Here is a 144179-nt window from a genome sequence, read left to right as displayed (position 1 = left end):
TTTTGGATGGTGTATCAATACACCCAGTCAATTCAAAAATACAGGTGTCCTTCCTAACTCAGTTGCCGGAGAGGAAGGAAACCGTTTACGAATTTCACCATGAGGCCAATGGTGACTTTAAAAACAGTTACAGTGTTTAATTGCTGTGATAGTAGAAACCTGAGGATGTGTAATAACATTGTAGTTACTCCACAATACGAACGGAATTGACAGAGTGAAAAGAAGGAGGACAGTACGTAGTAAAAATATTCCAAAACATGCATCATGTTTGCAACAAGGAACTAAAGTAATACTGCCAAAAAATTGGCAAAGCAATTAACTTTTGTCCTCAATACAAAGTGTTATGTTTGGGTCAAATCCTATACAACACATTACTGATACCAGTCTCCATATTTTCAAGCATATTTTTATTTTTTTATTTCACCTTTATTTAACCAGGTAGTTGAGAACAAGTTCTCATTTGCAACTGCGACCTGGCAGATAAAGCATAGTGGTGCCTGCATTGTGTTATGGGTATGCTTGTAACCGCTAAGGTCTGGGGAGATTTTCAGGATAAAACAGACGCAGAATGGACTTAAGCGAAGGCCAAATCTGGGAGATGAATTTACCTTACAGCAGGACAATAACCTAAAACACAAAGCCAAATCTACACTGGGGTTGCTTACCAGAAGACAGTGAATACTTCTGCGTGGTCTAGTTACAGTTTTGACTTAAATATAGTTGATAATCAATGACAAGACCTGAAAATTGTTGTCTATAATCGATAACCAATTTCACAGAGCTTGAATAACTTTGAAATAATGTTGCACAATCCATGTGTGGAAAGCTCTTAGAGACTTACCCAGAAAGACTCACAGCTGTAATCGCTGCCAAAGGTGCATATGACTCAGGGTGTGAATACTTACAGTATGTAAATGAGATATTTCTGTTATTCATTTTCAATACATTTGCGAACATTTCTAAAAACATGTTGTCACTTTGTCATTATGGGTATATTATGTGTGAATGGGTGGGGGAAAAAATCAAATACATTTTTTATTCAGACTGTACGACAACAAAATGTGGAATAAGTCAAGGGGTATGAATACTTTCGGAAGGCACTTTATATTTCAAAAGTAACAAAGTAAATAATATAATATCTTGATAGATAGATTTAGCCATGAAGCTTATCGTGACAATTTTTATTTTAGACAGCGAGAAAGAGCGAGAAAGATGGGGGTGGAAGAGGACAGTGTTCAGGTATAGTTAGTGTTAGCTACTGTAGTGGTTCAGAGGTTGTGCATTATTTAAGCTGTTTCACAAAGCTGCAGTTTTGTGTGCATTCATTAAGGGTTAATTAACCTCTGTCTCAGTACACTTTGAAGCCCAGCCAAGTAATTACCTGACTACACAAAGTGGAAACAAAATCACAACATTGGAAATAAATGCAACCTTATATTTGTGTGAGTTTGTGAATAATTTTCTGCTTTGTGTTGAACCATTGTCACTCGTATGAAATAGCCCCAGACCAGGTCTGATTTATGATTCGCTCCCTGCCTCTGGCAAGCCAAGCTGAATAATTAACATTATGCAGCAGTCTGCGTGCCAAGAAAGGAGGGATGAAGGAGAGAGGGACAGAAAAGAGCTACCACCCCGGTTGGAATGTGACACTGAGTGGGCATGTCCATAGGTATCCTATTAAAATACTAGAGGGGCTGTGTCATAAAACCTCAAAGTTCCTGAATGGGATGAAAATGGCAGCCATATTGGTCAGGGAGAAATCCAAACCAGTATGGCAGTAAGGCATAATCCTGATTTTACTTATGCAGGTTAATAAAAGTAAGGCATGTGATACTGTATATCCTGGGAAAAGTTATTGTTACATACAACCTCATGCTAATCGCATTAGCCTATGTTAGCTCAACCGTCACGTGGAAAAAAATTCTGAAAAAGCTAGCTAACAAGCCTGCAGAGCAGATACATTCTTCAAATTCATTATTTTATACATTATAGCATGGAATTGTTGAATACTCATTTCTGATTGGCTTGAAGGGCATTCTAGAGTGTGCATTATTTAAGTGAATAATGCCAGAGAAGCCGGTGTTTGGAAGATATTGGCATGGGTGTTGTTAGGCCTGAGACGAAGTCAAGGGCCAGCAAGCCGTGCCAATATATCCTCCAGACATTGGCTTTTTGGGCATTATAGCTTCTACTCGCAAATTAACACTTTTTTGCAGCAAATGTGTTAAATTACAGCCATGGTGTGAAAGGGATAATCAATTCGGGGCTTTATGCATTCTCTGGAAAATAATGCAACTCTGTGGAAGGTTTATTCCATTCTGCTAGAACACATTGCCCCTCGCTGATTAAGCAACTGACAAACCATGGTTGACCAACTCCCTCACCAAAATGGCTGACCTTAATACCATCATGACAAGGTTCATGTCCATTCTAGAATTCTAATTTAAGACAACATAATAATTCCATGTGGAAGCATTTGAAAATAAACACATTCCTGGGACCAGCGCCATTGATAACTACTAGCTAACTAGCAACGCTGGTCGCATGAATTGCAAAGAGTTATGGGATATTACAACCTTGTTATCTTAACCTTGCAATTTCAACCTAGATTCTATGGGCTTGTCTAGGAATGGGACAATATGGCATGCTGGGAAATTGTCCAGTCTTGCTGAGTCACACAGGAGTTGCTCTTCTGAGCTCTATTCAGCTGTGGGTCAGTCTCTGTGTTCCATGATCCAAACACTGTCTGTACTATTTACATACAGTACAGCTATGGTATATCCTCAGCCCTCTCACTAAAAAGTGATGTCCTGGCTGTCTGTCATCCAACAAATAACAATGGAGTTTTTGAAGTCTAATTGTAATTCAATCGAGAGGCAGGAAGTCTGGAATTGGGAACATTAGACAACTAATGCATCTATATTAGCTCCTAGTATACAGAATCAGACAGAAAGAATACAGAAAGAACACAATGACAAACACAAATACACCTTTGGCTGCTCTTGCCTGTTTTTGAAGTAAATTAAAACTTCAAGAAGAAATACAATCATTTTGAAATGATATATTCATTGCTAAAAAATTACTCAATGCATATCTTTAAACATTAGGATGGTCTTTTCATCATGTTTAAAATGCATTCTATTTATGAAGCACGTTTTCACAAATCTAAAATGCTAAGGTAAACTATCTTGTCATAAATTTAGAGTTAAAGTTAATGTAAGTGTAGGTAGGTGTTGAAATGCCACATTGTCTTCTGCAGGGTTGGGTAGGTTACTTTCTAAATGTAATCCGTTACAGTTACTAGTTACATGTCTAAAATTGTAATCAGTAACGTAACTTTTGGAATACCCAAACCCAGTAGTGCTATCTGATATCCGTCCTTTACTTTTAGATTACTTTCCCCTTAAGAGGCATTAGAAAAAGACAAAAATGTATCTTACCAATTGAACGACATCTATTGCAGATAAAACAAGGATAAAGTTTACATAGCTGGCCAAATATGGATGTTAAATGTTACTTTATGGGTTGGTTATGTAGGTGTCATGACATTGGCCTGAGTGGTGGAGGTTTATGACCCCCATAAATACCTTTCCCCTTTTTTCTCTCTCTACTCTACCAATGTGACTATTGAAAATCCCTTTGTTAACATTGAGAGAGAGTCTGGTGACATCAAAAGATGGGAACGGAACCATATTTCGGTAATCCAATCAGCTGAAAATATACTTTGGTACTAAATTAATATGATGCCAGATCAGTTGGCATCTGAGACATTATTACTGATGATAGGATGACATAAACTGTATATTGGAAAGTCTACACATTCTAGTTATCAGATTTGCTTGGAATTGTTGTGCAATTTAAATGTTTCAATTTGACACTATTTGTGAAAAGATTAAATGTAATTTTAGCTTCCAAATGAGAGAATTGGGTTTTCATGGGTGAACTATGCTCAACTCAGTGGCCCTGCCCATAATAACAGACATTGGTTATAAACTATGAAACACGCCCTTCTCTCCCCTCCTATATAAAGCCTTTGACAAAAATGTAACTTTCTGTTCCGAGGACGTTAGGGCGATGGTCCTACATTAAAAGGACAAAGACCACCTACAGAATCAAGCCAACCTCAGCAAGAATCTAATGAAATTAGCATTGAATTTCAATGTGAAGATGACGGTCAACACACCAGAAGGATGAATTTTGACTATACCAGCCAGAATATAGCATGTGCTTAAAGTATGGCAACTTGGATGAACTTTGAACTCTTATTCACTAAAGAAGTGCTACCCCCTCCGTCTGCTAAACGTGGGCTAGGAGAGGACGGACAGAGTATCCATTCTACCACACTCCACTTCACCACTAGACAGTCTTCAGAGGACCAGAGATCCATGCTGGACCACCCGGGCTCCCATCTACCGAAGCGCAGCTCAGAGTAAATATTTATTGCATTCTCCTTTTTCAAATGGGCGGTTATTTAGAATACATAAGATTCTGTATTTGCGATAGAGTAGCTGCCTACGGCCCGATAGAGACATAGCTTCTCCCTTTGTTTCTCAGTCTTCCTGCTCTTTAACTCTAACCCAACCCCCTTTCCTTTGTGTAACCAGCCGTCATGTTGGCTACGTCCACCAGGGACGTTTTCTTTATGACATAATTGGTAATCAATGTATGATTCATTCGGTGTATATGTAATTCTGTGTGATTAGTTAGGTATTTAGTAAATAAATAATTAAACCAAATTAGGTATTGCTGATTCAACTTGTTAGCCAGGGTTCGTGAAGATAACCATGAATGTACAACTTTCAGATGAGACTAAATAAGTTGAGGATTAAATATTGACTGCTACTGACGTAAAAGATTACTAGGTCTTTAAGAGTTTATTCGGAAGATAACAGCTCTATAAACATTCTTTTGTGGTTTCCCCCGACTTTCTAGTTAATTATTTACCTGATTATCTTAATCAGGTAATATTAATTACAGAGAAATTATTTTATAGAATAGCATGTCATATCACTTAATCCGGCATAGCCAAAGACACGACATAGGCTTCTTCTAACCCAAGTATTCCCAAACTGGGGTACGTGCAATGCCGTCGGGGGTACGCCAAATAAAAATGTGCTTAATTTTTTTTTTACTAATTTTTCTTCACATTTTCAAACAGAACATTTATATTTTCCAACAGGGCTATACATTTGGGTGAGGTTTTTTTCTTGCCTAAGTAGCCTCGTTTCACTGCCAAAAACAACTAAACCATCTAGTGTTCAGAGAAAAAACAACACAATGTCAAATACAGGTAGCCTAGTCAAATAATTAACATCCAATCACATTAACCGTTACTCTCTCGCGGGAAACCTTCACTCTTGCGCAGACATTTAGAAAAGAAACATGACAACTTGAAAAATAAGCCACAGGTTTTTTTTTAGCAAGAATAAAGATGACTTTTGAGTAGGAAGATGTATAAAAGCAACAGAAATCATTAATAAGAAGGGCCTAGAGGCATCTTAAAATGGTGAGCTACCGAGTGGCTAGGACAATACTATCGTGGAGGACTTCATTCTTCCTTCTGCCGTGGATATGGCTGGGACAATGCCCAAAAAACTATACAGACAATGATTTCTTCAAACAACACTGTTTAATGATGCATCAGTGACATGGCAGGAAATGTTGTGAAACAATTACTGCTTCGCATACAAGCCAGTGAATTATATGCATTTACAGCTGGATGAGTCAACAGACATGGCGGGCCTGGGGTCACGCCCTGATCTGTTTCACCTGTCCTTGTGCTTGTCTCCACCCCCTTCCAGGTGTTGCCCTTCTTCCCAATTATCCCCTGCATATAAATACCTGTGTTCTCTGTCTGTTTGGTGCCAGTTTGTCTTGTTCGTTCATGATTAACCAGCATTTTTCCTGTCAGCTCCTATTCTTTCCCAGCCTCTCTTTCCTCATCCTCCTGGTTTTTGACCTTTGCATGTCCTGACCCTGTACCCGCCCGCCTGACCTCTCTGCCTGACCCTGAGTCTGCCTGCCGTCCTGTACCGTTGCTCCACCTCTGGATTACTGAACTCTGCCTGTCCCTGACCCAGAGCCCTCCCGCCCTGTACCTTTGCCTTACACTGGATCTTCGACCCCTGCCTGCCTTGACCTGTCTTTGCCTGCCACTGTTGCTACATTAAACATTGTCACTTCGACAGGCTGCATCTGGGTCTTACCTTGATTCCTGATACCTGGTATATGTCTGTTACATTCATGGAAGGTCAATTGAGGAAGACATCCTCTCCTGCAAACCCCTGGAGACCAGGACAACATGAGAGAATATTTTTAAAGTACTGGACAGCTTTGTGACATCAAATGGGCTTTGGTGGTAAATATGTGTTGGTATGTGTACTGGTGGCGCAAAAGCCTTGACAGGGAGAAATAGTGGAGTTGTAACTGGTGTGCAAGCAGTTGCTCCCAACGCCACATGGGTACACTGCAGCATCCACCAAGAGGCTCTTGCTGCCAAGGGAATGCCTGACAGCTTGAAAGACATTTTGGAGACTGCAGTGAAAATGGTTAACTTTGATTAACTTTGTTAAAGAAAGGCCCCTGAACTCTTGTGTATTTTCTGCATTATGCAATGATATGGGCAGCGACCATGTAACGCTTTTAAAAAGTATTGAAAAAAAATGTATTGAGGGACGAGCTTGAAGTTCTCTTTACTGACCATAATTGTCACTGGTCTGACGACGAGTTTCTCACACGACTTACATTACCTATCTGGGTGATGTTTTTTCTCGCCTGAATGATCTGAATCTAGGATTACAGGAACTCTTCGCAGCTATATTCAATGTGTGGGACAAAATTGAGGCTATGATTAAGAAGTTGGAGCTCTTTTCTGTCTTCATTAACAAGGACAACACACAGGTTTTTCCATAATTGTATGATTTTTTTTGTGTGCAAATGAACTCTAGCTTACGAACAATGTCAAATGTGATATAGCGAAGCACCTGAGTGAGCTGGGTGCACAATTACACAGGTACTTTTGCGAAACAGACGACACAAACAACTGGATTCGTTATCCGTTCCATGCCCTGGCTCCAGTCCACTTACTGATATCTGAACAAGTGAGTATCATCGAAATTGCAACAAGCGGTTCTGTGAAAATTTAATTTAATCAGAAGTCACTGCCAGATTTCTGGATAGGGCTGCGCAAAGAGTTTCTTGCCTTGGCAAATCGCACTCTTAAGACACGGATGCCCTTTGCAACCACATACCTATATGAGAGTGGATTCTCAGCCCTCGCTAGCATGAAAACTAAATACAGGCACAGACTGTGTGGAAAAGGATGTAAGACTCTCTCCAATACAACCCAACATTGCAGAGTTATGTGCATCCTTTCAAGGATACCCTTCTCATTAACCTGTGGTGAGTTATTCACCATTTTTTTATGAACAAATAAGGTTTTATATGTAAGATGGCTAAATAAAGAGCAAAATTCTTAATTCTTATTATATTATTATTTGTGCCCTGGTCCTATAAAGCTCTTTGTCACTTCCCACAAGCCGGGTTGTGACAAAAACTCACACTCATTCTTATGTTTAATAAATGTATCATATAGTGTGTGTGCGGCAGGCTTACAATGATGGCGAAAAACAACATTTGAGAGTACGCTGACCCTGGGGCTAGAGCAGGTACGCAGCTGGAGGTTGAATGTTTTCAAGGGGCATGGGACTATAAAAAGTTTGGGAACCACTGTTCTAACCCATCGCTTTCTACTACAATAATAATATGATTACTTTATATCTTTACATGAATCAATCATTCATTCAATAAATCACATTTATTTATAGAGCCTTCTTTCATCAGCTGATGTCCCAAAGTGCTGTACAGACACCCAGCCTAAAACCACAAACAGCAAGCAATGCAGGTGTAGCTAGGAAAAACTTCCTAGAAAGACCGGAACCTAGGAAGAAACTTAGAGAGGAACCAGGCTATGAGGGGTGGCCAGTCCTCTTCTGGCTGTGCCGGGTGTAGATTATAACAGTACATGGCCAAGATGTTCAAATGTTCACAGATGACCAACAGGGTAAAATAATAATAATCACAGTGGTTATAGAGGGTGCAACAGGTCAGCACCTCAGGAGCAAACGTCATTTGGCTTTTCATAACCGATCATTCAGAGTATCTCTACAGCTCCTGCTGTCTCTAGAGAGTTGAAAACAGCAGGTCTGGGATAGGTATAGCACGGTTTGATCCTTGGTTGGTGTCTGAGCAGATTATTTGTTGCAATTTCAAATGTAATAACATGGTGGTCCAATAGTCCAGGATTATGAGGAAAAACACAAAGATCCACAATATTTATTCCACGGGACAAAACTAGGTCCAGCGTATGACTGTGGCAGTGAGTAGGTCCGGAGACATGTTGGACAAAACCCACTGAGTCGATGATGGCTCCGAAAGCCTTTTGGAGTGGGTGAATATGTGAATATTAAAGTCACCAAAAATTTGAATATTATCTACCATGACTACAAGGTCAAACAGGAATTCAGGGAACTCAGTGAGGGACGCTGTATATGGCCAAGGAGGCCTGTTATCAATAGCTATAAAAAGTGATTGAGTAGGCTGCATAGATTTCATGACTAGAAGCTCAAAAGATGAAAACGTAGTCGTTTTTTTGTAAGTCGAAATTTGCTATCGTAAATGTTAGCAGAACCTCTGCCTTTGCGGGATGCGGTCACTAGTGTAACCAGGAGATGAGGCCTCATTTAACACAGTAAATTCATCAGGCTTAAGCCATGTTTCAGTCAGGCCAATCACATCAAGATTATGATCAGTGATTAGATCATTGACTATAACTACCTTGGAAGTGAGGGATCTAACATTAACTTGCCCTATTTTGAGATGTGAGATATCACACTCTCTTCAAATAATGACAGGAAGGGAGGAAGTCTTTATTCCAGTGAGATTGCTAAGGCAAACACCGCCATGTTAAGTTTTGCCCAACCTAGTTCAAGGCACAGACACGGTCTCAATGGGGATAGCTGAGCTGACTACTCTGACTGTGCTAGTGGCAGACTCCACTAAGCTGGCAGGCTGGCTAACAGCCTGCTGCCTGGCCTGCACCCTACCTCGTTGTGGAGCTAGGGGAGTTAGAGCCCTGTCTATGTTCGTAGATAAGATGAGAGCACCCCTCCAGCTAGGATGGATTCCGTCACTCCTCAGCAGGCCAGGCTTGGTCCTCTTTGTGGATGAGTCCCAGAAAGAGGGCCAATTATCTACAAATTCTATCTTTTGGGAGGGGCAGAAAACAGTTTTCAACCACAGCGATTGAGTTGCGAGACTCTGCTGTAGAGCTCATCACTCCCCCTAACTGGGAGGGGGCCAGAGAAAATTACTCGATGCAGACACATCTTTCCAGCTGATTTACACGCTGAAGCTATGTTGCGCTTGGTGACCTCTGACTGTTCCATCCTAACATCGTTTGTGCCGACGTGGATAGCAATATCCCTATACTCTTTACACTCACCAGTTTTAGCTTTAGCCAGCACCATCATCAGATTAGCCTTAATGTTGGTAGCCCTGCCCCCTGGTAAACAGTGTATGAAGGATGATTCGTTTTAAATCTAATACTGTGGGTAATGGAGTCGCCAGTGACTAGGGTTTTCAATTTGTCAGAGCTAATGGTGGGAGGCTTCGGCGTCTCAGACCCCGTAGAGTAGAGACCAGAGAAGGCTCGGCCTCTGACTCCGAATCTATCAGAACTCCAGTCATTCCAATAAATGTTACAGTATACTCCTTGATCTTCAAGAATTGGACTTGGAAATATGGAAGTATAGATTAGCCAAATTGTTCTAACTGAGCATAAGTAAGGACATATTAGCTAGCCCTACTCTGTTTATGATTTTGTTGTCATGGAGAACTGATTGGGCTCATTGATTCAAGTTGAAAAATGTATGCTGCGCTCATGGAATGGCATGCTTTATGCACTACTGAAAAGTGCTATTTACATGTGAAAATGAATGACAAATGATGCATTTGCTAACTACCTTGTTTTGGTGACACTTTGATATCTTGATAATATGCAGCTGTTTAAAGGGCAAATCCACAGATGAAACAATAACAAAATGGACCTGGAGAAATGAAACCACTCTCAGATTAATAGACAGAGCGATGGATGCAATGACTGACCATCCATGTTATCACAATTATTGTTTTAAGGATGCTGTGAGGCTATACAGTGTTTGTTTACAATTACAATGATTGCAAACATTGGAAAAAAACAAGCTTATATTTTGGGTTCTCATAGAGTGTGACAGTTCATGAGAACTATGCTCATGAATGCTCATGAGGCATTTATAAGTTATATTCTTCAAGAATCAATGGAGATATATATATATATATATATATATATATATATATATATATATATATATATATATATATATATATATGCATTTCTCCTGTCTTATACAGTGTCTTGTGTGAATTTAAGTATGGACTACCAGGACTACCTATCAGGACTACCTGGCCTGATGACTCCTTACTGTCCCAGTCCACCTGGTCGTGTTGCTCCTCCAGTTTCAACTGTTCTGCCTGCGGCTATGGAACTCTGACCTGTTCACCGGACATGCTACCTGTCCCAGACCTGCTGTTTTAGACTCTCTCTACCGCACCTGCTGTCTCTAACTCTGAATGATCGGTTATGAAAAGCAAACTGACATTTACTCCTGAGGTGCTGACCTGTTGCACCCTCTACAACCACTGTGATTATAATTATTTGACCCTGCTGGTCATCTGTGAACGTTTTAACATTTTGGCCATGTACTTTTATAATCTCCACCCAGCACAGCCAGAAGAGCCTGGTTCCCCTCAGAGCCTGGTTCCTCTCTAGGTTTCTTCCTAGGTTCCTGCCTTTCTGGGGAGTTTTTCCTAGCCACCGTGAATCTACATCTGCATTGTTTGCTGTTTGGGGTTTTAGGCTGGTTTTCTGTACAGCACTTTGTGACATCAGCTGATGTAAGAAGGGCTTTATAAATACATTTGATTGATTTGATTGATATAACGTATAAATCCCAAAATGTTTGTTGCAACTACAGATTTCCCCTTAAAGTCTATTAAAAGTGTGTGAGTTTGAGCATGTGTACATTAGGCTTATGTATTTCTTTTTTTATCAGCATGAATTAGATTGAGCAATAAAAGGCCCACTTTTATTCCATAGGCTGGGATCCGCACTATGCAGCTGTTGCAATAGCACATATTTCACTGGCTGTCCACTGGTTTCAAAAACAAGGATTGATAGGCAGCTTAAACTTCTTGAATTAAATTATTGGGTTCAAATACACGTTTAGATTTCTGAACAGCCATCCAAAACAACCACAATCCGTAAGTATCACTGTCAACTACACCACTGCTGTCATCCTTAGCTCCAAGAGTTTATTCAACTTGGATAATCTTTGAATGCTGACAGTAGTCGCACCATTGGAAGACATGGATTGGACTGTAGCCTGCAAATGCCTATTCCTGCTCTTACAATTACCTTTGTTTTTGTTGCAATCCCTTACTTGTAATCCGTTACTCCCCAACTCTGGTCTTCTGTGTGTTATATCATTGTAAACTATAAAAATAAATATAAATAATAAAGAGAGTCACACACTCCATATTTAAACTCATTTCAGCATCACTGGACCTTCTTCAAGGTAATATCATGAATACTTGAACCAGACAAACGGTGCAATTAGTGCAATCAATGACAATCGTGAGGGATGTGCCATAATGATTAAGTTAATTAGAATGAATTAGTGAAACTGTTAAAAAACAATAGTTTATGGAATATGAAATATATTAGGCTATTGTTATCATATGGATGTCACGCCCTGGTCTTAGTATTTTGTGTTTTCTTTATTTATTTGGTCAGGCCAGGGTGTGACATGGGTTTATTTTGTGGTGTGTTTGTGTATTGGGTTTTTACGTAGGTTTTGGGATTGTGGCTTAGTTGGTGTTCTAGCAAAGTCTATGGTTGCCTGAGGCGGTTCTCAATCAGAGGCAGGTGATTCTCGTTGTCTCTGATTGGGAACCATATTTAGGCAGCCATATTCTTTTAGTGTTTTGTGGGTGATTGTTCATGTCCTTGTGTGTGTTAGCACAAGATAGACTGTTTAGGTTTTCACGTTACGTTTATTGTTTTTGCATTGTTCATGTTTTTTCATCTATTGAAGATGTATCGAACTAACCATGCTGCATTTTGGTCCGACTCTCTTTCGACGGAAGAAAACCGTAACAATGGAAACAATTTAATATTGTACATAATATTAGCATCAACATACATTATTGTTCAATTAAATTTCACACATTTAATTGTTTCGTATTTAATTTAATATTTGATACATGTAATCTTTTGGTTAACCCTTTAATGCATAAAAAGTGTCATCAATAGAGGGAACATATTAGGTGTATGCTAATAAGCTTTAGAGAGAATATATCCATTTATAAGACTTGTTCAAAAAAATAAGGAATTGTTCATAAGGGCCTGAGATCAGTATTCAGAAGTCAATATTCAGACCAATGGTTTTTAGATAGGATATCCAGTAAGCCTCCTCTGTAGTAGCAGGATCTCCATGTTACCTCCTCTCCTTGGTAGAGCAACGTGCTCAATGCCTGTGTATTTGAGGGCGAAGATTGGATGGTTAGCTTCAACAAAGTGAGCTGCTACTGGATAGTCAATGTTCTTACACCTGATTGAGCTGCGGTGTTCAGCTTTTCTTTTCCACAAGAACAGTGTAAAATAGGCTGTTTTCTCCAATCCCTTCCGGCACTAACCTTGGATGGCTCTTCTTATCTATCACAGGAGAATGTACTTCAACAAAGGTGCAGCCTCCTAGCTCAGCCAGCTCCCAACGACTCAAAAACCTGCACGAGAGGGGAAACAAAAATACAACTCTGGCCTTTCCTTTTTTTTAAATCTGTTTCTGCCTTCCATTCATTTAACAAAGATGTAAAGGAGGTTAATTAACGTTGCATGAAAAATGCTTCTCAAATTCAGCAAAATGAAATATGAAATGAAACAACAAACCCAAACAACTGGATCAAACCAACAATGATTATTCTGATAAAACAACAATACCCAACACATATGAATATTTATTTATCATCAACAACATTCTAATGTGCCCTTGAGAATGTTTTGCTTGGAGAATGCATTTCCATTGGCATTAAAGTGGAGGACCACAGGCTGCCCAAAGTTAAACTGGAGGGGATAAGAAACTCTAGCCTCCTGTAATTGGACCTAATTGATCCATTAGGTTTTATAGATCTGTATCTTGTCACATTATGTAAATTCCTTTTTCTCACAAATATATATCCCCTGTTCCTTTAACTAGTTCATTGTGGGGCTCCAGTGAGTGGAACAGCTGCAGTGGGCCCCCAATGGTGGAAACAGCTTTCCTCTGATGCTAGGACAGCAGAGTCCCTGCCCATCTTCTGAAAACTGAAACCCTAACTCTTCAAAGAGTATCTTAAAGGTCCAATGCAGCAGTTTTTATCAAAACATTTAATCATTTCTGGGTAACAATTTAATACCTTAATGTGATTGTTTTCAATTTAAAGGGACAAAAAAAAAATTATTAGCAAAGAGAATTTTCTCAAGCATGAATTTTGCTAGGAGTATGTGGGAGTGGTTTGAGTAGGGAGGGGAAAGCAGAACATTTGCTGTTATTGGCAGAGAGGTTAGGAACTTTTTCTTGTTGGTCTATTAACTAATCTACCGCATGGTGATGTCACCATGGAAGGCCAAAACTCCCTCCCACCAAAACAGACAAACATCAGGATATCTTTTCAAACAGCTTTTACACTAAAAGGGCATTATCATAATCTTCACAGTATTATTCCAACCTCATAATGTAGTCATATACAATACCTTCAGAAAGTGCTCTTACCCCTTTGACTTATTCCACATTTAGTTGTAGTGTTTAGTGTTTCCGTCAGAATTCGAAATTGATTACATTTAAAATAATTCTCAGCCTATACACACAATACCCCTTATTAACAAAGTGGAAACATGTTTTTATTTTACAAAAATATACATAAAAAATGAAATACATAAATATTTACTTAAATATATTTACATAAAAAATACTACTTTTACATTACTGTGTAGTTTGCCAATGTAATGGTCTGACGGTGAAGTGGTCTTACTAGGTATTCATATCCTGAAAGAAAGAAATGATCTCACTACAATACATTTTAACAGAAAGTTAGCAAAAATAGATAAGATCTTGCTACCATGGAAAGGAAAATACCTGTCTATTTGTGTAAAAATCACCCTGATTAATTATTTGCCGTTATGGCCCTGCCTACACCTAATTGCTTGATTTTTAAATTATATGAACAAAAAATATTCAACTTTATTTGGGATTGCGCACCAGACATTTTTTTACGATCCTGTTTATGTAATGAATATGAATTCGAAGGGCAGAAATGATTAAAATAATAAAGTATTAGACCTCTCACTAAATGCTGCAGTCATACAAAAGCTATACTTAAATCCAAACTGGTTCTCTAGCAGATGAGTAAGAATGGCCCACCCCATGTTCAAGAATGGCCTTTTTCCCTTTATTCAGATTACAACCTCTCACTTTCGGTTAATTGAAAATGAAATAATCTAAAAAAAATGCTGCTCAACAAGCCGTAGAAAGTTTGTTGCAATTTCAGTTTTATCCACCAGAAAATACAGAACAATTTTTAGAACAAATATTATAGTTAAACTCAAATACTACTAATTGATAAAGCAACATTATTTTTGGAGAACATTTATAATCTTTGTAAATAATATCATAAACAGGAATGGTGGAGTTATGTCACACATGCAGCTAACACAAATATATGGTCTCCCCTATCCAAAATTACAACCAATTAATTGCATTTCCGCAAAAATGGAAGAGGAAAGTGGAAGGGGGAGAACGTAAGGAACTTGTCTGTTGGTCCTGCATTAAAGACCCAAACTGGTTAAAGACAATTGTGATGAATAAAAAAGTATACCATTTTAATTTCTGTTTCTGCAAAATAGTTAAGAAGAGATTTTCGATTCCATGGCACATGGTGTATGAACTGATACACAAAACGACGCCAGATTCATAACTTAGAGTTGTTAAATTAAATGATTATATACAATTATTGCAACCAATAGAATGTTATATATATATATATATATATATGGGGGGTACAACCATCCCATCCCAGCTCTGCAGAATCATTGTATCACTTGTTTTGGTATTGCCCATGTGTAACTTGTTTTTGGTCGCAGTGTAACGGTTGTCGTCTTCCTCTTCTGAGGAGGAGTAGGAAATATCAGATCAATATGCAGCGTGGTAAGTGTTCGTCATCTTTATTACAAAGAACACAGGAAACAAACGAACAAGCGAATAAAGAAAAAACAAAACAGTCCCGAATGGTGAACAACACTGAAACAGAAAATAACCACCCACAAACAAGAGTGGGAAAACAGGCTGCCTAAGTATGGTTCTCAATCAGAGACAACGATTGACAGCTGCCTCTGATTGGGAACCATACCAGGCCAAACACATAGAAATATAAACACAAGAACAAAACATAGAATGCCCACCCCAACTCACGCCCTGACCAACCTAAAATAGAAACATACAAAAGGAACTAAGGTCAGGACGTGACACGCAGGTTCAGGAATGACTCAAGAATTGCAACATTTACTGGAATTAACTCTGCAAATAGTACTGCTGGGTGATTTGAAAAGTCAAAGTCAATCGATCAATAATATAATACTCTTAGCAAAAAATGTTATGTTGAAATTACAATCTGTAGAAACTATGAGAATAGAAGGGTACAGAACATTTTGGAAACATCATAGCACTGTTACAAAAAATATATGGCAAATATAAATCAAAACTGGATGGTTTTCAGAGATATATGGGGGGGGTTGAGGGGAGCTGAAGGGTGGGCCAAAATAACTAATGTAAAATGTACAAAGTATAAAGTATGTATTAGCGGGAGGTAGAATCCTAAATATTGTTGTCTATTAGTTCACTCCAATTAGTGGAGGGATGGTAGGGTTAGGGGAAAAGAATGAATAAGGAAAATATACAAAACAAATCTATATATTTACCAAAAAATATATGGGGGAATGGAAATTATGCAGATTATTACACTGATAGAAGCCGCAATCTATCTGCAATATAAACTGATTTTAGATACTTCTTCACAAATACTCACAGCTGTAATCACTGCCAAAGGTGATTCTAACATGTATTGACTCAGGGGGTTGAATACTTATCAAATCAAAATATGAGTGTTTTATTTTCCATTAATATAAAAAAAATACTTTGACATTACAGAGTATTTTGAGTTCATTGTTAACAAAAAAAATGACAATAGAATCCATTTTAATCCCACTTTGTAACACAATAAAATGTGGTAAATACTTTCTGGTGTAAATACTTTCTGATGGTACTGTATATAAAACACAGGATAATCTGTTTTTTTTTGACTGCACTGTGACTTGTCCTACAAGCTCTGACTTTGTTAATGACCTCCTTAATGAGGAAACATTTACTTACTATGACTGAGATATGTGGTTGTATCACCTAGCTATTTTAAGATTAATTCACTAACTCTAAGTCGCTCTGGATGAGAGCGTCTGCTAAATAACTAAAATGTAAATGTAGGTATGAAGCTGTAGATAGGGTGGCAGTGGCTGCATAATGCATGGCCATGTTTAACCTCTAATGCCTCCCCATCCCTCATGAGGGAGCGCAATCATCGTCTGACACTAATTAGCATAACGCAACGGACATAAATATTCCTAGAAAATATTCCTATTCATGAAAATCACAAATGAAATATATTGAGACACAGCTTAGCCTTTTGTTGATCACCCTGTCATCTCAGATTTTCAAAATATGCTTTACAGCCAAAGCTAGACAAGCATTTGTGTAAGTTTATCGATAGCCTAGCATAGCATTTTGTCCAGCTAGCAGCAGGTAACATGGTCACGGAAATCAGAAAAGCAATCAAATTAAATTGTTTACCTTTGATGAGCTTCGGATGTTTTCACTCACGAGACTCCCAGTTAGATTACAAATGTTCATTTTTTCCAAAATGATTATTTTTGTAGGCGAAATAACTCCGTTTGTTCTTCACGTTTGGCTGAGAAATCGCCCGGAAATTGCAGTCACGAAAACGACGAAAAATATTCCAAATTAGCTCCATAATATCGACAGAAACATGGCAAACGTTGTTTATAATCAATCCTCAAGGTGTTTTTCAAATATCTATTCGATAATATATCCATCGGGACAATTCGTTTTTCAGTAGGACCGATTGGAGTAATGGCTACCTCTGTATTTTACGCGAGAATCTCTCTGGGAGCATCAGGTGACCACTTGCGCAATGTAGCCTCTTGCGGGTATTCTTCAACATAAATGCGTAAAACTACGTCACAATGCTGTAGACACCTTCGGGAATACGGAGAAAGAATAATCTGGTTGATAGCCCATTCACTGCTCAATAGGGACACATAGGAACGCAGCGCTTTCAAAACATGAGGCACTTCCGGATTGGACTCACAGAAAATATTTTTATAGTTTTGGAAACTTTAGAGTGTTTTCTATCCTAAGCTGTCAATTATATGCATATTCTAGCATCTTGTCCTGACAAAATATCCCGTTCACTACGGGAACGTTTTTTTTTCCAAAAATGAAAATGCTACCCCCTACTCACAACAGGTTTTAAGGCAGGCACTTTTGACATGTTTAGAACGTAAACATGGCCACTGCATTGTCAATAACAAAATAGGAAAATATGTTTCATTGTATTAGTATTCAGCATTGTATTAGGATCTCTATTAGGTGCTGCCAAAGCAGCCGCGCTACTCTCCCTGGGGTTCAAACAGGAATTAGCAACACCTCACAACAAGACAATAGTCTAAATCATACATAAAACAATACAGTAGTACATTGTAGTTCAGCTGTTGTGAACTGAGATATGTGCTTACACACTTGAGATTAGCAGCCTGCCTGTTCTACCCGTGCGAGCTTGTGTCCATGGAGACCCCGCCGGCAGAGACAGATGGTAAGGCATTCTCTGCCACACACAGATGCCCACCTCTTATCTTTCCCATGTCTTTATAGGACAAAGCGCAGAGACTGGAAGAAATACAGGCTTTTCATGTAAACACAAAAACAAGAGAAACCGCTAAATTAAATCAAAGTTTATAGATTACACAGATGTGCAGGTGTTATAGCAGGTGCAGCAACATGCTTGTGTTACCAGCTCCAACAGGGCAGTAGAACGTCTCACAAATACAATACAAATACACAATAATCACAAAAAACTGTAAACAATAAATAACATTCCAAAATAGATATATTAGAGTGAGCATATGTGAGATTCCAGAATAAACAGTATATCCTTTGGAAAATATAATTGTATGTACAGTAGTAGGTATATTAGGATGAGCTAATGCTAGTTGTACTTCATGAGCTAGTAGTAAAACAAAAACACAGCAAATGGGTTAGCATGAACGATGTGAGTATGATTCAAGAATCCCATTTAGAATGTCAAAGAGATGTTTCATTACTTCCGGGTCTTTCAAAAGATTATGGCAGTGCAGTGCCAATACATTTATTTCAACAACTCAACAATCCTCTTCTCTGATCTCAGCTGATGGAGGTGCTTTGTGCTTTTTGTCTTTCAGGTAGTTAAACAACCGACCATATGTCTGTTTCCATGTACAGCCGCTCCCAGCAACCTCTGCTGCACGGTTTGTAACAGAAGCCTCCAGATTGGCCCACAGCTTGGGGTAAAGGTTAATGGAGTCGACCCATAAACAAGGATTCACAGTCTCCAGCTTGTGCTGCTGCAAACTTGGCATTAACACCTCCTAATGTTTGAAGAAAATCTGGAAAAATAAAGTTGTGGTAACATAAAAAAAATGACATGTTTTTAATTGTCTTCAGGTTTTGTGATGATCTTTGTCTCTGTATAGACCATTTCACAGATGATTGCCTTTCAAGTGACATCACCTGAATTTGGTGTCAGGTTAAAAAGCACTTGAGGCAGATGGAGGTGATTGTGGCAGAGTTAAGATCAGAGTAAATAGGTTTAGAAGAGATCCAGCAGCACTAAGAACATGTGCTGGCTTAATTCGATCATGTGAGAATGAGAGAACAAGGCTTTCTATCACCCTGGAGATAGATGCCTGACGGGGAGGATTCTGTCACAGCCACTTATCATACACATGCTAGAGACACACACACACACACACAGTTTAAAGAAGGTATCAGTGAAGGACGGTAAAAATACTGTTGAAAGATCAATCCATAAAGGGCAGAGCGATGGCACAGGTTTACCAGTGGGCTGTATTTCCCGAGGAGGTGGAATCACAGCCGTGGTCCATGTGTTGGTGCTGCTGCTGGCTCCAGAACTTTGCAGGGTATTAATTGTTTCACCGCTGTCAGCAGAATGATCTCGGTTTGTTGAACTCCATCCAAAAGTAAACCCATCAGCCAAATTGGATGGGAGCGGATACAAGTCCCACTAATGGGTGGTGTGTTTTAAAAACAGCAGAGAAAGTGTCAGAATAGGTGTCTTGCTCCATTTGAAGTAGTGTGCTGAACACAGGTAAAATGTCACAGCCTTTTTGGTTAATGCCCATCATCAAGGGGATCAGGGGGACAAGCAGGGAGGGATTTCTGCATGGTTGAATCTGTAAAAGATATTCAGATAAAATGTTAACCATAAAAGAAAGCTATGATTAATGTGACCTTTTCATGGCCCTATCCCAGACTGGGAGAGGGAGTTACTCAAAAAGTTGTATCCGGTTCACTCAGCTCAACTGAACTCACTTTGACTGGACTCAACTGAACTGAACTTAACGCAACACCAGTAAAGACACTCCTCTGAACTCCACTCCAATTGCTATTAAGAAAAATATAAAATGTTCTAATATGCTAGCATAGATTTTTTATTGAATTTGAGGAGATTTTCCTTTAAGTGTTATTGACTCTGGAAACATTTATTTCTATAGATAGCACAAAGGTCTCTGTGATGACGTGACACAGTTACTCTGGCACCAGCATGGGCGACTAAGCAAACTCTGGATTTTTTCTGAACAACATCATAACATTTGATGAACTACTGTGTACTCAGTCGCACATTCATATAGCTTTTTCAACATAACACCACAATATGCTCTGAATGCCTCCAACATATTTCACAGATGTTACAGATTTGACACCTACCGAATAGCGCCAGGAGCTTTCTAAGAAAACATTTGAAAAAATACAGTAAACATGACATTTAAAAAGAGATATGAAACATCTTACATCTTAAATGTTGACATGTTATTCCTTTTCTCATATCTGTTAGGTCCATTTCACCTGGAGTTAATAAATGTTTTTACCCCAGAGTCAATGACACACAAGAAATTCAGCTGTGTTATTGCATGTTTTAAAAGACCCAGTGCTGCAAATGTTGCCTGGGTAGTGCCGATGGAATAGATATCAACAAATTGCCACTGGATTTTCAGAGAGTAATGTCAGAACCCACAGTAAAATGCCACAGACATCAACAACAACAGCTAAAATACCTTTTCAGGTCAGAAATCTACTGGCTACGCATTTTATAATGTTTTTCGCAGATGCATTTATCCTTGATTACTTCACCCGAGATTTGTTGGAGTCTAAATTGTTGCTTCTTCTGCTGATAAATTAACATAACAATGTCTTCCTGTGTAGAAGCACCTGCGTTCCTTGACCTCACTTTGACCCCAAGGGAATGTCTGCTCTAGTCTTGTTTTTATTCTTAACCTTCAGGAAGCATGCTATCCCTAACTAGATCAACTGTGAGATGTTACTTGCTTTTCCTTATAGAGGATCAGACAGACCTGAAACATCATGTTTTTAATTATTTGACTAGGCAAGTCAGTTAAGAACAAATTTTTATTTACAATGACGGCCTACACCGGCCAAACCCGGATGACACTGGGCCAATTATGCGCCACCCTTTTGACACCAGCTCGTCGAACATCTCATTCCAAAATCATGGGCATTATTATGGAGTTGGTCCCCCCTTTCCTGCTATAACAGCCTCCACTCTTCTGGGAAGGCCTTCCACTATATGCTGGAACATTGCTGCAGGGACGATTAGGCGATTAGGCCTGGCTCGCAGTTGCAACCGTGTTGCAATCATTTCTACGCACTATGAGCTTCATTACACGGCAGTCCCATTCTGTGAGTTTGTGTGGCCTACCTCACGACTGAGCTGTTGTTGCTCCTAGAGGACTTTCCATTTCACAATAACAGAAATGATGGTTGACCGGGGCAGCTCTAACAGGGCAGAAATTTGATGAACTGACTTATTGGAAAGGTGGCAACCTATGATGGTAACACATTGAAAGTCACTGAGCTCTTCGGTAAGGTCATTCTACTGCCAATGATTGTCTATGGAGATTGCATGGCTGTGTGCTCGATTTTATACAACTGTCAAAAACAGGTGTGGCTGAAATAGCCGAATCCACTAATTTGAAGAGGTGTCCACATACTTTTGTATATATATATAGTGTATGTACAGTGTGTATCAGCATTCATAAGTTGCCCTGGGTCTTAATTAAGTATGATTATTATTTGGTCAACTAGGATTAGGGTTATGGTTAAGATACAGGTTAAGGGTTAGAGATATGGTTAGGGTTAGTAGATAGTTAGTTGAAATGTTACTAGTCTGTAGTGTTTCTACAGGTAGACTATCCAAATAAAGTGTTACCTATTATTTTGTCTGCAAATAAATACTCTGATGATCAGGTTATGATCTTCAGTTTGTGTCTAATTAGAGTTACTAGGTAGTTACACAGATGGTCCTAGTGATAATAAAAACAACCATTTTGAATTCCCTCCGCATAGTGTATACTGGAAACAACAGCCAGTTCAGCACCTGGACAGCGGCCGGACTGAGCTGCTCCTGGCAGTCTAATTTTGGTCACGCATGATGTCTGGTCACGCATGATGTTTGAGTGATTTGCACTGTAGTGAGACTTGGCAAAACAGATGGACGACATTTATTATACAGTATGCTATCTTTTCTCTCTCTCTGGCTCAGTATTATATTCTCAAAAACAAAAGTGGCATTCAAACACTGATAAGGCAAAAGGTTCAGATACTTTTTGATCTTGCAATCCATCAAACAAAATAGCCTAATAACCTCTCAAGCCTGACTCTTTTGAGTTGTTGTTTATCACTAAGAATGCAGCCAAAAGCACGGCCAACTGTACTGCATTAACGCGCAAGGTAAAGTTCCCATTATCCGTAATTAAGTCAGCGATGAGGAGCTGCGGGAGACATGTCCGATTAAAACGACAGCCATGACCCGGATATCTTGTCTATTAACAGCAGTGATCCGCTATACGGATAGCCATGCTAGCTTCACCCTCATGTCGGTACTAGCAACCTAGCAAGCAGACTAGGTAGTGCTAAGTAGTAACAGCCAATCCAGTATGGGCTGGAAACTACAGTGAGCTTTGATTGGTCAATAGCAACGCGATGTCGCGGAGTATGCAACAAAAGTTCAGCTTTCCTCAACTTTGGTCCCGCCCAGTTCACGCACCCTCGCCCATGCTTGCATTGCCCAACAGTCCCCCGCCCACTCCGCTTCCCTTCATTGAAAACGAATGGGGCTCCGTTGTTTAATCGAACCCAACGTGTTAGTTCGACTTATGCCGTAAGGGTCAGTGTGTGCAACCCCTATTTATGCATAAATACTTCAGAGACAAAAGCTTACTACAAGCTATAAGCAGCCGCAAGATTCAAAGTCTTGCAATGTCGCCACAAAAGAGTTGTCACAAAAGGGGCAGCTCCTTGTAAAACGCTCAGGCATTCAAAGTACTATTTTTCTACCTGAAATTGAGACAGGCCGCATCAATCCTTCCGCAGCCCAGGGGGCAGTGTTGCTGCTTGGTTCCATGATCTGATTTATAGGCTATTCATCAAATACACTGAGAGTACAAAACATTGTGCTTTCCATTACATATACTGACCAGATGAATCCAGGTGAAAGCTATGATCCCTTATTGATGTCACTTGTTAAATCCACTTCAATCAGTGTAGATGAAGGGGGAGGAGACAGGTTAAAGAAGGATTTTGAGACATGTGTGCCATTCAGATGGTGAGTCAAAATATTTAAGTGCCTTTGAACGGGGTATGGTAGTAGGTGCCAGGTGCACCAGTTTCTGCAATGCTGCTGGGTTTTTCACGCTTCCCCGCGTGTATCAAGAATGGTCCACCACCTAAAAGACATCCAGCCAACTTGACACAACTGTTGAAAGCATTGGATCAACATAGGCCAGCATCCCTGTGGAACGCTTTGACACCTGGTAGATTACATGCTCTGACGAATTGAGCCTGTTCTGAGGGCAAAGCGAGGGGGGTGCAACTTAATATCAGGAAGGTGTTCCTAATGTTTTGAACACTCAGTGTATATTCTCAGAGACTGTTCAAACAGTAAACCAAATGACAAGAATCCACCCAAAAAGGTATTTTGTTTAAAAGTAATAACTAGTGATTACAGGCTATTGTGAAATGGTAAAACCTGATGTAGCCAACTAGATAGCCATGTGTTTTTTTCTCTGTCACCAACACATTATGACTTTCTTTCTTTAGCTGATATGGGATTGAATACACAAACAGCATATCAAACAGGGATAATGTTTTACACCGGCAAGGTATATTTTTTAAAACATAAATCTGATTATTTCACATGTGGGAAGCTAAAAAGGTTAGCTAGCTTGCTATGTTTTTAGCCAGGCTAAAGCCAGCTAGCCAGGCTGTCAGCTAGTTAATATTAGCATGGGAAGGTGACTCTTCCATGCTTCCACAAAATGAAAAGACAAAACTAGAAAAAACGTTGCAATCACACGGGCACACGTAGATCAGCGGAGTCAAGCTTGTACAACAGAACAATAACCCAGGTGTTTCAATGGATGTATAAATCTGAAGCATTAAACTGGTATTTCCGCTCACCACCAAGTATGGTGATGAGAGGAAGCCCAGTGGCCGGCAGTAGGAGAAGATTGATGCGAGATGGATTTTGCCTGACTTCTGCTAATTTTCTCATTGATGAAACAATGCATCTCAAAACAGTTTTCTGTTTCCAAAACTAGAATCTGTTACAAACAGAGTGGACTAAGTTTAGCAGACTTTACCCTTTGCCAAAGTTTCTAAAAATGGCATTGTTTAGAAGGAGTGCAAGGATGAATTGAGTTATTGCACACGCGCACTTCACAGAGCAGGCATTCCCTAACTGAAATATGCAAATAGATGCTAGAACGCAGCAAAATAGGATCTCGTTAGCTCGTGCTTGTCTCTGCCCACCTCCTTGCTTGTTCTACTATGATTAATTTGCTCCAATTAGAAACGACAGGCTGTGGTCTATCTTGGGTTAGTTATAAAACTCTTTGCTTGTACCCACTGGACACACACTGGTTCAATCAATGTTGTTTCCACATCATTTCAATTTTAAACCAACGTGGAATAGATGATGAATTGACGTCTGTTCCTAGTGGGTAGTAACCTTAAATGTGCCTCAGACAGCCAATGTGACACGTTCAAATTAACTTTATTCGCCAAGCAACCGAAGTTCAGAGGTTATTTTTTCATTGCAGATGAAATTGAGGACTGGGTACTCTGTGTAGGCTATTTATTGCCTTCAGAGGCATCATTCCCATAGGGTACACAGGGGCACATGCCCCCTCAGATGGTTTCCTTTAACACAACTTTCTTTTTTCTCTTTTTAATTTTTTTGTAATACTAAATACTACTTGCCGCTAACTTGGTAGACTTTAGGTTGGTAGACTAAATCAATAAACCAATAACTAAATGTACTGAATAAGAATCACATTCCTTTCAATATTTTACCCAGATTTTAGCAGAGATATAGAGAAGCATATTTTGTTCCTTAATAAAGAACCACTAGTCAGGAGGATACAGACAGCTCAGGAGGTGTGCGTAGATACGCAGAAACATGTACATATTTTTTTTAAACGTAGAAAGCATAATTATTATGGATCTAGATTGCAGGAAAATCCTGTTTCAGGTGTTTGAATTTTTTATTTTTTTTATTCTGGACCACCTACCTACCAGTCATCCTCATGTTCTTTGTGCCCCTCAGATTTTTGGGGTGCATGACGCCCCTGATTGCATTTTCTCTCTGGTGCATTAGGCTACCATAAAAAAATCTTAAATGGCACAATCAAACCAAATGAAAACTGCAACAGGTAAGCTTATCATTACATGTAGTTTGCAAATTGCAATAGCCTATCGTGAAATAGCGTGTGAATGGTCAGCATCAGATAATATCCCTTTCTCTCTGTCATTATTTTTTCCTACTTTCAACACACAACCTACAAAGACGTGCACTGTATGCTGAGGGAGAGCCAAGGAAAATATGTTTATTCGGGGGGCGCTCTCTCGCCAGAAGAGGGCATTCCGATTCTTCCTGACAAAGTTGCCGTGATACATGCAGACGTGATGTTAAATACTCAAACGCTTACACTTATGCGCTTCTGGAATTGAGGAGAGAATAGGGGTGAAAGGGGGAATGCTCATCCTGCATGATTTTGGTTTGCTTACCGAGTAAAACTACCACATACCCTTCGAATTCTCCTGTGATCAGGGTAAGCTTCTTTCGGGGGGAATGTGAATTCCCTGTCAGTCTTACTATAAACATTTTGGGTCGCTTTTTACTGGGGAGATCTGCTGATATTCACTCAGCCTCTTGGGAAAATCGTTGTTTGAGCATCATGCCATAATGGATGGATGGAGGGTGATGAGAACGTTTCGACTGGAATCTTTAAACTTTGCTATCACGCTTATTTTGGATTGTGATATATGACTTGGATGTGGCATCGTTTGTTCTCAGACGCGCTGTTAAAATTGGACACCACGATTTTACGCGGGAATTATGTGCATGGATATGGTAGAAAACTAGATCGGGAGAAATGTTCCATGGTGAAACTACATGCTTGACACACGGATACCCCTCTGACTCGCTTATATTCCGGGGGCAGCGACGGGCAGGTGCGCGTTGGAATCGGCGGCTGCGCGAAGCGACTGGGGTCCTGGACTAGAACCGTACCGTCTGATGAGAGCGCGTGTCATGCGGACTCAGCTGTCGCGCGCTGTAAGGCTTTAAAACCTGTGGACAGGAGCTGACAGATAAGCTGATATGTGTAAGTATATGTGCCTGTAAATGTATCATATCTGCTCCATGTAGTGGAAACGAGAGTAAGGTAAGCTGCGTCTTTTCCCTCAAATTCGCTCCCAACATGCCAGCAGACTTGCTGTGTCTGAGTGCATAAAGATCTAGTATGTTCAGATAAAAATTGTGTATTGCAACTATGATATTTACCAAAGCATTATTATTTTTGATCTGTTATTAAACACGTTCAGCACGCTATTGTCCCTAAGAATTTAGTCTGGATATGCCAAACAGAGTCGCAGAGCTGCAATGTGGTTATTTTATTTATTTTATTGTTGTACTACAGGCGATGAATGCCTGTGTGCGATTAACAATTGGACACATATCAAATACGCCAATATGCCGTTCAAGCTTTGCCAGAGATTGCATCTGAATAACTGTTCGGTTTACAAAAAGCTCTATAGTGTAATGCATCCGTTCGTTAGCTATATGGTTTGGAGCATCCTATTTCTTTTTACCTGGTTTAATGAAGAAAATTCGGATCATTGACTGGGACTGGAATGCTAATTATGGCATATGTTGGATGCAAGTCAACTTTACAAAGCGTGGTCCTGCATAATTTTCGAAAGCCCATTCATGGTTATGTTTTCTTCATTTCGTGATCTAGAAGTGTCAGTGGTATGTCCAACATTAACTGGGAACAGACCATTTGAGTTTCATGAGTGGATTACATCCAGATGAAGTACGCAGATAAATTGTGCTAATAAAATCGATTCATATTTTATTTTGCTTTGCTATATCATAAATCAGTAGGCTAGTGCACCTGCTCCTTGTTTAGCCTTGAAGACAGTCTGTTATGCGCTCTCTTGCTGTTTGGTCATTGAGAGATGATTGTGGATCATTTTTGTTATTTGACCTAGCATCTACAAGAGGCTTGATGAATGCCATTTGGAGCACGAACAGCCTGCAAATTTCAGCATTAAATAGTGTGAGCATGTTCGCTCAAGTGTGTCTGTGTGTGTGTGTGTGTGTGTGTGTGTGTGTGTGTGTGTGTGTGTGTGTAGGTGCGTCTGCGTGCGTGCTCGCGTGCGTGTGTGATGAGGGGCAAACCTACGGATGCGGTTAGATTTTTTAATAGCTTCCCCCCTGGTGTTTGAAATCATCAGTATGTTTTTGTTAGCAGTTCATTTATCCACAGCCATTATTGAACTCTTACACAGATGGTCAAATGCACTGGCTATGCTGTGCCATTATTTTTTAAGGTGGTATGATTTATCAGGCTACTGCACTGCATCGATACATTGTTTACCAGGGGCGTTATGCACCACAAAAATCTGAGGGGGCACAAATTATGTTAGGATGACTGGGGGCTGGTCTGGAGAAGGGCTACATTTGAGCATTTTGTCAAAACCTTAAACAGATTTTTCCTGCTATCTAGAGCCATACTCATTATGTTTAAATCAATGTAAAAAAAAAGTGTATTTTTCTGCATATCTAATCATACCTCTTGATTTGTCTGTATCCTGGTGGTTCCTTTTCAAAATCAACTGAATAGGCTTCTCTGCATCCCTGCTAAAATCTTGGTAGAAGATTTAAAGGAATGTGAGTCTTATTCAGTAGGCCTACATTTAGTTATCGCTTGCTTTTCTAAAGTATACCAACCTTGCCAGCAGGCATGCCAGCTAAGATAGTTAGACAAACTAGCTACTCTAACTTGATTGATAGGTTGAAATGGCTTCTTGGTAGCTAGTTATGAGATTGGGATATTGGTAACTTATCTGGGCTAGCTAAAGCCAACTTCATGAAATTGCTAGGTGGCTAGTACTATTAAAAACCCAAGAATAAATCTGAGGGGCACGTGCCCCCTATGGACATGACGTCTCTGTTGTTTAATGCAAAATTGGTCTGAAATAGCTGATTCTGCAACCCCAAAAAAATCACACATGAATAAGGATAAATATGACTATTTATTATTTAGTCATAATTTTGCAACAGCCTTCAGGCTATATACTGTAGTGCTTGAATTGCTTATGACCATCATGCAGGGTGGATTGCATTAATTGTGCTTTTTCTCTCTTCCTTAGGTAACAAGCAAAACTACTCACTTGTATTCTAACGCATCATTTCCATTACACAAAAGCACCTTTGTCATCCATAAACTTTGGTCTTGTAATCACATTACCGTTGTTGATTACTTAAAAATTGCTCCCTCAGTCTTCTCACTGACCATTGGCAGTTAAACCCCTGACTCCTCTGATGCCATTTGTTAGCTGCATCATGTGGTGCATGACGCAGGGCTTCATGGGCCATAAACTGATGAGGTACGCGCACTGCCATGCACTGCAATGTGGTCTTGTTTCTGCAAATACAAAGCCCACAAGCCATATAGCAATATGAGCTTCTGTGCCAACAGGTTGAATAGAAAATACGTTTTGCACCTTTTATGCATAGGGAATGTGCCCAAAATAGTTTTAATCCACATTAGTCATCATTGCCTCAGCACCAAATTATATATATCTTTTTTGTAACAGTGATTTACAGTGCCTTCAGAAAGTATTCATACCCATTGATTTATTCCATAGTTTGTTACATCCTTTATTCAAAATGTATTAAATAGATTTTGTTCTCACCTATCTACCCCATAATGACAAAGTGAAAACATGTTTTTTTAAACATTTTTGCAAATGTTTTGAAAATGAAATACAGAAATATCTCATTTACATAGCAGTCAAAAGTTTGGACACAAAAGTTTGGAGACTTTATTTAGACTATTTTCTAACATGTTGAATAATAGTGAGGATCTCAAAACTGTGAAATAACACATATGGAATCATGTAGTAACCTAAGAACTGTTAAACAAATCAAAATATATTTTATATTTGAGATTCTTAAAAGTAGCCACCCTTTGCCTTGACGACAGCTTTGCACACTCTATGCATTCTTTCAACCAGCTTCATGAGGAATGCTTTTCCAACATTCTTGAAGGAGTTCCCACATATGCTGAGCATTTGTTGGCTACTTTTCCTTCGCTCTGCGGTCCAACTCATCCCAGACCATCTCAATTGGGTTGAGGTCGGGTGATTGTGGAGGCCAGGTCATCTGATGCAGCACTCCATCACTCTCCTTAGTAAAATAGCCCTAACGCTGCCTGGGGGTGTGTTTTGGGTCATTGTCCTGTTGAAAAACAATTGATAGTCCCACTAAGCGCAAACAAGATGGAATTTCGTATCGCTGCAGATTGCTGTGGTAGCCATGCTAGTTAAGTGTACCTTTAATTCTAAATAAATCACAGACACTGTCACCAGCAAAGCACCCCCACACCATCACACCTCCTCTTCCATGCGTCACGGTGTGAACCACACATGCAGAGAGCATTCGTTCACCTACTCTGTGTCTCACAAAGACACGGCGGTTGGAACCAAAAATCTCAAATTTGGACTCATCACACCAAAGGACAGATTTCCACTGGTCTAATATCCATTGCTCATGTTTCTTGGCCTAATCAGGTCTCTTCTTCTTATTGGTGTCCTTTAAGTAGTGGTTTCTCTGCAGCAATTTGACTATGAAAGCCTGATTCACACAGTCTCCTCTGAACAGTTGATGTTGAGATGTGTCCATTACTTGAACTCTGTAAAGCATTTATTTGGGCTGCAATTTCTGAGGTTCAGTTAACTCCAATAATGACGTATCCTCTGCAGCAGAGGTAACTCTGGGTCTTCCTTTCCTATGGTGGTGCTCATGAGAGCCAGTTTCGTCATAGCGCTTGATGGTTTTTGTGACTGCAATTTTCCAGACTGAATGAACTTCATGTCTTAAAGTAATGATGGGCTGTCGTTTCTCTTTGCTTATTTGAGCTTTTCTTGCCATAATATGGACTTGGTCTTTTACCAAATAGGGATATCTTCTGTATACCACCCCTACCTTGTCACAACACAACTGTTTGCCTCAGAAGCATTAAGAAGGAAAGAAATTCCACAAATGTGACCGACCACAATAATTTGGTCTTATGTAGCAAAATTTGAAACAGTGTTTTTTACATTGGATAAAAGCAGAGATACAGAGCTTCAAAATGGTATATCATACCCTGCATTTGATGAACAATTGGAAAGTAATTCTGCTTTGAAAGTTGATTGACTTTTAACCTCACTTTTGAGAAAATGATATTTTAATGTTTTGGTACCTACAGGAGAGCTCTTCTTTGTCTACTGTACAGTACACCCATTCAGCATCGTACACACACCTTCTTAAGCTTTATCTCCACCAATCTCTTTAAGGGTTGGACCGAGCCTTCTCTCCTAACAACAGTAGTCAAGCACCCAAGCTAACTGGCTAACAGTTGTTGCAGTGACATTCTATTGAAATGTATACTTGCATAGTGTAGTTTTTTGCTAAGACATGTAGCTAGCTAGCTACACAATGAACCATAATCTCAACTCATGACATTTCTACCCTGCATGAATCTGCAGGTAGCTAACCAACCAGGTTCAATGTTAGCTAGCTAACATTAGGCTATAACTAGCCAAGCAAATGACTCTGAGATACGTATAATAAGATCATACTCGTAACGTTAGATAGTGAGCCAACAGCTAACGTTAGCTAGCTTGCTAACATTACACTTTAACTTGAAATGAAAACGACTTTGTCAAAAGTTGAAATGTGTTATATCTGAAAATGCAGCGAGCAAGATTATATTATCCGTGGACGCTTCTCCCTGTCACGGATGCCATGGTTGCCCTTAGTTTAAAGATTTAACCCGGGGCCAGTCGTTTTCTCCATCTCCTTGGCTATCATTCTAATAATCCACTGATTTCAAAACTCGGTCCTCCAGAAACTATAGAGCAACACTTACGTAGTTCTACTAAGCAATATATGTTTTTAAAACCTGCGCTAGACATGGTTACCTACACATACTAACCAGCTCAAATAGATAGAAGTGTGCTATATGGCAGACCAATCCGAACTCATCTCTCAGCATTGTCAGCCAGCCCACTCATTATCTGTGGCTAAACCAACTAGGCTCGTAATTTAACAATTGCATTTGTATTTATTCTAAGGATTGCCGCTGGAGACAGGAAGCAGGTACAGGGAGAATTTATTTATTTTATTATTTAAAAAAATTTACTTTAAATTATTTTTAAAATTTTTCTCCCCAATTTCGTGGTATCCAATTGTTAGTGGTTACTATCTTGTCTCATCGCTACAACTCCCGTGCGGGCTCGGGAGATACGAAGGTTGAGGGTCATGCATCCCCCGAAACACAACCCAACCAAGCCGCACTGCTTCTTAACACAGCGCGCATCCAACCCGGAAGCCAGCCACACCAATGTGTCGGAGGAAACTCCGTGCACCTGGCGACCTTTGTTAGCATGCACTGCGCCCGGCCCGCCACAGGAGTCGCTGGTGTGCGATGAGACAAGGATTTCCCTACCGGCCAAACCCTCCCTAACCCGGATGACGCTAGGCCAATTGTGCGTCGCACCACAGACCTCCCGGTCGCGGCCGGTTACGACAGAGCCTGGGCGCAAACCCAGAGTGTCTGGTTGTGCAGCTGGCGCTGCAGTACAGCGCCCTTAACCACTGCGCCACCCGGGAGGCTATTAATATCACTTTCTATCTACGGACTGAATATACTCTCCTGCAACCCGCCTCGCCCAATGTGGTACGGATCTTCTATTTTTATACTTATACTTAAGAACTCATCAACTCATCAAAAGCTAGCCAGCTAACTGGCTACCAGCTAACTGGCTACTAGTACATCGGACTGTTAGCTTAAGAGGCCCATCGGACTAATTATTTGGCCACTATACCCACCATACGGAGCCCTGCTGATCCGTTGTCTGAACCGTCGCCTGAACCGGAACCCCAACAAATGCTAGCCAGCAAGCTAGCTACTAGCTAGTAGTCAGCTAGCGGTCATCAGCCACCTCTAGCACGGACAACTCTCGCCAGTCTGCACAGCGCGACTCAAACCAGAGCATTTCGAACGTATTTTTCTCCTTATCTCCGGATTCCTACCACAAGCTCTGAACCTTTATTTATTTATTTTAGATTTTTTGATTTAGATTTTTTCACCTTGATCACCGCAGCTAGCTAGCTGCTATTCGAGTGGCCACTCCTGGCTAACATCACTGTCTCAAAGCAATAACCAATTGTTAGGCCCATCTCCCGGCTAGCCAAAGAGGTCCATCATCCACTACTTGGGCTACAATACCTCTTTTTGCCAACTGGCTTGGACCCCCGCCACTCATCACGACTGGATCACCGACGTGATTCTCCAGATGGGGTTTTTCTCAACTTGCTCCGCCGTCGCTTCATCCCCTGAATTCCCATCAGCTAGCATGCTAGCTGCGGCCTGCTAGCTGTCCAGAGCACACTGTTAGCTTAAGAGGCCCACCGGACAAATTCTTTGACCACTATACCTATTCTGCCAATTGGCCTGGTTTACCACACGGAGCCCTGCTGATTCGTCTTCCGATGTAATAGCACGAGGGGGCCACACCAGACTTTCTTCTGGCGCAACCTCCCTCCAAGGCCCTTCTGTTAGCTTGCTATCCCCGGCCCGCAAGCTGCCTGAAGCCACTCTCTGGACTCCTATGATCACTTGGCTACGCACGCCTCTCGCTAACGTCAATATGCCTTTTCCATTGCTTTTTTGGTTAGTATTTATTGCCTTATTTCACTGTAGAGCCTCTAGCCCTGCTCAACATGCCTTATTTAACACTTTAGTTCCACCTACCAGACATGCGGTGACATCACCTGGTTGAAATTATATTTCTAGGGACAATATCTCTTTCATCGTCACTCTAGGCACAGGTTTACCCTCACGGTATCCACATCCTACCATACCTTTGTCTGTACATTATGCCTTAAATCTATCCTACCGTGCCCAGAAATCTGCTCCTTTTACTCTCTGTTCTGAAAGTACTAGACGACCAGTTATTTTAGCCTTTAGCCGTACCCTTATCCTACTCCTCCTTTGTTCCTCTGGTGATGTGGAGGTTAATCCAGGCCCTGCAGTGCCTAGCTCCACTCCCATTCCCCAGGCGCTATTATTTGCTGACTTCTGTAACCTTAAAAGCCTTGGATTCATACATGTTAACATTAGAAGCATCCTCCCTAAGTTTGTTTTATTCACTGCTCTAGCACACTCTGCCAACCCGAATGTCCTAGCCGTGTCTGAATCCTGACTCAGGAAGACCACCAAAAACCCTGAAATTTCCATCCCTATCTATAACATTTTCCGACAAGATAGAACTGCCAAGGGGGGTGGTGTTGCAATCTACTGCAGATATAGCCTGCAGAGTTCTGTCTTACTAACCAGGTCTGTACCCAAACAATTCGAGCTTCTACTTTTAAAAATCCACCTTTCCAGAAACAAGTCTCTCACCGTTTCCGCTTGCTGTTGACCACCCTCTGCCCCCAGCTGTGCCCTGGACACCATATGTTAACTGATTGCCCCCCATCTATCTTCAGAGCTAGTGCTGCTAGGTGACCTAACACCCCGGCCATCCTACAATCTACGCTTGATGCCCTCAATCTCTCACAAATTATCAATGAACCCACCAGGTAAAACCCCAAATCCGTAAACACAAGCACCCTCATAGATATCATCCTAACCAACTTGCCCTCCAAATATACCTGCTTTCAATTAAGATCTCAGCAATCACTGCCTCATTGCCCGCATCCGTAACGGGTCTGCGGTCAAACGACCACCCCTCATCACTATCAAACGCTCCCTAAAACACTTCAGCGAGCAGGCCTTCCTAATGGACCTGGCCCGGGTATCCTGGAAGGATATTGACCTCATCCCGTCAGTAGAGGATGCCTATACATTCTTTAAAAATGCCTTCCTCACCATCTTAAATATGCATTCCCCTTTCAAAAAATGTAGAACCAGGAACAGATATAGCTCTTGGTTCTCTCCAGACCTGACTGCCCTTGAACAGCACAAATACATCCTGTGTCGTTCTGCATTAGCATCGAATAGCCCCCGTGATATGCAACTTTTCAGGGAAGTCAGAAACAAATATGCACAGGCAGTTAGGAAAGCTAAGGCTAGCTTTTTCAAGCAGAAATTTGCATCCTGTAGCACAAACTCAAAAAGGTCCGGGACACTGTAAAGTCCATGGAGAATAAGAACACCTCCTCCCAGCTGCCCACTGCACTGAGGCTAGGAAACACTGTCACCACCGATAAATCCATTATAATTGAGAATTTCAATAAGCATTTTTCTACGGCTGGCCATGCTTTCCACCTGGCTACCCCATCCCGGTCAACAGCCTGGCACTCCCCACAGCAACTCGCCCAAGCCTCCCTATTTCTCCTTCACCCAAATCCAGATAGCTGATGTTCTTAAAGAACTGCAAAACCTGGAACCATACAAATCAGCTGGGCTAGACAATCTGGATGCTTTCTTTTTCAAATGATCTGCTGAAATTGTGGCAACCCCTATTATTAGCCTGTTCAATCCCTCGTATCGTCTGAGATTCCCAAAGATTTGAAAGCTGCCTCGGTCATCCCCTTCTTCAAAGGGAGAGACACTCTAGACCCAAATTGCTCCAGACCTATATCTATCCTACCCTGCCTTTCTAAGGTCTTCAAAAGCTAAGTCAACAAACAGATTACCGACCACTTTGAATTCCACCGTACCTTCTCTGCTATGCAATCTGGTTTCAGAGCTGGTCGTAGGTGCACCTCAACCACGCTCAAAGTCCTAAACGGTATCATAACCGCCATCGATAAGAGACATTACTGTGCAGCCATATTCATCGACCTGGCCAAGGCTTTCGACTCTGTCAATCACCACATTCTTATTGGCAGACTCAACAGCCTTGGTTTCTCAAATGATTGCCTCGCCTGATTCACCAACTACTTCTCTGATAGAGTTCAGTGTTTCAAATCGAAGGGCCTGTTGTCTGGACGTCTTGCGGTCTCTATGGGGGTGCCACAGGGTTCAATTCTCAGGCCGACTCTCTTCTCTGTATACATCAATGATGTCGCTCTCGCTGCTGGTGATTCTCTGATCCACCTCTACACAGACGACACCATTCTGTATACTTCTGGCCCTTCTTTGGACACTGTGTTAACTAACCTCCAGACGAGCTTCAATGCCGTACAACTCTCCTTCCATGGCCTCCAACTGCTCTTAAATGCTAGTAAAACGAAGTGCATGTTCTTCAACCGATCACTGCCTGCACCAGCCCGCCCGTCCAGCATCACTACTCTGGACGGTTCTGACTTGTATATGTAGACAACTACAAATACCTAGGTGTCTGGCTAGACTGTAAACTCTCCTTCCAGACTCACATTAAGCATCTCCAAACCAAAATTAAATCTAGAATGAGCTTCCTATTTCGCAACAAAGCATCATTCACTCATGTAGCCAAACATATCCTCGTAAAACTGACCATCCTACCGATCCTTGACTTCGGCGAAGTCATTTAGAAAATGACACCCACACTCTCCTCAACAAATTGGATGCAGTTTATCATAGTGCTATCCGTTTTGTCACCAAAGCCCCGTATATTATCCACCACTGCGACCTGTACGCTCTCATTTGCTGGCCATCGCTTCATACTTGACGCCAAACCCACTGGCTCCAGGTCATCTACAAGTCTCTGCTAGGTAAAGCCCCGCCTTATCTCAGCTCACTGGTCACCATAGCAGCACCCACCCGTAGCAGGCGCTCCAGCAGGTATATCTCACTGGTCACCTCCAAAGCCAATTCCTCCTTTGGCCGCCTCTCCTTCCAGTTCTCTGCTGCCAATGACTGAAACGAACTGCAAAAATCTCTGAAGCTGGAGACGCTTACCTCCCTCACTAGCTTGAAGCACCAGCTGTCAGAGCAGCTCACAGATCACTGCACCTGTACATAGCTCATCTGTAATTAGCCCATCCAATCTACCTCCCCCCCATACTGTATTTATTTATTGATCTTGCTCCTTTGCACCCTAGTATGCACATTCATTTTCTGTACATCCTACCATTCCAATGTTTAATTGCTGTATTGTAATTACTTCGCCAGCATGGCCTATTTATTGCCTTACCTCTATTTTCCTACCTCATTTGCACATGCTGTATATTTTTCTACTGTATTTTTGATTGTATGTTTGTTTATTCCGTATTTGACTCTGTGTTGTTGTATGTGTCAAACTGCTTTGCTTTATCTTAGCCAGGTTGCAGTTGGTTAAATAAAGGTGAAATAAATTAAATAAAAGATCATTAAATGTCTGTACTGCCACAATCAGGTTATATTTACATTACAATTATTAAAGTTTATCCATGGAGACTTAATTGGCCAATGTGCTGAGGTCTAGCACGTGCCTTTAGTGAATGTATATTTGAGAAAGACTTGGAGAGGGCAGTGGGTGGCTCTGAGAGAGGATGTGACAGACTCATCTATAGTGTTGTGAGGGCTGGGGGTTGATTGGTTATTCTCTGTCACTCCGCCCTGGTGGAACTGTTCCACCAGGGGAAATCAGAAAACAGATGCAAGGCAGAAACAAATCTATACTAACACACAGTCTGTTCCTGCGTATGTGTGTGCACGAGCTCGCATGAGTGCACGCACATTTGGATATTGGTGTATTGAGGAGAATCCACCACATACTCTCTCTCATCCAGTTGACCTTGTTTGTACTGTAGACCGCCTACTTCAGTAACTGCAAATACCAAACTGCAAATACCAATGCATCTGCGGAGCATTTCTGTAATTACACAAAGACATCTGCGTTTCCTCAGAGCATTGAGGCAATATGAACACAGGACATGAAGCGCTGGTTCCCAAGGACCAGGAAAGTAAGGCTGGCAGTCATCTCAGAGATAATTGGAGACTAATAGGACGGCATAGGCTAGTCTGATGGGATGGCCTTCCCTGTGCGTTAGGCTCCTGTCCAGCCACAATGTGTGCATGGCTGCGCCTGATAGCAGTTTTGTCAATGGCAGACAACTCAACAATGAGCCACTTGTGTGTTCAAAGATCATAGCATAGTGCCTATTTGCCAAGTTATTGTTTATTTGTCTGCAAATTAGGTCAGCGGTGTGCTTTTCCTCTCATTCTTTGTTTAATAACAGAAGGATCCATATCCCTGCCATCATCCTCACCGCAGTAGTAGTAGTTGTTGTAATAGTGGTAGTAGTAGTAATAATAGTAGCAGTAGTAGTAGTAGTAGTAGTAGTAGAAGTAAGGCACTGACACAAATGATTGCCTGAAAGAAATTGATAATAAGAAGATTGTGGGAGGTGTTTTGTTAGACTTCAGTGCAACTTTTGACATTATCCATCATAGTCTGCTGCTTAAAAAACATATGTGTTTTGACTTTACATCCTTTGCCATATCGTGGATCAAGTGTTACTTATCTAACATAACACAGAGGGTGTTCTTTAATGGATGCCTCTCTAACGTAAACCAGGTAGAGTTAGGCATACCACAAGCTAGCTGTCTTGCCCCCGTTACTTTTTATATTTTTACTAATGTCTTCAGAAACTATTCATACCCCTTGACACATTTTGTTGTGTTACAGCCTGAGTTCAAAATTGATTAAATTACTTTTGTCCCGTATCCATCTACACACAATACCAAAGTGAAAACATGTTTTTCAAAATGTTTGCAAATGAATTGAAAATGAAAAATAGAAATATTTTTATCTACGTAAGAATTCACACCCCTTTGCTGTGACACTGCAAATTGAGCTCAGGTGCATCCAATTTTCTATGATAATCCTTGAGATGTCACAGCAACCTGTTTGGAGTCCACCAATTCAGTTGTTTGGACATAATGTCTACATAAGGTCCCACAGTTGACAGTGCATGTCAGAGAAGAAACTGTACCATGAAGTTTAAGGAACTGTCCGTAGATCTCCGAAATATAATTATGATGAGGAATATATCTGGGGAAGGGTATAAAACAATTTTGAGAGTGTTGAAAGATTCTTTGAGCACAGTGGTCTCCATTATTGGGAAATGGGAAAAAAATACGGAACTACCTAGATTGCCTAAAGCTGGCTGTCCGACCACACTAACCAACCGGGCATTGGGGTAGCAGCATCATGCTATGGGGATGCTGGGAGACTAGTAAGGATAGAGGGAACAATTAATGTAGCCTAATACAAGCAAATCCTTAATGAGAACCTGCTTCAGAGTGCAATTTTTTTTTTTTTTTTTTTTTGCCAAAGCAATGGTCTAATGGCTTCAGAACAAGAATGTGAAAGTCCTTGAGTGGTCCAACCAATGCCCAAATCCCATTGAAAATCTGTGGAAAGTCTTGAAGATTGCTTTTTCCACAGCTCCCCATCTACCTTAACAGAGCTTGGGATTTTTTGCAAGGTAGAATAAGACAAAATCCACAAATCCAGTTCAAAGCTTATACAGACATACCCAACACAACTCAAACCTTTAATCGCCGCTTGTCACGGTGGGTGTGACGAGGGTGGTATGTGTGTTTTGTCTTATCTAAGTTTTTTTTCTGTCTAGGGGTTTTGTAGATTTATGGGGTTGTTTCCATCTAGGTGTTTATGTAGGTCTATGGTTGCTTAGATTGGTTCTCAATTAGAGGCAGGTGTTTATCGTTGTCTCTGATTGGGAACCATATTTAGGCAGCCATCTACTTTGGGTATTTGGTGGGTTATTGTCTATGTTATGTTGCATGTTTGCACAGTGTTTATATAACGGTCACGTTAGTCTTAATCATTTTGTTGTTTTTTGTTTTAAGTGTTCATTCAATAAAGAATGTATTCACACCACGCTGCGCTTTGGTCCCCTCCATACGACGATCGTGACACCGCTAAAAATGCTTCTACAAAGTATTGACTCAGGGTGTGAATACTTATGTAAATGAGATAGTTCTGTATTTCATTTTCAATACATTTGCAAAAATGTCTAAAAACCTGTTTCACTGTCATTATGGGGTATTGTGTGTAGATGGATGAGAGAAAACATTTAATCCATTGTGAATTCAGGCTGTAACACGACCACATGTGGAATAAGTCAAAGGCTATGAATACTTTCTGAATGCACTGTAATGACTGACCACTAGCCTTGAGTCAGTGGTTCTATGTACAGTGCCTTCAATAAGGATTGATACCCCTTGACTTCACCTTTGGCAGCGATTACAGCTGTGAGTCTTTCTGGGTAAGTCTCTAAGAGCTTTGCACACCTGGATTGTAGAATATTTGCATTTTTCTTTTAAAAATTCTGTCAAGTTGGTTGTTGATCATTGCTAGACAGCCATTTTCAAGTCTTGCCATAGATTCCCAAGCCGATTTAAGTCAAAACTATAACTTGGCCACTCAAGAACATTCATTGTTGTTGTGGTAAGTAACTCCAGTGTGTATTTGGCCTTGTGTTTAAAGTTATTGTCCTGCTGAAAGGTGAATTTGTCTCCCAGTGTTTACTGAAAGCAGGCATACCCATAACATTATGGAGCCACCACTATTCTTGAAAATATGAAGAATGTTACTCAGTTATGTGTTCTATTGGATTTGACCCAAACTTAACACTTAACACATATTCAGGACAAAATTGAATTGCTTTACCAATTTTCTTTTGCAGTATTACTTGTTGCAAACAGGATGCATTTTTTTAAATATTTTTATTCTGTACAGTCTTCCTTCTTTTGACTCTGTCAATTAAATTAGTATTATAACTACAATGTTGTTGATCCATCCAGTTTTCTCCCTTCACAGCCATTAAACTCGTAATTGTTTTATAGTCACCATTGGCCTCATGGTGAAATCCCTGAGCAGTTTCATTCTTCTCTGGCAACTGAGTTGGGAAGGACACATATCTTTGTAATGACTGGGTGTATTGTTACACCATCAAAAGTGTAATGAATAACTTCACCATGCTCAAAAGGATATTCAATGTCTGCTTCTTTTTTTTACCCATCTACCAATAGGTCTTAAATTCAGGCCGTAACACAACAACATTTAGAAAAAGTTGAGGGTTGTGAAAACTTTCTGAAGGTTCTCTATGCTGATGACTCAACATTATACACGTCAGCTACCACAGCAGGTGAAATCACTGCAACATTTAAAAAGGAGCAGTTTTAAAGTCATTACTAGCCACTGACTCAGTTTTAGAGTCAGTGGCTAGTAATAAGCTAGGCAGAAATATATCAAAAACGTAATGCTTTGTATTTGAGACAAATCATTCACTAAACCATAAACCTCATCTAAGTCTTGTAATGAATAATGTGGCAATTGAGCAAGTTGAGGAGACTAAACTGCTGGGTGTAATCCTAGATTGTAAACTGTCATGGTCAAAATATATTGATGCAACGGTAGCTAAGATGGGGAGAGGTCTGTTCGTAATAAAATGCTGCTCTGATTTCTTGACATCACAATCAACTAAACAAGTCCTACAGGCCCTAGTTTTATCGCACCTGGACTACTGCCCAGTTATATGGTCAAGTGGCACAAAGAAGGACATAGGCAATTTACAGTTAGCCCAGAAAGAGCAGCCCTCATGGCCTTTAATTGTACACGGAGAGCTAATATCAATAACATGCATGTCAATCTCTACTGGCTCAAAGTAGAGGAGAGATTGACTGCATCACTGCTTGCCTTTGTGAGGGGTATTGACATGTTGAAAGCGCGAACTGTCTGTTCAAACAGCTACCACACTGCTCAGACACCCATACATACCCCACAAGACAGTCCAGAACAAACTGGGAAGCTCACAGTACTGCATAGAGCCATGTCTACATGGAACTCTCTTCCACATCAAGTAACTCAAGCGAGAAATAAAATCCGATTTTAAAAAAACGGATAAAACAGCACCTCACGGCACACGTCGGGCTATGAAGGGACACACGCATACGCACACACACGTTGCATTGTACATTTGATCTTTTACATGTGTTGTGATGTAATTGTTTTATTCCAGTTTGGAACCCAAGAGTAGAAGCTGCTGCATTGGCTAATGGGTATCCTAATAAATACTAAATACTAAAAGTAGTGGTAGTAGTAGCTGTTGTAGTTGTGGTTGTAGTAGTAGGAGCAGTAGCAGTAGCAGTAGTAGAAATAGTAGTAGTAGCTGTTGTAGTAGTAGTAGCTGTTGTATTCGTAGCAGTAGTAGTAGTAGTAGCTGTAGTAGTAGTAGTAGTAGTAGTAGTAGTAGCTGTTGTAGTAGTAGGGGGAGTAGCAGTAGTAGTAGTAGTAGTAGTAGCAGGAGGAGCAGTAGTAGTAGTAGTAGTAGTAGTAGTAGGAGGAGTAGTAGCAGTAGTAGTAGTAGTAGTAGCTGTTGTAGTAGTAGGATCAGTAGCAGTAGTAGTAGTAGTAGTAGTAGTAGCTGTTGTAGTAGTAGTAGGAGGAGGAGGAGCAGTAGCAGTAGTAGAAGTAGTAGCTGTTGTAGTAGTAGGATCAGTAGCAGTATTGGTAGTAGCTGTTGTAGTTATAGTAGTAGTAGTAGCTGTTGTAGTAGTAGTAGTAGTAGCTGTTGTAGTAGTATTAGTAGTAGCTGTTGTAGTAGTAGCAGCTGAGTGATTCTGTTACAGAAGTGGATTTATACAGTCTGTCCTAACACAGTATGATAATGGTATTCACAATAAAAAGCTAAGGTGTATCAAGGGTGTGCAGAAGTGTGAATGACTGACTTGTATGGGTTGGAACAGGCAAAAACAGCCTATGCAGTTCAAGGGGAAAGTAGTATAAACAACTGAAGTGATAATGGGAAAGTGCTAGGAATTAATAGGTGACAGTTAACCAATATGATATTGTAACCAAATGGTAATGACAAGGGAAGCATGGTAGAGAGGTGGTAATAGAGACACAGCTTATGAGTGACACCTCTGAGGGCAACTTCTCTGAATTAGATAAGAAGCTAAGGAGAAGAAGATGACTTAGTGAAGCATTAGTGCATGGGCCGCTCATTAAACCACACATAGTGTTAATCAGGGCATGAAGGTGCCTAGTGAAGAGGGTACAAGCTAAATTATGTATCTCACAATCTATTTTAATAAAGCTGCACATGAAAACATTTGAGAGTTGCATGCTTCTCACTCGATTCTTTTAGGAGAATGTGTAAATGCACACTGAATCTGACAAACACACTTTGTTTTAGCTGCCCACACATAATGTATCACACAGAAAACAGGGAAAAATATGCAATTAAATGTATTTTACAATTAATAAACATTGTTGTGTTTCCATAATGTTGGTTTGCCTAATTAGATTTTTTTTTTGTTAAGAGTGTTGGGCCACACTTTAAATGTAAACCTTTTCTCAATCTCAAGATGCAATTAAGACCCGGCAATTTACTTAGAACGCATTGTAGCGGCTCCTGTCAGATAACCTGGCATTATGCTGACCTCACCAGACCTTGATTATGGCATCAGCCAATTATAAATGTTGACGTAGATGGATGTGAACAAACACCTTTCCATAACATCGTCCTTAACAAAGCGCTCTCGTTATCATCCTACAGATGGCAGCATTGCAGTAGTGGGGTTTTTTAGTTATATTAAAGAAGTTTTTTGTCCGGATTGGCACACTAGAGGAAAGTTTATCGTTCTACAGTACCCCTGTCAATCAACTGATCGCCACATCCTACTGCATGCTGTAGGGCTATTAATAAGGTGGTAGCACAATACCATTCAGTGCTTTCAGGGTGTGTTCATTGTCATAGTGACAACTGCAAATAATAATTCAATATACATACAATGAAAAATAATGTTTTTAAATGTAGAAATTCAACAGAAGTTGCAGTTTAGCCTGCTGTTAATAAAAATGTAGTTATTTGTTACATTTGAATGTGTGTAAAACCTAGTAGTACTACCTGTTTCTCTGAGAGTGAGGTGGATATATAGCATTTTGCAAAAAAAACATGATTATTTGTCTCTCTGAAATGAAACCATCAAGTGATCGATTTTTAACAAATACATGTCTGTCATCAAACAACCCATGCTATGAAAATATAATTTATTTAATTAAATAATAAAAGCAAATGTACCAACATTTCTGAAAATGGAAATATAGTGTAAGGTAATGGACCTCTTCACGTGCTGTAGGATGCTTCTCGGCCTCCATTGGTCAAATAATTAATTCTGATAAACTGTCGCCCCGAGATGATAAAATTTAAATCTGAATTTTAGAACATACATTTTGTTGCACGGAAGCCCAAGTACCATCAAATGCATTGTATTCCTTGGTCTCATTCTATCTCATAATTTGTTCAGTTTTGCGACACATTCGAAACTTTATCATGCAGACAACATCACGGTCACATTTTCTTTCATGGAGCAAAACCTAGGATGATTGGACTGTCACCATGACATACACATGTGATAACCAATGAAACACAGCTATGGACTATGTTAAACCAGACATTCATCCTATCTTTTGATTAGAGGATGTTTACAGCCTATCACATTACGGAGGTTTAGCCCAGAGAAAAGAACACACATAAGAAATGGATGCACTCCTCAGGAGAAAATCAATGCACCCTTAATAACAGATCGTTAGTGACTCTGTAAGGGGAGCGCTTTTAATGTAAACAGCTCACTCTCACCTAAGGATGAAGACCGATATCACACCAGGCTACATGTACAGATATTGGATCTTCATTTTTATCCCCCTGTTACAGGAGAACTTTCTGGAAATGTTAAACTTGTAGTGTATTTGAGGTATAAAAAAGGCTTCTGAAGTTTGTATTTTCCACTTAGAAATTTCAGACTTGATGTTACCCTTAAGAAAAATATATCAACCCCTGCCAAAATGTCTATGAATTATAATCCACAAAACAATTCACATTTTCTGTTGCTGCAGGATTCATTTCCCGCTGTAGAAAGCTGGCTCAAAATAAGATCCTACATCTTCATACTGACCGATTGTCATGATCACCATCACTGATTCGACCGTCTGTATCTGCAGTATTTCTTCTACATGTTTTATAACCCGAAGTAGCAGTAGCAGGATATCCAAAGAGACGGCACAGCATGATCAGATTCCCTTTTTTGTCTGTGCGTTTGCTTATTTAATGATGTGCGTTTAAAGGGTTAGTATACATGTATGTATTTTGTTTGGACACAGAGTTGTTTAATTCCATAGGGTTTCTAGAGAGCTGACTCCTTTGTTTAAACTTTTTGGAAGTGAACACCATGATTTACTCAGACCCTTAACCGCTCTGTTATGGGTCAATGTGAAGTGGCTAGATTCTAAATAGATACACCTCTGGATTTGTATACACAATCGCCAGCTCCTGAATGTTCATTTGCTGTGTTTCAGCTTGCTTTTATGACATCTCTAGTTTTGGCTCAAGCACTGTGGCGGCTTGTGGGAAGACTCAATTCTGGTCGATTGCAGTTAAAACCAAATTAAAACCACAATTTTCTACACCATTTCCAACCAGATGGGTTGTTGTCAGACACTTTCAGTAAAAATATTTTTTCCTCTCTCTCTCTCTCTCTCTCTCTCTCTCTCTCTCTCTCTCTCTCTCTGTCCCTCCCTGCAGCCTCTGCCATGCGGCGCCGCTGGCTTATGGTGCCTCTGCTCATGCAGGTGTGGCTGGCAGCATCTCCGTCCCTCAGCGAGCGTCCATGCCCCAAGAGCTGTCGCTGCGATGGGAAAATTGTCTACTGTGAGTCCAGCGGTTTTCGCGATGTGCCCAAGAACCTCTCAGGGGGCTGCCAAGGCCTGTCCTTACGCTACAACAGTCTGGTCAGTCTCAGAGCTGGACAGTTTGTGGGCCTCAACCAGCTCATCTGGCTCTACTTAGACCACAACTACATTGCCTCTGTAGACGTACTGGCCTTCCAAGGCGTCCGAAGGCTCAAGGAGCTGATACTGAGCTCAAACAAGATCACAATGCTCCACAACACCACTTTCCACCCTGTACCCAACCTCCGCAACCTGGACCTGTCTTACAACAAACTGGCGTCTCTGCAGCCGGGCCAGTTCCAGGGCCTCCGCAAGCTCCTCAGCCTGCACATGCGCTCCAACTCCTTGAAAAGCATTCCTGTGCGTCTGTTCCAGGACTGCAGAAACCTGGAGTTCCTGGACCTGGGCTACAACCGCCTGCGCAGCATCACACGCAACGCCTTCTCAGGCCTGCTGAAGCTGACCGAGCTGCACCTGGAGCACAACCAGTTTTCCAAGATAAACTTTTCCCACTTCCCACGCCTCTACAACCTGCGGGCGCTGTACCTGCAGTGGAACCGCATCCGCTCCATGAGCCAGGGCCTAACCTGGACCTGGACCTCCCTGCAGAAGCTGGACCTGTCTGGCAATGATCTGCAAGAGGTGGATGCTACAGTCTACCAATGCTTGCCCAACCTTCAAACACTCAATCTGGATTCCAACAAGCTGACCAACGTGTCCCAGGAGACCGTGTCTGCCTGGATCTCTCTGATCACCATCAGCCTGGCGGGGAACGTGTGGGACTGTGGTCCTGTGGTCTGCCCCCTGGTGGTCTGGCTGAGGAACTTCAAGGGGAACAAGGAGAACAACATGATCTGCGCTGCCCCCAAGGAAGTGCAGGGAGAGAAGGTCATGGATGCTGTTGACACCCACAGTGTGTGTCGGGATATCACACCCCTCACGGCCAGCGCCCCACCCACACCATCTAATGACCCAGACCAGACAGAGCGCCGCCCAGTCTACCCCACACCACCCACGCAAGGTGGGAAGAGGGGGGAGGGATCCAAAGGAGGCCCTACGTCTCCAGCTGTTACCTCGGTTGTGGCGCCACCACCTGAACAGTTTGAGCCTGTGTCCTTTCACAAGATAGTGGCGGGGAGCGTTGCCCTGTTCTTGTCAGTGGTGATGATCCTGTTGGTGATCTACGTTTCGTGGAAGCGCTATCCCAGCAGTGTCAAGCAGCTGCAGGAGCACTCGGCCGCAGCTCGTAAGCGTCGGAAAAAAGCCAGAGAGACGGAGCGCACGCTGAGTTCCCCACTGCAGGAGTACTATGTGGACTACAAGCCCACCAATTCGGAGGCCATGGACGTGCTTGTCAATGGGACTGGCTCCTGCACCTACACCATCTCAGGCTCCAGGGAATGCGAGGTATGACCCACACCATCCGCCACCCCTCCTAATCAAATCTCTTCCACAGCGAGGCAACCTGAGGTAAATGTTTACTGCTTTTGATTGATATTACATCAGTGGCTTTATTTCCGTATCTCCCCTCTTGGATTGGCTGTAGCTTTGTTTTGGTGAGGAATGGTTTGCTCTTTGTGGGATGTCGCTATCCTTGCCTTGAGTAGTTTTCATTGTGATCAAAGAAGAGTTATGCTATTCACTTACACCCTTGTCTCTGTTAATAAGAGGAAAAACATTGTTTGATGTAACATTGTGTTGAAATGCAATATGTACAACCGATTAGATTTCCTATCCCGAATCATTTCACTAGCTTGTTTGTGATAAGTTACAGTTTTTTCCCCATGTATTCTGAGAGGTGGATTCTATTGCTTATTTAGGTGCAGTTATAACCACCAAAATGCCAAAGGCATTTTTTGTTTGTGTTTATCTCAATTCTGTTTTCAATTAGCCACTTTGTTTGTGGGGAGATTCATCCCTAGACACTTGGAATGATAATGGACACTGTTGTGACAGCAAGAAGATTCCCTCTCCACTGATGACTTTATCCTACAACTATTATAGCCCAGACTCACAATGGATGCCGGTAAACACTGCATACACAGCTTCCTCTTACTAGCTTACCATCTATGCCTCTCTGTCTTCATCTTACATTCATATACCTACAGGTGTACAACAGACACACACACACACACACACATATATACAAACAAAGACACACAACACACATGCATCACAATACATGTACTTCTACAAATATTCATTGTCTAAAACTTCCATAAGGAGTGCGACTGGGAATGTTTGAATTCACTGGACAAATGAATCATTAGACAAACAAAAAGATTAAACACACTGTGGGACAAAGTCCAGTGCTTCTCTTTCTTTTGGAATCACCTTGTTTTTGACAACATAGTATAATCTCAACAGAAGCTAAGCATATTTTTCACGTCATTTAAACATTTACATTTGCTCCTACTGTTTGTTTTGTCCTCTATGTTGCGTCACCCCCCCCCCAAAAAAAGGTTTGTTTATTTTCAGAACTGTATTTTATAAAGTGTTGTTTTCTTCAGATAACTTGTAAATGGTCTTCAATCAGGTCTGGTTAAACTGGTCTTGGATCAGTGTTTCAAGGCGTATTCTCTGTGTTCACTGTGACCGTTTAGCTCTGATGCTGTTAAAAGTGTCTTTTTGTATTCTGACGATTGCCTTTGAAGACAGTGTGTTTGTTTGTCTGTCTGGCTGTGGATTTTATGACTTTGGTGATTTGGCAACACTCATATGCTTTTTTTATATGCTGTGTTACGCAATATGTTACTCTTACAAGGTAGGGAATTGCTCAAATGGGTCTTCAACAAGTTCAAAGGAAAAGGATACACTAATATTCATCTGCAATTTCAGGTAATTTTTTCCTTTCTTCTTTTGGACAACTCTCATATTTATTCAGGCCTGAAAATGCGACAAGCAAAACCGTGTTTGCTAACAGGATACAAAAAACCCCCATCAATTTGTCTTATGACATCACAGTGTTCCTGAGATAAATGTATGTTTATTTCCCATAAAAAGCAAGATCATTAAGTCAGATTGTTAATGGCTTGAACAGCATCACACCACAAAAAAAATTGGTCTGCATTTCAGCAGGCAAGCTGAACTTAGATGGTAGTGTCTTTAGTTGACAATTAGGCATGCGGGGGACTTCAAACACTCACCGTTAGTGAGAGAATATCTCTCTCATCCTCCTAATCCTGTCTCTTACACACTGCGGTTCTGTGCCGTCGCTTTTCACAATGCCTTTTGATCCTTGCTTAATGAGGGTGTTAGATCACCAATATAGCAATCGGATTACCTGGAAAAGAAGCAAAGACTGCTCTCTTCCTTAACATTTTCCCCAAGGCAACCCAAGTGCATCTTTATTGGTACTCTCCACTTATATATTCCCTACCTAATTTGCTTTCTCTCCTTGTCCCTCTTCCTCATTTTATTATCTCTACAACATCCATTCTTGGTCTCTTCTCCCCGTCTGGCTTGGTGGTCACCATTTTCTCCCTTTATTTCCTTTTAAAATCCACTTTTCACAGCCGTAAACTTATTTTATTGAAGCTTCTAGACTTATTTTACAACATGATGAGCCACTGGGCTTTTGCATTCATTGCATGTGTTTTAATTGTTTATGCAGTTATGTAGCTGTTTGCTTACACTAGTAGTGCAGGACTTTTTCTCCTCCGGACAAAAATAACCTTGTCAGGTTATTGTGGCTGACAGTGCCATTAGAGTCATCCTGGGCTGGAGGCACGGCAGCCTGAAGAGTTGTGAGACAGGCAGACAGGCAGTTGGCTGGCAGCGAGACAGGCAGAGAGACAGGTAGAACAGTAGACAGGCAGAGAGACAGGTAGAACAGTAGACTGGCAGCGAGACAGGCAGAGAGACAGGTAGAACAGTAGACTGGCAGAGAGACAGGTAGAACAGTAGACTAGCAGCGAGACAGGCTGAGAGACAGGTAGAACAGTAGATTGGCAGAGAGACAGGTAGAACAGTAGACTAGCAGCGAGACAGGCTGAGAGACAGGTAGAACAGTAGATTGGCAGAGAGACAGGTAGAACAGTAGACAGGCAGAGAGACAGGTAGAACAGTAGACTGGCAGCGAGACAGGCTGAGAGACAGGTAGAACAGTAGACTGGCAGAGAGACAGATAGAACAGTAGACTAGCAGCGAGACAGGCTGAGAGACAGGTAGAACAGTAGATTGGCAGAGAGACAGGTAGAACAGTAGACTGGCAGCGAGACAGGCTGAGAGACAGGTAGAACAGTAGACTGGCAGAGAGACAGGTAGAACAGTAGACAGGCAGAGAGACATGTAGAACAGTAGACTGGCAGCGAGACAGGCTGAGAGACAGGTAGAACAGTAGACAGGCAGAGAGGCAGGTAGAACAGTAGACTGGCAGAGAGACAGGTAGAACAGTAGACAGGCAGAGAGACAGGTAGAACAGTAGACAGGCTGAGAGACAGGTAGAACAGTAACAGGGCAGCGAGACAGGCAGCGAGACAGGTAGAACAGTAGACTGGCAGAGACTGGCAGAGGACAGGTAGAACAGTAGACAGGCAGAGAGACAGGTAGAACAGTAGACTGGCAGCGAGACAGGCTGAGAGACAGGTAGAACAGTAGACTGGCAGCAAGACAGGCTGAGAGACAGGTAGAACAGTAGACTGGCAGAGAGACAGGCAGAGAGACAGGTAGAACAGTAGACTGGCAGCGAGACAGGCAGAGAGACAGGTAAAACAGTAGACTGGCAGCGAGACAGGTAGAACAGTAGACTGGCAGAGAGACAGGTAGAACAGTAGACAGGCAGAGAGACAGGTAGAACAGTAGACTGGCAGCGAGACAGGCTGAGAGACAGGTAGAACAGTAGACTGGCAGAGAGACAGGTAGAACAGTAGACAGGCAGAGAGACAGGTAGAACAGTAGACTGGCAGCGAGACAGGCTGAGAGACAGGTAGAACAGTAGACTGGCAGCGAGACAGGCAGAGAGACAGGTGAAACCAGGTAAGCTGGAAGGGCAGGATACATAGAAGGTAGGAAACTTGACACACAGACAGGAAAGGCAGTTAGGCAGGCCGAAAAATCAGTAGCCATCCAGACTAGATAGATAGATTGGCAGTGCTGGGTCCACACATACACAAAGACAGCTCTCCACAGACAGCTGTCCATCCTGTGATCACCGCCAGCGCAAAGCTTCTTTTTTTTGCCAGATCAGAGGTCTTTAAAGCAAAGTCCAGCAGATTGGCATGTTTTCCTCTGTGGCTGGATCAAACTGCAAGGCAAAAGAGGAAACAACAGACAGAATTAAAGGACAGATCCTATCAAACCAATGTCAAATCCTTTTGCCCAATTCAGATCAGTAAGTATGTCTGTAACTTATTGAGGCCAGCTGTGCTGAATTTATCATGATCTGACACACTTTGGCCGCTTTTACACAATTGGGCTGCGTTTACATAGGCATTTACACAGACAGACCCATTTTTCCACTAATTGGTCTTTGAAATGGGCTGCCTGTGTTAGCGCAGGCTAACGTTACTATTCATAGATTCACTTTTGATGAATATATACAGTAGATAAATCCATGGTTTCCTGCTTATGGCGAAAGACACACCGTGGCTGCGTTTACACAGGCAGCCAAATTCTGATATCTTTTCCACTACTAATGGGTCTTTTGACCAATCACATCAGATCTTTTCACATTAGATATTTTTCAGAGCTGATCTGATTGGTCAATTTGTGAAAAACCCCATCAGAATTAGGCTGCCTGTGTAAATACAGCCAGTTTCAGAGTTCAAATACCTTCCTCCTATACGTAGGTGTGTGTCTCTGCTTGAGTTCCTGTGCAGGATATGCACACGTGGGCACATACAAGAAACCTTTCGCTCTCCTGCTAGGCTATTCTTAGAGGTCTCATATCTTTGTTTTTTCCACCCTTTTCCTATGCTTCTTCAAGCACACATTATTTTTTGTGAATTACCTATCTATCATTCGCCCCAGTCAGGCTCCTGCTCTATGGCAAGTACTGCTGCTGCTGCTACTGCTGCTGCATAGACTCTAATGCCATTTGGCTGCCTTCCACTGCAGGAAAATGCATGCCACTCACAATTGATGAGTTCTATTCTCCCTGCAAGGGTATAGTATTCTATCCTCACATGTCCAGTGTGTAGCTTTTTCACATCATAGGAACGGGATAGATTCAGACACACGTTTGAAGTCTCTTACCATCGCAAAAAACTGTGTTTTCATCAATGTCATGCATCCCCAGGCATTGACTAGCATGGATGTGTGCAAGAGAGAGAGAGAGAGAGATGGGGTGGGGGAGGGAGGAAGAGAGAGAGCGGAAGAGAAGGGAGAGAGAGCAACAGAAGGGTGGCGAGAGAGATAAAGGGAGAGGGGGAGAAAGAGAGGGGGGAGAGAGAGAGAGAGAGACGCTCACACACACACACATTCTCTAGAGATATGTGGCCTATGAAGCGACCCTGAGGGTGCTCCTTGCATACATGTCATATATTCGAAGGCTGTCTTTCACTATGAAAAATAATGGTGCCTTTTATCAATAGGATTAGCAAGGTAATCAAAGTTTTTTTTTTTTTTGCAAAACCGACAATGGATTCATTTGGGATTGATTGTGCCATGAAGCCAGCAAGTACACTTAGGGATCAGAGCCCCACCATCCAACTCATTGATCGCCTCTTGAAATGTGAGGAAGATCATAGATAATGCTGATAATTAAAGAAGGGATACATAATGCAGAATTCCACTCAGGCCTTTTTTACTTGTATTTAATCATGTACTGTATATCATTAGGGGCCGGAAATTACAGTAATGGTACATCAACAACTGGTTAGAAGCAGCTATCTGTAACCAACTTGTGTGGGTGTATGTGGATATTTTCACAATAAGGCTCCATACCCACCAACCTCTATAGGGGGGGAACTATCCCACAATGCCCCTCTCACAGTGTCATTTGGTACGTTCTGATTGTTTTTGCAGCAATAGCCTATCAATCTTACTTCATTTCCAGTGATTGAGATATAATACCAGCAGCTGTTTAGCCTTTGATGGCAGCGTCTGTAGAGGGTATTGAGTTTGTAGAGTCTGACTCTGAAAGGATGAGGCTTCTGCTTTCTCTTTTCAGACCATTCATCAGGCCATTCACTTTACTATATGTCTTATTAAGATGAGTGGACATGTTCCTTTTTGCTCTGGGACGTTCCTATCTAAAGTGGGATGCTTTCCAAAATTCAGCGCAATCAGTGCAAAGGGAGCTGCGCTTTTAATCACTCCACACCACATACACCTTCATCTCTCCCTCTCTCTCTCTCTCTCTCTCTCTCTCTCTGTCTCTCTCTCTGTCTCTCTCTCTGTCTCTCTCTCTCCCTCTCTCTCTCTGTCTCTCTCTCCTCTCTCTCTCTCTCTCTCTCTCTGTCTCTCTCTCTGTCTCTCTCTCTCCCTCTCTCTCTCTCTCTCTGTCTCTCTCTCTGTCTCTCTCTCTCTCTCTCTCTCTGTCTCTCTCTCTGTCTCTCTCTCTCCCTCTCTCTCTCTCTCTCTCTCCCTCTCTCTCTCTCTCTCTCTCTCTCTGTCTCTCTCTCTGTCTCTCTCTCTCCCTCTCTCTCTCTCTCTCTGTCTCTCTCTCTGTCTCTCTCTCTCTCTCTCTCTCCCTCTCTCTCTCTCTCTCTCTGTCTCTCTCTCTGTCTCTCTCTCTCCCCCTCTCTCTCTCTCTCTGTCTCTCTCTCTCTCTCTCTCTCTCTCTCTCTGTCTCTCTCTCTGTCTCTCTCTCTCCCTCTCTCTCTCTCTCTCTCTCTCTCTCTCTCTCTCTCTCTCTCTCTCTCTGTCTCTCTCTCTCTCCCTCTCTCTCTCTCTCTCTCTGTCTCTCTCTCTGTCTCTCTCTCTCTCTCTCTCTCCCTCTCTCTCTCTCTCTCTCTCTGTCTCTCTCTCTGTCTCTCTCTCTCCCTCTCTCTCTCTCTCTCTGTCTCTCTCTCTGTCTCTCTCTCTCTCTCTCTCTCTCTCTCTCTCTGTCTCTCTCTCTGTCTCTCTCTCTCCCTCTCTCTCTCTCTCTCTCCCTCTCTCTCTCTCTCTCTCTCTCTCTCTGTCTCTCTCTCTGTCTCTCTCTCTCCCTCTCTCTCTCTCTCTCTCTGTCTCTCTCTCTCCCTCTCTCTCTCTCTCTCTCTCTGTCTCTCTCTCTCTCTCTCTCTCTCTCTCTCTCTCTCTCTGTCTCTCTCTCTCTCTCTCTCTCTCTCCCTCTCTCTCTCTCTCTCTCTCTCTCTCTCTCTCCCTCTCTTGCAGTCCCATGCATTTAATGCATTTCTGATTTGCTACCGTACCTTCTCAACACTGACACAATTGAGCTGGATGGGCTCCCACTTGACAGGGTAGTGAGGTCTCTATGGTCATAATACCTTGAGTTATGTCTTTGCACACTCAAGAGGGTAACAAGGCCTATTTGCTAATGGAAACTGTGACTAGTGTGGGTGTCTTTGTGGTTTTGACCCACGGACGTGGCCTAGTGGCAGCTACGCTGGCATTTCCATGTCGGAGCAGAGAGATAAACCATCCACCTTCACATTAACGGATTCGCCTGATAATACAATTTTCTTTTCTTCTTCTGTTGTTTAAAAATCAAGGCTCACTATTTCCATTTGCACATAATAATGGGCAGTAATCAACAGTCAGTGGACTATCCAGATTTAGGTTAACAAATTGATGTTTTGTACCTTTGACCGCTCTAGATGATGAAAGTGGATTAATCCATGTGGTAGACGGTAGAGATTATAACTGTTGGCTTGAACCTGTTTGTCAGTTGAAGCGTGAATTAGATCACCAGTTTCACAAAAACACCAGCAGACACTTGTAGAAATGTTCAGGCTGTTATATCTGCACGTACGGAAACAAACCAAAAAAAGTATGAACAGTTTCAAAGTGATTATGTTTACCTGCTCGTTAATTCTACTTCAAAGAGGCGATATAGGAGAAGTGGCGTTAGGTGGAAATACACGAGCTGAAAGACTCAACAATTGAAACAAAAGTTGGAAAGGAGACATGAGAGGGGAGAGGAGCAGAGAGAGGAGCAGAGAGAGGAGCAGAGAGATGCAGAGGTAGAAAGGGAGACAGAGAGAGAGAGAGAGAGATGGATGGATAGTCGGAGGGAGAGAGAGGAGAGGGACAGGCTGTACATAGTTCTCACTGACCTGAGAGGCGCAGCCTGTTTGATTTAGTGCCAATCACAGTTTTTAATGACTGCGCGGTGCATCATCATTTATTGGGATTATCATAAACTTGTGCTGGGATCTGGTGCAAGGGCACTTGTGCCTCCCCCTCAAAATGAATTATTCGCTTCCAGCCCGGCCGTCAATCAGGCCAGAAATAGCAGACTCCAGCTTTTTTCCACTTTGTTTTTCCTAAACCTTTCCCAGCATCTTGGCCAGAAATGTGATAAATATTCATTCCATCATACTCTACCATGGAGAGTATGGAGTGGACCAAGAATGTTAGATGGGGAAGGGCTGAGGGGGCTTGGCTGTTCTCTGTCTTTGTGACCAGTAAAATTAACCTATGGAACACTCAGCATCTCAAAAGCCTTCTCCCTCTGTTTTGAACATGCAGGGTGATCCAAGAGCCATTGAAAGTGTCATCTTGAATGCAGTGGGAGGCTTTATTCAGTCTTTCCAAGTAGCCCATTTTCCTCTCCCTGGCACTTAGCTGCAGGTAGACTAGCGGTTAAGAGCTTTGGGACAGTAACCGAAAGGTCGCTGATTCGAATCCCTGAGCCAGATAGGTGGAAAAATGTGCTGTTCTGCCCTTGAGCAAGGCAGTTAACCCCCAACAACAACTACTCCCCAGGCGCTGATGACATCGATTAAGGCAGCCCCCCCCCCGCACCTCTCTGATTCAGAGGGGTTGGGTTAAATACGTAAGACACATTTCGGTTGAATGCAGTCAGTTGCGCAGCTGACTAGGTATCCCCTTTTCCCACTTGCATAAACTGGGTTTTGATGAATTGATAATAAATTCATTTACTAAGGGTTGGCAGTAGAGGGGGAACAGAGGGGGCAGGATTGTTGAAGAAGCTTTGTGACTCAAGAAGAACTTTCCGAGAGACCTGAAGTGTCCTTGGAACACTTGAAGTTGGTTGCTTTATGGTTTCCAAGTGGTTGATGCCATTCCATTCACGCCATTCCAGCAATTACTATGAGCTGTCCTCCCCTCAGCAGCCTCCTGTGATAGCCCTTCAGTGCTTAGTGTGTGAGGTCATGACTTCATCTATTTCCTGCCCCTATGATGGGTTCTGGCAGTGCATCTGGTGAAGAGAGAGTATTGCACTAGACGTTTTTCTCCTCGATTCTCCTGAGTCTCCCGTAGGCTCAGACAGCCGTGCATTTAGTGTTAGCTTGTTTTTCTCCTCAGATTATTGGCCTACGATGTATGTGTCTACCTGGTGTAAAGCTCCCATGGCCCCTGGTGCAGGCCAAGGCATGGCGACAAACATGCACATTCCAATTGGTCCTGCCTCTCTCTAAATAGTAGAAAGCAGATTATTCAGTTGACGTTCCTATCAGTCCTAGACTATGGCGAAATCATCTATATGAACACAGCTGTGTTTGGGCCAAGGGGACCTGATGGGGGTGGTCTGGTGCTGAGCACAGTGGGAGTATGAGAGGCAGGCAGACTCTAAGCCTAATTAATCTAGCCTCCCTTAATTAGCCTATGTCCCCTCTATTATGTTCTTTCTCTCCCATTACCCCTCTCTCTCTCTCTCTCTCTCCCTCTGTCTCTCTGTCTGTCTGTTTTGCCATCTTTTTTCCCTGTGAGGATGGTGACAATATGTCATAAACAAGCTCTTTTCGCTGTGGAGGGCAGCTTAAGCGGAGGGTGTAGGTGTATGAGCTGTCGCCTGTGTTGCCACGAGAGAATGAGACAAAAGCCCAGCTTTAGAGCTATGGGTGTTTTGGCCTTGCATTGTTTTGGGGGAGATCTTCAGCGTGTCATTGTGGTCATTGTGAGGCGTGATGGCACCGAGGCCCGAACACTGCACCTCCCGGCATGTTCGTGTCGATTACTAACGCGCCACTTCGGTGGTCCACAGCCCATGCCATTGGTGAACACAGAGAGTGGCCTCCAGCTAGACTGGAACGGCAGGCTGTGGCTGTGGCTCTAGCTGCTGCTGCTGGACCACGCCAGCTATGCTGGGAGGGAAGATGTCGGCATGAATGACATTTCCCTCTCCCAGGCCCGGGCGTTCTGTCTGTGCCGAGCATAATGATGGCTTTAGTCTGTTATTCCACAGCAGCCCTCCCGGACCAATCAGCCTGAGTGTACGTTGAATGCTGATCATGACTAACTGTTGACATTGTCTAGCGACATTCTGCATTTTTTATGAACTTCATGATTAATTCTGATCATGAGCTGCTTTTCTCCTTGTTAAATGTCTTCAGTGGAGTTTGATGCCCTATTAAGGATGGGGTAGGTGGAAATGATACAAGTGTTGATGTAAGACTTGGATATTTCAAAGCTAAAATAAAAACACGATATACAGGTATAGTGCCCACTTTATGCCCGTTTTAACTTGAACGATATCAATATGAACTAATGTATCAGCATAGCACTTGATAATATTCATGGTAACAACAGCATTATGATATTAACTTGCATGTCAATGCATTATTACACGTGCTAAATCAATAGCCAGTTCTTCATGGTTCTCATTGAAAGATCAGGCATTAGGAAAAGGTTACGAATGTAAATCTTGGCTATTTCTTGGTGTTTAATTGCCTACATGCATCTAAAAGACAGCTCCCAGCCCACCTCTGCCCCATTTGATATATAAAAAAGCCTAGATGAAAAATAGCGCTGAATAGATGATGATAATTAAATGAAGCAGAGGCGATCTACCTCACTGGCAATGGACCCTGATATGATAAATATCTTCAGGGAAGATGTATCCTCTTTTTAATGAAGATGGTCTATTTGCGTATCAAGGTCATCGTCCACTCCCGCTGCATTCCAACAGGACACTCTCTTTCTCTTTTCTCATCTGTGACCTGTCTTCTCCCTGGGGAAGGCCACATTGGGTTGGGTTATGGGTGATGGAGGAGTGGAGGTAAGGGTCAAGGGAGAGGTTAGAAGTGAAGCTCTCTCTTTGAGTCCTGAAATGTGAACATCTACTTTCTGACTGCCCCTGGCTAATGAGATCCAGGTCTCCTATGTGTTTGATCTCTCGCATGTCAAGTCAGAATCTAATCTAAGTACAGGTACCACTGAAATGCTTATTAGCTAGTAATTCAACATGTATACCGTAGTAGTTATGTCCATGTTCGTACATGGGAATATTTCTGTTGTGAATACGTTTCAGGTACAACCTTGGACCACCCTTAATTTTGGATTGAACAGTGTAATGTCATCCCCCGCTACTATTCAGGCTTTGTGAAGTGTTGCCTCGTCAAGCAGAGATGTCCTGTGGTGAAGCATGGTCCTTCAAACATCCTCCTCCGGGCTCACCTGGAGCGAAGACAGGTCAGGGTGGAACATATTGAAACACTGCACCTGTACGCTAGAGAACAACATGCCAGAAGTAGAGCTTTTGCTTTCAGAGGTGTTCCAGTGTTACTTAGTTGAGTTGGTTCGCTCTGGGTGGTCTGTAAAAGCCTTGTGAGTTTGCATCTCCCTCTCCTACGCCAGCCTGTAATCCAGGCCTGTTCCCAGGCTGTGTGGGGCTGAGCTCTGCTTCTATGGAGGCTCTATGTGAGGCTCTTTGGCTCTGCGGTCAAGCTGGTGTCAACGGTGGTGACTCACCGTGAAGCGGCTGTAGACTTAACGACCGTAACCCTCAGGCACCACCATAAGTCTCTAGTTGGAGAACTGTCTCGTTCCTTTTCTTTTCTTTCTTTATCTTCTGTACTTCATATCTTCTGTACTTCACTCTCTCTCTCTCTCTCTCTCTCTCTCTCTCTCTCTCTCTCTCTCTCTCTCTCTCTCTCTCTCTCTCTCTCTCTCTCTCTCTCTCTCTCTCTCTCTCTCTCTCTCTCTCTCTCTCTCTCTCTCTCTCTTGCATTTTACTTTGTATCTGTATTGTGCAATTTCCTCTCGCTCCTTTGCTCGCTCTCTCTCGCTCTCTCTCGCTCTCTCTCGCTCTCTCTCGCTCTCTCTCGCTCTCTCTCGCTCTCTCTCTCTCTCTCTCTCTCTCTGTCTCTCTCTCTCTCTCACCTATTTACTTTTTGATGAGTTGCATTTTACTTTGTATCACTGTATTGTGCAATTTCCTCTCGCTCCTCTCGCTCCTCTCGCTCCTCTCGCTCCTCTTGCTCCCTTCTCTGAAACTCATGAACTCAATGTGTTAGTTCCTGTTCTTGCATGTTCCTTGTATTGTGTTGTTAGGTTGGATTAAGCTCTCAGCCTCCCTTCCTCTGCTCTGGTGAACAATTTCTTCCATGTGGTTCTGTCTGCTCTCCCTCTCCCCAATCCTCTCCACTCCTTCTCGGTCTGCGCTCGGCATGAGTTGCAAGGCCTACCTTCTGTTCTGTGTGGGATTCGATTAATACCCCCATCGAGGGGCTCCTGAGTAGTAAAGACTTCACTTGTCATGAGTGCCAGCGGGCCCTCCCCTATGAAATGATCAACTTAAGGCCCATTTTGCCTGTGCCCTCCGCATCCTCAGGAGCCAAAATACTCTCACCCGTATCTCTCTGGGCAAATCACACACCCCTGTGTGTCCAGATAACGCTTGGCTCTATCCCTGTGAGCAAATCAATCATCAGTGTGAGACTATAATGAATTCACCAGTGTTGTTTAGAGCCAAACGTGTATAGTACCTAGGTCCTCAATATGCAGTATAGCATATTAATTCCACAAATTCAATTCCCTCTCCCTGTAAATGAAATGAAATTCAATTCAAATTATAAGTCCGTCTTTGAATTCTGAGATACAAGTTCAAATATATATATTTTAAAATCCTACAGTCAATGTTTGATACTAAGTGGATTAATTCCATTAACTGGGACATGTACAAATATTGAATTGCAATTCAATTCAATTCCAAAGATGAAATGTTTCTAAAATTCCAATTCAATTGCCAGACAGTCCAAGCAGTATAATTCTAATTCAATTCCAATTCCATAATTGAATTCAATGTAAATTCTCCTCTTCATAAGTATATTCAAGAATTGAATTGGAACTGACCCCAACCCTGGCTATAGTGTCTCTCTCTGTCTCTCTCTCTCTCTCTCTCTCTCTCTCTCTCTCTCCCTCTCACACACAATTCTCAACACTTTTCCCACCCATTGCTTTGATATAATTCTAATCACAAACAGTTACAGTGCACTCTCCCATTTCTGAAGAGTTCGTCTTATGTCAGTCTTCCATTATCTTTCTCTACACACTACATTATTTAGGAAGGAATTGTGCGTGTGCTTGTGTGCTCATCACGATCAAAGAATGTTGGAAAGTTAATATCCCTCTCGCATGTTGCAAGACCTTCGGGGATGGGCGCTGCGCTATGAAACGACTGCGCTATAAACACCTTCTCCAGGTTTTGTGTCTGACTTTGTTTTAGAGGTCAGAGGAGAGACTGAACTTGGTCTAGATAGGGGAGGAGATACACATAATGAAACCCCCAAAAGAAAATGAAGAGTAGAGAGATGGTGCTTGCGACTTAACGGCAGACTGAAAAAGCAAGCCAAGAGACAGTTCTTGTTTCACCTGTCAATGGTGCCGGAGTGCCTGTTACAAAGAGGGCAATTTCACCACGACCTGGGTGTTGCCATGACAACACGGAGTCCTTTCCCTTGTTACGTTTTGCTGTTCCTATAGGGTCTTGAGGTCCTTGCTGGCCCTCGCTGAGCCAACTCGACTGAAGAGTGGAATATGGTCTCCTCGTTCACCCCATGGTTTGAGGATGATTTATTTTATTTTTTTCATTCGTCTTGTCCCCCCTTCAGCTCTTTCTTTTTTTGGTTTGCGTTATATCTTTGTCTAATGAAGCCGCGCCCCTTGATTGCCTTCCAATTTCATCCAACATCACATAATGCCGGAGGGTGTCAATTTATAATCAGGCGAGCTCCGCCCATCTAATGTAATGTTTTTCATCCTTACCAAAGTCAAAACAATCAAGTCATCACCTCTAAATGGCCAGGCTTTGCGAGCTGCCCACTGTGCCAGGAGACGGATGGCAGATTTTTTTTTTTAAAACAAAGAGTTCACAGATTTAGATCCCAAGGCGGCTGTACCCTTAGGCAAGGTGCTTATGCTGGATCTCCTTAGTGATACTCTTTATCCACAGGCATTATTGGATACTGTGTGAACATTGAAATGACCTATGTGTATTGCATCATCCTACAGAGAATGTGTACGTTATTGTCTAGTGGAAGGCATTATACGTGTTGTGTAATAAACACCTAAATGTTGCCACTTGACCATCAACACATTGACACTATCCACTAAAGCAGATTTGGTATTTAGAAAAGTTGCATTATTATACTGAATAAGAGTGTCGAGCACTTCTAAGCAGTGACATGATGAGCCACTCTCTCCCATGACTGTTGAGAGTGTCTAATGCTGACTGATCTGTCGGCAGGACATTGGGGTGATGTTTGATGTGACCGTCTCTTCATTATGATAGGAGCAGGCGGGCGGCATTCTGGGCTGACTGACTGACTGTCCAAAATGCTCCAGACAACGGAGACATCCTCGGGAGTCGTCACAACATATGAGTTACTAGTTTCAAAGTACCCTGAGTAAACATGATTTAGTGTGTTGAGTTTATCTCTGTAGCAATGGACCCTAGTGTCTTAGATGCACTTACCATGATGTCATCATCATGTATTGAACCCCTTCAATGGGCCTATTAAATGGCAACATGTCCATGTACGTTTCATGTGTCAAGTTACAAATTGTGGAGACACATGGCTTTGCCTCTGAGTATTAGGTGAACCACATAGAAAACATGGGATCCGACATAGGCCTTCAGAATTGAGGTTGGGGTGAAACATTACTCTAAATGAGGGAACATTAGCGCAGTGAGTCCCTCGGTTCAGCGTGATGGGAAGCGCATTAGAAGTGTACATTGATTTTCCCATCATGTGAGGAGTCCAAAGTCCTCCCCAGTCTCCCCCTATTAGCTTTTGGCCCGGGGTGCTCTGTCCATCCCCATCTGCTCATCTGCCTATCAGTGGTCTTCACTTCACTAAAAGAAGGGGACCGATGGAAGAGATAGAAAGAGGGAGTGAGGGATAAGTCTCTGTTTGGCTCTATGGCTGACAGACTTGGCAGAGAAGGGCCAGTAGGGGGGAGTGGATGCCCTCCCTGTAACCGTTTATCAATGAAAACACAGTACTTTGTTTCCATACCCACTCTGCCAAGTTGGGATGCAGATTTTTTACCTCTCTCTCTCTGAGTTTGTATTTGGGGTGCAGATTTTAGCCTGTCTCTATGAGTTTGTATTTGGGGTGCAGATTTTAGCCTCTCTCTATGAGTTTGTATTTGTGTGTGTCTCTCCTTTGGGCTGTGATGTCACCACAGTGCCCTGGAGGTGAGAGATCCCGGTCCAGATAAGGCTCTTCACTAAAGGGATCCATCCTAGTCCTCCAGAATCCCAGAAGGCCTTGTCGTCTCGACCAGCCAGAGCCAGATGGACTGTGTGTATGATCGCTGTGTCTTCTTCCCAGTCTCTTCTCCCCCTATTCCCCCTCTATATGAGATATGATGTACTTGGCCTATGTTTTTGGCTAGACGAGATAGGCCCCTCTCAATCACAGCTTATCCGTTCTACTCTAACCCTGTATGAATATAGCCCTTATACATAACTCAAATAGCCCAGAAAAGCCAGCAATGTCAACTGAGAAAAACAGAGTGAGAAATCCATAGTCAGTAGATGTCACATTTCATTTCACATCCAGTTTTCTCCTTCTGAGGTTCGCATCCACTCATTTTTCCATTCTTTCCTTTGTAATTTAATTTGTAAGGGATAGCTGTTATATGCCATCCCAAATGAGTGGCGTCATCCATCCGTAGTAGTGGGCCCGTGCTCCTGAGGAGGCTGAGTCCATGCATGGATGAATGAGATTCTATGCTGTCATGGCTGCTTTGTTGTCCTCCCTCCCTGCCTTTCTCATTGGTATTCCTCTGTCAGGCTTTGTCCTGATGGGTGGTGTAATTACTGTACTAATCCACGGGCAGGCCAGGAAGGTTGGCAGGGGCTTGAGGGCCCGTTGGCCAATGCCCACTAGTGGGGAGGCGGGGAAGTACACTAACCTAACACACTTGCTACTCATAGTACAGAGAGCACATCAGATATCTGACACCTCCATGTAAAGACAAGGCATGCATGTGCATGGACACATGCATCAATGCATCAACGCAGACACACGCAATACAGATACTAGGAAACGCATATATTCATCCTCACACAGCAGGGTATTTACACACACTGACACAATTAGGAGATATATAGGAGAGATAGAGAGAGATATAGGAGACACAGAAACAGACAGAGATATAGGAGAGACAGAGACATATATAGGAGAGACAGAGAGAGATATAGGAGAGAGAGACAGAGAGATATGAGAGACAGAGAGATATATAGGAGAGACAGACAGAGAGATAGAAGAGACAGAGATATATAGGGGTGACAGAGTGACAGAGAGATATATATAGGGGTGACAGAGTGACAGAGAGAGAGATATAGGAGAGAGAGTGACTGAGAGAGATATAGGAGAGACAGACAGAGAGATAGAAGAGACAGAGATAGGAGAGAGAGAGAGAGAGGAATGACAGAGTGACAGAGATATATATATAGGGGTGACAGAGTGACAGAGAGAGAGATATAGGGGTGACAGAGTGACAGAGAGAGAGATATAGGAGAGACAGAGTGACTGAGAGAGATATAGGAGAGACAGACAGAGAGATAGAAGAGACAGAGATAGGAGAGAGAGAGAGAGAGGAATGACAGAGTAACAGAGATATATATATAGGGGTGACAGAGTGACAGAGAGATATATATAGGGGTGACAGAGTGACAGAGAGAGAGATATAGGAGAGACAGAGTGACAGTGAGAGAGATATAGGAGAGACAGAGTGACAGAGAGAGAGCGATAGGAGTGACAGAGAGAAAGGGATCTCCATTAGAGGGATGTGTGCTGTGTGTGTTTGCATGGGTGTGTGAGTATATCTAGATCCCCCAGCTTGCAGGTATAGACACTGACCGCAGGAAGGCTTGTGTGGTGTGGTGGGGCACTGGAGTGTGCTGTGTGTGTGGTGTTGTGTTGTGCTGTATGTGTGGTTTGCCTGGAAGGTATCTAGCTTGTTGTGTTAAGAGAAAGTGTGAACAAATATCAATAACATCAGTAGCAGTAACAATAACAACAGCCTTCTGCTTGTACATAAAAACCCCAGCAGTGGTCCCAGTAGAGATGAGGAGTCTGCGTTCAAGAGCATGTGAGTGAGTCATTGGAGGAACATAATAACCACTGACGCCCATTAGCAAGGTGTGAGGTGAGCTTCGGTAAGCTGTGAGGGCCCTGGGCTCCCAGCATTGTGGAGGTGTCCACTGCCCAGTTTTGACAGGTTCAAACCTGATGTTCATCTAATGAGCCCCCTGGTAAATGTTGCTGCTGTATCCTCACCTCCATGTCTGTAGGAGGTAGGAGGGAAATGGCTGCTGTAGAAAAAACCCCAGCATATACACATGACAATAACCTGCATAGGTGGCCTCACAAATCCAGATTTCAGATATGCCCAATCAGCTTCCTCTTCTCAGGTACTCAGCTCCTCCCCCAGTACACGGGCGTGGTATAGCAATACTCTGTGATGTGAAGGGCTGCAAACTCACTTTGGAATACAGTTTACACTGTATTTTACCATAAAGACATGTAAGGTAACACTTGTAGGAAGACGCTGCAGTTTCTGGCAGTTTATTTATTTCAAACACATACTGCACTGTAATTGCAGACGAGACAGTCTTGGGTCTACCTGTGGTTTCAGACAAACAATCCATCAGTTATACCCCCGGCCTCTCTTCCTATTCATTTCTCTGTGTTCTCTCTCTCTCTCTCTCTCTCTCTCTCTCTCTCTCTCTCTCTCTCTCTCTCATCATCGTCTGTAATCCATTTGTATATCAAGCAGCATTTCCCTCTCCCTGTCATTCCCCTCTCCACCCTCCTCTCCCTCCACCTCCACCCTCCTCTCCCTCCTCCTCCACACTACCTGCCGTTATGCTTGGAGAGGTTCACTGCGCCACTCCGGCACGACGGGGCCTCCTTCGGCAGAGCTCTAATTCCTTCAGCGCTAGCTCTGTCTCTGTTTGACTGGAGGAAAAGCCACTAAGCCCCTCTCCTGGGGAAAGGGGAGACCAGAGTCTGGGGATTTGAGCCCCCCCCACCCCCCACCCCCTCTGTTTCTCTTCTTTTCTCTCCCACTCTAAGCTGGTTTAGATTCACCGCCATGTTCCATCACGACTAAGCTAAACAAATCCCCCAATATTTCCCTGGAAATTGCCTAGTGGAAGTAGGGGTGGCGAATCAGCTTCTTATTTAAAAAGGACGTTGTTGCAGAGGAGGAGACCACTATAGAGGAATGGGAAGTTAAAATGGTGTATTAATGTGTTTGTTTACCTTTATCTACATGGAGTGTTTCTCACACAGCCCAGATCTGTAGGACTTGCGGTCCTGTTGGCTCAGCAGGGGAGCTGTTGAGTGTGTGTGTGTGTGTGTGTGTGTGTGTGTGTGTGTGTGTGTGTGTGTGTGTGTGTGTGTGTGTGTGTGTGTGTGTGTGTGTGTGTGTGTGTGTACTGTCTACAATAATTTTCATTTAAAACCCTTAGTTTTGCCATTTTATTTACCCAAAGCAGACATTTGTTTGTTTATCCTTTTTGTTAAATACAATCCAAGTTTGTGAAACGTTTAAAGTAAACTTTCAAATAGGTTTTCATAATGTCATACTCACATCATTTCAAAATCACTATAAACTCACATTCTTTGAATTATTTTATTGATCAGTAATCTTAGCCTTCTCATCTCTGTGTGCCAGTTCCTGTGTGTTCTCTGTGGTTCTTCACGGTCCTGCACGGTGGATCAGGCGAATGATGGGGCAGCTTGAGTGGGCTCAGCTGGGGGTCATCTCCCAACCCTTTCTCTGCGAAGGCTGGACAGTGGGCAGGCTGAGGCAGCCTAAGGCAGGGACGCCTGCAGCGCGGCCGGAGATAATGGATGACAGGGTGACCAAATATAATATACGGGAGCGAACTGTAAATCAGCTGAGCTGTGGGCTATTGTGGGCTGTGGGTTGAACCAGGGGGGCAACCAGGCATCACAACCCGGGTCCAGACATGCCGCCACTCCATTTCAGATCGGTCACGCTGGTTGAACCCAGCGGGTGTCTTTTGGTACTTCTCTTCCTGTTTCATTGATTCCCTCTATGATTGACAGGTATCTGCATTGATTGATGTTTTGCCTCAGACCCTGTTGACAGTGTGGAGAGAGGGTAAGGTATAGGGGCTAATTGACTGTCCTCTGGCTGGACGATGGATGGCTGCATTCATATGAAACTGCAGACCGGGGAGCGACCGACGATGCAATGTAAAATGAATGTTGATTGTTGCACTACACACCCATGAACTGTGGCAGTCTATTCTCACTTTGTCTGTTTCAATAACATACGTGTGAATATGTAGTAGTGACTCATCGGTCCCAAGGTTTAGGGATTTTTGTTAGCCGTTATAAATACTGTCATTGTGACGCTCCATAGGCAGAAATTTGAATTAGACAGGGCCAGGGGGTCTACTAAATAAGGCATTTTGGGCAGTTGAATTATTGAACAAACAGAGATGTATACCTGCAGCAAAACAGCATTGCCTTATGGTCTTTCTGGGCACAGCAGCAGAGGCAGCCATGTATTAAATTGTGTGTTCCAATGCTGTGCTCCAACCTTCCCCACTGCACTGACGTGTTAGATTTTGCTGAACAAAGCTGTGATTTGTAAATAATGGATATGACTTATCTAGCTACCTAAAACAGAAGCTGCCTTAAAGCCCCAACCGATAGACTGGAGAGTTGACTGGAGAGTCCGCTGTGATGGTGAAAGTAGGCCAGTTCCACATGAACTCATGGAGGGGCAACAACATCTACTGTAATGTATGATTTAATACTCATAAATAAACATGGAGACACACGCTCAGTTATTTAACTATGCACTCTAAAAAATTGTGGGTTGTTTGGATGATCCAACTGCTGGGTTGCATGCATTGGGTCACTTAGTTGGGTTGTTGTCTTTAAAAAAGTGCAAGGTTTGGTTGTTGATGCTGGGTTATTGAGATATGACCCAGCGGGTCAGATCAGAAGACTGGAGTTATGGTTTAGAAGGGGGGTAGCTTTCCGACAGTTATTTTTGGCCACCCTTGAGAGTAAATGTTATTTCAGTTAATTTATTCTGTTGTATTGTTGAATGGTATCAAATATATCATGGAAACCATGTGTTTGATGTCTTTCAATTTTTCCATTCGCCGTTGCGGCCATTATTATGAGCCGTCCTCCCCTCAGCAGCCTCCGCTAGCTTACACAAGTGTATGAGTTAATCAAGTGTATGCATATCCAAATGTTGGGATAGTCAACACTTTGTTATTCATTTTCATATGTAATGCGCAAAAATATTCAAGAAAATTTGCACAGTACAAAGTTCACAGAAATGACATTTACTCTCATGGGTGGCCAAAAGCAACTACCTGAAAAACCATACACCTAATTAGCCACGTCTCCTGGAAATAACCTATGGATTGCATTAAAAAAGATCCAGCTGCTGGGTCAACCCACATGAAAGTGAATAAAAACCCAACTGATGGTTAAATGAAACCATGTTTGCGTAATCCAAACAAACCAACATGTTGGGTTATTCATGCAACTCAACTGGCTGTGTCAAAATAACCCAGCGTGTGTTCTGTGCAATATTTACCTAGTGATGGGTTACCAAATAACCCAAATTGGGTTGTTTTTAACAATAATATTTTTGGGTGTGGGTGCAAGCTAAAGTCCACATATTTACGTTTATCTATAATGCACAGCCTAATTTATCGCCATGGACATTGAGGTTATTTACTCTGTAGATTCTATTTTTTTCCATATACTGTTTTTCCATACACTAACGTTCAAAAGTTTGGGGTCACTTAGAAATAACATCAAATTGATCAGAAATATTGTGTAGACATTGTTAATGTTGTAAATGACTATTGTAGGTGGAAACGGCTGTTTTTTTAACGTTTTTTTAATGGAATATCTACATAGGCGTACAGAAGTCCATTATCAGCAACCATCACTCCTGTGTTCCAATGGCACATTGTGTTAGCTAGTCCAAGTTTATAATTTTAAAAGGCTAATTGATCATTAGAAAACCCTTTTGCAATTATGTTAGTGTAACGGATGTGAAACGGCTAGCTTAGTTAGCGGTGCGCGCTAAATAGCGTTTCAATCGGTGACGTCACTTGCTCTGAGACCTTGAAGTAGTGGTTCCCCTTGCTCTGCAAGGGCCGCGGCTTTTGTGGAGTGATGGGTAACGATGCTTCGTGGGTGACTGTTGTTGATGTGTGCAGAGGGTCCCTGGTTCGCGCCCGGGTATGGGCGAGGGGACGGTCTAAAGTTATACTGTTACATTAGCACAGCTGAAAACTGTTGTCCTATTTAAAGAAGCAATAAAACTGGCAATACACATCTATTGTTTTTATCAGTAAAAACGTCCCTACACTTGAAATGTCCCTACACATGATTTAACTGTTGCTATGAAAGGTTATGTGATGAGGTGAACAGCTGACCAACAATAGAATGGTCCTCATCAGCTCTTATGAGTGTCACTTGTCATTGTAATTATCAAGTCAAGAGTGGCAGGACCTTTACTGTAGGCTTTGCATACGGGAAAGTGGCCAGTGTGAAATGTAGATGGGCTATTCCATTTTAGTAGATGTGTGGGTGTTCATGTGTGTTTAGGAGGTAAGGTTGGTGGGGGGGGAACCCAGAGCTCTGAGCGAGTAGGGTAAATACAGAAATAAATATATAAATACATAAATAGTGGTCCTGAGATTTAGTCAGGCACTGCCGTGGGGAACCTAATGAAAGGAGTGTGGTGTTTCTCCAGTGCAAGGGCCCCCGGCCTCGGCATTGACAAGCTGTCCGCATTGCACTGTAATTTAGAGACCTCCCCCCACAGAGCAGGAGTTATAACATTTCTTTCCCTCCTTCCTTCACTCTCCCATCCCTTACTCTCACCAACCTCCCTCTTTCCTCCCCCACCCACCCACTCACTCCATCACACCCTCTGCCCTTTTCTTCCTCTGCCGCTCTCAGATGTTCTGCTTACCCATTCCCCCTCACAGTATGTTCCCTTCTCTCTCATTCTCTCACCCATTCTATTTTTTTGCCATCTCTCCAGCTATTTCCTGTCTCCTGCCCTCCCTCCCCACTCCCAATCTCCCTCTCTCTCCCTCTCATTCAGACTGATCATGACTCACCCCTTGCCTATATTATCCCTCTATATGGCCCATGGCTCCCTAGCTAGGAGCAGCCTACAGTGGGGCCTTTAGGGAGGCCGGCCACAGACACACAGAGCACGGAAGCCTAGCCTGTCACAGCACTAAGGCACGCAGGATATAGCCTCAGAGAACCTGCTCTGATCTGTATAGCATGGAGCCATATACACTATAGAGTATATACAAAAGTATGTGGACAGCCATTCAAATGAGTGGATTCAGCTATTTCAGCCACACCCATTGCTGACAGGTGTATAAAATCGAGCATACCGTCATGCAATCTCCATAGACAAACATTGGCAGTTGAATGGCTTGTACTGAAGAGCTCAGTGACTTTAAATGTGACACTGTCATGGGATGCCACCTTTCCAACAAGTCAGTTTGTCAAATTTCCATGGCAAAGCAGCCGTACACAAGCCTAAGATCACCATGCGCAATGCCAAGCGTCTGCTGGAGTGGTGTAAAGCTTGCCACCATTGGACTCTGGAGCAGTGGAAACACGTTCTCTGGAGTGATGAATCACGCTTCATCATCTGGCAGTCCGATGGACGAATCTGGGTTTGGCGGATGCCAGGAGAACGCTACCTGCCTGAATGCATAGTGCCAACTGTAAAATTTGGTGGAGAAGGAATAATGGCCTGGGGCTGTTTTTCAGTGAAGGGAAATCTCAACACTACAGCATACAATGACATTCTAGATGTTTCTGTGCTTCCAACTTTGTGGCAACAGTTTGGGGAAGGCCCTTTCCTGTTTCAGCATGACAATGCCCCCTGTCAAGATCAGTGTGGAGGAACTTGATTGGCCTGCACAGCCCCATCAAACGTCTTTGGGATGATTTGGAACACCGACTGCGAGCCAGGCCTAATCGCCCAACATTAGTGCCCGACCAAACTAAAGCTCTTGTGGCTGAATGGAAGAAAGTCCCCGCAGCAATGTTCCAACATCAAGTGGAAAGCCTTCGCAGAAGAGTGGGAGGTTGTTATAGCAGCAAAAGGGGTCCAACTCCATGATTTTGGAATGAGATGTTGAACGAGCAGGTGTCCACATACTTTGTCGTGTAGTGTAGCTGTGTATTTATTAGAGGGAGTCTATATTATTATGTTCAACAGATGTACTGTACTGTATTCTTTGTTTTTGTTGTGACTTGTATATGATTTGATTGCAACCCACCATATCCTCAAATAAGAGTGGCTTAGTCTGTTTATAACAAAGAGGGTATATCCAATCAGAGCCAGTACTTGATCTGATGTCCCAGTAGAGTGGTTACCAGTTTGTTCCTCTATACATGAGTGAGAAACAATTACAGCCAATGAAATAGGCCATCCCTGTGGACATTCAAAAAGTAGTTTATCGCCCATCCAATTTTGCAGAGCCAAATTACACCGTGATCCTGGCCCCCTCGCACAACAGATGCTGGTGATTGGGCTTTAGAAAGAGGCTAAAATCTCAAAAAATAGCCGAAGAGTGCTCACCGTACCAAAGGCAAGGCGATATCTCTAGAGGAGGGTCTTTTACCTCATCAATGTAGTTATTTCCCTCCAATTTGGGGAAATTAAGACTGCCTGCTTTAGATGCTAATTTAACGGCTTGGCTCATGATTTCCCTTTTCGACTGGAGCCGTCCTCTTCCCATAAACCTGTCGCTTTGAGTTCACTTCCTGCCCCCACTTAAATCAAAGAAGAACTCTCTACCCACTCTGATAGACACAACAGCCTTCATTAAGTTGGGTTTTAATTACTTAATTCCCCCTCTAATATAAAAGTAAACAAATAAAACACATCTAAGTAAATGAATGGTTGGAGTCATTATGTAATAGCATGTAAAGCTTTCAAAAGCTCGTAATTAGCTACTTTCTCCTCTGGGCTTGGGGAGCAAAAATCAGTGCGTTTAAAGCACGAGAGAGTGCTGGATCCACGCAGTCGCTGACTCAAATGAGGTGCCATGGAGAGAATTAGAGGGTTTGTTTGGTAGAGTTTTGTTAATCCATGTGTGCATCATAGTCCCGTTGCTCATGCGCAAATTAAGGAATAGATTCTATATATTATTTCCTTTGAAATTGGAGTTGGAAATGTTTTTTTAGTCCCATGAAATCGTTTCGATCATTTTTATTCTGCCACAGTCAGTCACGAAAAGCCATGTCAGAGGGATGCAGAAGATTAAGATACATGTATTAGTCAATTGTACACAAAGTCCAAACAAAATTTGATTTTTGCTCTACCCCAACCCCTCCAAAAGACACACATACTGTACATACAGGTTGGAGAGGTTGGAGCAAGGGGGCTGATACACTGGGTGCCCGTGGTTAACTGCCTTGCTCAAGGACACAGCGGCAGGCAATGGCATCTAGGATTTGATAAGAATCCATGACAAATGCAATGAAAAAGCTTCTCAATAGCAATCATGCTCTTTTATGACCTTGACTTCATCTACAGCACCAAGTCCATCTTTTCACTGCATCTGAAATCATCCATTTGAATTCAAACAATAAGGTCTGTTTAGCTGACTGACCGTCCCTGCATGGTTTCTAGGCAACAGGAAAATCCACATTCCAACAGCTATCCCTCTCTCTCTCACCCCCCCCCCCCCCCCCTTTCCCACCATCCCACCCTTAAATACATTCAACTGAGAATTAGTTGTGAAGATGTTTTTCAATACATATATTTTGCTTTGATCAACCTCTGTGATGAAGGGCCCTGAGCATCATCGCCTTTGGCCCGCCTGTGTTTTATGTGTCTCCTTGAAGAGTGATGGAGGGCTTGTCACTGGTGGAGGACAGGTAAGCAGGCTGCCTCACTCCCGCAGAGCAGGGATGGAGGGATGGAGACCGCAGAGGGGGGAGATATATTGAGGTTTAGTTCAGTGTCAGCTAGTCACCACCCCTTTTATATAAATTAAAGAAGGGAGTGAGGTTTGTTAGAGTGAGGTTTGTGTGTGTGTGTGTATGTGTGTGTGTGTGTGTGTGTGTGTGTGTGTGTGTGTGTGTGTGTGTGTGTGTGTGTGTGTGTGTGTGTGTGTGTGTGTGTGTGTGTGTGTGTGTGTGTGTGAGAGAGAGAGAGAGAGAGAGAGAGAGATTTATTGTGTGTAATTGGATTGCATGTTTGCATCATGTTCTGTATCTACTATAGTACAAACCCTGTCAATCACTTCTGAAGGTAAATGTTACCAGTCCACTCGTTTCATAGCATTACAGTTACACAACCTCAGTCTCGACAGTAACAGCTTGCAGCACGCAGGCTTGCCTCAGTTAAAGGCAGAGTGCCATTTTCTCTAACAAATAGTGACGAGGAAACTTTACAACCCACTAATTCTTCATTCAGTAGAGCAATTAGAAGTTCAGAATATATAATAGATAACCCTTTTAATACCTAATAGCCATACATTAGCAATTTGCCTTCTCAAAGTGGAATGGAAAGGGTGAGGATAATTACTCTTGAAGTCATGTATGCATTTAAATCATTTTCAATTCAACTGATGATTTATAGCTTTGCATTTTTTATTGAGGGCCATATCAACATTTGTCTTAATTAATACTCTTAAGAAGCAGTCTTTTCTGAACTCCAAAGATCAATGAAGACTTCATAACACATGAAAGCGTTATCGCTCTGGCTTCTGGCTTCTAAAAAAAATTGGATTTTCACAAACGCCTTAATCTATGCTTCCGGAGGAGGAGTTTATGGAATCTTATGAGCTGAGGCTGATCTCAGAAAATAAAATAAAGGTTAAAGAACATATTTTTCAGCACTAGTGTTTAATGGCCTTCTTTTAGGTGGGGGTTTCAAATTTTAAACAAATTGAGGCTTAATCTCTACCCTCAGCCCACATCATCCATTTTCTCTTGTGCTATAATCTGCTTTCAGGAATAAAAAAAAATTGTAAAGCCATTTTAGCCTGCTACTACAGTACAGATGTGCCTTTAAAAGGTTCAAAGTTCTGCTTTGATGGAGAGGCACCATTTGAGGATTGCAGAATTAGTTGTAGTCAACTGTGGTCTGTCTTGACTTAGTTTTAGTTGATGTGATCCAACAACGGGGGTGTAGTTCAGAGCGGTCATCAGGGTCGGCCTAGTACTGGACGTTCAAATCCAACTGAAACAGTACCACTGTATTTCATCCTGTCAATCTGTTCCAGTCAAATTGGACTGGGACACACAGGGAAGCAACATAGGATCTAGTTTAGATAGCGTGACTCATGTATAGGTTGTTATAAGTGAGCATCACAAAAGCATCCCAGTAAGCAATCACAATTTCAATTTCCAGGTGGTGGACACATATTTCCACACAATGGATTTGACGGAAGAGTAAACACTGTCATGACTTGCCATGAGTTGTCATGACACACCGAACATTATGTCAGAAGACATGCAAACCCAGGCAACAAACTGAGTCAGGAGAGTGAAAGTTCAGTATGGCTGGGTAACCCTATTGGCTATGTAGTCCCTCAGCTTCACCCATCTGGTTATGATGAACTGAGGCTGTAGATACCCCTTGGATGAACCAATGAACATGACTATAGCTGGAGAGTTGAGATATTGGAAACGGTTGATAGTTCCACGTCAGGACATGTACTCTACAAGGTTTCGAAAGCGTTCCACAGGGATGCTGGCCCATGTTGCCTCCAATGCTTCCCACAATTGTTGACTGGATGTCTTTTGGGTGGTGGACCATTCTTGATACACATGGAAAACTTTTGAGGGCGAAAAACCCAGTAGCATTGCAGTTCATCACACACTCAAACCGGTGCGCCTGGCACCTACTACCATGCCCCGTTCAAAGGCACTGAAATATTTTGTCTTTCCCATCATATGCTGCTGCTACTCTGTTCTTTACTCTTACTCTTATTATGATCTATTCTGATGCCTAGTCACTTTATCCTGCCTTTATTTACATACAGTATCTAGCTCAAGTACCTTGTACACCTACCTGCACATTGATTTGGTCCTGGTACTCCCTGCATATAGCTTCATTCTTGTGTATTTTATTCCTATTGTGTTGCTATTTGAACTTTTATTATAATTTTTTAACTCTGCATCGTTGGTAATGGCTCATAAGCAAAGCATTTCACGGCAAAGTCTACACCTGTTGTATTCGGCGCATTTTTATTTGAATTCACAATGACAGCTCCGGTGACACAGTCCTGTTTCCTACACAGAGCCGTCAACCTCAAGTCCTCCACTAGAGATGCTGCTGTACTCAGCCATCTACGTCACACTACCACTTTCCCACCACCACTGGCACCACACAACTCAACAGTATGACTGCTTGATGAGTGGGAAGAATCTGAAAGGCCTCTTCCCCATGTGGGTTGGTCCATGGGTTCATTCCATTTCATTCTTGGTTGGTGGAGGGGAGCCCCTGGCAGGGTGTGAGAAGACAGAAGAGATGTGTTGCTGCTCCTGGCCCAGCTGTTAATGAAGTGCATGGAGAACGTCACGGCGTCTGTGTGAGTTTGTATGAGCCTCTCAGAATCATTCCTAGTCAGAGCTGCACTCTAATCCACCAGCTTTATCTGAAGTGGAGTACTACTGTGCTGCACCTCATACCTTCGGTCAAACCAAAGGGAATTTTTTGTCATATACATTCTGCACTCTGATATTATTCACACCCACACTCTGACTCATAGCATAAGCTCACACACAGAGAACATATGGGCATATAGAATAGAACAATAGAATGATATGAGTTTTTAGCTTAATGCCTTTCTCCTCAGGGAGCAGAGAACACTGGGGCCCCAGAACATACAAGTCTTTAATACCTTTCTCTACTACCATTAAAGCCACAAAGCTAATTGCTTTTTTTCTTTCTTTCATGGAGCATGTGCAGGAAATCAAGCAGTTCAATTTTCCTTTTTTCTCCTCATTCCAATATAATGGAAAATTAGAAGAAAGGGAGAGAGACAGAAAAAAAAGATAGGGAGAGGAGAGAGAGGAGTGGAATGAAATAGACAGAGAGAGAGAAAAGCGCGAGACAGAAATAGAGAGAGAGCAGGAAAGAGAGCGAGAGAGTAAGAGAGCCAGAGAGTAAGAGAGAGAGAGAGAACAGAGGAAGAGAGTGAGAAAGATAAAAGGCATATCTGGATAGTTAGGTGAATATCCCTTAGGTTGAGGATTTTCATTTTGAGAAATTTCAGCTGTGCTCTGTGCCTAGTGAAATATATTTAGGATGTTTCTGTTTTATGTGAATGAATAGAGCGTAACATACAAAAGACAGTCTGATCTTCAGAGTGTTTATTAGACACAGAGTAAGAGATAAAAAGTTGGATATAAGCCATAATGTCTTTGTTCTATGTGGGGAAGAGACGTGAGGCTTTGTTTTTCTACTTAGAAATGGAGGAACTCAGCAAATTTCAAGATATCTGTATGATATATCACAAAGGCCGACAACAGTACACAAATAACCACAGACGCACATACACACTCAAGGGAGGGGATTTAAAGAATGGGAAGAGACAATTCAGTAGTGCTCGGGGAAGAAGGAATTGCAGTGGTGAACTTCATGGTACAAATGGATTTGTCAGCAGGAGAGGGAATCGTCTCTACCCAGAGACATAGAGTACAAACAAGGGGGCACAACCCAGACCGCATCCCGGAGCCAACAAATAAATAGCAGAGGCTCAGAGGGATGAGTAAATAGCAGTCTCCTCTGTGTGGAGGGCTCTGTCGGAAAACACTAGTCAGGAAACCGTCATGCAGTGTCATGGACACGTCAGTCAACACTTTAAGCCCTCCAATTAGCCTGTCACTGTGTTGTGTGGTGGAATAGCCTACTGTTAAATTGACACTTTAAAGCCTGATAAATTGTAATATATGAGCAAAGTATGTGGATACCTGCTTGTCGAACATCTCATTCCAAAATCATGGGCATTAATATGGAGTTTATTCCCCTTTGCTGCTATAACAGCCTCCACTCTTCATGGAAGGCTTTCCACTAGATGTTGGGACATTGCTGCAGGGACTTGCTTCCACTCAGCCACGAGCATTAGTGAGATTGGGCAGTGATGTTGGGTGATTAGGCCTGGTTTGCAGTCCGCATTCCAATTCATCCCAAAGGTGTTCGATGGGGTTGAGGTCTGGGATCTGTGCAGGCCAGACAAGTTCTTCCACACCGATATCAACAAACCATTTCTGTATGGACCTTGCTTTGTGCACTGGGGCATTGTCATGCTGAAACAGGAATGGCCTTCTCCCAAACTGTTGCCACAAAGTTGGAAGAAAAGAATAGTCTAGAATGTCATTGTATACTGTAGTGTTGAGATTTCCCTTCACTGAAGAACAGCCCCAGGCCATTATTATTATGAGTGCCAGTCAAGTTCTTCCACACTGATCTTTACAAACCATTTCTGTATTGACCTCGCTTTGTCCACGGGAGCAATGTCATGCTGAAACAGCAAAGGGCCTTTCCCAAACTGTTGCCCCAAAGTTGGATGTACAGAATCGTCTAGAATGTCATTGTATGCTGTAGCGTTAAGATTTCCCTTCACTGGATCTAAGGGGCCTAGCCCAAACCATGAAAAACAGCCCCAGACCATTTTTCCTCCCCCACCGAACTTTACAGTTGGCACTATGCATTCGGGCAGTTAGCATTCTCCTGGCATCCGCCAAACCCAGATTCATCAGTCGGACTGCCAGATGGTGAATCGTAATTCATCACTCCAGAGAAAGCTTCCACTGCCCCAGAGTCCAATGGTGTCGAGCATTACACCACTCCAGCCAACACTTGGCATTGCGCATGGTGATCTTAGGCTTGTGTGCAGCTGCTCGGCCATGGAAACCCATTTCATGAAGCTCCCAACGAACAGTTCTTGTGCTGACGTTGCTTCCAGAGGCAGTTAGGAACTCGGTAGTGAGTGTTGCAACTGAGGACAGACGATTGTTACTCGCTACGCGTTTCAGCACTCTGTGGTCCCGTTCTGTGAGCTTGTGTGGCCTACCACTTCGTGGCTGAGCTGTTGTTTCTCCTAGACGATTCCACTTCACAATAACAGACGATTGACCAGGGCATTTCTAGCAGGGCAGACATTTTTCAAATTGATTTGTTCGAAAGGTGGCGTCTTATGACGGTGCCATGTTGAAAGTCACTGAGCTCTTCAGTAAGGCCATTCTACTGACAATGTTTGTCTATGGAGATTGCATGGCTGTGTGCTCAATTTTATACACCTGCCAAATCCACAAATTTGAAGGGGTGTCCATTTATTATAACTTCTTCCATTGACACTGATGAATTTATAAATACCCAAATACAATACGGTATGCTACACTGAGTGTACAAAAAATTAGGAACACCTGCTCTTTCCATGACGTAGGCTAACCAGGTGAAGCAAAGTGAAAACTATGATATTTTATTGACGTCACCTGTTAAATCCACTTCGATCAGTGTAGATGAAGGGGAGGAGACAGGTTAAATAAGGATTGTTATGCCTTGAGACAATTGAGACATGGATTGTGTACACTGAGTGTACAAAACATTAAGAACACTGTGTACACTGTTGAGTTGCACCCCCTCATATGGAGTCCACATGGGCCAGCATCTCTGTGGAATGCCTTTGACACCTTGTAGAGTCCATGCCCTGACGAATTGAGGCTGTTCTGAGGGCAAAAGGCTGGTGCAACTCAATATTAGGAGGTGTTCCTAATGTTTTGTACAGTCAGTGCATTTCAAATGACACAGTGGACTGCTGCATCTGACCGTGGTGGCTGTGTAATTATATAAAGTCCATCCTTCTAGTCTAGAGAGACATGGACGGCGAGAGAAACAGGGGTGTGAAAGAGCAAGAAAGAGAGATGCAGGGAGAGAGAGGGAGAGTTCAGCAGGCCTTGGGCAGCAGCTCAAGGGGGTAGACGAGAATCAAGGACAGCTATCTCCGCCTTCTCTCCATGACTCTGTGCAACCAGGTCAGGACTAGCATTTTAATAAGGCCTTGTGAATACCACTGCTTCATCCCACAGGGAAAGGCCATACAACCACGCACACACACGCAGACAGACAAACAAACACACTCACTCACATACACACACACACACACACAAAATGGCAGGAGATGTACCCACCCATATCTCTGTTTCATACACATACTGTATAGTCACATAGGCAGGGACACACATACGTAGAGGCCTGACAGAGATGTTTCTGTGGGCTGAAGATTAAATTACTGCTGCGGTGAAACTATAAACGGCAAATTAAGTGGCTGGCAGAGGCTGCCACAAAGGAAGGCCCTCTCCAGCATCCTAATGCCATTCCTGTCCAGGCCCAAGCAGGAGCAGCACCAGAGGGCAAAGAGGAGCGTACAGGAGTAGAGAGGAGCAAACAGCAGGGGAGAGGAGCATACAGGAGTAGAGAGGAGAGGAGAGTAGAGAGGAGTGTACAGGAGAGGAGAGGAGAGTAGAGAGGAGAGGAGTAGAGAGGAGAGGAGCATACAGGAGTAGAGAGGAGAGGAGCATACAGGAGTAGAGAGGAGAGGAGCAAACAGCAGGGGAGAGGAGCATACAGGAGTAGAGAGGAGAGGAGAGTAGAGAGGAGCATACAGGAGAGGAGAGGAGAGTAGAGAGGAGCGTACAGGAGTAGAGGAGAGGAGCATACAGGAGTAGAGAGGAGAGGAGCAAACAGCAGGGGAGAGGAGTATACAGGAGTAGAGAGGAGAGGAGAGTAGAGAGGAGCGTACAGGAGTAGAGAGGAGAGGAGCATACAGGAGTAGAGAGGAGAGGAGCAAACAGCAGGGGAGAGGAGCATACAGGAGTAGAGAGGAGAGGAGAGTAGAGAGGAGCATACAGGAGAGGAGAGGAGAGTAGAGAGGAGCGTACAGGAGTAGAGGAGAGGAGCATACAGGAGTAGAGAGGAGAGGAGCAAACAGCAGGGGAGAGGAGTATACAGGAGTAGAGAGGAGAGGAGAGTGAGAGGAGCGTACAGGAGTAGAGAGGAGAGGAGCATACAGGAGTAGAGAGGAGAGGAGCAAACAGCAGGGGAGAGGAGCATACAGGAGAGGAGAGGATGGCAGAGTAGAGAGGAGCGTACAGGAGAGGAGAGTAGAGAGGAGCGTACAGGAGTAGAGAGGAGAGGAGCATACAGGAGTAGAGAGGAGAGGAGCAAACAGCAGGGGAGAGGAGCATACAGGAGTAGAGAGGAGAGGAGCAAACAGCAGGGGAGAGGAGCGTACAGGAGAGGAGAGGATGGGAGAGTAGAGAGGAGCGTACAGGAGAGGAGAGTAGAGAGGAGAGGAGAAGAGAGGAGTGTACAGCAGGGGAGAGGAGGGGAGACTACAGAAGAGGAGAGGCGTCACATCCCATCAAGCCAAGCAGCCACACAGGCGGGTGACAATGACAAGTAGGAGGGAATCGTGGGATTGCAGTGATTGCAAAACACTGCATTCAAATATGAATTATTCTCTGCCTATAAGCCATAGTGATGCATAGTGATGTGTCATGCAGAGCTAGCTAGTGCCGCAGAGACTGGAGAGAATCTGAGGAGTGAACTGATTTAGATAGATGGGAGCTGCTAGCAACTCATTTTGACCAATGCAGATGGAGGTGGACTTACAATGCACACAGGCACACACAGTGCAGGCTTAAGTTATTAACCCAATCTCTCTGGGTGGATGCAGTGGAGTAGATCAGTGTGGTTGCAGTCAAGTGTCCTCCTTCCTTGCTCTCTGTTGGATGGTTAAAGTCCCAATTCCTCATTCTCACCCACTCTCTGTGTTTTGGTTTGTCACATTGGTCTGCGGCTCTCCGCTCGGATGCATATATCCCTATTATAATATCATCCTCTACTCATTTTCACTGAGACCACAGGGGATAAAGAGAGGAAGTAAAATGTCATCCACTAGATTATAGAATACACTGAAACTTTTCTCCTCTCCATTGGTCCTCTTTCCTCTTCAGAGAAATGTTAAGTTATTTTTTTCTCCTTTCTGTAACAACAAAATAAATAATGTGTTTGCAGATGAGGCAAGTATAGAAACAGCAGTTGGAGAGGGGACTAACCTAATATGTTGACCTTTTAAGCTGACAAGTGTGTAATGTGATTGCATACACAGAGGCCCGTCGTTTTCTAGAGATTCTTTCTTCACACTGCAGGATAAGGCCTTGAGCCTTGAGAGGGGGATCATGATGATTTGGATATCTCTCGCCCTTTAAGCAGGCCGGAGATTGAACAGTCCAATGTCAGATTGCAGATACATCTGTTCTGATTAGCTTTGCTGTCTGTGGCAGATTTTCACATATTTCCTGTTTCTGTTTTAGGATCTCTGTTGCCATCCTCTCTGCAGTGTATGTAATAATAGTTTGCCGGTTGTTTGGTTGAGACGGTGTGTAATTGATTTACTTATGATTTACCGTGGTTCAGTGGTGTAAAGTACTTAAGTAAAAATACTTTAAAGTACTACTTAATTCATTTTCGGGGTATCTGTACTTTACTTTACTATTTATATTTTTGACTACTTTTACTTTTACTTCACTACTTTCCTGGAGAAAAGATTGTGTTTTTTACTATTAGTTTTCCTTGACCACCAAAAGTACAAAAGTATTAAACAAAAGTTTGATTTGGATGCTTAGCAGGACAGGAAAATGGGCAAATTCAAGCACTCAAGAGAACACGTGGTCATCCCTACTGCCTCTGGCCTGGCGGATTCACTAAACACATGCATCTTTTGTAAATACTGTCTGAGTGTTGGAGTGTGCCCCTGGCTAACCATATATTTAAAAAACAAGCAAATGGTGCTGTCTGCTTTGCTTAATATATAAGACATTTTAAATGATTCATACTTTTACTTTTGATACTTAGTAGTATTTTACTGGCTGACTTTCACTTTTATGTGAGTAACTTTCTATTAAGGTATCTATTCTTTTACTCAAGTATGACAATTGGGTACTTTTCCCACCACTGCCATGGTTGTATGTGCTTCAACTGCACCTTTGATTTCAAAGCTTCTGCTCTTGGCTCACCAAAGGAAATGTGATTAGCCTCTATGTATTCATTTAGTGCGTCATCTCATCATACACCTCCACAAGAGCTTACGGATGCACACACACACACACACACACACACACACACACACACACACACACACACACACACACACACACACACACACACACACACACACACACACACACACACACACACACACACACAGACACACACACACACACACACACACACACACAGACACATACACACACACACACACACACATAAACATTCAACCACACACACACAGAAACACACCATTTATTTATCATCACCTAGTCCGTCGTCACCATTGACATTTGACAAGCATAAGGTTTAGAAAAGCCCTAGTACAGTTATATCATTATACATAGTCATTATCAAAAAGCCCTAGTACAGTTATATCATTATACATAGTCATTATCAAAAAGCCCTAGGACAGTTATATCATTATACATAGTCATTATCAAAAAGCCCTAGGACAGTTATATCATTATACATAGTCATTATCAAAAAGCCCTAGGACAGTTATATCATTATACATAGTCATTATCAAAAAGCCCTAGTACAGTTATATCATTATACATAGTCATTATCAAAAAGCCCTAGGACAGTTATATCATTATACATAGTCATTATCAAAAGCCCTAGTACAGTTATATCATTATACATAGTCATTATCAAAAAGCCCTAGGACAGTTATATCATTATACATAGTCATTATCAAAAATCCCTAGTACAGTTATATCATTATACATAGTCATTATCAAAAAGCCCTAGTACAGTTATATCATTATACATAGTCATTATCAAAAAGGCATTCTATGCTTACACCAAACTGTAACTGTTCTGAGTCCCAAATAATTATTGACCTTGTTCAAAACAGAATGAATGGATTAATTTGTTCCAGAAAGATCTCTGAGGAGTACCTAGCTATCCCTATTCACTGTACATTTAACCACTGATACAATACAGTATCCTGTATTCATGTCTCAGGACACACCTATACATTAAACCACTTTATGTATAAACTCTGACTCGTCCCCTTATATTATTGGGCTCCCAGGTGGCTCGGTGTTCTAAGGCACTGCATCTCAGTGCTAGAGGCGTCACTACAGACCCTGGTTCGCAACCGTATTGTGATTGGGAGTCCCATAGGGTGGAGCACAATTGCCCCAGCATCATCCGGGTTTGGCCGGGGTAGGCCGTCATTGTAAATAAGAATTTGTTCTTAACTAACTTGCCTAGTTAAATAAAGGTTCAATAAAACATAGAAAATAAAACAAACGGGCATTGACAGAGGGGATTTAATGAATTCATTTAATGAATTCATAGCTGACTCAGTGCGATCGATACTTGGTCCCCCCGCGGAGCCCTCTACTCACCGTGCCTGCAGGAGCAGGAGAGAGAGATGAGAAGAGAGAGGGGTAAAGGGAGAGGCAGCTGAGAGGAGATGAATGAGAAGAGGGGTTTGAAGAAGAAAACAAGTGGGGAAATGAGACCAAGGAAATGAAAGGGTGACGAGGAGAGACGAGGAGAGGAGTAGTAGTTAACCACCCCTATGACTGATGGGGGTTATACTCTGGGGATGTTCTACAGATCCCGGGGGATCCTCACAGATAACACAGGATCCTATTTGCCTGGAAAATAAGATCTTATTTGAACTTAGTGCCATAAACAATAAGGCTTTCAAGACACATGGCCCTATTCAATCTAACCCGGTTATAAATAATACTCCAAGGGGTCATTTGTGAGTTATAATGTTGTCTTAAACCATAAACACTGTTTTAATTGATTGCTTGAATCCAAACATGCATTCTCACAGTACTCTGAAGAGCATTATTTGTTTCTTATTCCCCCAGAAACACAGGAAATGGTTTGAAGAGAACCGGGGCCAGAGTTTATGGAAAATACTGAGAAAGATCAGCATCTCAAAGCTCCATGCCCTAAATGCATTCCCTTTCTCTAAATGCAGTGTTGTTATGGGGAACGAGGATCCTTCTACTGATGCGATATACATACCTTGGCGGTTTGCATCAAATTGTCTAGATGTATATCAAACGATGGTCAACATAAAGTCAATCCTATGAGCCCAATCCACATTTTCCTCGTGACTTTTAGCTTTACTAAACGTTGACCACAGAGCCATGGTGTAGAAACATGAGGTCAGTATATTGCTGAGATATGCTGAGGCCAAAGCTTCCTTCCAGTGGGGGCTGGTGAGCCTGGTCAAGGTTACAACTCCCTGCTCCATTTGACGCAAGTCTGCAGTGGAGCGAGGTTTCATCGTGACGATGGTTGTCATGTAATGCTGTTCTCTCTGGTTTATCCCTCTATCCGACTCTCTCTCTCTCTCTCTTTACCCCTTCTAGCCCACCCAACCCACTACCTCGTCTCCGTCTTTTTGCCGAGGCGAGGAGATCTGTTTTAGCTGTCGTGTCACACTAGTGTCTGCGTGTGTGATGGATGTTACTATATGCAGGTTTACATTCGCTTTTGTTTAAGGCGCACGGCATGGCTCTGTCTCGTCGTCGCCCCCCCCCCCTGCCTGTCACACGTCTCACCATCACCGTGTTTACGTCTGCCTGCATTACCAAGTCTATTCCTCCCTCTTTTTATCTCGTCCTCTTCAGCCCACCACCTCCCCATGTTTTGCTTCCTTGCCCTCTTTCGTTTCACTTTGTTTCCCTCTATCTCTCTGTACTCTCCTTTATTAGTGTCCTCTTTTCGTACTTCTCTCACCCCTCCGTTGCAGTCATGCAACCAATAACAAACCTGAAATGTTGTGTTCACTGCATGTGAGAAAATAAAGCATGATTTAGGCTTCCTATTGGAAGTGTACTTTGTAGAATTTCTGAGGGCCTTTGCATTTTAACATGCCATTCACTTCCTTCCATACCTCACTGCATCTTTGCATTTAGACAAGGGCGTTGTAATGTAATGATGCTACTACTCTCCCTCTTTCTCTCTCCGTCCTACATCTCCCTCCCCCTCATTCTCTTTCTCCCTGCAGCCCCCTTTCACTTAGTAGACTAATCACACTCTGTGCCAATGACAAAGTGTTGAAATTGTGTTATGCTAAAAAGGAAGAGGAAGGAAAAAGCAGTCATTTTTAGAAAAGTTTCCGTAATGGGCCATTGACTGATTGACAGGCTCGTTCTCTGCCTCCTCTGAGTGACAAGTCCACAGTCGCCGCGGCGACTTGGGAAATGAGAGTGGAATTACAATACCAACCCCGTCACCTCCTCAGGGGACAGGAGAAAAGGAAAATACAATCACTCTCCATCAAACACACTCTCTCTCTCATCCACACACACACACACACACACATGCACACACACATGCGCTCATGCACACAGACACACATTCAGGCTCTCCATTTTACACGTCAGTGAAGAAAGAAAAACATGCACACACACGTACACACTCTGCCGCAGCATTTGTACCTGCTATTTTACCCCTGCCTCCATCTGGCTTTAATCTGTCGTGTTACATGATGTCCAAAGCACCTATTATGGAAATTCAACAAAGGCCATGTGCAATTGAATGCCTCAGCGTAGGAAATAACTGAATGCTGCTTTTTTGGCAGTGAACCTCAAGCTCGTGAGTCAAGACTGGTTTTATTCACTTTGCAGAAGAAAGCTTCCGTACACTTAGAGTCCATGTGAATTCAGATGTATTGTGCGAAGCACAGTGAGAGGCTGCATAACAGGCCAGAGTGTATAGGTGCAATTATAACCCAGGTGGTTCGAGCCCTGAATGCTGATTGGCTGAAAGCCTTGGTATATCAGACCACTGGTATGACCAAAGATGACCTTTTGCTGTTCTAATTACGTTGGTAACCCATTTATAAGAGCAATAAGGCACCTTGAGCCAAATTACCACACCGAATGGCTATATGCGTTGTGCATAAGAACGGCTCTTAGCCATGGTACATTGGCCACACCCCCTCCACACCCCCTCAGGCCTTATTGCTTAATTATAGCACAGAACATACAGGTGCATGCCTATGTGTCTGGGTGGGTGGGCATGTCCACACACGTGAGTGTATGTGTTGAGGTGGAAGCACTCTTTGTTTTCTCAGGAGATTAGTCTGACCCTGGCCTGTAGAAAGGGGACAGCATCCACACAATTAATCTTACCCCAAATGAACCAGTAGCCACCAACAGCACTGCCATTGGCCAAGCTCAACACCACACCACCTTCTTCCTCTGTACCACATGTCTTCTGTCCTCGCGATCATTCCCAGGCCTGGGTAATAGGATGCTAGGATAGATTAAGGTCTAAGAGGGGACATTTTCCATTAAAACACTTCTATTACGTGCGTTTTACATGCAGACAGCCAGTGTTCCAGCTTGCGTTTGTTCTGCGTTTATTGCCACCATTCACCTCATTCCAGCCTTTTTTTTACTGCTCAATGTGCTAGTGGGGGTGTTTACGAGTTTATAAAGACTCAGAACGCATCATCACACTTTTAGAAATCCAGGTATGAAACCCCCCCTACGCCCACGACCCCATCCCACCACCGCCGCTTCACACCCATTTAACCTTGTTAAGCCCTTTAAAGCGGACCGTTCAAGGGCTGTTACACGCCACAGTAATCCCTAACAGGAGATTCATTTCCTGTGCCATTAAAGGCAAAAGGTTTACATCAGCCCTATATAGTTTTCAGAGCCCTTGGATCCATTGTAGTGGTGTTTGTGGAGGCTGTGGCCTGAAGGGGGAAGAGACAGAGGCAACCAGGCTGAGGCTGCTTAGAGATGTAGACAGAATACATGGCAGTGGTTAATGTTAGCAGTAGCCCAGGTTGTAGTAGTATCAGCAGAACACAAAAAGAGGCCAGGTGGTTAGGCCTGTAGGATAGCAGGGGACATGGCACTGAGGGCAAAGGAGACATCCAGCTCCATGTCTTTAAGTTTGAAGAGGGAAGCAGCTGGGGCACTGCCACTCTGATAAATTCTATTGAAGGTGTGCAAGGAAGGGAGGCAGGTGGCTGGTGGCTGGCCATTCACAAGTGGCTCAAAGGCAATCAGCTCTGTGGCTTTGTGTGAACGTGTGTATTTATAGTTGGTGGAAGGGAATCAGTTGGAGGATGGAATTTGGAGTGACGCTTTCTAGAGGGTTGGAGTCCTGCTGGTTTGGATTGGATGGTATTGTACAATGGGCTTTGCAGAAATGATTTGAAAAGCCCCCACTGTGTTAGAATAGGGCTTTAGTTTTGAGTTGAGAGCCTTTTTAAAAATAATTCCGTCCTGAGAATTGACAACTTTGAAATCCAGGTAATCTTTGCAATATCATACGCCCATGGTTGAGGGGAAATGAGTTTGTAGAAAATGGTTTCCAATCCAAGACCACAGTATACTTCTCTTTCCTTGCCTTCAGCAAAACCAACTGTCCCGGAGAGAATAGATACTGGTTTAGCTGTCCAACTCGATGAATAAGGAGTGTGAGTCTCTTTTTCATGCTGTTTAGGAGTATAATGTAAGAGTAAAAGGGAAAAGTGATGGTTTCACCTAGAGATGTACTCCTACACACTCCCAGCACGCAATCTGTTTTCCAGGTAAACCTCCTGACGTTTCATCATCGTAAAAACAGAGACACATCTTCTTAAAAGCAGCAACAACAGAGGAGGCTAGCATGAGAGCACAGTCAAATAGCACTTTGTAATGGTACCCCACGATTTCGCTATCTTAACAAGCCACATTGATTATTCCCCTTCCCCTCTCTCTCACCCCCTAATTCCATATCCCACTCACTTTCACCTCCTATCGCAGGCAGCTATATTTTAAACTGTGTTGCTTCCCAGTGCTAATGCATTTACTATCAGTGGCTAATTAGAACTGCGAGATCGCTTTGGCAAAACATCTGTTCCACTCTAAACAGGCAGGGTTGGCTTGAAGCGATTGCGTTAAGTGACATTAAGTACTGATCAAACGATGCTGGCTGGTCAATGGCGGTAAACGCCACTGACTGCTCTAGGAGTGTGTGCCCTGAATGGTAATACATCCACAAACCACACACACACCATCCCATTACCCATCATCCACCAGCAGAATCCAACAACCGCCTGTCTTTTTGACCTTTTTCTTTTTCCGACTTCTGTCTTCCACTATCAAATCCAACTGGCTGTTGCACTTATCAGTCCCGCTTTAAATTATGTTCAGCTTATAATGCCTTCATAAGCGCTACATACATGAATTATAAAGCATTTATAAGTATTTCATGCTTTATAAAGGGTTCATAAATGTGGCATAACTATGTGTCATAATCACCCATGTCAAATGTGACATAACCCACTATGTCGAATATGAATATATTTTCTATTTATTATTATTTTATTTTTATTTATTTTTTCCACCTTTATTTAACCAGGTAGGCCAGTTGAGAACAAGTTCTCATTTACAACTGCGCCCTGGCCATAAAGCAGAGCAGAGCGACACAAACAACACAGAGTTACACATGGGATAAACAAATGTGCAGTCAATAACACAATATAAAATTCTATATACAGTGTGTGCAAATTTGTAGAAAGATTAGGGAGGTAAAGGCAATAAATAGGCCATAGTGGCTAAATAATTACAATTTAGCATTAACACTGGAGTGATAGATGTGCAGAAGATGAATGTGCCAAGGAGAGAAAAAATAATAAATGGGGATGAGGTAGTTGGGTGAGCCATTTACAGATGGGCTGTTTACAGGTGCAATGATCGGTAAGCTGCTCTGATAGCTGATGCTTAAAGTTAGTGAGGGAGCTATAAGCTTAAGTGATTTTTGCAATTCGTTCCAGTCATTGGCAGCAGAGAACTGGAAGGCGGCCAAAGGAGGAGTTGGCTTTGGGGATGACCAGTGAAATATAGCTGCTGGAGCGCGTGCTACGGGTGAGTGCTGCTGTGGTGACTAGTGAGTTGAGATAAGGTGGGGCTTTACCTAGCAAAGACTTATAGATGATCTGGAGCCAGTGGGTTTGGCGACGACTATGAAGCGAGGTCCAGCCAACGAGAGCATACAGGTCGCAGTGGTTGGTGGTATATGGGGCTTTGGTGACAAAACGGATGGCACTGTGATAGACTACATCCAATTTGCTGAGTAGAGTGTTGGAGGTTATTTTGTAAATGACATCGCCGAAGTCAAGGATCGGAAGGATAATCAGTTTTATGAGGGTATGTTTGGCAGCATGAGTGAAGGATGCTTTGTTGCGAAATAGGAAGCCGATTCTAGATTTAATTTTGGATTGGAGATCCTTAATGTGAGTCTGGAAGGAGAGTTTACAGTCTAACCAGACATCTAGGTATTTGTAGTTGTCCACATATTCACATAGTCAGAACCGTCCAGAGTAGTGATGCTAGACGGGCGGGTATGTGCAGAACCTTCATAAATCAGCAGAACGTTAATAACCTATTTATTGACTCTTTGTGTAGTGTCCTGTACTATGTAGTTTGAAGTGAGAGACCTTCGGACATTAATAACACATTGTTAGGGTTTTCTTCCGTCGAAGGAGAGTCGGACCAAAATGCAGCGTGGTTAATTCGATACATGTTTAATGTAGACAAAACATGATCAATACAAAACAACAAACGGAACGTGAAAACCTATACAGCCTATCTGGTGAATACAAAACACTGAGACAGGAACAATCACCCACGAAACACTCAAAGAATATGGCTGCCTAAATATGGTTCCCAATCAGAGACAACGAGAATCACCTGCCTCTGATTGAGAACCGCCTCAGGCAACCATAGACTTTGCTAGAACACCCCACTAAGCCACAATCCCAAAACCTACGAAAAACCCCAATACACAAACACACCACAAAATAAACCCATGTCACACCCTGGCCTGACCAATTAAATAAAGAAAACACAAAATACTAAGACCAGGGCGTGACACACATCCATAAAGATTCTTATATCCCATGACGCTGTAGCCTTTGGTCATTCACAACGCTTACATAAAGACTTAATGATGTAAACACAAATGTAATGGCAATGCAGTTACATTGAATAGAGTAGCTTGTCCCTGACCTGGAGGACTAATGGTTCTTGCCTCTCTTGTTGCTGGAGGTACTGCATGTTGGTTCCAACCTTTTTTTCTTCCCCCCCCCCCTTCTTCATGGTATCAAATTGGTAGTTACAGTCTTGTCTCATCGCTGCAACTCCCGTACGGACTCAGGAGAGGCGAAGGTCAAGAGCCATGCGTCCTCCAAAGCCCGACCCAACCAAGCTCCACTGCTTTTTGACACACTTAACCCAGAAGCCAGCCACACCAATTTGTCGGAGGAAACACTGCACTCCTGGCGACCGTGTCAACGTGCACTGCGCCCAGCCCAGCAACATTTTAGCTGAGCCTGCTACCTTGCTAAACTTTAGATAGCTAGAAATTGCTGTGAAGTCACTGAAATTATTTGAAATAACAATTGAGTATGTCATCTAACTCAACACTTACTGTAACTACTACAAACTGTTGTCATGGAATATTTCTGATTCAAAGGAGAGAGACTTTTTTATTTCTTCAAACAATCATTCTTTAATATCGATTAATTATTGCAATAATGAAGCTGGTCGATCCCACACTCTGAAGTGTGATGCCTCGAGCTCAAATAAGCAGGATTAGGTTACCACTCTTTATAGTCCTCCTGCGTTTCTGTGACAAAGAAAAGATATGTAGAATTATACAAAAGTACAGTGACTTGCGAAAGTATTCGGCCCCCTTGAACTTTGCGACCTTTTGCCACATTTCAGGCTTCAAACATAAAGATATAAAACTGTATTTTTTTGTGAAGAATCAAAAAAAAAGCTAATTTCTCTCATTGTGTGCACAAATTTGTTTACATCCCTGTTAGTGAGCATTTCTCTTTTGTCAAGATCCACCTGATAGGTGTGGCAAATCAAGAAGCTGATTAAACAGCATGTTCATTACACAGGTGCACCTTTTGCTGGGGACAATGAAAGGCCACTAAAATGTGCAGTTTTGTCACATGACACAATGCCAAAGTGTGCAATTGGCATGCTGACTTTAGGAATGTCCAACAGGTCTGAGAATTTAATATTCATTTCTCTACCATAAGCCGCCTGTTTTCTGTAGTGCAGTAAGCGCACATGGGATGTTGTTTTAGAGAATTTAGCAGTATATCCAACCGGCCACACAACCGCAGACCATGTAACCACACCAGCCCAGGGCCTCCACATCCGGCTTCTTCACATGCGGGATCGTCTGAGACCAGCCCCCTGGGCAGCTGATAAACTGAGGAGTATTTCTGTCTGTAATAAAGCCATTTTGTGGGGAAAAACTCATTCTGAATGGCTAGGCCTGACTCCCCAGTGGGTCCCAGGTATTGTATGGAATACTCAGGAGGATCTGTAGAATGTATATATGGTGTCATTTCATGGGGCTCTGAATAATACGAAGTGCTGCTGGCATTTTAGTCCACCCATTACATTGCCGGCCGAATCACATCCCATGTGCGCTTACTGCATTACAGAAAACACGCTAACCAAACAACAGGGCATGCTCACCGAATAAAAGGGCAACTACACTCAAAATCAATGTTTCTTAGATTTCGACCTCAAAAGTCATCTTGTAACGGTTTTCTAGTGGTGATGAAGGAGAGTCGGACCAAACTGCAGCGTGTCGATTGAGATTCATGTTTAATCAAACAAAGAAACACGAACACTACACAAAACAATAAACGTAATCGAAACCGAAACAGCCTATCTACTGCAAACTAACCGAGAGTACACATAGGACACTAAGGACAATCACCCACGACAAACTCAAAGAATATGGCTGCCTAAATATGGTTCCCAATCAGAGACAACGATAAGCACCTGCCTCTGATTGAGAACCACTCCAGACAGCCATAGACCTTGCTAGACAACCCACTAAGCTACAATCCCAATACCACCACCAAAACCCCAAGACAAACACACCACAATTACAAAAACCCCATGCCACACCCTGGCCTGACCAAATACATAAAGATAAACACAAAATACTTTGACCAGGGCGTGACACATCTCCTGATGTGGTTTAAGCATTGCTATTAACACAGAAATTCCAATGTATTTATTTTTCTTGTAACAAATGTGTGAATAAATGATTGGGACAGCTGAAAAGTGGAAAAACAAAACCAAGAAAATGGAATTAAAAATCAAAAACAAAACAGAAGTAGGCAAAAATTTTAACTGATTTTAAAAGGCCCTACCATGTTTTAGTTGTGCATGACTGCACTTTAGAGTTTGTGTCATCCTGCAGCACAGTATTTTGGGGAAGGTTGAGGTCAAGTCCAATATTGACTATGCACCCAAGAGGGAAAGCGGTTGGGCCATCCTGGAAATGTTTTAGTAAAATATAATATAATACAGTATATAAAATTTAGCAGAGGCTTTTAGCCAAAGCAACTTTCAGTCATGCATGAATAATTTTCTACGTATGCAATGCGCTACCAAGATACATGACATGGTTGTAAATGCTTTGTGAAGACTCAATTTAATAAGCAGTGCTTATGCCACCCTTTATAAACAACATGTTTATATCATATTTGACTTAGTGGGTTATGTCACATTTGACATCGGTGGTAATGTCACACAGTTATGCCACATTTATGATCCCTTTATAAAGCATGACATACGGTTATATATGATTTGTAACACATTTATGTAGTGTTTATGAAGGCTTTATGAAGCCTTTTTAAGCTGCACAGAATTTAAAGCGGGATTCATTTGTTGTTTAATAATTTATTTTATGGCACAATGTAAGCCGATAAAGAGGATTAATGTTGTATTAAACACTTTGTGCGTGATTTGGACATATACAATGACAGGTTCTACATAAAACATTATATCTGTTTATCTGAATTACTCCTTAAATGGAAAAACTTAGAATTGTTACAAAGTTGCGTTAGCTTTGTAAGTCCGTATCTGCAGATGCAGCAGCATTAGCTCTAGTGGCTTTTCTCCTTGTTAACTAGGGCATCCATTTACCTACAGACAAAATGGAGGGAGAGGAAAGAGAGAGAGAGAAATTTAAATTATTATTTTTAAAGTCAGAAAAAGGACATAAAAGAGCCTTGAGAGGGAGGTGAATTGAAAGCGTGGCGCAGGATAGTTAAGAAGACTGATAGCATGTTCCTTAACTAGGTCAGAGAGAGCAAGCATAGAGATCGGACTTACCTTAAAAGAGCATTCGTTAGCCTCATAGAGAACACTTCGAACTTTACAGAGCACTCTTGATAGTCGGCTCAGGAGCCCCGTAACGATAGGAATCAAAGGAAGTAGGAGGGGGGTGGAGTCACAGGACTAAAAGTTGACAAATTGCCCACGCCAGCAACCTCACCAGGGTTATACGACATGATGGACGACACCAGTCAATGCTGTGGCCACAACGCTAGGCTAGACAGGCTACACAGTGCTTTTCTGGACAGCATTACTGCCTCTTTCGACTTCGAATGTAATCATACACTTGTGACACAGGAATGCCTCTTGTGAACATGTTGAATACATAGACAAAATTATCTGAAGACTCTTTCCATAGCTGTGAGGTTGTATGTTGAGTAATGGTCTCTGTGCATAGGGGAGCATTAGTCCAATGGCCTCTGAGTTGCCTCAGCTTCCAGAGAGAGCCAAAGTTGCGTTGAGAAACAAAATCAATATTTGATACATATGATTATCCGTTCAGATAACTTTGCCTCTACAGAGCGCCTGGAAGCTAGCTTTATGCCCTTTGTTTGATAATAAAAACTAGAGACCATTTTGTCAATATATATGGAGTCCATGCCAAGTTTACTAGCCTTACAATGGTCCTTAATTTAAACTTAATGGGTTTGGCTTGGCCAGATGAATCTCGCTAAGGTTTCTGTTTCAAATCATTTTCTCTTTTCTACTCTAGACATTTTAGTTTTTCCTTCTTCCCTTTACCATCTGTCATCTTTCTGGCTCCCCATTCCTTTCACTTACTTATTTCTAGTCTATATTTTTGTTGTCGTTCGTCCTCACATCTAGTCCAAAAAGGAACTCTCACCAGTTATATTGAGTAAAGCATTGGTGTGCCTTGCTGAACTAAGAGCTTTTAAGATGTCAAAAGGAAATGTAGCGAATGGAAAATAAGGAAACTCCTTGGCCTCTTTGGGTTTTCAACTGGAATAGCGCCGTTTTTTGTAGAATGCTGGATGACTGACTTTGACAGCACTATGCCCTTTCTCTGTTCTCTCAGAGGGTAGTTATTAGCAGACACCTGCATTGTCGACTCAGGTGTGTACGTATTCTAGCATTTTAAGCCTATATGAGCAGAGCCTCTGAGACACACCCATGGCCACACACAGTACATGCATGCACTACATACATGACACATCATTTATTCACATCACTTGTCATCCATTTCCATCTACACATTTAACTGTCTTTGGATGTTTTACTCTTCGGTGACTTGACCAGGTGTGTCTGCCTGTGAAATTGCCGCAGCAGCAGGGTAGCATCTTGGCCTATTATTCTCTGTGTGCCTCATAAATGGATCCCACTCTATTCTTAGGTGTGGAAGGACATTTGTCATTATGAAAATAAGTAAGTTGTCTCATATACAATGTCACTTTGCTCAAGCAATATTTTAAACCGTTAATAAACATTTGGATTTTAATTGTATCATTTTATGTGTCTGTTATAAGAAGATACTGTGGAAAGTGGCTGTGGTATATGTCCATGCTCCGACTCTGTTGTCTGCCGACTCTGTCTGCTGACTCTGTCTGCTGTTGCTATGGACATGGACAGCACAACACGTAGAGCCTGTTCTCAGCCTGGTCTCATAGACTAGACATAACATAGTTAACGTTGATCCGGGACACCCAAATTAGTATGATATGTTACGTTTGATATGGTTATATAAGACAGAAGGTTACAAAAGTAAAAGGAGGGTAATAGGTTGGGGTGGTTGGGTATAACGTGAACATCGAGCTAACCAAAGATTCCGTGTTTGAATCTCATCACAGACAACTTTGGCATTTTAGCTAATTAGCAACTTTGAAACTACTTACTACTTTTTAGCTACTTTGAAACTACTTAGTATGTTAGCTAACCCTTCCCCTTACCATATCCCTAACCTAGCTAATGTTAGCCACAACAAATTGTAATTTGTAATATATCATACATTTTGCTAAATTTGTAACATGTCATAACATTTGTAACATTTGTAACACAAATTGTAATTTGTAACATATCATATGAAATGGGTGATGGACATCACATATTAATACCATACAAAATGTAACATATCATACTAAATGGAGTGTTATGGATTTACATACAGAATAATACTAAATGCTCTGAGACCAGGTTGCCATTCTGAATGCGTCCTCTCCTATGGAGCAGGATGAGAGCGGTTATCAGATGTAGTTGAACGCATTGGAGTATTACCCTCTCATAGATTCAGACAGAATAAGACGTCTGCCAAACTGCTTAGAGAGTCACTTCTCTCTCTGGTACTTCACAGGAGATTGGAAGCTATTTGATGCCTAGATTGGTACGGTTAGGAAGTTACTGTTGTCATGCTCTTATCAGAGCATTGTAGTGAAATGGGTTACAAGTTGTACGATGAAGTCATTCACAGAGGCAACTGAGGTTAAGGGGCTAGGGGAAAAGCACTCTGGCAGGTTTGGTTCTATATACATAGGATGAAGTCATAAGTAAAGGACTCAAACTCTGTTGTTCAGGTTATAAAGTCACAAAGGCTAGAGGTTAATGAAATATTCCTTTATTCAGGAAAAACAAACATTAATAATAGTGTCTAGTGGTGGAGCTAAAGGCCATTTACAAAAAAAGTGTGCATGAGTGTTGCATGATTTGGGCATTGAGTCAATGAGCTACGGGCTTCTCTTCTTCATCAAAGTGTTAATGATTCAACTAAGTACCTCTCGCGTGCATGACTTGCGTGTAAATGATTCAACTAAGTACCTCTCGCGTGCATGACTTGCGTGTAAATGATTCAACTAAGTACCTCTCGTGTACATGACTTGTGTGTAAATGATTCAACTAAGTACCTCTCGCGTGCATGACTTGCGTGTAAATGATTCAACTAAGTACCTCTCGCGTGCATGACTTGTGTGTAAATGATTCAACTAAGTACCTCTCGCGTGCATGACTTGCGTGTAAATGATTCAACTAAGTACCTCTCGCATGCATGACTTGCGTGTAAATGATTCAACTATGTTCTCCTACACGCAGTACTGTACTCACTAATCACAGTGTGATTAAACTCTTCTCTTAAATTCACTTGACATTATCGTTGTTATAAAAAGTGGCTCGTTGTTATACCTGTGTTATTAGTGTTGTTAATGTCATTCTCTTCTGGACCCGTGGCTCTGCTTTTTCAAAAGATGTCCTTCAGTCGACCATATGCTAATGAAGTTCATTTAGCAAATCAACCTGCAGGCTTTGACACTCTCCTCCCTCCATTTCGTGTGCTTTGTTTGTTTGTTTGCCTTGTTTTTGTCAGCGTCTTTGGTGAGATGTTTCCTGGAGCTTTCTCTTTTTCTCTCACCTCCTATTTCCCCAGACATTGCGGCTGTAAATAGCTTTACCTTTCCCAGTTGCAAAGTCCTTCCTGCGTCTTTTCCCCCTCCACAATCCACCCTTTCATCCGGGACTTTAGCTCTCTCTCTTCACACCCCAATGTCAACTCTGCAGATGGGACGGATTGATTCAAGGTGTGATGTTAATAATCCCCCACTGCCATTTCCATGGTGTCGCCAATAACCTAGCTTCATTCTTTTATTCTTCCCAAATCAGCCTGCGTAAGGCATATTGTTTTCTTTGTCCCTAGTCAATTGCTCAGTCTTCATCTTATAGAAAAGACAGTACATAAATCAATGTTAAATGTGTCCTTGGGCAGAATATTACAACTAGCTGCTGTAGAGAATATATGTTTTGTCCCGTGCTACAGGCCATATACAAGCTAAAACAACCCATCTTGCCAGGTCTACAGTACATAACATCTTGTGTCCCTCCCTAGCAAGCCAAGTGTGTTTGTTTATATCCTCCTCCCTGTGACCTCTTCACAAAAATGCCATGTGACATATTAGAAGGAGGAGCTAGATTGGGAAATCAACATTAGGTACAGTAATAAATCCTCTCAGTGATTGCTCTAACCACCACAGTGTTTTCACTGCCGGTGACAGGCAACATGACGCGTTGTGACAGATGTCATAAGTCATCATTGTCGGCAGTTGTGAGATGTTATGCATCTTTAATGATGTTTCCGTCAGGCTTCATGAAACCCAATGTCGCTCGCTCTACCACAATGTCTCTCCAAAACAGATACAACATCCCTTCCATGCTGAGCAAAAGATGCAGGTCTGGAACTAAAGGAACATCCCATCCGGAAGAGCTATTAGAGCAGACCCCGGAGCCACCTGGGAACAGAAAGGCATGGCAGTGCTCCTCAAATAAGATTCAAATGGAGGTCATCTCACAGGGGGAAGTTAAGCAGAGAAGATGTATGTTGTCTGCTCTAAGAGCCTGAGGACCTGGCTTATAATAAATTAAGCTAGTGATGTTAGATCTTACAATAAACCTTGCTACCCCAACTTCTCCTTCTCTCTCTCTCTCATCTTCGTCCAGCTAGTTGTTATTCCACTGTGGTAGGTTGTGTCTGTAGTGCTCCGTCATAGATATTTAGGTCTTATATCTGATACAGGCATAGGGTGACTAAACCTAACATGTTTAATTTTTCATCTTTTAAATCAACTCATTGATATTCAATCTCAGTCTCCTTCAAAACAGCAAAGCCCTCTTAGTATCTCACACATACCCACCAGTGTCTGGTTCACTCTGGCTAAATGCCAATCTCCAACACTCCCACCCTCTGTGTTCAGGGTGATGTCTCACACTGTGCCACGTTACCCACGGTTACCCAGCTCCATGTCCGGCGGTGGGCGTGAAAACCCATGGTGCGCTCGTCCACAGTGTATCCTTTTCCACATGGTTTCTGCCGAGCCGCTGAGACATAATCCCATGCCTTCCTCACCAGGGCACTGCGAGTGCTGACACTCCTGCCAAACAGCCCAGAAGGGGGGAGGAGGGGGAAAAAAGGACGACAAGGGAAAGTAATTCTCTTTGAGAATGAACTAGCTTCTGAACTCGCTGAGCAAATATCAGCTGCCAAAAAAATCACAAAAATGTAATGCAGCCTAATGAATGGGAATAGAGAACGAGGGACTGGCATATACAAACACAGGCCGTCTGAATTATTCCATTAGAAAATGGTCGATGTTCATTTGGACTGTAATTAGGGCCTCTCTTCCAAAGACATGCTGAAGTGATTGATAGTCATGTTGGATATGCTCTTTCATCCTGTCTCGCATTTTTTGCAGGTTTTTCTCTTGTCCTCTCTTTCTACTCCTCCTCCCCCCATCGCCCCTTTCTTTATGATTCAACCAACAGAATGGCTGGAGGTTGAATCTTCTGAACAGGAAACACAATTACCGTAAACTCAAGGTACGGTACACCTCTCCAAAGGAAGTGTGAAGTGGCAGTGGAGGATGTGTCTTGTCATGCTGGCAGCGTGCCCAAACATGTTTGACTTAACACTGTGTTTGTCTGTAAAAGGGATAGTGAGAGTAGGAAAGACCGCGTGAGAGCATTTGTCTGTGCACTGTGTCAACTATGTATCAGTGTATAGTGGGGAATAGGAAGACTGAGGCAGAGAAAGCTGACAGTATAGTAGTCGCCCTGGCAGGCGTGAGGAATCCTACAGCATCGGCAGATCCTGCAGTAATTACTTAATATCAGTCCTCCCATGGCCTGGCAGATGACAGCACAGGTGTGGAGTGTGTCCCCTGTCGAGTCAAGCTGCAAGGCCCACACACACGCCAGTCATCATGAGCTCATTGACAGTCAGGCCATACAAACAGATTCACGTGGACACTCACACACGCATAGATACATATGTGTGTTCACTGTCCTTATGTGAGTCATGTTCAGCTCTTCGGCATATAGGGCATGGTGCGACACGCTGCCTCCCAGGCACTGAGACTTGTCGCAATTGGCTACCATCAGTCAAAGACTTGTAAACACACACACACAGATTCTGTAAACCACACACTCTCAGAGCCATCACTTGAGAGTGGAGTGGATAGTAGTGAGGGCCAGTGATTGGGATATGCCTTGGCATCAGTCTGATCTGATGTCACCCCAGCTGTCCAGAACACAGCAGACGTCCAGCTGATGCTTCTCCTGCTGCCGCATGGCACAGCGCTCAGGCACAGGGTCACAGGCCTCCATCCCCTGCATTTCATTAACCTCCCTCCTGACTCACCACACTGCAATCGTACATGGGTATACAAGGAGCTGTTGTGTGGTCAGCAACCTGAAGAGGGCACCTTTCCCCTTTGTCACATACAGTACAACAAAGTCATGCTGCATAGATCTCAGAACTGATCTCAGAACTGCACCTTCAGTTCAGGAAGTAGAATAGAAACATCACAATGACCATTTTTGACCCATAACAATTTAATAAGATTAGTATGCTTTTTTACAATATGCTTTATTTAATGATTGAGGTTGAAATTAATAAGACTAATCTGTCCAATGGACATTAATAAGCATCGAACTATCAACAACCCGCTGTCATCATCAGAGTCAGACCAATTGCTCCCAGTCTTAAATGAGTCGCGAAAGAGACGTCAGCCTCACAGAGCATCAGTGATAAGAGACACATAGTTAGTACGACCCTGTTCGGTCTCCAATCCCTCAAACACCATATTAGATCAGTGTTGCTGCTTAATTGACTTGGCCCCAACCGGAATAACTCCTCTGTGTTTCTGCGACCAAAGCTGCTTGTCAGTGTCATGAGTGCGCCCGTGAGACCTCGGGATGTAACAATGTTCCCAGACAATTCCTCCCCCGAGTCTTTATTGTTCCAGGGAGCTGACTCCCATTCCCAGCGCAGCAGAGCCATTGGCAGAAGAGAAAACATTTGGATGATTAAAGGGATTTGGTGCACTGTGTCATGTTCCTCTAATCTCTCAGTCAGATAAAGGATTAGAGGTTTGCCATGTCATACTCCCTTAATCTGCTGGGATGGGATGATGTCTACATGAGGAGCCCCTGCCCCAACCCGGTATAGCCGCCCACGCCGCCCTCCCAGCAGCCCTGCTGCCCCCTGACGAGAGGCAGTGGCAGATTGACCCAGTCAACCATGTCCCACTACAGTGGAGGGCCACAAGCTACCAACTGTCACAGAGCATCTCAGTCTAGAGCATTTATCTCAGCCAGCCATGTGCCGATGTTAATATAATAGCAATGTTCATCAAAACTGATAAAAGGTCAAAAATACAGTTCAGATAAAACAACTGCATAATGGAGTAAGATACTCAACCATTTCTGTATTTTAATAAAGCCATCAAATATTGACTATTATTAGCACATAAACAATTGTATAATGAGCAACATTTTGGTGGGACTTCAGGTATTCGATTGAATGTCAAATATTACATTTTTCTTCTTCAAAATGCTACGTGCCAGCGTTTTAAAACCATATATGGCACTCTTCCTGACAGGCTGCCGACTTCCTGACATGCCACCCCCAGGTGGTGAGGGTAAGTAGCAACACATCTGCCACGCGGATCCTCAACACTGGAGCTCCCCAGGGGTGCGTGCTCAGTCCCCTCCTGTACTCCTTGTTCACCCACGACTGCATGGCCAGGCACGACTCCAACACCATCATTAAGTTTGCTGATGACACAACAGTGGTAGGCCTGATCACCGACAACGACGAGACAGCCTAGAGACCTGGCCGGGTGGTGCCAGAATAACAACCTATCCCTCAACGTAACCAAGACTAAGGAGATGATTGTGGAATACAGGAAAAGGAGCACAGAGCATGTCCCCATTCTCATCGACGGGGCTGTAGAGCAGGTTGAGAGCTTCAAATTCCTTGGTGTCCACATCAATAACAAACTAGATTGGTCCAAACACACCAAGACAGTCGTGAAGAGGGCCTATTCCCCCTCAGGAAACTAAAAAGGTTTGGCATGGGTCCTGAGATCCTCAAAAGGTTCTACAGCTGCAACATCGAGAGCATTCCAACCGGTAGCATCACTGCCTGGTAAGGCAATTGCTCGGAAGGCAATGCACTTCAGAGGGAAGTGCGTACGGCCCAGTACTTCACTGGGGCAAAGCTGCCTGCCATCCAGGACCTCTACACCAGGCGGTGTCAGAGAAAAGCGATACAAATTGTCAAAGACCCCAGCCACCCCAGTCATAGACTGTTCTCTCTACTACCGCATGGCAAGCAGGAACGGAGTGCCAAGTCTAGCACAAAAAGGCTTCTCAACAGTTTTTACCCCCAAGCCATAAGACTCCTTAACAGGTAACCAAATTATTATCCGGACTATCTGCATTGTGATCTGCATTGTGTGCCCCCCCAACCCCTCTTTTACGCTGCTGCTACTCTCTGTTTATCTTATATGCATAGTCACTTTAACTATATATTTATGTACCTACTACCTAAATTGGCCCGACCAACCAGTGCTCCCGCACATTGGCTAACCGGGCTATCTGCATTGTGTCCCACCACCCGCCAACCCCTCTTTATACGCTTCTGCTACTCTCTGTTCATCATATATGCATAGTCACTTTAATGATACCTACATGTACATACTACCTCAATAAGCCTAACTAACAGGTGTCTGTATATAGCCCCGCACCATTGGTTAGAGCCTGTAAGTAAGCATTTCACTGTAACGTCTACACCTGTTGTATTCGGCGCACGTGACAAATAAACTTTGATTTAATTTGGTGTGATTTGACTTGATTTTTATGTGTTTTGTTATTATATAAACAGTTTTGGGGACCAACCTTTTATTTAGTTTAGTCTTTTTTGTACAGGTTACAGGTACAAAAAACAATTGTTCAAAGAGAATCCCAACCCATCCTCCCCAGTACCCATCCACCCCCGCTCTGAAACCATGCCTCCTATCTCTGCCTAGTAATGTGTATGTATCTTTCAAATCTTGGAATGTTTTCAAACTGTTAGTGTCCATGATATCGGTAGGGGTACGGATTCCACATTTGGACCATTGGGGGATGCAAAAGGCCGCCCTCCAGATTTGCAAGTCATTATTGTGAAATATTGGAGTATGGGCATGCCATTTTGATTCCCAATTACATTGTTTGAAAATATTGCTTCAAAACAATTGTGTGAGCAATAATAGGACCAAAGCGTAGTTTACATTGTTTAAGGGATATATCAGTGAAGACCACCTCTTCCAGGGAAATAGGATACATCATATGTATCTCTATACTTAGCAAGGGGGCAGAAGAAAAATGTCTACACCAATTTTAGGATGGGGCGAAGTGCTAGTGCCTGGAAATACAATTTTAAGTTGGTGCGGATAGTCCTCCTGTCACGTTCTGACCTTTATTTCCTTTGTTTTGTCATTATTTAGTATGGTCAGGGTGTGAGTTGGGGTGGACAGTCTATGTTTGTTTTTCTATGATTTGGGTATTTCTATGTTTCGGCCTAGTATGGTTCTCAATCAGAGGCAGGTGTCATTAGTTGTCTCTGATTGAGAATCATACTTAGGTAGCCTGGGTTTCACTGTGTGTTTGTGGGTGATTGTTCCTGTCTCTGTGTTTGCACCAGATAGGGATGTTTTGGGTTTTCACGTTTCTTGTTTTGTTAGTTTGTTCATGTGTAGAGTCTTTATTAAAGAACCATGAATAGAAACCACGCTGCATTTTGGTCCGCCTCTCCTTCAACTCAAGGAAACCGTTACACCTCCTATGTCTTTCCCTCTTTGTAAATGTTTTCATTTTATCCGGGATCGTTTACCTTGCCATGTACATTTTGAAACCACGCTATGATTTTTATCCTAGTAGCCAGAAGGGGGAGCCATGGGAAACATTGATCTGCAGATTTATTGACAATAGTTATTCTGACGGTTAAAGCAACTGGGATATTATTCAATTTACTGAGGTCAGAATGACTTGATCTGAGAATTATGTTAAAGTTTCTGGCAATGGTTTTAACTAAGGAAGGAAATATACTGTATCTACTCCCAAATACAGGTATTTAAAATGGGAAACGGTTGGCTGGAATGGAAAGCTACCTATTTACCTATTTGCTGAACAAACACCCGACACAGCACACCCATCTTCCATTACACACATCTGCAGCATACAGAGTGACATTTATCACAACCAATCAGGAGGTATGTAGATACCGAGGGCCAACGGCACAGAGGCTAGCAAGTAAAAAGTAGTCCATCAGGGTCTTGAGAGGCAGTAGGGCTGATTTGTTTATATACATTTTACAACTTGGGATTAAGCTGAAAATATCGATGTTTTTCTATCATATAACAACTCATTTGCATATGCTGTACACATGGGCATAATGAAGGAAAATAGCATGAAATTACTCTCTATCCAAACAGCTCTTTCTAAGGTACCACCCCAAAGATAATGTTTTATTACATACAGTGCCTTCAGAAGGTTTTCACACACCTTGACTTTTTCTACATGTTGTGTTATAGCCTGATTTTAAAATGGATTGAATTGAGATTGTGTCATTGGCCTACACACAATACCCCATTATGTCAAAGTGGACTGAGGGGCGGGAGCTCTGGCAGCGCCGAACAGGCGGGAGACTCCGGGAGCGGTGGAGAGGAGGAAGGCTCTAGCAGCGCTGGACAGGCGGGAGACTCCGGCAGCGGTGGAGAGGAGGAAGGCTCCGGCAGCGCTGGAGAGGAGGAAGGCTCCGGCAGCGCTGGACAGGCGGGAGACTCCGGCAGCGCTGAACGGGCGGGAGACTCCGGCAGCGCTGGAGAGTAGGAAGGCTCTAGCAGCGCTGGACAGGCGGGAGACTCTGGCAGCGCTGGAGAGGAGGAAGGCTCTAGCAGCGCTGGACAGGCGGGAGACTCCAGCAGTGCTGGAGAGGAGGAAGGCTCCGGCAGCACTGGACAGGCGGGAGCACCTGTAGGGATGAGACGGAGAGACAGCCTGGTGCGGGGGCTGCCACCGGAGGGCTGGTGCGTGGAGGAGGTACCGGATAGACCAGACCGTTTGAATCAAGGCACTAAAGTAATACTGCAAATAATGTGGGAAAGCAATACACTTTTTGTCCTGAATACAAAGTGTTATGTTTTGGGGCAAATCCAATACAACACATAACTGAGTACCACCTGTCATATTTTGAAGCATAGTGGTGGCTGCATCATGTTATGGCTATGCTTGTTGTTGTTAAGGACTGGAGAGTTTTTCAGGATAAAAAAATGTACAGAATGGAGCTAAGCACAAGCTAAATACTAGATGATAACCTGGTTCAGTCTGCTTTCCACCAGACACTGGAATAATTCACCTTTCATCAGGACAATAACCTAAAACCCAAGGCCAAATCTACACTGGAGTTGCTTACCAAGAAGACAGTGAATGATCCCGAGTGGCCGAGTTACAGTTTTTACTTAAATCTGCTTGTAAATCTATGGCAAGACATGAAAATGGTTGTCTAGCAATGATCAACAATCAATTTTTAATTTTTTTTTTTTTAATTTGACCTTTATTTAACCAGGCAAGTCAGTTAAGAACACATTCTTATTTTCAATGACGGCCTGGGAACAGTGGGTTAACTGCCTGTTCACGGGCAGAACGACAGATTTGTACCTTGTCAGCTCAGGGGTTTAGAACTCACAACCTTCTGGTTACTAGTCCAATGCTCTAACCACTAGGCTACCCTGCCACCCCAATTTGACAAAGCTTGAAGAATTTGGAAAAGAATACTGGGAATAAAGAATAATTGTACAATCCAGGTGTGCAAAGCTCTTAGAGACTTACCCAGAAAGACTGTAATCGCTGCCAAAGGTGATTCTAACATGTATTGACTCAGAGGTGTGAATTCTTATGTAAATGAGCTATTTCTGTATTTCATGTTCAATATGTTTAAAAACATTTCTAAAACCATGTTTTCACTTTGTCATTATGGGGTATTGTGCTGGATTTTTGAAAATTCATTTTGATTTCAGGCTGTAACAACAACATTTGAATAAGTTAAGGGGTATGAATAGGTCCTGAAGACACTCTATTTATCTGGCAGTAGGGGAAAGCAACAAAAAAAAGTTGCACAATTTAATTAGATATGTGGATTCTTCGTGTCGGCTTTCTTTTCTGGGTGGCAACTTTGTTTACATTATCATCTAATCAAACATCAAAAAACGGTATAGCCCACGATGTTGAACACTTACTCTCAGTACTAAGTATACCGTTTTCTCTTCTCTGTTGTCATGTAGTTGTCATGTCAGTGCGTTTAATCCCCATCGATATATCAACTTTTATCAACACCTAGGTCAAATCCTTTTAGTCCCATGTCTACGATTTCTGACGATACCCTCATCCTCGTGAGACATTGTTTCACACTTTTCCCCAATCGTAAAAATCCACGAGGTAACAGGTAACAGTATGAATATTGTAAGTTTCTATTTTGAAAGAAATCCGTGAAGTGACAATTAGTTGAGAAATGGATGATTCACTTCAACACAGCCAAATGAAAGCTAAAGAGAGATGTATTCGCAGGTGGGCATGGTTTGAGCCTTGCTATACACAATAAGGCCTCTGAGGTTTGAATTGATGTATTTGCACTTGATGTCAATCTCCCGGAAATGCCTACTCTTTCATATGTAAATGAGCACCGGTGTTAAAGACAGTGCATTTTTTTAAGGCCCCAGAAATATGCACCTGTATTTTTCACTTATACTCTTCATTTGTAGAGGATCATGCTATCTATTTCCCCAGATAATGAGTTTATTTTACAGTGTGGGAGGTGTGTGGGGGTGCAATGAGGTACCAAATTGTTGCCGGGCTCATTATAAGCAGCGGAATGAGGATATGCGGATAGAAAGAGAAGAGTTGCGTATATGTGGGGGGAATTAAGAGTTCTGTATTCCAGGGACACATACTTTAGAGCCTAACAGATTTGTCATCCTTAATATCTGACAAAATTCACATTCACACCTGCCATCCACACCACCATGCTTGTCTCACATTAGCTTGTGAGATGTGGAATATATTGAAGTTTGGCTATTGCAATAATACTATTAGGAAAGGTGAAAAGAGAAACAGTGTGCTCCTTGCAGCTTTATCCATGGCCCGGATAGCAGGAATAGCAAGGGGTCGCTTTGACTCGGCACTTGAGAGAAAGTGACACCTGTCTTTAGCTGGCTGTCTTCATGCAAATAACAAAGAGCAAAAAGGTACAAAGGGGCCAGAGAGGCACTGTCGATGGGCACCCAACAATAGTCCTGTCACCTCCCTGAAAAGAGCAGACAGCCTAGGGGCCTGGTGACATCTCAAGAGGAAATGTCAGGGGGAAAATAATTTGTCCCTCTATTTTGTGAGGAAGGTGAACAATACACTTGCTCTCGATAGCAAAGGGGAATGGAAAATCACTGGCAGGTCTACGTGGAGATTTTCTTTCATACCTCCTTGACATGACATTTTTATTCACTGGCCTTGGAGGATGCACTGAATCAGGGGGGAAAGACAGGAAACAAACCAGCCCGTGAGAATATCCTTTGGAAAAGTTTAAAATGTACTATTTTACAACCAAGCTCAGAGGTCTGCTCATCAGCTCGCTGCGTTTTGAGGCAGGATTCTATTAAAGGGCAGCTGTAAATACTCCTGTGAGCGGCTGCAACAGAAAGCTGCATTCCCTGTTTGCTAAACAAACACTCGACCCGGCACACCCCTCTTCCATTACACACATCTGCAGCATACAGAGTGACATTTACCATAACCAATCAGGAGGTATGGAGACACTGAGGGCCAACGGCACAGAGGCTAGCTAATTAGTAGTGATGGTCAAGGTTGCTGCTCTACTGTTAGTCACTGAAATCAATGCACCAGTTTCTGTACAAGCCATCAAGTCACCCAGTACGTCATGTTCTTATGCTGTAATACCAGCTCCGTACCAGGAAGCTGTTGTTGACGAGTACTAAAATGACCGAAGGATATAAAAAACACATATTTTTGATAACATAATGATTCAGGCAATCAAGCGCCTGTTCATATCAGATGCTCACATTAAGCACCTCTCCTTTTATATACCCCTAAAAGGCATGGTGATGTAGGCAGGTAATGTAGCCAGACACAGAGCATATGGGATCCAGCGCATGTGTCACCTATTGATGTTTCTCTTAATGCCAAATTAAGCCATTAACGCCCTTCACAGGACCTGAAATCCAACACAAGCAATTACTGCTGAGCAGGAGAGGAAGACCTCAGAGAGCCTCCACATCTAGACTGCCTCACACACTTATCCATGTCTGCTGTCTCTCTCCCTGTGTGTGTGTGTGTGTGTGTGTATGTGTGCGTGAGTGCGTGCGTGCTTGCGTGAGTGCGTGCTTGTGTGCGTGCATTTGTGTGTGTAATTCGGAGGTGCAGTGCTGTTAGACAGCATTTAAAGCCTTGTCATTTCTTTGCTTGTATTTATACCTGAGGGGTTCACAATGGAAGGAGGGATTAACTACTTGTTTCATTGCTAGCTGACCCCCATTCTGATTACTTGTAGGCAGTGGATGGAAGCTGTGATACTTAGCGTGCAAACAGTCTTTGTATAAGTTAAATGAAATGTTAAATCAGTATACATACTGTACAGTGCCTTGCGAAAGTATTCGGCCCCCTTGAACTTTGCGACCTTTTGCCACATTTCAGGCTTCAAACATAAAGATATAAAACTGCATTTTTTTGTGAAGAATCAACAACAAGTGGGACACAATCATGAAGTGGAACGACATTTATTGGATATTTCAAACTTTTTTAACAAATCAAAAACTGAAAAATTGGGCGTGCAAAATTATTCAGCCCCTTTACGTTCAGTGCAGCAAACTCTCTCCAGAAGTTCAGTGAGGATCTCTGAATGATCCAATGTTGACCTAAATGACTAATGATGATAAATACAATCCACCTGTGTGTAATCAAGTCTCCGTATAAATGCACCTGCACTGTGATAGTCTCAGAGGTCCGTTAAAAGCGCAGAGAGCATCATGAAGAACAAGGAACACACCAGGCAGGTCCGAGATACTGTTGTGAAGAAGTTTAAAGCCGGATTTGGATACAAAAAGATTTCCCAAGCTTTAAACATCCCAAGGAGCACTGTGCAAGCGATAATATTGAAATGGAAGGAGTATCAGACCACTGCAAATCTACCAAGACCTGGCCGTCCCTCTAAACTTTCAGCTCATACAAGGAGAAGACTGATCAGAGATGCAGCCAAGAGGCCCATGATCACTCTGGATGAACTGCAGAGATCTACAGCTGAGGTGGGAGACTCTGTCCATAGGACAACAATCAGTCGTATATTGCACAAATCTGGCCTTTATGGAAGAGTGGCAAGAAGAAAGCCATTTCTTAAAGATATCCATAAAAAGTGTTGTTTAAAGTTTGCCACAAGCCACCTGGGAGACACACCAAACATGTGGAAGAAGGTGCTCTGGTCAGATGAAACCAAAATTGAACTTTTTGGCAACAATGCAAAACGTTATGTTTGGCGTAAAAGCAACACAGCTCATCACCCTGGACACACCATCCCCACTGTCAAACATGGTGGTGGCAGCATCATGGTTTGGGCCTGCTTTTCTTCAGCAGGGACAGGGAAGATGGTTCAAATTGATGGGAAGATGGATGGAGCCAAATACAGGACCATTCTGGAAGAAAACCTGATGGAGTCTGCAAAACACCTGAGACTGGGACGGAGATTTGTCTTCCAACAAGACAATGATCCAAAACATAAAGCAAAATCTATAATGGAATGGTTCAAAAATAAACATATCCAGGTGTTAGAATGGCCAAGTCAAAGTCCAGACCTGAATCCAATCGAGAATCTGTGGAAAGAACTGAAAACTGCTGTTCACAAATGCTTTCCATCCAACCTCACTGAGCTCGAGCTGTTTTGCAAGGAGAAATGGGAAAAATATTGTCTCTCGATGTGCAAGACATACCCCAAGCGACTTACAGCTGTAATCGCAGCAAAAGGTGGCGCTACAAAGTATTAACTTAAGGGGGCTGAATAATTTTGCACGCCCAATTTTTCCGTTTTTGATTTGTTAAAAAAGTTTGAAATATCCAATAAATGTCGTTCCACTTCATGATTGTGTCCCACTTGTTGTTGACTCTTCACAAAAAAATTCAGTTTTATATCTTTGTTTGAAGCCTGAAATGTGGCAAAAGGTCGCAAAGTTCAAGGGGGCCGAATACTTTCGCAAGGCACTGTATATACTGTATAACATTTTGTTTCATTTTAAAAGTATGCATGGGACTTAAGACGCAGCTTTATGACAGAGGTTCAAAGTTCAGAGGTCCATGTGTTGTAGATAGGTCTGTTATGGTGACCCTATTACCGCCACACCGGCGGTCACGAGTCATGATGGCAGTTAAATTCCACTTGACCGTTTTGTCAGGGTAATTAGGCTTCTCCAAGCTTTGATGCTGCTGATGGTCATTAGTAGCCTACCAAACTTGCTAACTGCTTGGTACTCAGCACTCTATTGTCCCTTTAATCACTCTGACATCAATGCAAATGTTATCAGAAATCTAATCAAACACTTCATAAGAGCCCATGAGCTTAGGCTATGCAATTGCAAGAGAAAATAGTTTTGATGGCCTCTATTAAAAAGAGGAGCTTTCTATAGGCTAGGCCTACTATTTATGAACTTTCCTAATATTAAGCACATTGCTACACTTTACAACAGGAGTATAGCCTACCTGGCTGGCATGAAAATGAACCATGGGAAAAGCGTCCTCCAGTTGCTTTTTAAGTGCATAGATGACACATCTTTTCCCCTTGCTCCTGTTCAGAGGCAGGTGTATGATAATGGTCCATTCTACATCAAAACTAATTTCACACATATTATTTAATATGTGTAAAGACAACATTCAATTAAGAGTAGCTGATGGGTGACAATATTAGCCTATCACTTGTGAATGATGTATTATCACTTGTGAATGATGCTCAGCTTGTGCAGTAAGGCAAGGAACAGCACATGCCTTTCTGTTGTGACTTTTTCAAATCATAGTCGCACACCTCATGTAGCCTAGCAATAAGGCCTATATGTTATGATAAGGTCTGTATCACAACTAAAGTGGCCAAATACTTCCTTAAAATTAAGCATATTCATCCGCTTTACAAGGGGTGTAGAGGCATACATAAGCAGCGAGTGAGTTTCAAGTTTGGGAAAGATCATTTTCACCATAAAAACGCACATTTTTAATAAAGCATTACATGCATAATCGCATTTGCCTTCACTTTCGAGGACATTGTTTTTCCACTAATTGATTGCATTTTGGAACATTCGGCTTATACTGCCGTGTCCGCATTGCTGCGCTTATAATGTTAAGAAATAACCTAATAGTTGATGAACATTTTAAGCTAAACGTTCTGATCTGTTGCATCAGCCTCATTGCTTTTAAAAGGTTATTTGATGTGAGTGGTTGTATTAATTTGGATCTATCACATCCAACAACAGTCCCAGAGTAGGTTTGGAATATGTATTTATTGCACGGAAGGACAAGCTGACCAATAGCATAGGTCAACTTTTGTTCTATGGGGGATAGTAGATTGGCATAGGCTAGTGCTTATGCTGTTCGCTAGGCCTACTAATCTTGTTGGCAGATGAAATGTAGGCTAAATGTGGACATTTCTAACCTCTTCAATATGTGCCTTGGAATTCCATAAGAGGTACGCACACAGTGCGCAAGAGGTATCCTACTTCTTATCTGAAATGACTGTGAGATGGACCTGATCACGTGATGGGAAGTGGCCGAGAGAGACACGTGAGTGAGAAGTGCTTCGGAACAGGGCAGCTTGGAGAAGGGAATTATAATTATTATATTCAGCCCAAGGGCACAACGGCCACTTTGGCTGCAAAAGGCATGGAATTTTTTAGGGGGCATTACGGCCACACAAGGTGGATTTGAGGCCTGGTGTGAATATTATCAAGTGCTTGTCAAATTATGAATGAGAGACAGGAAGTGTGTGCAGCTTGTGACTTTTTTCAAATCCCTTCATGAGTCCCTTCATGCAGCCTTAGAATGTATTAAAAATGGAATATATAGCCCAACGTTTGTATCATAACTGAAGTTGAATAAATAACTTTAAATGAAACATATAGGAGGACCAGTTTCTTTGTTAACCGCTCAACACAAAATATCCGCATGAACGCACTTCTTTTGAAAGTTATTTATATTTTATTAAGCTATGTTCAATTGTGTTCTTCATACTATAATTTTTTTTTTTAAAGAATTCCACGGAATTCTTAGCCAATCTTGTCTGCTAAATGAACAAGTGTAGCCCACAGCCATATGATGTAGCCAGATCAGGGCCTAACATAAGGACAACTCATATTGTGCTATTCTGTTATTCTGAAATAGACTACATTTTCTTCATATTGTGTTTCTTTAGACCTGTCTAAAATAAATAATGGATTTATTGTGACAGTGTAGGCTATATTAAATTGATTTATTCAACTTTTTAAAATGTAGATGTTCCAAAGGACTGCATCAGTGGCTTGTAGGCTATACGGCTGGTTGCCGGACAGAGTTCAAGTCTATTTCTGTCTGTGTTGTTGCACTGCGTTTTGGGCTCTGTCCTCAGCATGATTACAGCCATGGCTGGCTTGTGTTGGAGAGCAGCTATGGCGGCAGCTGCCAGGGCTTATAGCAGGCAGCCTATTCTCTTCAGTCTAATGAAAGCCACATCACCTACCTGCACCAACTCAGCACACCGAGCTTCATCCCTATGCCAATAAAACATAAGGTGGCATCACTATGTACAAATGTTATGCTGTCCCTGCAACTAAGACAACATTATTATGTGCATATCATTCACTAAGAAGTGATACTGATGTATTCTCTTCATCTCTCACCCTGTAATATTGTAAACTTTTTTTATACCAGGGGTTAGAACCGGTTCAGGGAACAGAACAGAAAACCGAGGAACAGAATCAGAACCAAGAACGAAAGTACAGTTCCAGAATGGTCCGATTATTAATGTTCTTTTACGTTCCGGGCATTTTTTTCCAGTCACATAAAAGGACTCAACAAAGCTGCTATGCAAAGCCCTCACTCTGTCACTCAGAAACTTATTCCAGTGCCTGCCTGCCTGCCTGCCTGCCAGCTGCAAATCTTTGCCAGTGTGTGCGTAGGCTACCTGCCCCTTCCTCTCTGAAGCATAGTATAGTAGTTTACTGACGTTACAAGCATGATTCAGAAATTATGGAGAGAGATTTCTACTTAGAAAAGAATGGATTAACCTTTACAATGCCAGTTAAGGATACTATAGTTATCACGTATTACATTGGATTTATTAAGTAGGAAAAGGTAAGATTTGTTTTAATTTTAATTCTGATGCCGCTCTGCTCACACAAGCTTGTTGGCTAGCTCGGTCCAGAAAGATTCCCTTTCAAGACGTTTCCTCTTAATGTCTCCTCCCCTACATGACATCTTGACCATTTCAATTCCAATTTATCTCAGAGAACTAATAGGATGTCCAGCTTGTACAAAATGAACAGCAACCAGATTATTTTGTCTCACCTGTCCGTATATTGCTGCAGTGCTCACTGATCCGTATCTTAAGGCTTCTAAAAGTTTTCCCTATGTGAGACAGACCACAAGGAAATTTCAACATGTAAATAGCATTGGTGGACATGCAGGTAATCAGTTCCTTGATCTTAAATCTTTGTCCTGTGCTGGGGTGGGTAAATTAATTGCATTTGTATGTGAAGATGCATTGAGCACTTTGGCCATATTTGTAATTACCCTCCAGAACCTTGTCCAAGAAAGTTTCCCTTTTCTCTGGTGGGTAATCAGATTTAACTACAATGTCTCTCACGTTTGGGGGTCTTTTAAAGACCATACATGGGGGATATTTAAAAATGGGTTTCAATTGTGGGTCAGTATCAACAATGTACCAGTGCTTCCTGATAATGTCCTTAAATGCCTTCCCCAATGGTGAGTATTGGGTGAAGCATGAGGGGACATGTTCTGCTTTTTCTTTAACTTATGGTTGAAGGCTTTCTTTACACTGTGTGTAACGTCTGCTTCCAACTCACACTCTCAACCACGTAGATCCCCTGAACGCAGCTCACTCTCCAGATCACAATCACCTGAATTCTGATCACACACCTGTATTTCATTATCACGCACTATTTAGTTCAGTTCTTTGCACCCCATCACTGTGAGGTATTGTTTGTTTTGGGACACTTCTATTCGGAGCTCTGTTTTGCCCATAATTTACTCCTCCCGTGTATGATTGTTTTTGCTGCCTCACTAACGACGCCTTTTGTCTATTCCCTGCCTGTACTTTAGCCTATCGGATTTCCTGTTATCAACCTATTTCCTGATCTCCCGGACAACGTTACTAGCCTTTTCCCTGCCTGTACTGTTGCCTTTTTGGACCCCCTGTGTATGACCTTCTGCCTGCCCCTAGACCCAGCTACCTGCCTCCTCCTGTCGTCCTTTACAATAAACACCTGCTGCGCCCTGCGCTTGAAACTCTGTCTCCCATCATGTTCATTACGCTGTGTTAGTCCTTCAAAACGATCATTGGCATGTTTTACCAAATTCTCTTTGTACCCCCTTTCCTTAAACCTTTATGTGAGGTCCATGGTCTGTTCCTGATAAGAAGCATCAGAGCTGCATATTCTTCTGATACGACTGCATTGACTTATAGGGAGACTTTTAATAAGTGGACGTGGATGAAAGCTGTCACCTCTAAGGAGGGTATTCCTGTCTATAGGTTTCCTATAGAGATCTGTAGAGAGGGAGGTTTTGTCCTTAATAACCATCACATCAAGAAAACTGATTTGTGATAGGTCATAGTTAATGGTGAAATGGTGTTCATTCATAGAGTTTTGGTAAACATGGAATTCCAAAAGTTCTTCTTGGGTCCCTGTATAGATCACGAAAATGTCATCCAAATATCTCAGAATTTGGGGGATATTGGAGAGAAAAGGTTAAGGTCTGGATTCAGCACCACCTGTTTTCAAACATTCCTAGATATAGGTTAGCATAATTAGGAGCCACAGTGCTCCCCATCGCTTGCACATTTAGTCTGGAGGGAAAAGTATTCTCTGAAGAGAAAATAGTTTAGGTTAGTACCAGTTCAGTCAAGTCCACAATACAATTGGTGCTGGGTAGAGCATTAGGGGGACGTTCATTGAAGTAGAACTTGAAGGCCTGTAGGCCGCCCTGATGGGGGATGTTAGTATATAGACTGGTAACATCAAAAGCACACAGAATATAATTTTCAGGTATATGGTCCACAGATTTCAAAGGTAAGAAAATCAATACAGTCTCTAGTATATGTGGGGAGGGAGATCGCCCAGGGTTTCACAAAATAGTCTACAAAGGTAGAGATATTCTGTCAGAGATACATTACTACTCACAATGAGCCTGCCTGGTATAGGTGGTGTCATGCTCTTGTGAATATTATGTAGAGCATATATGGCAGGTGTGGTTGGGCAGTCAACGTTCATATACTCATATTCTGTCTTTGTAATTTCCCTTTCATTCAACTTTTTTTTTTTTTTTTTTTTTTTACAATTTATCATGGATCTGAGACTTGAATTGATTAGTAGGGTCCTTTGGGAGTCTTTTGTCAAATTCATCACCACTAATTTGTCTCAGAATCTCATTTTCATAGTCTGCTGCATTTAGTATCACTATTGCACCTCCTTTGTCGGCAGGTTTTATAATGATACCGGAGTCATTTTTCAGTTACATAAGAGATTCTTTCTCTGCTTTGGACATATTGTGGAATAACTTGTATTCTTTTTTTCTTAGCCAGGAGATTATGCACATCTTTCTCAAGCCCATTACCAAACAACCCAGTCAATCTCAAACTGCAAAAAAACTTTTGAAAGTCTATAACTGCATCAAAGTCATTGGCCTGTGATGTTGGGACAAATGATAGTCCCTTACCTAGATGAACATGTATCAGATTGTTGGACAAGTTCATTACCATATCCGTGTATGTAGCGGGAACTTTGGGTGTTGCCGTCTTCCTACATAGTCCTCTCCTGCATTTCTTGTGGGGAAGCAGGGTGGGTGGTGCTTGTGATGATGGCCTAGTCGATGACGTCGTCCGTCGGGATTCCCCAAAAAAATAGACGCTAGATTGGTCACTGGAGTCAGATGTGAGGGATTTGGTTAAGCGCCACATTAGTGGCCCTCTAGGATTACGGCTGGGCTGGCGTTTACCCTTCCAGCGTTCTCGTGTGGGGAGTGCCAATTTTGCTGTCTCCGGCCATCCCTCCAGAAATATACCTTCTGCTCCTTGTAGTCCGAAAGTATCACACTCAAACTTTTTCAGCTTGTTTGTCTTTGTCTCCTCCTCAAGTTTATCACAAATATTTTCCACACTGGTCATGCATTCAGCTCAAAGAATTCAATATTGGTTTCATCAGACCAGAGAATCTTGTTTCTCATGGTCTGAGTCCTTTAGCTGCCTTTTGGTAAACTCCAAGTGGGCTGTCATGTGCCTTTTACTGAAGAGTGGCTTCCATCTGGCCACTCTACCATAAAGGCCTGAATGCTTGAGTGCTGTAGAGATGGTTGTACTTCTGGAAGGTTCTCCCATCTCCACAGAGGAACTCTGGAGCTCTGTCAGAGTGACCACCCTTGTGGGGCCCCCATGTTGGGGATCAGTGTGGCGGAGGTGTTAATGCCTACCTTCACCACCTGGTATCGGCCTGTCAGGACCCAGTTGCACATGATGGGGTTCAGACCCAGGGCCCCGAGCTTAGTATTGCGTGTGTGCGCGTCCTTGTGTGCGTCCTTGCATGCGTGCATGCATGTAGGCTATGTAGCAACGGTGGGCCCAGGCTCTCCTGATCTTACCATGGGCTGGCTGCCTGGGTGTGAGGATGCAGTGATGCTGTCGCCCATTGTTCTGAGATAATGTCATAACGGGGGGGACAGCTGGCAGCTTCGTTTCCTGTCGGCGCACATTTTCTGCCACATCAATAATGAGCACCTCAGCCCAGCCATGATGGCCACGGCTCACTGCTCACGTGGCTCCATACTCTCAATCTCTCTTTCTTTGTCTGTTCTTTCTCTATCTTTCTCTTTATGTTATTTCCTCTATCGCTCTTCATCTCTCGCTCTATTTCTTTCTGCCAATCCCTTTCTCTCGCTGTCTGAATGTTTTTTGGGGGGTGAATATCCTCTTTCCTTACTTTTGTCTGCATTCCTCTGTCTTATTTAAAAAAATATCCTTTGTATATGCTAAATGAAGCATAAAATGATCAGAACGTTCATTGAGAAGACACTGTTCCTTATTTTCCTTTTAGTTTGACGTGACAAAGACACTTGAGGGACTGTGTCATATCAGTAAGGTGTGAAGCACATATCTGCACATCCCCTTTAGTTCCCCATTGATGAACCTGTTTGCAGTGAAGTGTTGAGCATTGTGTTGTTTCGTTGTACGGGCTTTAGATTGAGACAAACAGTCATCATGAGCACAGGTAGACATTGCTAAGGAAATAAAGGAAATTGGTGATGTCGGGCAGGCGCGGAGGGGTGGGGGGTTGGCCTTGGGGACCGATGGATGGCGTGACGGCGTGACACTCAGATGCAGCTGGGGATTTCATGAAGTCGCAGCAAAAGCTCAGTGGCACGTCACCGTAACTGGCTTTCAAAGACTGGGATTGACACTGCCTGTGGGCTGCCAGACACAGAGAGCAAGAGAGCGAGAGAGAGAGAGAGAAAGACTGCTGAGCCTCACCGTATGTTAGCCTCACAGAGAGTGGAAAGGCTGGTTAGTAATTCAGTCACTTCAGTTCCTCCCAATTGAAATCACGATGAAAAACCCCATCAACGCTCACTTGACAACCCACGTCACTGGTCCTAACGACAGTTCATTTATGGTATGTCGATTACTCTATAGGCTCAACATGCAAGCTGGCAAACCATGCGTTCCTACATGAAAATATACTACAGTTTAGTACTACACAGTGGCGTAGTACAGTTTCACGGACCCCCCACTCAAGGTTCGAGCAAGCCCCCCCCTGCCTTGGAGGGGTGTGCTACGCCAGTGAAACTACAGTACTTACTATAGAATTCTGTAGTAAACTGTTGTATACTGTAGAATATTATGCTGCACACCGTAGTATACATCTATCATGTGTAGTACTAACTATAGAATGTTGTAGTATACTGTAAATTACTATAGTAAATACTACAGTATATTAAAAACCACAAAAACACTACAGTCAATAGTACAGTAATGTTCGCAAAAGCACTACAGTCTGCAAAAACACTATAGTTAACACTACAGTCTGCAAAAATACTACAGTTAACACTACAGTCTGCAAAAACACAACAGTTAACACTACAGTCTGCAAAAACACTACAGTTAACACTACAGTCTGCAAAACGACTACATTTATTACTATAGTGTGTACTACCATATTTCATTTGCATATACCCTGCCCATTCCCCTCCCCCATATCCCAATTTGTACCAACCATAAGTGAGAAACTTACATGTCAAATACAGACCATACAGTACATATAAATATATGGATGAGCAATGACTGAGCGGCATAGGCAAGATGTAATAGATGGCATAAAATACAGTATATACATATGAGATGAGTATGTAAGATATGTAAACATTATTAGTGGCATTTTTAAAGGGACTAGTGATCCATTTATTAAAGTAGCCAAGGATTTTGAGTCTGTATGTCGATTTTGAGTCTGTATGTCTGTGTTAGTGATGGCTGTTTAACAGTCTGATGGCCTTGAGATAGAAGCTGTTTTTCAGTCTCTCAGTCCCAGCTTTGATGCATCTGTACTGACCTCACCTTCTGGATGGTAGCGGGGTGAACAGGCAGTAGCTCGGGTGGTTGTTGTCATTGATGATCTTTTTGATCTCCCTGTGACATCGGGTGCTGTAGGTGTCCTGGAGGGCAGGTAATTTTCCTCCGTTGATGCGTTGTGCAGACTGCACCACCCTCTGGAGAGCCTTACCAGGCAGTGATACAGCCACACAGGATGCTCTCAATTGTGCATCTGTAAATGTTTGTGAGGGTTTTAGGTGACAAGCCAAATTTCTTCAGCCTCCTGAGGTTGAAGAGGCGCTGTTGCACCTTCTTCACCATACTGTCTGGGTGGAGAATAAGAAACTGCTTGGCAACCGACCGCATTGCGTTACAGAGAGTGGTGCGGTCAGCCCAGTACATACAGTGCCTTGCGAAAGTATTCGGCCCCCTTGAACTTTGCGACCTTTTGCCACATTTCAGACTTCAAACATAAAGATATAAAACTGTATTTTTTTTGTGAAGAATCAACAACAAGTGGGACACAATCATGAAGTGGAACGACATTTATTGGATATTTCAAACTTTTTTAACAAATCAAAAACTGAAAAATTGGGCGTGCAAAATTATTCCCCTGGACCCAGCTACCTGCCTCCTCCTGTCGTCCTTTACAATAAACACCTGCTATATGTACATGCCTACCTCAATTACCTCGTACCCCTGCACATTGACTTGGTACTGGTACCACTTGTAGAAATATATAAGTTATCATTACTCATTATGTATCTATTACTACTTTTATTATTACGTGTTTTACTTTTCTATTACTTCTCAATTTTCTTTCTCTTGGCAATGTTGGGATGGGCCCGTAAGTAAGCATTTCACTGTTATTCCACACCTGTTGTTTACGAAGCATGTGACAAATAAAAAATATATATATTTTATTTGATTCAGTATTTTTTCATGTAGTTTGTTTACAATACAGATATCAGTATCAAAGCAATATACAAAAAGGAAACCGTTTGCACATTCGGCTTGCAGCATAATGATATTGCTCTGCTATTGTTCTCCCCCTAGCCTGTAACAGAACACTAGTTTCAGCTCACCTCTTACTGCTGAGTGACTTCTGTTCTGCAGCCGCGGAACTCTTGGCACCACACAGTCTTGGGCACAGACTTCTCTGATTAGGCCTGCACCTTGAGTCACAGTTAAATTAAAATGATTATAGAGTCAGCCTTGAAAACCGTCTGGAGAAGCCATTCAATTATGCACCAATCAGCCCTGCTTTTAGCCAAGCTGATTTGGGCCTAGCCCCACTAGCAGGAAGTATAGAAGCCAGTAGACACATACCCCCTTCATCTAACAAAGAGTTTCCCTGCTTCTCTGGCACTGCTATTGTTAGTGTGGATGGTCTAGGGCATTCAACTCTTACCCTACAAGTTCCGGAGCCTGCTGGGTTTCTGTTCTACCTGATACTTAATTTCACCCACCTGATGTCCCAGGTCTAAATCAGTCCCTGTTTAGAGGGGAATAATAAAGAAACACAGTGGAACTGGCTCTGAGGTCCATAGCTGAGTTTGAAGGGTTTAGGGCATTTTACAGTACAACCGTACAAGGCCATTTTGAATTGTGGTTGGACAGAAAAACACAGCAAACTACTCTGAAGATTGACAAGATGGCGCTGGAGAACAAGGCTGACGTTTTACGTATTCCTAACCAATTGTGTTTTTTAAATAATTTCTTTGCGTTGTTTGTAACTTTTTTTAAACGTATTTTGTACTTAATTTTGCTGCTTATGACTGAAAATAACTTCTGGACATTAGAACTGTGATTACTCACCACGGACTGGCAGAATCGTTTTTTTCCTTTAAGGAGTCCAACGAGCCCGATGTGAATTATATACTGCTTTCCCGGGAACAGGCCCAGATGGCCGTCATTTGCGTGAAGAGAAAGCAGAGAAAAAGGGGCCAGAGGGCAGACTGCCTTCTGAGAATTCGTAGGCGAAACAAATAAACCCCCACTTCCTTCCATTCAAACATTCAATCTTTGGAAAATAAAATCGATGACCCACGCGGAAGATTAAACTACCAATTGGACATTCAAAACTGTAATATCTTATGCTTCACGGAGGTGTGGCTGAACGACGACATTATCAACATACAGCTGGCTGGTTATACACTGTATCGACAGGATAGAACAGCGGCGTCTGGTAAGACAAGGGGCGGCGGACTATGTATTTTTGTAAATAACAGCTGGTGCGCAATATCTAAGGAAGTCTCAAGGTTTTGCTCGCTTGAGGTAGAGTATCTCATTATAAGCTGTAGACCACACTATCTACCTAGAGAATTTTCATCAGTATTTTTCGTAGCTGTCAACATACCACCACAGACTGATGCTGGCACTAAGACCGCAGTGAATGAGCTGTATTCTGCCATAAGCAAACAGGAAAATGCTCACTCAGAGTTGGTGCTCCTAGTAGCCGGGTACTTTAATGCAGGGAAACTTAAATCCATCTTACCAAATTTCTATCAGCATGTTAAATGTGCAACCAAAGGGGAAAAAAACTCTGGACCACCTTTACTCCACACACAGAGGCACATACAAAGCTCTCCCTCGCCCTCCATTTGGCAAATCAGATCATAATTCTATCCTCCTGATTCTTGCTTACAAGCAAAAATTCAAGCAGGAAGCACCAGTGAATCGATCAATAAAAAAGTGGTCAGATGAAGCAGATGCTAAGATGCTATGAATTACAGGCAACATCCGCACTGAGCAAAAGGCTAGCGCTGCCGCTTTCAAGGAGCGGGACTCTAACCCAGAAGCTGATAAGAAATCCTGCTATGCTCTCAGACGCACCATCAAACAGGCAAAGCGTCAATACAGGACTAAGATCGAATCATACTACACCAGCTCTCACGCTCGTTGTATGGGGCAGGGCTTGCAAACCATTACAGACTACAAAGGGAAGCACAGTCAAGAGTTTCCCAGTGACACAAGCCTAGCAGATGAGCTAAACTACTTCTATGCTCCCTTCGAGGCAAATAACACTGAAACATGCATGAGAGCATCAGCTGTTCCGGAAGACTGTGTGATCATGCTCTCTGCAGGTGATGTGAGTAAGACCTTTAAATAGGTCAACTTTCACAAGGCTGCAGGGCCAGACGGATTACCAGGATGTGTACTGCATGCACTGACCAACTGGCAAGTGTCTTCACTGACATTTTCAACCTCTCCCTGTCCGAGTCTGTAATACCAACATGTTTTAAGCAGACCACCATAGTCCCTGTGCCCAAGAACACTAAGGTAACCTGCTTAAATGACTACCGACCTGTAGCACTCACGTCTGTAGCCATGAAGTGCTTTGAAAGGCTGGTCATGACTCACATCAACACCATTATCCTAGAAACCCTAGACTCACTCCAATTTGCATACTGCCCTAACAGATCCACAGATGATGCCCTCTCTATTGTACTCCACACTGCCCTTTCCCACCTGGACAAAAGGAACAGCTATGTGAGAATTCTATTCATTGACTATAACTGTGTTCATCACCATAGTGCCCACAAAGCTCATCAATAAGCTAAGGACCCTGGGACTAAACCCCTCCCTCTGCAACTGGATCCTGGACTTCCTGATGGGCCACCCCATGGTGGAAAGGGTAGGTAAAAACACATCTGCCTCGCTGATCCTCAACACAGGGGCCCCTCAGGGTGCGTGCTCAGTCCCTTCTTGACTCCCTGTTCACTCATGGCTACATGGCCATGCACGACTCCAACACCATCATTAAGTTTGCCGATGACACAATAGTGTCATCTGCAACATTTTTATGTTGGTTGTTGATCACCGACAACATCTAGACAGCCTATAGGGAGGTGGTCAGACACCTGGCCATGTGGTGCCAGGACAACAACCTCTCCCACAACATGATCAAGATTGTGATTGCAGACTACAGGAAAAAGAGGAACGAGCATTCTCATCGACGGGGATGTAGTGGAGCAGGTTGAGAGCTTCAAGTTCCTTGGTGTCCACATCACCAACAAACTAAGCACACCAAGACAGTCATGAAGAGGGCACGACAAAACCTATTCCCCCTCAGGAGACTGAAAAGATTTGGCATAGGTCCTCAGATCCTCAAAAGGTTCTACAGCTGCACTATCGAGAGCATCCTGCTGACTGGTTGCATCACCACCTGGTATGGCAACCGCTCGGCCTCCGACCGCAAGGCACTAGAGAGGGTAGTGCATACGTCCCAGTACATCACTGGGGCCAAGCTTCCTGCCATCCAGGACCTCTATACCATGCAGTGTCAGAGGAAGGCCCTAAAAATTGTCAAAAACTCCAATCACCCTAATCATAGACTGTTCTCTCTGATACTGCACGGCAAGCGGTACCAAAGCGCCAAGTCAAGGTCCAAGAGGCTTCTAAACAGCTTCTACCCCCAAGCCATAAGACTCCTGAACTTTAATAACTCTAGCTACATGTACATATTACCTCAACTAACCGGTGCCCCCGCACATTGACTCTGTACCGGTATCCCCCTGTATAAAGTCTCAATATTGTTATTTTACTGCTGCTCTTTAATTACTTGTTACATTTATGTATTATTCATATTTTTATGTTGGTTGTTGGAATTGTTGGTTAGGGGCTCGTCAGTAAGCATTTCCATGTAAGGTCTACACCTGTTGTTGTCACGTTCTGACCTTTATTTCCTTTGTTTTTTCGTTATTTAGTATGGTCAGGGAGTGAGTTGGGGTGGGCAGTCTATGTTTGTTTTTCTATGATTTTGGGATTTCTATGTTTCGGCCTAGTATGGTTCTCAATCAGAGGCAAGTGTCATTAGTTGTCTCTGATTGGGAATCATACTTAGGTAGCCTGGGTTTCATTGTTTGTTTGTGGGTGATTGTCTATGTTAGTTGCTTGTGTCAGCACAGTTCTTATGATAGCTTCACGGTCGTTATTTGTTTATTGTTTTTGTACAGTTTACTTCGTGTTTTTCGTCATCTATTAAATGATGCATTCACACCACGCTGCGCTTTGGTCCGCTTCTTAAGACGATCATGACAGTTATATTCGGCGCTTGTGACTAATTTTTGATTTGATAAGATGTAGGATCTTAATGGCGATATTATATTTGATCAAACCTGTCTCATAGGTGTTTATCCAGTATAAGACTGACCATAGCTAATCTGCTAGGAAATATCATAGCATTCACCTTGATACATGTACCAGCAGTGGCTGCTACCAAACAGTGCTTGTTAGAAGGAAAAAAATGACGTTCTAAAATAGGCCTAGTGTGACACACAGGAACAGTTGTGTCCTTTCAGACATCTGACTTGCTGTGAATAAACAGTGATAATGACTCCTTCCCCTGTGAGCCTTCCTCATTGACTCCAAATAGGACACAACAGCCACAAAGGAGGTGCATCAACTTAGCATAATGGAAGTAAAAGGCAACTTTAGCTCCACGATAGGAGCAGGACAACGAGACAATTTGTAAGGGCTATAATGAGAAAACACGCATAGAATATTTTTCTATTCTCCCTCCAGCTGAACTTCACAAGGCATGTGCAGCCTGCTGATTATAGTCTCACTATCCTGCCACTTATGACATTTATTGTAATGTTTACAACAATATATTATGGTGTTATGATGTATAATTTAAGTGAAGTGTTTTATAACTAAGCATTCCCTCTGTGAGATGGTTTTGAACCAGTCATTGTCAGTTGAGGCCTGTTTCAATTTGGCAGTAGCAATTCTCCAGTAACAGGTAGTGTGATCTTCACAGTGTAATAATATATTCAGATCACTTATACCAGGGAGCACACCGGATTACTGTGATTCCAGGCGTCCTTTAATATCAGCCTTTTCTTATTATATAGACATTGCTGCTTCGGGTTACCTCAAGGAAGTCATTTAGCACGTCAGACGGTCTACCTGAGGTATCACAGACACCGGGAAACAGCAATTACAGCAACAGGGGAGAACCACCGGCCCACTTTTAAGTCAAAACTGAAAGTGAATGAATCCTACATGATTGGAAGGGAGGAGTAAGGATAAGAGTAGCACCACTGTATATCTCTCCTTCTCCTCCTCCCCAGAGAATGCTCTGTGCAGTGAGGCATTCAGACATGTCAAGAGTTTTGTGTGATTGATCCAGAAGAGAGAATCCATAGCCGGTAAGACTGAATCAGCATCAGCCCATTGTGAAGTCTTACTTAACTATACATCGTAATAGAAAGATGTATAGTTATCGTTATATTCTTTTTCTCAAAGCATTTCACTGTTAGGCTACACCTGTTATTTACGAAGCATGTGATCATCACATCAGAGAATATCAAACAGGGCTGTACTGTTGGCTGTGGTAAGGACTTGGTCGAAAAACAGATGTACCTTAGCCTCAATAACTGCCTTGGTATTGATCTGACACAGACAGGGCTGTACCGTAGAGGCTGTGGACGTGGTGAGAGACGCTGTCAGTCAGATGTGTACAGTGCCTTCAGAAAGTTTTCACACCCCTTGACTTTTTCCACATTGTGTTGTGTTACAGCCTGAATTTAAAATGGATTGAATTGAGATGTTGTGTCACTGGCCTATACACAATATCCATAATGTCAAAGTGGAATGATGTTTTTGACATTTTTGCAAATTAATTACAAATGAAACATCGAAGTCAATAAGTATTATAATAATTACTATTATTGAGTCAATATACAAATACAGCATGTATTGACTCAAGGGTGTGAATACATATATTTCTGTATTTCTGTATTTCATATTTTTGTATTTCATATTCATATTTCATATTCAATGCATTTGCATTTGCAAAAAAACACGTTCTCACTTTGTCATTATGGCGTATTGTGTGTAAATGGGTGAGATAGAAAATGTATATAATCCATTTCGAATTCAGGTTGTAACACAATTCATGTGGAATAAGTCAAGGGGTATGAATACTTTCTGAAGGCACTGTATGTGTAGAAGAGGAATCCAATCTCCAAGGTCCTCAAACTCTCAATTTTCAGAAGAATTCAGATCTTCAAATATTTTACATTTGAAGAATTCCCAGTTCTTGTCCTCATATTCCAATATTCACTTCATCTGATATCGTATTCCAAGTATTCACAGGGATTGGGTGGGTTGTGTGTGTGCATGTTGCTATACAGCCAGCAAGGTTGTTGTTGGAAACAAGGCCATTGATTACCAATTTGTGAAAACATCTTTCTGAGTATGTGCCTGCGTGTGCACGTGTGTGTTTAGTATGTAGTATTTTACTAGGATCACCAATCAGCTGCTGCCAAGGCAGTGGCTACTCTTCCTGGGGTCCAAACAGGAAACAAAACACACCTAATAGAATACTTAATATACATAAACCTACATAATCCAATATATAATGCAATGTAAATTACAATACCAAATATATACAAATGTCTGTGTGTCTCTACACAGTCCCTGTTGTGCAGTAAGGTGTTCTTTTTTCAGTTTTTTCAATCTGGTTTTATTGCTAGCTTGAGTTACCTGGGGTGGCAGGGAGTTCCATGTAATCACAGCTCTATTTAATACTGTGCATTTCCCAGCCTCTGTTCTGGACCTGGGACCTGTGAAGAGACCTCTGGTTGTATGTCTTGTGTGGTACCGATTAGTGTCCGAACTGCTTGAACAGACAGTTCGGTACCTTCAACACATGAACACCTCGCACAAAGACCAATAGTGAGGAGAAATTGACATGCATGTCATTGACATTTGCCCTCCGTGTACATCTAAGTGCAATATGTGCAGCTCTGTTCTGGACCAACGGAAATTTGCCTTGGTCCTTCTTTGCCACACATGACTGCACAACTGGGCAGTTGTCCAGGTGTGACAAACCTAGGGCCTGTAGGACCTGTCTGGTTGATTGAGACATCAAGAAAGCAGAGCAACGCCTTATCATGGACAGACCTCTTCCCATTTTAGCAACCATTGAGTCTATATGTTTTGACCATGACAGCTTGCTATCTTGGGTTACACCCAGCAGTTTAGTCTTCTAAACTTGCTAAATCGCCACATTATTCAATAATATATCTAGATGAGGTTTAAGGTTGAGTGTGTAATTTATCCCAAAAACTGTTTTTACTTTCCAGCCTAATGCTAGTTACCCATTCTAAAACTGACTGAAGCTCTATGTTAAAGGGGTCAGTTATTTATTTTACTGTCGTAGCCGGCATGTATACTGTTGAGGCGTCAGCGTGTATAGACACACAGGCTTTTTTCAAGGTCAGTGGAAGGTCATTAGTAAAAACAGAAACAATAATGACCCAAGCCGGCTACCCTGCAGTACACCACACCAAATTTGTATTAGATAGGCTTCAATTAAAGAAAACCCTCTGTGTTCTATTAGATAGGTAACTCTCAATCATGATAAGGCAGAGGGTGTAAATCCATAACACCTACGTTTTTTCAGCAATAGGTTATGATCAATGATATCAAAAGCAGCACGGAAGTCTAACAAAACAGCTCACACAATCTTCTTATTATCAAGTTCTTTCAGCAAATCATTAGTAATTTGTGTCAGTGTCAAGCATGTTGTGTGCCCTTCCCTATAAGCATGCTGAAAGTCTGTTGCCAATTTGTTTTCTATAAAATAACATTGTATTTGATCAAACACCATTTAATTATTTTTTTTGCTAAGCATCGGTAACAGGCTGATTGGTCGTCTGTTTGAACCATTAAAGGGTGCTTTACTATTCTTGGGCAGCGGAATGACCTTTGCCTCCCCCCAGGCCTGAGGCCACACACCATCTTCTAGGCTTAAACTGAAGATGTGGCAAACAGGAGTTGCAATGTATTCCACTACTAACCTCAGCATTTTACCATTCCGGTTGTCTGTGCCAGATGACTTGTCCTTATTAATAGATAGCAAAATGTATTCACCTCTTTTACACCAACTTTGCAGAACTCAAAACTACTGATATGTTGTTATGTGAATTTACTGTTATGAGCAAGTATTACGTATACTAATTTGTCTAGGATTTTTGTTATTTGTGTGTGAGTAGGTGATGTTCCTGTGGGTGCGATAATTTCTAAAGGCCATTGTAAATATTGTTGTGCTGTCAACAATAGCATCCACCAAGAGCCACCTAATGAAATATTTATCAGGGATTTGAGGATCCAAGCTGTTTTAATTACCATTTGCAAAGCAGGCATCTAACCACGTTTAGTAGAGAAACACTGGTCTTGTCACTCAGTATTTGCATGTGTCTCTGTGTGCACCTGTGCTGCTGGGTGCATGTTGTGTTGTTGTTATCTGTGTGCGCGTTTCAAAGAGCAAGCAAGTGATTGAGAGCAAGCGAAACAGAGAGACAGAGAGAAAGAGAAATTGTTAGGAAAAGTTTATAGGGGAAGCAGCTGTGCCATTTCCGTCTCTTGCAGTGCTGCATCAAGGTCTAGGAATGTGCCAAGTCGTTACACTAATTACCTGGCCCTACACTGTCTGAATCGTGCCTAGCTTCCTGCCTAGCAGTCCTAACCTGTATCCATTACCTCTGATTGATATTCAGCTCTGTGATGCACCAGCCTCAGAGGTGCAGCCTGGTCAAGGTTTCTCAGTGAAATGTTCTCTTTGATTGTGAAGAGTGATCACGATGTACGCTGTGTGTATGAAAACAACATATCTCTGTAGGGGCTGTTTCCAACAACCTGGATTCTTCTTCCCCCATCACTTTAGCCCACATGGTTAATTATTTTTTACAGTTTAAAATGTACACCCCCTCATTAATTCAGCAGTCCACAATCTATCATAATTACTACCAAATAAGTGGTTGTTGCTTTAATTAAAATTAGTCGCTGTGATGCTCACTCATTAGAATACCCAGTATCACACACACACTCACTCAAACACACACATAAACACACACTTAATCACATAAAGAAAACAGTCAAACTAAGCAATGCCAAACTCAAATAAGCTATACCCGGCATTGCACCGAGACTGCTTCTCACACTGCTGTACCTTCTCGCTAATGCAATCACACAAAGAGTGGTGGGCGAGGAGAGAGGAGCGGCATTACACCACACTATAATTACAGCCTGACATTTCACAGCAAACTCCCCTTTTCAGCTGTGTAAGCCCTAAATGAAATTCTGTTGAAACGGGAAATCAACTTTATGAGTAAAACCCCTTTGTCCAGATAGCATTTTTGTGCTGTTGAACCTGCTGCACCTGTATTATCTATATACCTTCCTTTGTTTGGTACTTACAGTACAAGAAAAATAACTCCCAGTGCTTTTACTGTCTTAGAGCGATATGGCCGAGGAGGATGAGATCATGAGGAAATTGAGTGACCTCATAGTGCTGCCTACCATTTAGAGATGCATCTCTTACCTATATCATGTTTATTTCTATTACAAGCAAATACCTTTGGAGAAAGGACAATACAAGTGAGTCAGAGAGTGGGCGAGAAAGGCAGAGACAGTGACGGAGATAGCTAGGTAAGTTAAAATGTTATGTACATTAGAGAGTGGGAGAGACAGGAAGAGACAGGGACGGAGATAGCTAGGTAAGTTAAAGTTCGGTATATTAGAGAGTGGGAGAGACAGGAAGAGACAGGGACGGAGATAGCTAGCTAAGTTAAAGTTCTGTATATTAGAGAGTGGGAGAGACAGGAAGAGACAGGGAAGGAGATAGCAAGGTAAGTTAAAGCTCTGTATATTTATTTTATTTTATTTTTAATTTCACCTTTATTTAACCAGGTAGGCAAGTTGATAACAAGTTCTCATTTACATTTGCAACCTGGCCACAGAGTTACACATGGAGTAAACAAACATACAGTCAATAATACAGTAGAAAAATAAGTCTATATACAATGTGAGCAAGTGAGGTGAGATAAGGGCGGTAAAGGCAAAAAAGGCCATGGTGGAGAATTAAATACAATATAGCAAGTAAAACACTGGAATGGTTGATTTGCAGTAGAATAATCTGCAAAGTAGAGATAGAAATAATGGTGTGCAAAGGAGCAAAATAAATAAATAAATACAGTAGGGAAAGAGGTAGTTGTTTGGGCTAAATTATAGATGGGCTATGTACAGGTGCAGTAATCTGTGAGCTGCTCTGACAGCTGGTGCTTAAAGCTAGTGAGGGAGATAAGTGTTTCCAGTTTCAGAGATTTTTGTAGTTTGTTCCAGTCATTGGCAGCAGAGAACTGGAAGGAGAGGCAGCCAAAGGAAGAATTGGTTTTGGGGGTGACCAGAGAGATATACCTTCTGGAGGGCGTGCTCCTGGTGGGTGCTGCTATGGTGACCAGCGAGCTGAGATAAGGGGGGACTTTACCTAGCAGGGTTTTGCAAATGACCTGGAGCCAGTGGGTTTGGCGATGAGTATGAAGTGAGGGCCAGCCAACAAGAGCGTACAGGTCGCAGTGGTGGGTAGTATATGGGGCTTTGGTGACAAAACGGATAGCACTGTGATAGACTGCATCCAATTTATTGTGTAGGGTATTGGAGGCTATTTTGTAAATGACATCGCCGAAGTCGAGGATTGGTAGGATGGTCAGTTTTACAAGGGTATATTTGGCAGCATGAGTGAAGGATGCTTTGTTGTGAAATAGGAAGCCCATTCTAGATTTAACTTTGGATTGGAGATGTTTGATGTGAGTCTGGAAGGAGAGTTTACAATCTAACCAGACACCTAGGTATTTGTAGTTGTCCACATATTCAGAGCCGTCCAGAGTAGTGATGTTGGACAGGCGGGCAGGTGCAGGCAGCGATCGGTTGAAGAGCATGCATTTAGTTTTACTTGTATTTAAGAGCACTTGGAGGCCACGGAAGGAGAGTTGTATGACATTGAAGCTCGCCTGGAGGGTTGTTTACACAGTGTCCAAAGAAGGGCCAGAAGTATACAGAATGGTGTCGTCTGCGTAGAGGTGTATCAAAGACTCACCAGCAGCAAGAGCGACATCATTGATGTATACAGAGAAGACAGTCGGTCCAAGAATTGAACCGTTTGGCAACCCACAGAGACTGCCAGAGGCCCAGACAAAAGACCCTCCGATTTGACACACTGAACTCTATCAGATAAGTAGTTGGTGAACCAGGTGAGGCAATCATTTGAGAAACCAAGGCTGTCGAGTCTGCCGATGAGGATGTGGTGATTGACAGAGTCGAAAGCCTTGGCCAGGTCAATGAATACGGCTGCACAGTATTGTTTCTTATCGATGGCGGTTAAGATGTCGTTTAGGACCTTGAGCGTGGCTGAGGTGCACCCATGACCAGCTCTGAAACCAGATTGCATAGCGGAGAAGGTATGGTGGGATTCGAAATGATCGGTCATCTGTTTGTTGACTTGGCTTTCGAAGACCTTAGAAAGGCAGGGTAGGATAGATATAGGTCTGAAGCAGTTTTGGTCAAGAGTGTCCCCCCCCTTTGAAGAGGGGGATGACCGCAGCTGCTTCCCATCTTTGGGAATTTCAGACGACACAAAAGAGAGGTTGAACAGGCTAGTAATAGGGGTGGCAACAATTTCGGCAGATCATTTTAGAAGAAAGGGTCCAGATTGTCTAGCCCGGCTGATTTGTAGGGTTCCAGATTTTGCAGCTCTTTCAGAACATCAGCTGACTGTATTTGGGAGAAGGAGAAATGGGGAAGGCTTGGGCGAGTTGCTGTGGGGGGTGCAGTGATGTTGACCGGGGTAGGGGTAGCCAGGTGGAAAGCATGGCCAGCCGTAGAAAAATGCTTATTGAAATTCTCAATTATAGTTGATTTATCGGTTTCCTATCTTCAGTGCAGTGGGCAGCTGGGAGGAGGTGTTCTTATTCTCCATGGACTTTACAGTGTCCCAGAACTTTTTTGAGTTTGTGTTGCAGGAAGCAAATTTCTGCTTGAAAAAGCTAGCCTTGGCTTTTCTAACTGCCTGTGTATATTGGTTTCTAGCTTCCCTGAAAAGTTGCATATCACGGCGGCTGTTCGATGCTAATGCAGAACACCATGGGTTGTTTTTGTGTTGGTTATTAAGGGCAGTCAGGTCAAAAAAATAAATAAATAAATAAATAAAAAATGGTCTGGAGAGAGAACCAAGGGCTATATCTGTTCCGGGTTCTAAATTTCTTGAATGGGGCATGCTTATTTAAGATGGTGAGGAAGGCATTTTTTTTAAAATAACCAGGCATCCTCTACTGACAGGATGAGATCAATATCCTTCCAGGATACCCCGGCCAGGTCGATTAGAAAGGCCTGCTCGCTGAAGTGTTTCAGGGAGCGTTTGACCGTGATGAGTGGAGATCGTTTGACTGCTGACCCATTACGATGCAGGCAATGAGGCAGTGATCGCAAGTTGGTTAGGATGATATCTATGAGGTTGCCCGTGTTTACGGCTTTGGGGTAGTACCTGGTAGGTTCATTGATAATTTGTGTGAGATTGAGGGCATCAAGATTAGATTGTAGGATGACTGGGGTGTTAAGCATGTTCCAGTTTAGGTCGCCTAGCAGCACGAGCTTTGAAGATATATGGGGGGCAATCAGTTCACATATCGTGTCTAGAGCACAGCTGGGGGCAGAGGGTGGTCTATAGCAGGCGGCAACGGTGAGAGACTTGTTTATATTTAGAGATTGGGAGAGACAGGAAGAGACAGGGACGGAGATAGCTAGGTTAGTTAAAGGTCTGTATATTAGAGAGTGGGAGAGACAGGAAGAGATAGGGACGGAGATAGCTAGGTAAGTTAAAGTTCTGTATGTTAGAGAGTGGGAGAGACAGGAAGAGACAGGGACAGAGATAGCTAGGTAAGTTAAAGTTCTGTATATTAGAGAGTGAAGAGACAGGAAGAGACAGGGACGGAGATAGCTAGGTAATTAAAGTGCTGTATATTAGAGAGTGGGAGAGACAGGAAGAGACAGGGACGGAGATAGCAAGGTAAGTTAAAGTTCTGTATATTGGGATGGGGGTCACCTAGGTCGTCCTGACATGTCTTATTAGTCAGGTCTTTAATAGCCTGTACAACGTCAGGCTCACTCCTTCCCAATATCTCTGATTAAATTCAGACAGACACAGCCTAGCGTGGAGCCAAGACTGGCCACACAGTCCTTATTTTGCCCTGTGGTCATCACTTGCACAGAGCACCCAGGGTTCAGGCCAAGTAATCTGGAATGTTTAAATTCACAAAGAATAGCAGAAAAATATTAAACTAATGGGATCCCTTTGACACAAATAACACCTCACCATAACTTCCTTTATACCCATTAGAGTGTTGGACAAGTAACCGGAAGGTTGCAAGTTCAAACCCCCGAGCTGACAAGGTACAAATCTGTTGTTCTGCCCCTGAACAGGCAGTTAACCCATTGTTCCTAGGCCGTCATTGTAAATAAGAGTTTGTTCTTCACCGACTTGCCTAGTTAAATAAAGGTTCAAAAAATAACAAATAATTGCACTTGCTTAATAAGAACGAATGTTCTAGCAGTTGTTGTTTGAGTGTTTGCATCAGTCAGACTGTGTAGAGGATGGCTTTTTACTCATTATTACAGTATGTCTTTTCGGTCAACCCGGCATTACCATGATGAACTATAGATGACTCACTCTAGAACTTATAGCCCCATGCTGACTTAGACTAAATGAAAGCCATGTGAAGTACCTACAAGGACACCCTGTTGTCTTTTTGCATTAATTCTCATCCCCTTTGTTTGAGTTAACTGAATAAGCTCCATCCATATTCATGGGGGACACTTGTGATGATTTGAATGAGCAAACACACTAAGCCCTTCTATTGAATAAAAAACAACAACATATAAGAGTCTACGGACAGATTCCCTAATGAATGAATCTAAGGTCGTTGACCCCTGTGTCAGGACAGTGCAGACACAGATTTATCCTTGAGCGATGCAAGGAACTGTGGACTAAAAGAGCAGTACATGACATGTCACGACAGAATCTCTTGCTCCCCCTCTGAGTGGAGAAGCAAGTGTTTTATATTCCCAGTAGCAGCTACAGAGCCTGTCGAACTCTGAGAGGTTCGAGTTGTTGGCCATTTTAGCCGTACTACTTTTCCATGTAGCCGCAGAAACGCAGCAGAGAAATCAATAGCAGCGGTAATAATACTCTGTGTTGAATGTGAAAGACTAGGGCATGGAGTACAAGAGCAAAACTTGGGAATGCAGTACAGGGGGACCCGTGTTGAGCATTGACTAACATTCCAAGGCCCATTTGCTGTGATCTGTCCTTAGAACCTCCTCTAGTGTCTGTACAGCTGAGGACACAGTGCATCAACGGTGGGCAGATGCTGGTGCGTGAAGGGGGCAGCGAACATTTTATTTAGCCCTGTATGTGTGTGTGTATGTCAATGCGTGTGTGTGTGTGCTTATGTGTGGAGTGAAGCCGGTTAATTTGTGTGGTGTCAGAGACCTGTAATCAATACTGCAGTGCACATAAAGGGAGTGGCGTGCATTAAGGAATTAGCAGGAGGGTAACAGCTTGTTTAGAGAAACACTTAGATTTAAATACACACATGTGGATAACACACCTGGATAACACACCCATAAAGGAAAACTCTGCCCCACTTCCAGGGCTATCTGCCAAATTATGACTGAGGACAGAGGGTGTCAGAGCTCTGTAGACAGGGCCAAAAGCCTGGGTGAAGAGTTTTGTGACAAAGCTGACTCGGTAGCTCTGGTCACAAACGCGCATTAACTCCCCTTATAAGCTGTTTAGGGAGTTCATGTTTCCCCACATACTTTATGTAGTAATTCATTTATCCTAAATATATATAATTTTGTCAGTATCATGGGTATTTACTGTGCGCAAGGCTATTTATGTGTAGTGGAAATGTTTGGTCAAGTTGCATTGTGACGTATTTCAGTTTCACATTTAAATGCAGTGATTTACCACTTTGCAATCCTCCCAGTGGATGTGATGTTTAGGTGCACATGAGCACTTGCTACACTGACGAGAAAAGTGTGTTTATTTAAATATTATAATGCGTCCTGTGTTTGAAGTTCGCGTGTCTCGAAGCTTCATGTCTTGTCTGTCATGTCCGGGCAAAATGGGTGCGTTGCTCCATAAGGAGTATGTTTTCCCACCTGTTGGCCTGCAGAACTATTATTATGAAATGTGTATTCATTCATGGAAAGTATTCTCGCTATGAGGATAAGCTAGGAATGTTTCAGATGTTTATTTAGATGGAATATGTAAATGTGGGTATAATGAAGATGTCTGTTACATGATTTGATATGCCATATTTGGGTAAAGAGCTCCATGGTTAATGGTTTGGTCCATAGGGAAGGGCCATATATATAAAAGGTACCTGTTTCACCTATGAGCAGGAGTTATGTTCAGCTCTGGTATGTGAGCTGGAGTTATGTTCAGCTCTGGTATGTGAGCTGGAGTTATGTTCAGCTCTGGTATGTGAGCTGGAGTTATGTTCAGCTCTGGTATGTGAGCTGGAGTTAGCTCTGGTATTGAGCTCTGGTATGTGAGCTGGCTGGAGTTATGTTCAGCTCTGGTATGTGAGCTGGAGTTATGTTCAGCTCTGGTATGTGAGCTGGAGTTATGTTCAGCTCTGGTATGTGAGCAGGAGTTATGTTCAGCTCTGGTATGTGAGCTGGAGTTATGTTCAGCTCTGGTATGTGAGCAGGAGTTATGTTCAGCTCTGGTATGTGAGCTGGAGTTATGTTCAGCTCTGGTATGTGAGCTGGAGTTATGTTCAGCTCTGGTATGTGAGCTGGAGTTATGTTCAGCTCTGGTATGTGAGCTGGAGTTATGTTCAGCTCTGGTATGTGAGCTGTGTGGGGAGGCTGTCCATAGCCTGGTATACCCCAATCTGCTATAGTTGGTTTGGCAAGGTAGGACTGATTGAGGCTTAGGTTTTCGATTCAAACCTCTATTTTGAGAGTCTGTTCATTTTGTAAATATTCATTGGATTTTGTCATTCACCTGGAACTACCTTCACTGGACACTATTTTGCACCTGATCCAGCTGTCTCCTGCTAATTACTGCCCTTAAGGTTGTCCCAACATCCGGTCCTTACGACAAGCTTAGTCATTTGTTAGACTGTTGGGTTTGTTTTACAGCAGATGATGATTGCTTACGGAATGGAATAGGAATGCCAGAATGTTCACTTCACTCACTTAGCTAGCACGGACACACACACATACACGGACACACACACATACACGGGCACACACACATACACGGGCACACACACATACACGGGCACACACACATACACGGGCACACACACATACACGGACACACACACATACACGGACACACACACGGACACACACACATACACGGGCACACACACATACACGGGCACACACACATACACGGGCACACACACATACACGGGCACACACACATACACACACATACACGGGCACACACATACACGGGCACACACACATACACGGGCACACACACATACACGGACACACACACATACACGGACACACACACATACACGGACACACACACATACACGGGCACACACACATACACGGGCACACACACATACACGGACACACACACATACACGGACACACACACATACACGGGCACACACACATACACGGACACACACACATACACGGACACACACACATACACGGGCACACACACATACACGGACACACACACATACACGGGCACACACATACACGGGCACACACACATACTAACCGGTGCCCCCACACATTGACTCTGTACCGGCACCCCCCTGTATGTATTGTTATTTTTATTTTTTACTTGTTACTTCTATCGCTTAATCTTATCCGTATTTTTTGAAACTGCACTGTCGGTTAGGGGCTCGTAAGTAAGCAATTCACTGTAAGGTCTACTACACCTGTTGTATTCGGCGCATGTGACTAATAAAATTTGCTACACACAAACATTTGATACACAAACACACACACACACACACACACACACACACACACACACACACATACACACAGATACAAATGGGCACACGGTAATGGACTGTACGTACATGGATTGCAGCTGCTTTCCTCTGGGGTCATGCTTTGTTTTTGTAAATGTAATGATGTTTGGCTAAACTTCCCCTCAGACACCGTCTGTTTTTCTGGGGCTGAAAACCTGTCTGGTGGGCTCCATGTCATGGATGCCCCCAGTGCAATATCTGTGCCATCTAAACCCGCACGCAAGGAAAGGACAACATTAATGTTGCAGACTCACGCACCTACACAGTGACACACACACTTACACTGGGTGTACGAAACATTAAGGACACCTTCTCATTCCATGACAGACCAGGTGAATCGAGGTGAAAGCTTTGAGGCTGTTTTGAAGGCAAAAGGGGGGGGGGTGCAACTCAATATTAGGAAGGTGTTCTTAATGTTTTGTACACTCAGTGTATAGGCCACACATATAGCCATGTTATTTTTCTCGTTATTGTTATTCGTGATTCACTGTGTATTTATTCCTTGTGTCATTATTTATATTTTAATGTCACTTTTTAAAAAATCTTTAACTCTGCAAAAGGACCCGTAAGTAAGCATTTCACTGTTGGTCTTCACCTGTAGTTTACGAAGCATGTGACCATTTTTTATTTATTTTATTGGATATATTTAGGCCTACAGTTCAGCAGACACACACACACACAAAGAGAGGGAGATCACTCATGTTGCAAACACATTATGAAAACAGAGCTTTACCCCTGATAGCATTATAAGTACCTTACCAAATCAGCACTCTGGAACACAATTATTTCTATTCCGTATAATCAGAGTAAGTGAAGTATTTTCATGACAAGTGAATTACATTTAATTAAATATATATCACATTGAAATAAATTATGGTAATGTCTTTCCACGCGGGATTCTTTTTTAGCAGCTGCAAATGACAGTGCGTTTCCGGTCACTGTGCACACTGCTATCCGTAATGAGTAGCAGGCATGTGCGATGGATACACTTCTCTGAATGTGACCTTCCAGAGCACAGAGAATCAATGGCTCTGATTCACTCTCACATCCTGGTTCCTAAGAGACTACCTGGAAACATACTGTAAGGTCATATTGCAAATGCATGAGTATGGGTCCGCTCTCCATCTTTCCCCTTTGCTATAGTATCCTAGTGCCCAGACAGACAGACGAGGCGGAGCTGAGAGGATCAAAGTGAAAGTGTTTCGGCGAAGCGGTCCAAGGGAACCATTTGCATTGTCTTTGCCCGAGGCACTGTCACTGTTATAAATATTAACCAATGGGGACATTTTTCTCTCTTTGGAGACAAACAAAAAGAACAATGTAAGCCAATTAAGCTGGTTCATCACACCAAGCGCATCAGTCTGAGATTTACACCTAATTCCATTCCACTCCTCTCTGAGGAGACAATTCAATCACAAAACGCTGAGGCCAGAGAGTGCTGTGGAGTTGCTGCTAGACCGCCAGGTGTGTGTTAACAGGTTCTGTCTCTCTCTCTCTCTCTCTCTCTCTCTCTCTGTCTCTCTCTCTGACACACACACACACACACATTCCTAGCATTCTGGGCAGATTTATGCCCTGGCACTTCGACAGAATCCACTGAAACAGTTAGGAGTTAATATCCGTTAATTAATCCTAGGGGGGAGGGGTGTGTGGGGGGAGGAGGGAGGAGAGACTCAGAGAGAGGGGGGAGTAATCCGCTGAGTGCACATAATGTAATGAGTATAGGTCTAGCTTAATGGAGTCCATTTGAGAGAGGGGGGAGGGACAGATTTGTGAAAAGAGGTCATACTTTCTCTGTAGTCTGTACAGTTGGTTTTTTTTCTGTATTTATTGACATAGGCCAGTCTGTTCCCAGTCAGACTAGTCAGGAATTGGAACCTATGCCTTAACAGGGTTGGGGTCAATTCCATTTCAATTCCAGTCAATTCAGGAAGTAGTCTGAAATTCCAATTCTCTTCAGTACTTTTCAATGAGGAAATTGGCATTTTGTTTACTTTCTGAATTGACTGGAATTGAAATGGAATTGGCCCCAACCCTGCTAGACATTAGACACCAAATCAAGTCAATATAGCTCAGTGGGACTATATGTTCTGTATCTGTCTGATCTCTTTAACTTTGCGCACGACTACTTTGATTGTTATTCCACACCTAGGGACTATTCTGCCTGTGGTAACTCAACTATCTGAATGACTGATCTTGCTCAACTGACTGGGTCCATGACTTCTACTCTTGTATAAACCTTGAATCCATGTTACCCAAAGAGGAGGCTCATTTTGTTTTTGCTCTGTCAGCCAACAGACTAGAGAACTTATAGGGCTGAATTGATGCAGTGTCCTCCCAGACAAGACAGCACCCTTGGAATTATTTATCTCTCTCTCTGTTTTCTTTCTTAGCTTCCTATTTGTTGTTGTTGTTTGTTTTGTTTGTTTCTTGTCACAGCCGCCATTGTAAGATCTGATCGTCTATCATCGCTGTCAGGCACATGTGTTTAATTCCAGACGACTGCCATCTCTCACTGTTGTTTCTGGGCACCTTTCAACCTCCACTAATTGGCCTTTGTTAAGGCAGTGAACTCAGGCAGTGAGTTGGGGAAAACGCTGGAAGTCCCTCATCTGTTTGTTTGGCACTGTGCTCCGGTTGGGGAGGGACTGGGAGACTTGACACAGCACCAAATGTGACGAGTGCTTCTGGCACTGACACAAGTGACATGGTGATGGAGCGAGCATAGTGATTTTGAGTTATGTCATTGTACTTGAATGAGGGGAGAATGCTGTAACAGCAGTGAACATCCTGTGTCTGTGGCTGATTTTGTATCATTTGTGGTTGTCTAGACTCTATGGATCTCTGCTTCAGTTTACACTGATCCTCTCTTTTATTTACGACATATTTATGTATGTGGACGGCTGCATGACTATTTGAAAATAGAAATCAGCATGGTGTACACCATATAATAAGACAGATGCTACGCTCACATTGGGTAAAAAGACATCGAGCAAAAGCTATTGTGTTTCTACCCACATTTGCAAAGAAAATGTTGTGATCCATTTAATAAACACAAGAGACCAGCAAAATGGATAATGGATAAGGGTGTGGCAGTAGCAGGAACAGTGGCACCCGGTACTTTCACACAAATATATTGTAAATAATACAAGCAACTTCAATTGCTAATGTCTCTGAACAGGGAAAAAAAACATCACCGGATTTGCACGGAAATAAATGACATAGGATGAAGAACCAATACTCAAAGTGCAGCTCCATACTACTTGTCAGACAGTTGTTGGGGTGGGATTGGCATAGTGTGTGGGGTGTTTGTGGGTGGCATGGTGAGTGGGGTGTTCGTGGGTGGCATGTTGTGTGGTGTGTGGGGTGTTTGTGGGGGCATGTTGTGTGGGGTGTTTGTGGGTGGCATGGTGTGTGGGGTGTTCGTGGATGGCGTGGGGTGTTCGTGGGTTGGCATGGTGTGTGGGATGTTTGTGGGTGGCTAGGTGTGTGGGGTGTTCGTGGGTGGCATGGTGTGTGGGGTGTTCGTGGGTGGCATGGTGTGTGGGGTGATCGTGGGTGGCATGGTGTGTGGGGTGTTCGTGGTTGGCATGGTGTGTCGGGTGGGGTGTTCGTGGGTGGCATGGTGTGGGGGGTGTTCGTGGGTGGCATGGTGTGTGGGGTGTTCGTGGGTGGCATGGTGTGTGGGGTGTGTCGTGGGTGGTATGGTGTGTGGGGTGTTCGTGGATGGCGTGGGGTGTTCGTGGTGGCATGGTGTGTGGGGTGTTCGTGGGGCATGGCATGGTGTGTGAGGTGTTCGTGAGTGTCTTGGTGTGTGGGGTGTTCGTGGGTGGCATGGTGTGTGGGGTGTTCGGTGGGTGGCATGGTGTGTGGGGTGTTCGTGGGTGGCATGGTGTGTAGGGTGTTCGTGGGGGACATGGTGTGTGGGGTGTTCGTGGGTGGCATGGTGTGTGGGGTGTTCGTGGGTGGCATGCTGTGTGGGGTGTTCGTGGGGGACATGGTGTGTGGGGTGTTCGTCCATATTGTCCAACTTCCCAATTCACCTCTTTGTTGACAATGTTTTGATCTGAAACGGATCTTCCTCATGTCTTTCTCAATAGTCCAAATCAGGTGTTGGGTACTATACTGATATGTAATGTAAATATATAATAAATATAATTGAATGTAAATCCTTTTAATTAAAAGGGCCAATTTGTGTACAATCAATTAGCTTAATTTTCCAGAGATCAAATTAAATGTCAGCAAAATAATTTTGTGGGAATGCTCATCTATTCTGTTTTTAACGACAGAAAAGATTTCAGAATAATCTGAGATGGTGTCATGGCTTGCTGAAATGATATAGAACGATAAGTGACTGTGATATGTGGTTGTTCCAGCTAGCTGTCTTAAGATGAATGCACTAACTGTAAATCACTCTGGATAAGAGAGTCTGCTAAATGACTCAAATGTAAATGAATGACTAATTTAGTGAATTGATACACATTGTTATTGTTTTCTGACAAACGACTCACTGTTTGACAAAAATATTTGTTTGAATTGTAGATATTATTATAATTATTCATGATTATTTGTTCCCAACTGCTTGTTGATATCTAGAGTGCTCAGAGCTCTCAACAAAAAATAGAAGCATTTGAGATTGACATCTCTGATGTTTTTTTCTCTCTGCCCCTCCTCTCCCTCTCCCACCTAATTTCTCCCACATTCTCTCTCTCTCCCTCTGCCATTCTCAATCCCTGCGTCCTCCCTCCCTCCCTCCCTCCCTCCCTCCCTCCCTCCCTCCCTCCCTCCCTCTTCTAAACAGGCCCCGCACCAGATGGGCGCCCTAACGTACTACCGGTATGAGCAGCCTATCGTGGACTACTGCCAAGCCCATCAGCCCCTGCGGCTCAACATGGGCTACGAGGGCCCCCCACAGGGCCTGGAGGAGCTGGGGCCACGCGAGAGGGCCACCATACAGACTGTAGCGCTGCCCACTGTGCCCTCTGCCACCATGGGGGTGAGGGCCAGGCCCCGCTCACCGCCCTCTATCCTTAGAGTCCCGTCCGAGGGCACCGGTGGTCCCTTCCCTCCCCCAGAGCGCACCACCACGCTCACCTTTGGACGCTAACAGCTGGAGCGATAGGCTGTCAGTTGAGGCAGGGTGGGGATGCCACAGATCCACCATGACTCTTGAATAGAGGGCGATGGAGCGGAGTGGTTCTTTGGGGCCTTTTTTAGCACATTGGCATGGGAAGCCACAAGGGGGCGGAGGTGAGGAGAAGAAAACAAAAAAATATCAATTTACATGGCTAGATGCCTTTGGCATCTGGCACCCGGAATGTGACCATTTGAAGGCTGATGCATCCTGGGAGTTCTGCTATCATCTCTCTTTATTTTTCCAAACACTTCAAAGTGGCCCTCCTGCTCCCCTCCTCCTGGCTCTTGGGAAACTTGAAACGTGATGCAACATGCATGACACGTTAACATTAACATCGCTTTGGTTACAGCTCTGGCCCATACAGCGACAACATTGTAGGGTGCCTGCACCAGGGAATGGATAATGACAGTTCTTTCACGCTGTGTTTGGAGTGAAAAAGGAATGTGCAATAAACAAGGTTTCTGGAGGAAAATGAAATGAGGGAGATATAAAGAAAGAGAAACATCATGATACAAAATCATGTTTACCAGAGCTCAAAGGCTTGCTGTTATTCCCATTAAAATTGCCAGTCAGCGGCCATAATGCTATCTAATGGGAATCATTATTTCATTAAAACGAGCTAATTTTTCTGAACAGGAGAATGACGTGGCGAGGGAGAAGAAGTGGAGCATTGTATGATTTCCATGGAGGTCACAGTCTCATGCTAAGTTCTATTCATGTGCTCATGTCATACCAAAGATGTGTTATTTTAGATGTACATACTAGCATTTGTTTTCTTTATACTTTTTGTTTCTGAAAACATCCAAACTGGTACACATTAAATACACGCTTTGGATGGTTTACTTTTTTATAAATGTACGTCTGCCACCTGTATACAGACGTGTACAACCAAACCACATGATATCGTCTACGCAGGCTGCCGAGGCCTGTGTCTGTAAATGGTTGCGGAGCCTACTCCGTTTGCCAAGTTGTCATTACAAAAAGATCATTTGATGTAGTCCGATCTATAGGTAAAATATAGCAAGCATGTGTAATGGCTTGTCGAGATTTGGCAGCTGGCTGGAATTGGCCCACCATGTATTATGCTCTCTATGATCCGAGGAATTCGTGGGTTGATATCTATCTCATTAAATCCTTTAAATGGAATAGCTGGAAGTGAAGTATTAGGGCAGAATGAAGCTCTTTAAAATGCCAATGCTTTGCGATGCTCAGTTTGATCAAATTGGGCAAAGCAGTTAACAAGGATGTCTGCAGGTCCTTCGAGGGACGTCAACTGAAGGTTGAATCTCTTACCACCTGTAAAGGCCTAGCAAGCCATTTTACATATTTGATTTCTCAAAGCAATGCTTCATTTTCTTGTAACTGTTTGTGAGGTGACCGGTAGGTTGGTATTCTGGTGGGTTGGTGATGTACTGCTCCTGTGCTGCCCACTACTCCCTCAGAGACAGTGCAGACACAGAGCCCAGGGCCTCGTGGGGGCTTGTTGGACTGGCTGACACGTTGATGTTCCTTCGACCTCCAGATGAACTCACTGACTGTGGTGAACTGCCACTGGGGATGGATATTGCCTGTTAACAACACAGCCATTTGCCAGCCAGTGTGCCTGACAGTGTTCGGACTCTAACCAGATGAATGTGGACACTCTCTCTGTCACCCATGGCCACTATTGGACATCCTTAACCATTGATTGATGGAGTTGATGATGGACTTGAACATTTGTTGTGGTTGCTTTCAACCGGCATCCCCCACCCTCCAATACTCCCCATGTCCAAATAACAACATGCTATGGTAATTTTTGTATCTGTCTGGATAATTGTCTGTGGTCATCACTGGCCTGCCACAGGAGAAGGTAAGGGCCGAGATATGGATTGGAAAGGGGGGGGGGGGATATGCTTTTGTGATGTTTCTTGACCTGGGAGCAAAAGTGACACTTTTTGAGATGATCAAAGATGTCAAGAAATTCTATAAAATACTCAATCAAAAGGACAAAATCCATCTGGACTTATGTGTCTTGTAAATATAGAAAAAAGTTACATATTTCACTTCTTCTGAAACACAAACTGCTTGTGGCCAGAAGAGGAGCCTTATCCACAAACCAGTGTGAGGAAGGGAGTCTGTCCTGAAGATGGCTTTGGGAGGGAGGTGATGATTCCCACCATTTGCTCTGCTCTCCTTGTTTTAATGATGAATATGTTTCTAACTGCTCCCACATCCCTCCATCACATCCCTCCATCACATCCCTCCATCACGTCCCTCCATCACATCCCTCCATCACATCCCTCTATCCCATCCCTCCATCACGTCCCTCCATCACATCCCTCCATCATGTCCCTCCATCATGTCCCTCCACCACGTTCCTCCATCATGTCCCTCCATCATGTCCCTCCATCACATCCCTCCATCATGTCCCTCCATCATGTCCCTCCATCATGTCCCTCCATCACATCCCTCCATCACATCCCTCCATCACGTCCCTCCATCATGTCCCTCCATCACGTCCCCCATCATGTCCCTCCATCACGTCCCTCCATCACATCCCTCCATCACATCCCTCCATCACGTCCCTCCATCACGTCCCTCCATCATGTCCCTCCATCACATCCCCCATCATGTCCCTCCATCACGTCCCTCCATCCCATCCCTCCATCACATCCCTCCATCACATCCCTCCATCACGTCCCTCCATCACATCCCTCCATCACGTCCCTCCATCATGTCCCTCCACCACGTCCCTCCACCAAGTCACCATTCTTGCAGAGATAGTCTATCACTGAGGTTATTACTCATTTCTCATGGTCACACCCCCTACCAGAACCACACATGACAGGGACATTGGAAGCCCTAACATAATGATTTGAAGTGTCAATAATTTGAAGTGTCTGGCCTGTAGTAGAGTATTTTTCATAGCAAGCTTCAAATAAGCCGCAGTTGCTATTATTATTATTTCATTCTCACCCCCATGTTCTTTGTACAAGTCATTCTTTCGACACAAGTTATTTTGAAAAGTTTTTTGTTGTGCCATGATAACTTTTTTTTCATTTAATAATTTACCAACCCCTAAGCAAACACAGAAATAATGCTCTTATAATGATATCATGATCTAGAGGTTTTTTCAGATGTGCCCCACATATTACATAAAAAGTGTCGGTTTACTCAAAATGGTTTCTGACTGCAGTACTGGTTTGAGTTTAAATTGTAATAAATGTTGAGCGAATGTCTCACTCTAAGTTCTATCAACATCTTGCCTTACTCTTTATAACTCCCCTGCCCCCTACCATCTCCCTGGCCTAGATCTCATAACTCCCCTGCCATCTCCCTGGCCTGGATCTCATAACTCCCCTGCCCCCTGCCATCTCCCTGGCCTGGATCTCATAACTCCCCTGCCCCCTGCCATCTCCCTGGCCTGGATCTGATACCTCCCCTGCCATCTCCCTGGCCTGGATCTCTTAACTCCCCTGCCATCTCCCTGGCCTGGATCTGATACCTCCACTGCCCCTGCCAACAACCTGGCCTGGATCTGATACCTCCCCTGCCGCTGCCATTTCCCTGGCCTGGATCTGATACCTCCCCTGCCCCCTGCCATCTCCCTGGCCTGGATCTGATACCTCCCCTGCCATCTCCCTGGCCTGGATCTCTTAACTCCCCTGCCATCTCCCTGGCCTGGATCTGCTACCTCCCCTGCCCCCTGCCATCTCCTTGACCTGGATCTGATACCTGCCCTGCCCCTGCCATTTCCCTGGCCTGGATCTGATACCTCCCCTGCCCCCTGCCATCTCCCTGGCCTGGATCTGATACCTCCCCTGCCATCTCCCTGGCCTGGATCTCTTAACTCCCCTGCCATCTCCCTGGCCTGGATCTGCTACCTCCCCTGCCCCCTGCCATCTCCATGACCTGGATCTGATACCTCCCCTGCCCCCTGCCATCAACCTGGCCTGGATCTGATACCTCCCCTGCCCCCTGCCATCAACCTGGCCTGGATCTGATACCTCCCCTGCCCCCTGCCATCAACCTGGCCTGGATCTGATACCTCCACTGCCCCCTGCCATCTCCCTGGCCTGGATCTCATGTCTGTTTTTGGTGACTTTGGTGAACCTGTTTTTATAACATTCTAATTATTTCCCGCATGCTGACTATTAGGGAAACCACATCCTGATATGAGGGTGTGCACTGAACTAGAAACAGAAAGTATGGAGAATCTTTCCTGTTTGACATGCCCTAGAACCACAAAGACATGTTTTCACACATACACACACACACACACACACACACACACACACACACACACACACACACACACACACTGGTCACTTTGGTTTCTCTCAAGCAAGCTGTTCACTGAGCCCTCCATAGCCATTCCTCTCCAGAGTAGATTGCTCTAGCACAATGGGCCCTCCATTCTCCATGCAGTCTGTATGCATATTGCAGAGAGAGAGGCTTTTGTTGGATGAGGTTATACCCCAGAGAGAGGCTTTCCTCTTCTATCCTGGTAATACGTTTCTAGACCAGTCTTCATTATTTAGTTTTCTTCATCAATATGTTTCCTTGAGCAGTAATCTCTTAACAGCAGTCCAACAGCGTTCAAAGCGATTTCACCCCAATATGTAATTGGAAGGTGAAATTAACACATGGTGATCACAATTAAATTAGTGGCTAATAAGTAATCGGTTTACCATTGTCTATATCCATGATCAGCACTAACTAGTCTTTTGGCCCATTTTTCTTATGCCGTACTGTATGGGGCTTTCAGCACCGGGACTGAACTTCAGGAACATCTGTGCTAGCCCAGATTCCCTCTGCTTTGTTTATTTTGTTTCTGTTTTCCCCTCTACCCCCACCCTCTGAGTCTGGGCTCAAATCCCTGCTGGGAACAGATTTTGCTGAAGGGGGGCTGAATGAAGGTCTGAAGTGTTGCAGGGAAGCCTTTCATAATTCCTTGTTTATGCTCAGAGGAATGGTTAAATGCAAATCGCTTGGGGGAATGGGGAGGGGGGGAGAACAGAAATTAAGGAAAGGGGTAAGAACAAGGGGATTGTACTGTATTTGGTTAAAACAAAGGTTCCGTGTCCCATGCACACCAGGGGATGCTATCCTAACACCTTGCTACACATTGATAGTAAACATGTAGGAGGCGGCACACAGACACCTGCCTATCTCTTAAATCCTTCCACACCTTGGCTG

At 42.9% G+C, this 144179-nt stretch overlaps 1 protein-coding gene across 1 annotated transcript; it reads left to right on the top strand.

Moving 5' to 3' along the window:
• The first annotated feature begins 25483 nt into the window (after nucleotides 1–25483).
• Nucleotides 25484–141281, top strand: LOC112219378 (leucine-rich repeat transmembrane neuronal protein 4). The gene is made up of 3 exons (XM_024380568.2): nucleotides 25484–26218; nucleotides 44635–46187; nucleotides 138666–141281. The coding sequence occupies exons 1-3, from the start codon at nucleotides 26215–26217 to the stop codon at nucleotides 138969–138971; spliced, it is 1863 nt and encodes a 620-aa protein (XP_024236336.1). The 5' UTR covers nucleotides 25484–26214; the 3' UTR covers nucleotides 138972–141281.
• The last annotated feature ends 2898 nt before the right edge of the window (nucleotides 141282–144179 follow it).

The sequence above is a fragment of the Oncorhynchus tshawytscha genome, linkage group LG20, assembly GCF_018296145.1.
Source record: "Oncorhynchus tshawytscha isolate Ot180627B linkage group LG20, Otsh_v2.0, whole genome shotgun sequence".
NCBI lineage: Eukaryota > Metazoa > Chordata > Actinopteri > Salmoniformes > Salmonidae > Oncorhynchus > Oncorhynchus tshawytscha.
The sequence above is the reverse complement of the archived record's forward strand: the minus strand, read 5'-3'. Positions and strand labels throughout refer to the sequence as shown.

What these genes read in the sequence shown, in the direction of transcription:
- LOC112219378 (XM_024380568.2), top strand. An exon ending in CAGGCTCCAGGGAATGCGAG is followed by an intron (nt 46,188 to 138,665) that starts GTATGACCCACA and finishes TCTTCTAAACAG; the next exon opens with GCCCCGCACCAGATGGGCGC.